This window comes from Notamacropus eugenii, chromosome 2 (assembly GCF_028372415.1).
Source record: "Notamacropus eugenii isolate mMacEug1 chromosome 2, mMacEug1.pri_v2, whole genome shotgun sequence".
Taxonomy (NCBI): Eukaryota; Metazoa; Chordata; class Mammalia; order Diprotodontia; family Macropodidae; genus Notamacropus; species Notamacropus eugenii.
In genome coordinates this window covers 78,665,921-78,776,624 of record NC_092873.1, presented here as the reverse complement: position 1 = coordinate 78,776,624, position 110,704 = coordinate 78,665,921, and the positions used below count along the sequence as shown (strand labels likewise).

Below are 110,704 nucleotides of genomic sequence, written 5' to 3'. Positions count from 1 at the left end.
AACCCCAAAGGGCTCTTCTTGAAGAGTCAGACACAACTGAACAACAATGTTTTTGTTCAGTTGTATCCAACACTCAGTGATCCCATGGACTATACTTTCCATGGAGTTTTCTTGGCAATGATACTGGAGTGGTTTGTCATGGATTAAGACAAACAGAAGTGAAGTGACTTGCCCAGGGTCACACCACTAGTAAGGGTCTGAGGCTGTATTTAAACTCAGGTCTTCCTGACTTCAGGCCCAGCATTGTATCCTTGGAGCCACTTAACTGCCTCCCATAGAGGCAATGGGGAGTCACAAATTAGTGTACTTGACATTCCTCATTTTCTACATTCTATCTCCTGTCTGTGTCCCATGCCTGTAATGCCATTCCTCCACATCCCTGCCTTTTCAGATCACCAGCTTCCTTCAAGAATCAGCTCAGGTACCACCTCTAGGTCTTTCCTGATCCTCCCTAGTTGTTGGTGCTTTACCATGAAATTATGTTGTTTTTACTGGTGTGTGTCCTTCATTTTGGAAGAGGACCATGACATCAAGATGATGACATGACAAGAAGTTGACATTGATTTGAGTGAGGGAGGGCTGTGCAAGGTTACCAGCCTCACTTTCTTCTCCTGAGCCACCTGGGTCCAGTGACCAGATATTCATCAGGACAGCTGGAGATGGCCCAGGATGCAATGGGAGACCCTGGCCATTTTAGGCTAAGGTGTTATCACATTCTTACTTCGAGTGAGATACACCCATTCAATGAATAGGCTTCTTTAAGTAGTTACTCAAGGGAAGGCCCCTTTAATAAAAAAAAAAAAAATCAAACTGCGAGGGGAAGACCCTCCATTCCCTGGGTAAAAAAGAAACAGTTACTATTTAGTATTTACTATGTATATACATTGTATTTGATGATCTATTTTTCATGTTGTATCTTCATCCCCTCCTCAAATTTGCCCCACTCACCCATAAAATGTAAATTCAAGGATTGTAAATATCAAATGTAAGGCAAGGACTGTTTTTGACCTTGTATATCCAGTACAGCATTAAAAAAATGGTTGTTAAATTATATTGAGTGACTGATAGGATCTAAGAGGGAATAGACTGCATGGAGAAGCAGAGAGGGTAAGTGGAGAAGGAAATAATATCTATAAAATACTCCATACAGTATCTGCTAGCAAATAGTAGGCACTATATAAAAGCTGGGTGCCATGGTGAATAGAGCACTAGACCTGGAGTTAGGAAGACCCACTTACTAACTTTGTGATGCTTAGTAAGTCACCCTTGCCTCATTTTCCTTAACTCTAACATTAGCACCTACCTCTCAGGGTTGTTGTGAGGATCAAATGAGATGATATTTCTAAAAGTGCTACGAGCCTGGAACATAGTAGGTACTATATAAAAGTTAATTCTCTTTGCCTTCCCCTGTAGAAGTACCTGGAGAATCATTATTTCTTAGAAGGGATTAGGCTTTTCAAGAGATAAAGTAGAGTGGTGAAGGGACTGAGAAAGAAGGGGTATATAGATATAGAGAGTACATCCAGGAAGGACCAAAACCCTCCTAATCTCTCCTGGAAGGTGAAATCCCACTGACAAAGCTGATGCAAAGGTTAAGTCTGTGGTTTACAAAGATAACAGGCCAAAGAGTTTTGTTGATGATACCTAACTGTGGAGATATTAGATTTTCTGTATGGAGAGGGGGGAGGGGAGTAGTGCTAATTAAAGCAGTCTCAGGTCAATTTGGTGAACTTTCTAATCAACTTGATAATATTACAAAGCAGCAAATCTTTGGGTTTGAGTTTCAGACACTGAGGTTATGCTGTTGTTGGTTCATCGTTTTCAAAGAGGACTGTTGACATCATGGAGGACATCTTGACTTGCTCCTGAATTGGATTGAAGTGAGGCAGTTGCACAAGTGATCAGCCTCACTCTCTTTTCCTGAGTCATCAGAAGAAAAGTGGAAAAGTCAAGATGACTGGTGATAGCCTGGAATGCAGAGGATGATGATGACCTTGGTGTCTTCCATGTCCTATCAAGCCCTGCTGCTCCATAGTACCTACTTCAGCTGCCTTCATGACCACTGGAACAAATTGTTCTCTTCTACCCATTCTGCCAGGAAAACGTCTTCACATGCATGGGATAGACATTCCCCTAATTCATTGAGAGGTTTGAGGCCTGTTGGTTACCCTCAACCTGGTTTAGCCCATCTGCCAAAACAGTTTTACTGGGGTATGGCTGCTGTACATGCAGCTATACCTTATTGGTATAGGTGAGATTTGGGTGAATCAGATAGACAACAAAGGTAGATGAGCAGCCTTGCAAAGGACTCGGAGATTCTAGTCCTCTTGAACATCTTACACAGCCCTGGTTATGCTAAAGAAGTTTGAGCAGGACAGAATTTTGGCTAAGGAGCTGTTTTCTCCTTTTGCCTACAAAAGCAAACAGATGGACCTGTTCAGCTTTTTTCACTTCTGAATGAATGAATGACAAAATATTCATTAAGCACTATAGCCAGGCATTGGGAAAAGACTAAGGGTAAAGACAACAACAACAAAGTCCCTAACTCTCAAGGAATTTATATTCTAATTGAGGAGTACTACTCAGAACCAGGATCTAGATTAGGAGGGAGGAGGGGCAGTGTGGTTTGGAAAGGGCCAGGAAGAGGTGTGGTGGCCTGGGTCCAGACAAGATACAGTGAAAGTTCATCTCTCAGAGCCCACGGTTCCAGAGGTTGGATCCAGTTCCTGTTCAGAGAACAAACTCAAATGCAGCAGAGACCTGAATTTCTGGAAAGTGGGAGGAAGTCTATGCATGCATTCAGTTTCCTCCCAGGAACCCGTTAAGAGCTGTGTAAGTTAGGGGTGAATATGACATGCATAAAGCTGCCCTTCCTGATTCTAGCCAACAGTGTGCTAGGTCATCATTTGGTGATGATAATACCTGTGGCTTCCAGCATGTGTTTTTCAGCACTGAAGGACCTTTATACTTTGAGATGATAGCAGGAAGAGCTGATGACTCTGTGGACCTTTTAAAAGGGAGTGACTGACACTACTCTCCATGTGGCAAGTAGCTTGCCAGGAGAGGTGGAAGAAGGGGATGCCCTTCACTGTACTTTCACAGAAGTGGTGAACTTCTGAGGACATCTAAAACTCATGTCCTATCTAGGTACTTGATTTTGAGTTTGGGTATGCCTGTTCTGGTGAACTGAATATTGATACCAAGGTGAATGTGTCCAGGCTTGCAAGCCACTCTGAGTTCAAGAGCTTCTGCTTTCAGCTCTCCTCCTTTGGTAGAAGCTATGTCATCTATCCTGCTGACTCATTTGCAGAAAAGGGAACAATGCAAAGATGAGATGAAATTTTCACTCCACAAAACATCATGCCACCCCCAGGATAAACTGATCACCTATGGTCTCATCACCAAACTGATTGACTCCAGGTTTTTTTTAATATTTAACACCTCCAGTCCCTCAGTTGCCTTTCCCCTCTGATTGGAGGGATAGAGTGTGGGTAACAAACTCCTCCCAATGTGTTCCTTTGTAGAGGACTCAGAACTTTACTGGTAACTCTGCTTTTTCCATCAGTACGACTCCTTTGTTTCCACTATATAGAACATCATGCCCCCTGGTGGCTATGTGTATATATATATATATATATATATATATATATATATATATATATATATATATATATATATATATATATATATATATATATATATATATATATATATATATATATATATGTATATGTATATATAAAAACCCATTCTTTTATTTGTCTTTTCCCATAGATTGATTGAGAGCTTTTTGAGAGCAAAGAATGTCTTTCCTTTTATTTTTTCTTAAACTTGTATCGGTATCTTTTGTATTCACATCAGCCATTTTGGGATATGTCCTCTCCCCATCCTCTAATCAGTGAGTCATCCCATTTAACAAAGAAAAGTAGTTAAGCAAAATCAGTACAGATATGTCTTCTAACATTTGATGCAACATTCATACCCACAGTACTGTAATTCAAGTAAAGAAGAGAAAGGCATTTATGGCTTGTCCAATTTCACTTGATAAAACTTGAGTTGTTTAGGCTACCTATTTCTTATTTCATGTATTTTATGTTTTTGTAAGGTAATCACATTTTTTTGTTAAAAATTGTAACATATCAATTTGATTGCAACCCTACAAATTCTTATCTGCAATCATTTAGCCACTTCTCTGCTTAGCTGCCAATCTCTTGTCTTTCTTCAGCAATTGTAAGATACCCTTCCTTAGGGGAAGAGAGATCCTAGGCTTATTACCCTTACCAATAACAAAAATGTTGGAGACCCTAGTGGCAAAACTATTGCCATTGGCATCTTTTACCTGGACAACATCAAAAGAGCCAGGATGTTTGTGATCATGCCAATATGACCCAAATTAGCCCCCCTGGTCCCCATGCATAGGTTACCAGTATTAAACTTGATAAAATCAGTGATCTTGCCAGCTTTTAAATCAAACTGAACTGTATCATTTACTTTGATGAGAGGATCTGGATAACAGATAGTACAGGCATCATGGGTCACCAGATGGGGAATACCTTTTGTACCCACAAAAATTTTTCTAACTTGGCACAGTTTATATTTAACCTCCTCAGCTGTAATACTAGGAACAGCAAAGTGCCCCTTTGTGTCATAAACCAGACAGAAATGTTCACCTGTCTTCTCAATGCTAATGGCATCCATAAAGCCAGCAGGTTTCTAATATCAATGCGGACCTTGTCATCAATCCTGATGAATCACTGCATGCAGATCTTCTTGACTTCATCTCCAGTCAGGGCATACTTGAGTCTGTTTCTCAGGAAGATGATGAGCAGCAGACATTCCCTCAGCTTGTGGGGACCTGTGGATGGTCTTGGAGCAAAAACTCCTGTTAATTTATCCAGTATGCAATGCTTTGGAGCTGCTACATGCTTCAGAGGCTTCTTGGGACCACGAGGCATGGTTGCACTGCATCCGAGTTAAAATGGGAAATTTACTCAGCTGTAGAGTCAGAGGCTCCATCTACTTATAAGCTTTGTGCGTTTGGCCAAGTCACTTCACCTTTTTGGGGCTCAGCATCTTTACCTGTAAAACAAAGGTTTCACAGGTCCAGCAACACGACCAGTTGGTCTCAAGGCTGTGAGGCAAGAGCATCTTTCTTTTTCTTATTTGTATCCCCAGTGCTAAGCACAATTCCTGGTAAATAGTAAGAGATTAATAAATCTTAATTGAATTTAATTAAATTGAAAATGTCTTGTTTAGACAAAGCTTAAGTATCAGTCACCCAGGTGAATATAACAGACTTTATTACTTCTTCTTGTATGAATTCGTTTAATATTTCTTTTTTCTAATTTTTAATTTTTTTCAATTAGCAAAAGTCTGCCTTCTTTGTACTATCTGCTCTCAATTGAAAAAAGACAAAAACAAAATTTCTTTTATAAACATGTTCAGTCAAGTAAAACAAATCTCCACTTTGTCCATGTTAAAAAAAGGTTTACATTATTATATCATATTATATTATGTGTCTTCCATACCCCGAGACCTCCACCTCTCTATAACAAGGTGGATAGTATGTTTTTTCATCATTTATCCTCTGGAATTATGCTGATCAGTCTTTCAGAGTTGTTTGTTTTGACAATATTATTGACAATGTATGGGTTATTTTCTTGGCTCTGCTTATTTCACTCTATATCAGTTCATACAAGTCTTCCCAGGTTACTCAACTGTTCCCTTCATCATCTCTCACAGCATATTATTATTATTCCATCACATTTACATAGTATAACTTGTTCAGCTATTCCTCAATTAATAGGCACCCTCCTCTCCAGTTTCTAATTCTTTGTCACCATAAAAAGAACTTGAAATATTTGTGTATATCCTTATTTATAGTTTGTTTTGCTTATTACTAATTCCTCCCTTTATCTACTCCTCCTTCCCTTTCCCTATTGAATGAAATGTATTTCTGTATCCTGTGTAAGTGTATAAATGTATTCTTCCCTCCTTTGACTGGTTCAGATGAGAGGTCGAAGCATCAAATGCTCCTCCTCTCATCACATCTTCTCCCTTGTTTATATAGACTTCTACTTGCCAGACCTGATTATGTGAGATAATTTTCCCTAACTTTCCTCTCCCTTCCCCTATCTCCCAGTATATTCCTCTTCCCTTCCTTTTCCTTTCTTCTTTTAAGATCATTAAGTTTATATACTAGGTATATATACTAAGTATTAATATTATTTCATTTTCTATGGTGCCTTTAAATAAAATGTAGTTTCAATGTTTAGCTTTTTAAACTTGATTTTGACTATTGCTTTGAGTGAGATTATAATTATTATTCCTGATATTTAAAATTATCTTGAATTCTTACAGAATTTATTATAATAAATTCTGTCCTACTTTCTCATTTGAACTCTGTCTGGGAAAAAAAAATATAAAGACAGAACAGAATGACTTCTAGTCCTTGATTCCTTCTTAAGAGCCCTGATAATGATAGGGGACATATGTATCTTCTCCTCTTATTAGAATGTATGCTGTTTATCCTTAATTAGTTGCTTATAATTGTTCATGTTTATTTTTTTATGTTTCTCTTTGATTTTATGTTTGTCCTTTAAAGTTTCTATGAAGCTCTGGTCTTTTCATCAAGAATGCTTGAACATCCTGTTTCATTAAAGATCCAATTGTTTCCCTGTAAGATTATATGCTCAGTTTTACTGGGTAAATTATTCTTGGTCATAAGCCTAAATCATTTTTTGCTTTCTTGAATATTCTGTTCCAGTCTCTTCCAGTCCTTTCTTTGATGGCTAATCCCGATTGTTTCTCCTTGGTACTTGACTGTTTTTTTTTTGTCTGACCTCGAAGCTCTGGATTTTGGCTATAATATTTCTAGGAGTTTCCCCTCGAACACTGCACAAACCCCCAGTTATGTTAAAGAAGATTGAGCAGGACAGCATTTTGGCTAAGGAGCTGTTTTCTCCACTTGCCTACAAAAGTAAACATAGACCTGTTCAGCCTTTTTCACTTCTGGACAAATGAATAACAAAACATTCATTAAGCGCTATGGCCAGGCATTGGGCAAAAGACTAAGGATAAAAACATCAGCAGGAAAGTTCTAGAAGTTTCCATTTGGAGATTTCTTTCAAAGGGAATTGGTGAATTCTGTTTCCACCTTGCCCTCTAATTCTAAGTTTTCTTTTATACTTTCTTGAAATATGATGTTTAGGTTCTTTTTTTTTTTTTTTTTGGTCATTGCTATCAGGTAGTACAGTGATTCTTAATTTTTTAAAAATCTCAATCTGTTTTCCAAGCCAGTTTTTTTTGCTCTGTGGTATGCTAATTTTATTCTATTTCTTCCCCTGCCCCTACCCCCCCAGTATTTTGACTTTGTTTTAATATTTCTTGCTGTCTCATAGCCATTAACTTCTATTTGGTGCATTCTAATTTTTAGGGGTTTTGTTGCTTTGGCAAGGTTTTGTACCTTGTGTCAGGCTATTAATTCCCTTTCCAATTCTTCCTTTCTCATTTCTTTCCATTTTTTTCTTCTGGCGTTCTGATTTAATTTATAAAAATATTTTTAAAATTCCTTTAGATGAAAAAAAAAATCAAATTTGCTTCATCTCTTCCAGGAATTCTAGTTGATTTGTGACCAAGTTGTGTTTTTCTTTGATACAGATGTTTTGGAATCATTCTCTTCTGCGTTGGTTTCTTGTGTACTGATAATCATTTAATACAAATTTTGGACTTTAATAAGGGTCAGAGCTTGAATTAAGAAGAGTCTGGACCTAATAGTCTCTTTGCTCCCTGAAGTAAATTCAGAGAATGCCTTTTGCTATGTCAACAAAGTAGATAGGGCTGACTTAGCATTCCTTAGGAGGCTTTTAATCCAAGACACTTTCTTGAATAATGGGATGTTTTCCATATCTTAATGTTTTGTGGACATATTCTATGTTACGGCATGTTAATGGTAAAGAAAACACAGACATCTTGGGTCATAATTTCAATTGAAACTTTGTCAACTCTGTTAAAAATACCCTTTCCTGTGTCAGCAATTTCAAAGTCCTGTTTATAACAGGATGTCTATAACCAGAGTGGTGGGATTTTCTCCTTATCATGTGTCACAGAGACATATGCTGCAGAGAGGAAATTCACACAGCCTGGAATCATAAATTCCAACTGACACTACTTTGTTAATTGTCTTGTCTCACTAAATTTACAATTTGGTGAACTAAGACAGTTCCTTTCTCACAGTAAAATGTATTTAAGCCTAACCATTCCTGTATTGAGTAGCCAGATCTAATGACTGGAGGGAATAAGAATAATAAGAATAAAAATGTGTGCATTTAGCCTGTTGCCTTTTCTTTAACCAAACTTTCAGGTCAATAGTACCTTCTCACTATAATAGCTTTTTAATGATGAGATTTTCTTTTCGTGTGTTTGCTCATTCTCTCAGCCTACTTTCCTGGCTTCAGACTTTATGTTAGAGGCAGGCTCCAATCACTTCTGGAAAGAGTGTCTAGACTGGTCCTTCTATTACTTTCTTGGAGTATTTTTGTTATTCAGTCATTTTTAATTGTGTCCAATTCTTTGTGATCCCATTTGGGGTTTTCTTGGCAGAAATACTTGTGTGGTTTGCCATTTCCTTCTCTATTTCATTTTACAGATGAGGAAACTGAAACAAACAGGGTAAATTGACTTGTCCAGGGTCACACAGCTAGTAAATGTCTGAGGCCACATTTGAATTTAGGAAGATGAGTTTTCTGCCTCAGCCCTGGCACTCTATTAATTTGAATTAAATGCTGAACATTTTTAGCCTCAGGGGATTGATAAACCAGTAACTCTAGACTTCAAGAGCCTCTGAATTTCTAGTCAGAGAAGGGGGATTTCCTAAATAGTATGATCCTAGAACCTAACTTTCTAGTCAAAAAAGCATGGGGGGAGGGGAGGAATAGAGCCAACCTTGAGGGTTTGCCTCATGAATAAAGCTAAGTTGAAGTGTTTGGAAACCTGGTCTTCTGGAGAGAAGGGAAATTCCTAAGTAAGATCCCTCTTGGTGAAAGAAGAGGGTCTTCCACAGAGGCCCTGCAAGAGGAGGAGTAAAAGTTAAAGCCACTCTATGAGAGGCAGGAGATCAGGACCTTGCCATCCTCTGTTATTACAGTGAGTTATCAGTCAGGTCTTCTGACTCCAGGCCCCACTCTCTATCTTCTGTGTCATGAAACTATAAATCTTTATTATGTGCAGTTTGTTTTTTCTCTTAAATACTTAATAAATTCAACATGTAACTTTCGTAACTGCCCTTTTGTCTATGTTTTCTTCTGGTCTTTATTTCTGATCTCCTCTGTGCATTTTAATAAAATGCTTCCAAATGATGCCTCTTTTTAAAAAAAATTTATTAATTTATTTGTTTTTAGTTTTCAATATTCACTTTCATAAGTTTTAAATTTTCTCCCCCCTCCCTCCTCCCTCCTTCTCCAAGAAAGCATGTAATCTTATATGGTCTCTACACATACATTCCTATTAAATATGTTTACATACCAGTCATGTTGCATAGAAGAATTATAATGAATGGGAGAAATCACAAGAAAAACAAAACACAATGAAACATAATAAAAAAGAAAATAGTCTGCTTCAATCTGTGTTCAGACTCCATAGTTCTTTCTCTGGATGTGCATGGCATTTTGCATCATAAGTCCTTTGGAAATGTTTTAGTTCCTTGTATTTCTGGGAAGGGCTAAGTCTATCAAAGTCAGAGCTCCCGAACTGTGGCTGTTACTGTGTATAATGTTCTCCTGGTTCTGCTCCTTTCACTCAGCATCAGTTCATATAATTCTTTCCAGGTTTTCCCAAAGTCTACCTGCTCATCATTTCTTATAGCACAATAGTATTCCATTATATTCATATACCACAACTTGTTCAGCTATTCCCTTGATTGGCAGTTCTTGGTCACCACAAAAAGAGCTGCTATAAACATTTTTGTCCATGTGGGTCCTTTCCCCAACTTTATGATCTCTTTGGGATACAGTCCTAGAAGCAGTATTGCTAGGTCAAAGGGTATGCACATTTTTGTAGCCCCTTGGGCATAATTCCAAATTGTTCTCCAGAATGGCTGGATCAGCCCACAATTCCACCAACAATGAATGTGTTCCAACTTTCCCACATCTTCTCCAACATTTATCATCTTCCTGTTTTGTCATGTTAGCCAATCTGATAGGTGTGATGTGGTACCTCAGAGTTGTTTTGATTTGCATCTCTCTAATCAGTAGTGATTTAGAGCATTTTTTCATATGACCATAGATAGCTTTAATTTTTCCTCTGAAAACTGCCTGTTCATATCCTTTGACCATTTATCAATTGGGGAATGACTTAGGTTCTTCTAAATTTGACTCAGTTCTCTATGTATTCTAGAAATGAGGCCTTTATTAGAGATAGTAGTTGTAAAAATTCTTTCCCAGTTGTCTGTTTCCCTCTTAATCTTGGTTGCATTGGCTTTGTTTGTGCAAAAATTTCTCAATTTAATGTAATACAAGATTATCCATTTTCCATTTCAGAATGTTCTCTATCTCTTATTTGGTTACAAATTCCTCCCTTCTCCATAAATCTAACAGATAAACTATTCCTTGCTCCCTTAATTTGTTTATAATATTGGCCTTTATATTAGGTCATGTATTCATTTGGACTTTATTCTGGTATACGGTGTCAGATGTTGGTCTATGCCCAGTTTCTGCCACTCTATTTTCCAGTTTTTCCAGCAGTGAGTTCTTATCCCAGAAACTGGGGTCCTCAGGTTTATCAAACAGTAGATTGTTATAATCATTGACTATTGTGTCTTGTGTACCTAACCTATTCCACTGATCTACCCCTCTATTTCTTAGCCAGCCCCAAGTGGTTTTAATGATAGCTACTTTATAAAACAATTTAAGATCTGGTATGGCTAGACCATCTTTCCTGTCATTTCTTTTCATTAATTCCCTTGATATTCTGGACCTTTTCGTTCTTCAAGATAAATTTTTATATTATTTTTTTCTAGCTCTATAAAATATTTTTAGGTAGTTTGATTGGTGTGGCACTGAATAAGTAAATTAATTTAGGTAGAATTGTCATTTTTATTATATTAGCTCAGCCTACAAGAGCAACTGATGTTTTCCAAATTATTTAGATCTAACTTTATTTATGTGAAAAGTATTTTGTAATTGTGTTCATATAGTCCCTGTGTTTGTTTTGGCAGGTAGACTCTCAAATATTTTATTATGTCTACAGTGACTTTAAATGGAATTTTTCCATCTCTTGCTGTTCAGCTTTGTTAGTTAATATATAGAAATGCAGATGATTTATGTGGGTTTATTTTTTATATCCTGCAGCTTTGTCAAAGTTATTTATTATTTCAAGTAGTTTTTTTTACTTGATTCTCTAGGATTCTCTAAATGTATCATCATATCATCTGCAAAGAGTGATGACTTAGTTTCTTCTTTGCCTATTCCAATTCCTTCAATTTCTTTTTCTTCTCTTATTGTTAAACCTAACATTTCTAGCACTATATTGAATAACAGTGGTGATAATGGACATTCTTGTTTCACCTCAGATCTTATTGGAAATGCATCTAGTTTATCTTCATTACATATAATGCTTGCTGATGGTTTTAGGTAGTTGCTACTTATCATTTTAAAGAAGACTCCATTTATTCCTGTATTCTCTAGTGTCTTTAATAGGAAAGTGTGTTGTATTTTGTCAAAACCTTTTTCTGCATCTATTGGGATAATCATATAGTTTCTGTTAGTTTTGTTGTTGATACGATCAATTACACTGATAGTTTTCCTAATATGGAACCAGCCCTGAATTCCTGGTATAAATTCTACTTGATTAAAGTGTATTATTCTCATGATAATTTGTTGTAATCTTCTTGCTAATATCTTATTTAAATTTTTTGCATCTATATTCTTTAGGAAAATTGGTCTATAATTTTCTTTCTCTGTGTTGGCTCTTCCCAGTTTAGGTATTAGCACCATATTTGTATCTTATAAAAAAAATTTGGTAGGACTCCACCTATCTTCATAAATAGTCTATACAGTATTGGAATTAATTGTTCTTTAAATATTTGATAGAATTTGCTTGTAAATCCATCTGGCCCTGGAGATTTCTTCCTAGGGAGTTCATTGATGGCTTGTTCAAATTCTTTTTATGAGATGGGGTTATTTAACCCTCTTTTCTTTTCTTGACAGCCCTATAGTTACTCACTTTGCCCTAACTCTAACTTCTCTCCCCCATTGGAAAAAAAGAAAAAAATCTTGTACCATATCTGCATAGTCAAGCAAACCAAATTTCCACATTGACTATGTCCAGAAAGGTCTGTTTCATTCTGCACTTTGAGTCCATTACTTCTCTGTCAGGAGATGGGTAGCATATCATCAAGCTTCAGGAATTGTGATTGGTCATTGCATTGTTGATAAATTCTTAAGTTGTTCAAGATTATTTTTCTTTAGAATGTTGTTATTGTATAAATTATTCTTCTGGTTTTGTTCGCTTTAACCTATTTCAATTCATCCAAATATTCCTAATTTTTGCTGAAATTGTCCCTTTGTCATTTTTTATGGGACAATAATATGCTATTACATTCGTGTACCACAATTTGTTCAGCCATTTTGCAATTAATGGACACCTCTTAGTTTCCTGTTATTTTTTTCTGCTTTTTTTCTGGAGTAAAATAATGATTATCTTCTACTCGGATGCATTTGCTACCTTAAATAAGATGTAGGAACTAGGGATTCCTGTTACTCCCATTCATGGAAACCTAGACACAAGCTATCTTTAGAATTTTTGTTGCAGAAAATTTGGAGGGGTGGGGACACACAATGATATTTTAAAAAGAAAAAAAAATGAGCCTTTTAGATCACCCCTGGAAACTAGAGCTGTCTGTGTGAACCTGGGGCTTGGGGAAGTAAGAGTTGGACCATTTGTTTTACTTTAATAAGAAATAAGCCTGGCCTGATCCCATTGGTCCTCATGAGAAATGAAGTTAATACCTGGGCTATATGCTTGGATTTGCCCTTTAAAAAGTAGGACAGGAAAGCAAGGAATAGACATACATGGAGAACCAGAAAACTCAGATAATCAGAGGGAAACTGGTCAGGTGGTTGGATGCACGAAGACACATCACCTGAAGGGAAGTATGTACAACCCTACAGTCATGCAAGGTCCCACCATAGGATCAGATGGACCCCTGAATGGAAAGGAACAAACCATGCAACCACAGAAATGGCAGAGAACAGAAGCAATAGTAAATTTTTAAAAAGTTTCTGGGCAAGTTAAGTGCTGAAGAATAGTAGATTGTACACACTAGAGTGGTAATGGTGGTATGACAGAGCAAGAAAGGAGTTCCTGGTGGAACTCTGCAATTAATCTTCCTTCTCCAGACACTCGGGAGGACAGTGCCTGCTTTCTGGAAAAAGAAGTAGTCCAGCAACAAAGATTCTGTAGCTGAGAAGTATCAAGGGACAAAGCAATAATGTTGAAGAGTAACTGATTTTGCCCTTTACTACTATTGTAGTGTGCATGGTCTGTGAGGTGAGGAAAAAGGGAAAAACTATTTTTTGAAAAAAATAAAATCATGTGTATGTGCATGTGTATATATAATACACACACATCACATTGGTATGTGTATTTTTATATCACCAATATTTCCCTAGTATCCCTTTCTCTCACCCCTCCCAGATAGCCACCTCATATAACTATATTGTAAAAATAGGTTTCTATTGATATCTTTTGCTTTCTTTTATATCACCATAATTTTCCCAAACATCTCCCCTCACATTATATAACAATAATATTTTTACAGAGAGTAGATCAGCAAAACTGGTCAATGCATCAACAAAACTAAAATAACCTGAAAAGATGTACAACTTATTACATTTATGGACCTCTTACCTCTACAAAGGGGTTGGGGTGGAGATGTCTTTTCATGTATCTTCTTTGGATTGTGTTTGTTTTTTTATAATTTTACAACATTCACTTTTAATTTTGTGTGTGTGTGTGTGTTGTAGTTTTGTGTATTAATTCCTTGGCTTTGCTTACTTCACTGTATGTTGGTTCATACAAATCTGTCCAGGCTTTTCTATAGACATAAAATTCTTCATTCCCATAGTAGTATTCCATTACATTCATGTACCACAGTTTGTTTGCCATCCCTTATTTTGGGCACCTACTTTGTTTCTAATTCTTTGCTATCAGAAAAAGTGCTGCTATAAATTTTAGTGCAAATATTCTTATAAATGATGGTGCATTATAAACCTAGTAGTATATCTGGGTCAAATGGTATGGATATTTTATCCACTTTATTTGCTTAGTTCCAAATTACTTGCCAAAATAATTGTATTGCTTCATAGCTTTACCTTTCTTCCCACTACACTTCTAACATTGATTATGCTTGTCTTTTGGCATCTTTGCCAATTTGCAGGGTATAAAGTAAAACTTCAAGATTCTTTTGATTTGTATTTCTCTTATTATTAGTGATTTGGTACATTATTTCTTATGGCTGCGAATAGTTTGCAATTCTTTTAAGAATAGTCTGTTCGTATCCCTGGATTTATTCTATGTATGTATATACTCACACATATATACATATATAAATAAATAATGTAGATTTATATGTTTATCTATATCTGTTAATTATATATCTTGAATACCAAGCCCTTGTCAGAGAAATTTTGACATAAAGATTTTTCTTCCCATTTAATCACATCCTTTCTTATCCATTAATTTGTTTATGTAGAAGCTTTTCAGGTTCGTGTCCTTGTTTATTTCTTTTAATGTTGTAGATTTTTGTTTTTTACTTTCTGATAGCATGATGGTAACTTGTGTTTTTTTTTTCATCCTATGCATAGTAAATTTTGTTCTAGCTTGAGGCAACTTCATTATTGACTACAAGTGCTTTTCGTATTTTGGGGGATCCTCAACCCTAGAACAGTATTATAACCCTTGAGGACTGTATAGAACCCTAGGAGTAGTAGAAACCTACTTGAGACATGAAGACAATTGTTTTGACTATGCAGGTATTACAACATAAACCCTGTTTTGTGTTTCTTGACAGAATAAGTGAAGCCCATGTTAGATTTCATGTTTTGTTAACCCAAGAGAGGTACATCAGTGGAATATACTAGATAAGCAAGAAACCAAAACAATGAAACTCAATAATCTAGCATTTGACAAAGGAGAAAACATTAATTACCTTAAAAAGAATGATTATTTGATGAAAATTTCTGAGAAAATTGGAAAGTAGTCTGGCAGAAATTTAGCTTAGACCATCATCTTGCACCATGTTCCATAATACATTCAAAATGTATATGCAACCTTAATATTAAAGATCATACCATAAAAACTTAGGAAGAAGCATATCATATACTTTTTACAATGTAACAGTAACCCATTTGTTTGCATGAGCTCTGAGACCATTTCCATTTCGTCAAGGAGACCAGACATGAGTCAATACCTATGGTCCCAGGGGAACATTGTGCTTGTACTGGGGCATGAGCCAAAGAGATCTTTGTGAAAAGATCCTCAAACTTGAACCTGGTCCATGGAAACCCAGATCCTTCAGTTTTGGGCCACAGGTTACACAGACAAAGAGAAGGCTGAAAAGGAAGAGAAGAAATGGAGAAGTGTAGTTGGTTTTGTTTTAACATGATATATGCACTCCTTAAAATCACTGCATTTTGCAAAATCATGCAATAAAGAGAAAATAGAGTTAGGGACACAACGCTTCCACCCATCAATGTTTCTTTTGTTTTCATGGTGTGGTCTCTGATAGTCCTCAGTTCTTTTATGTCTATTGCTCAAAAGAAAACACATTTCTCTTGTTTCTTTCAAAATGCTTTTATTGCTTCATGTTCCTTCTTAATATTTAAAGCTTTCTTTTTGCATGTATTGTTTGGCATTTTTGAACCTGGACACTTGGACATGTTTGGGATATGGAATGAGAAACACTCAAATAAAAAAACATTTAATATATAAAAACCCAGAAATGCAAAAGAATAGCAAAAGACAACCTGGTAAAATAACACACTCAATGAAGCAAGGTAGTTAGAGGATATTTGAAACATATGCATTTTATATATTCACATAGTTTCCATTTCAGAAGGAGTGTTCTGTATTCATATAGTGTTTTGCAGGGACAAAAATCTCACATGAGTAAATATGAAATTTGCATTATGCTTGAATTGTTCCCTAATATGTCAATTGCATTGGAATAAACGTGCATTTTCAAAACAAGCATTATTGCAGATCCTGATTATATAAAAGCTGGTAGAGGAAATAGGGTAAAATGAAAAGTATGAGGGATATAGGAGAGACAGAGGATGGACAAATATTTAGGCTGGTAAGACAGAGGTTGCATGTAATAATATTGAAGGAAGGAGAGAACATATGTAGTTGCCCAGGATGGAAGGGAGGGGCAACATTGACAGGGGAGTAGGAAAATGGATATTCTTATGACTTGAAAGCAGAGAAGCCTTGTAAGAAATACAAGGGCCACCTGGAAAAAAGGGAAAATGGGAAAGTATGTAAAGAGTTGAGAATCAATAGCTTAATGGCTTGAGACAATAGCTCCAGCAAAGTGCACGATATGAAACAAATCCACAAAATCATTAACATTTCTGTACCATACTAACAAACCCCAACATATTCTGTTATCATTAAATTTCTGAGGGAGACCATACCTAAAATATGTTGACATTTCCCTTGTGACACACATGAATCTGGGGTGCAGATAGGAATTTTAATAAGGAAATGAGGTATGAATTATATTTGAAGATTCTTTCAGAGTTTATATACTGGATGGAGGTCAAGTACAAGTCAAATTTGTGAACTATCATATGCGAAGCAGTCTTTTACATTTCTAAAACCTTAGACCAAGCCTCAAAGAAACCAGGGCCAAAGAAAGGAGGGGAATGAGAGGAGCAGGAGTTTGCTATAGTTCACATAGGACAAGTGGGGCAAACTCCCTACTCCCACTACCTATTTTTGGTGATAGGACTAAATCACTCATTTTATGAGAGTCCAACCTCAATCAGTCAATAAATTTGTGCAGGCACTGTGCCAAGCAGTATGCATATGGAAATAAATAAAACAGTCTCTGTGCTTAAGGAGCTTACATTTGTATAGGGGGAAGATCATGTACATAGATAATTAAAGGCAAAATATGTAAGAAGTCATTTCTGATTGGGAAAATGTACAGTATTAGGAACTAAGGATCAGGATAAGCTCCCTGTAAGAGGTGACAGAAGCAGAATTCTGAAGGCAGCTTAGTTTGAGATTTTACAAAACCGAAGTGAGGAAGAAGCACATTCCAGGCATGGAGAGACTAAAAAAAAAGACAAAATATCCTGTATGTGGGATGGCAAGTAGGACAGTTTGGCTTTAATGCATGAAGGAGAGTAATGTGCAATGAGACTGGAAAGGTAGTTTGGATCCAGACAGAAAAGGGTTTTCAAACAGGAGATTTTGTAAATGATTCTGGAAGCAAGAGGGAACCATTAGATTTTCTTGAGCAAGTGGGTGACTTGGTTTGACCAGAGCTTTAGAAGTATTAATTTAGAAACTGTTCATAAAATGCATTGGAGAGAGGAAAGAAAGGGACAAATGGTAGAATAAATGTTGAGGCAGAGCTGACAAGATCTGGTGACTGACTGGATGTAAGGGAAATTTGAGAATGACTTCAGTGTTGTAAATCTGTGTGACTGGAATAATGGTGTGATGGGTTTGGGAAGAATTATAATGAGTTTTGTTTTGGACTAATTTGAGTTTGAGATGCCTATGTGGTGAGTTGGGGCTGAAATTTAGGAGAAAACCTGGGGTGGAACATATAGATTTGGGAACTGTCTACATAGTTAAACTATCAAAGTTTAACTCATGAAAACTGGTAAGATCACTAAGAGTGAGAATATAGAGGAGAGAGTTCTTCACCTGGGTCTGTGGACTTTTTTTTTTAATTCTGATAATAGTTTGTCAATTTAATTGGCTTCCTTTGTAATCTAATTTTTTTATTTAAAAATTTAAAAACATTATTCTGGGTTCAATTATCATCTCTATGGAGATGATTTCCAAATGTGTATATCCATCTCTAACTTCTCTCCTGAGTTCATCCCAATTTCCCTATTACTGTCAAAGATGTTATTACCATCATCCCAGTCACTTATGTTCCCAATCCTGATGTCATCTCCAATTCCTCTCTCATACTCAATTGCCATAACCACATTGTTGCCAAATCTTGTTTCTACCTTCACGAAATCTCTTGTATATGTCCTTTTCTCTCTACTCACAGAGTTCCCACTCTGGTTCTGGCCCTCATCAGTTCCCTGGGTTATTTCAATAGCTTTCTTATTATTCTTCTTGCCTCAAGTCTCTTCCAACTCAAATGTATCCTCCACTCAACAGCCAAAGGGATATTAAGTCAGCAAACCTTTATTAAATGTGCCAGGTACTGTGCTAAGTTCTGGGCAAAACTAGCTCCTGCCCTCAAAATGGTCACAGTCTAATGTAGGAGACAACATGCAAACCACTATGTTCAAATAAAATATATGTAGGATATATTGGAGACAACTAGCATTAAAGGGGATCTGAAAAGGCTTCTTGCAGAGTGTGAAATTTTAGCTGAGACTTAAAGAAAGATTGGAGAAGCCAAAAAGTAGAATTGAAGAGAGAGAAAATTCCAGGCTTGAGAGACAGCCCATGAAAATGCATAGTTGAGAGATGAAGTGTCTTAAAGGAATAATAACAAGGAGGCCAGTGTCATTGTGTTGTAGAGTATATGGAGGGGAGTAAAGTGTAGGAAGATTGAAAAAGGAAGGGGATAGGTTACGAAGGGTTTTAAAGCCAACCAGAAGAGTGTTTTATTTGATCCTTGGAGGTAATAGGGAACCACTGGAGTTTATTGAAATGGGAGGAAGGGCAGTAACCTGGTCAGACTTGCACTTTAGGAAGAACACTTTTAGACTGCAACGCAAAATTAAAGCAGAAAGACCAACTAAAATGTTAGTGCAATCGTCACACACTGAGGTGATGAGGGCTTGTATCAAGTTGGTGATGATGTTGGAGGAGAGAAGGGAGTATATATGAGAGATACTGCGAAGGTAGAATCAACAAAACTTAGCAATAGATTGGATATGGGGTTGGGGGGGCCGAGAGAGAAAGTGAGGAGTTAAGGATGACACCTAGGCTTTGAGCTTGGGTGACTGGGTGGGATGGGGGTGCCCTTAACAGTGAGAATGAAATTAGGAAGAAGGGAAGGTTTGGGGGGGAAAGAATGAAATCAGTTTTGGACATGTTGAGTTTAAATGTCTGCAGGCTATGTAATTCAAAATATTCAACAGGAAGCTGAAGATATGAGACTGGAGGTTAGGAGAGAGGTTAGAACTAGATAAATAGATCTGATAGTCACCTGTGTGGAGATAATAACTGAACCCAGGAGAGCTGATGAGATTACTAAGTAAAATTGAACAGAGAGAAGAGGAACAGAGCCTGCGGTGATGAGGAGGGTGGCGCCCATGGTTGACGGGCATGACCTGGATGAAGATCCAGTAAATAAGACTGAAAAGGAACCATCAGACAGGTAAAAGGAGAACCAGAAAAGAGAAGTATCATGAAAACCTCAAGAAAAGAGAATATAAGGAGAATAGAGTGATCAGGTCAAAGTCTACAGAGAAGCCAAGATGGATAAGAATTAACAAAAACCCATGAGATCTGGCTTTTGGGGCGTCATTGGTAACTTTGAAAAGATCAATTTCAGCTGAATGATGAAGTTGGAAAATGGAGACCCTGGTTGTTGATAGCCTTTTCAAGGATTTTAGCCACAAAAAGAGAGGAGATGATAGCTGGATAGATGAGCAAGGAAGGGTTTCTTGAGGACTTGGTAGAAATGAGCACGTTTGTAGGCAGCAGGGAAGCAGCCAGGAGACAAGGAGAGACTGAAGGTTAGCGAGAGAGTGAGGATGATTACAAAGACAATCTGCTGGAGAAGATGGCATCAAACAGGATCATTTGTCCATGTAGAGAAGTGTGCGACCTTGGCATGGAGAAGGGCTACTTCTTTCAGAGAGACAGGAGTGAAGGAGGTAGTGGAGGAAATCATCTGAGCCGTATGAAGGAGGAGGGGAGAAGAGGGAGCTCTAGATGAATGGCCTCAATGTTTTCTGTGAAAACAAAGATTGTCATTGGAGAGGCTGGGAGAAGGGGGAGCTATGGGAACACTTGAGAAAAGATGAAAAGGTTTGGAAAAGCCTCTGCATTGAGTGTGATAGTGAATGTATTAAAGAGGTGTGAAGGAATTGTCTTGCAATAGTGAGGGCTGAGTTGAGATTACCTAGCATCAATTTGTACGGGATCCAGCCAGCAGAGATCTTCCTAAAATTACCTGCCATCACCTCCTACTATTGAGTAGCCATTCCAGTATCTCCCTGTTATTTACATGATTAAGTGTAAAATCTTCTTTTTGGCTTTTAAAGCCATCATAACCAGATCTCTTTCTACCTTTCTCACCTTCTTATACCTCTCTCCCTCAGGCTCTCCAATCCAGTGGCACTAGTCTTCTTGCTCTTCCTTGCAAAGGGCTGCCTTTCCAAGGGCTGCCTAGAATGTTGCCCCTGCTTCTCCCTATTTACTGGCTTCCCTGACTTCTTTCAATTCTCAGCTCAAATTCTACCTTCTGTAAAGGACCTTTCCTAGTCACCCCCACTGCTAGTGCCCACCCTCTGAGATTACCTACCAAGTACACTATATACTACAGATGTTCATATTTGAAAATGTTGCCTTCCTCTTTAGATTGTGAGCTCTTTAGAGGCAGGAACTATATATTTTCTTTCTTATTATTTCCAGTCTTAAGTGCCTGCCATAAACTAAGCACTTAAGAAATACTTGTCGATAGAGAGAGAAGGAGGCTGTAGTCTTCACCAGAATCCAAAGGGATCCATGAAATGTTAAAATGTTAATAACCCCTAGTGAAAAGAAAGAAAAGAAAGGATACCAGGAAGGAGGGGGGTACATCTATGCATAAAGAATGGACAAAGTTGATGATCTTGCAAAGGAGATTGAGAAGTGAGCAGAGAGAAGGAGAACCAAAAAATAGCAACTTAATGAAAAGTAATTTCAGAGAACAGGGAAGGGATGGTGAAGAGTCAAATACTGCAGAAAACACAAAGAAAATAAAGACTGAGCAAGGACTTGGGAAATCCTATGAGTACTAGAGGAAGAAACTCATAGGGAAGATGCACAGGGAATGGAGGTGAGGGGTTACATGAATAACCCTAGGGGCTGAACTAAGAAAGTGCTGCATGTCTGCTGTGAAGAGGAGGACCACAGAGAATGACCAGAGTGGGGTGAGGCAGAAATTCAGGGCCCAAATCTCTCTCTTTTTGCAGGGCTGTCTGTCCCCCTCACCGCTCCCCCACCCCAGCTCCCTTCAGACACCAGATTATCTCACCAAAGAGAGAGTTAGCTGAGGAGGTTATAAGCAGATCCATTCTTGGGTATATGTTTATTGGGGAAAAGTCAAAGAATGTTCCCCAGAGGACAGCAAGTTCATGTGTAAGAACCCAAGTGAAATCTCTTGGGTTGAGACAAAATGACATATCTCTCTCTCTCTCTCTCTCTCTCTCTCTCTCTCTCTCTCTCTCTCTCTCTCTCTATCTATCTATCTCTCTCTCTCTCTCTCTCTTCCTCTCTTCCTTCCTCCCTCCAATTCACAGAGTCTCTGCCTCTTTTTCTGTCACATAAACCACTCCATGCTCCCTATTCTTGGCCCCATACCCTGGCTCTGGGACCCAAGGTTCTAGCCCTCGATTATGCAGTTCTGGAGGTGGTGGGGGAAGGGGAGAGATGGGAGAGAGGAAGAGTAGAATCCACATCTCCCTCCTCCTCCTTTTCTTTGTCCCCCACCATTGCCCATCCTGACTGCTTGCTGCCCTCCTCCTTGTTTCAGCATCTTCAATCGGCTGTTTGCCCTCTGGTGATTTCTTCCTGATGCTGCCAATATCCTTCTTTCTGTTGGCTTTCCTGGTTGCTTACTGGCCAAGGGACCCTTTCCTGGTTTAGAGTTTCATTTAATTTCATTGCAACAAGAGGAAACAAACAGGGCCATCCTCAAGCACATTGTGAACTACATTCTGGGAATGTTATCTTTGGCACTTTCCCTTTCAATTTAGTTCAATTCCATCAATATATGCTGAGCACTGACCATGAGTTGGCTAGGGACTGTAGGATATAAGAGACCTAAGGAGCTCATCAACTGCTTGGGGAGATAATTTTAAAGATAAAGCAGTAGATGACCAAAGTTTTCCTTTATGCTGCATGGTAGTGATAGTAATAGAGCAATGAAAGTTCCATGTGGGTTGAAAGATGAAGACTTGACAGATGATCTGGGACTTGAGATAAACAGGGAAAGATGGTATCAATCCTGTTCTCCTACCTCAGGCCCTCACCCTGGATCTTTCACCATACTCTCATCCTAAATCAAAGCTTCCTATCTCTGACAGAATCACAGATTTTTCAAGTTGGAAATTATTTTGATTGCTATCCCACAGTATATCCCATAGTACAATATATAACTACGATATCATAGATTTAGATTTGAAAGGGCTCTTAGATATTTAGCTGAATCTTCTCATTTTATGTTATTGATGCCCTACTGAACCCTAACTCTGGCTAACTCCCCCTATACACTATCCTTCTGAGAGCTGATGGAGGAGGTCAGACCATGTTCCTTGGGTCAAGTAAAACTCTGCTATCTAATCCCAGTTACTCAGTCCTTCTTATTATTTTTCCCTGATCAGCTATGCTATTACCCACGTAGGCTGCTCCAAAATTTCTTTTTTCTCCTCAAGTTGCCTCTACAGCCTCTCATCAAAATTCTTCACCTCCTATTGTACTGAGAAAATTGAAAATAGAGGCCACCCATGGGTGGTTCCTCTTATACAAATCACTTAATTTCCTGGACTTCAGGGGTTTTTTTGTTTTTAAAAGACTGTTTCCCTACCTTGCCCAGGCTGGAAGTGCAGGAGATCCTTTACATGCCTGATACTCTACTCATATGGGGAGTTTTGAGTTGCTCTATTTCCAACCTGAACTGTTAGCAACCTGGTGCTGCCTCTCCCACCCCCATAGGCTCATCAGATTAAAGTTGAGTTTAATGTGAACACTCAGTAGATATAATCCCACTACATAGCTCAGAACTCCCAAGTTTAAGAGATCCACCAGCCTTAGCATCCCTGGTAACTGAGATTGCTGTGTGTATCACCAAGCCCAGCAGTTTTCTTATGATGTTGTGGGACTTGAAAGCCCCAACAAAGTTCCTTCTAGCACTAGGTCTATATTCTTATGATCCCATGACTTCTTCCCTACTCTACACCTCTAAGCCCCTTTGCATCATCTTTCATTTCTCTTTGTTCCAGTCTCCGATGAAGACGATTCTTGTCGAAGCTACTCTTTCTCCTTTGCCATTGACCCAATTCCCTCTCATCATCTTTTTGAGCTTGTGATCATCACTCTCTCATCATGTTCAGTCTCTTATACACTGGCTCTTTCCTTTATGCTTTTGGAAATTCCTCCATCCTCTTCATTCTTAAAAAAAAGAAAATCATCACTTAATTCTTCTACTCCTCAAGCTACATCCCTCTTCTACTTCATAGCCAAACTCTTGGAAAAAGTCTGTCTAAATTGGTTTCTTCTACTTCTTCACATCCTACTAAAATCTCAAGCCCTTGCAACCTGACTACCTACCTACCTGAAAGGTAAGTGCTATTATTAATCCTCCTTTATGGAGGAGAAAACTGAGGCAGAAGTTAAGTAACTTGCCCAACTCGTAAGTGTCTGAGACTACATTTGAACTCAGATCTCCAGGTCCAGCATACTATCCACTGTATCAGAAAGTGGAGGCCTTTATATACCCAGGCATTGAACTGGGGAATGGTAGTAGGGTGGAATCCCTTAGCAGCTTTCTTCTCTCTGAAAAGGAAAATCTGTCAACTTTCAGTCTTGGCTGTGATAGGTTTTTTCTCTCCCAAAGGACAGTTCTCATCCCTACGAGCCAAGTTCTTTTGGAACATAGACCAGTAAGTTAGCCAAGTATTGCCTTAGATATTAAGTCTATTTTTAAATTTTTGAATTCCTGCTCACAAGGGTAGTTTCTATATCAAACTCTTATCTGATTAAGAGAATACTTATAAATCCTATTTAATGTCTGATTGCAATATCTATTCAGTATCATTTTAAAGTCTGCTGTTTTAATGAATTACCAAAGGTTTTCTGCGTCTTAGATCCCCCCACTTTTTCTTAACACCAATATTCTGTTTGGTCTTCTGTGTAAATTAATTGGAAAGGGAAGACAAAGGAACCAAAAACCTTAAGTGGAGTTGCTTTAAGGCATCTCCTCAAATCTCAATCCTTTGTTCTAAATTCCTCCCTTTATTCTATATGTGTGGCTGGGGTAATTAGCCGTGGATCTTGGTTTTAAGTTGAGCCCTATGTACTTACTCCTCTTTCCCCTCTGATAATTTGCAGTCTCTGAGATAAATGCATCATATAATGAAGTGTACAGAAATTAGTATACCACATAATTAACAATGTTAGCACAGTTATCTTAACAGTTACCTGTAGTCATAGCACAGTGCACATGTAGGTACCTGACACATGATATTCACATTAGAATTGCATGCAGATAAAGATGAAAAAAAGATGGAAATAGTCCATGTTGGAGGGGCTGTGGAAAGAAGTCACACTAACAAGTTGTTAGTGGAGCTGTGAATCAGTATAACCATTATGGAAAGCAATTTAGAATTATGCAAGTAAAGAGGATAAAGCTTCATGTCCTTTGATTCAGAGGTCTTTATGGTAAGAATATACCTCATAGAGGTCACCAATAACAAAGAATGACCTCATATACAGCAACATAATTAAAGCAGCACTTTTTGTAGTAATGGAGAACTGGAAATAAAGTAGATACCCATCAGATGGGGAATGGATAAGCGATTTGTGATAATAGAATATTACTGTGCTGTAAGAAATTATGAATATGATAAATACAGAGAAACATGGAAAGATTTGCATTAATTGTTACAAAGTGAAGCATGCAGAGGCAAGAAATAATATGCTTAATGACTAGAACAATGTAAATGGAAAGAACAACCACAAAATAATAAAAAAAAAAATTAATGTTACAAATTACAAAAAACATGCTTAGCCCTAAAAGAAGCAATGGTTGTTCAGTCTTGTTTGATTCTTTGTGACCCCATGGATCACAGCCTGCCAGTAGAGTCCGTGGGGTTTTCTTGTCAGAGATGTTGGAGTGATTTGCCATTTCCTTCTCCACTAGATTAAAGCAAACAGAGACTAAGTGATTTCCCCAGGGTCATGCAGCTAGGAAGCATCTGAGGCCAATTTGAACTCAGGTCTTCTGGACTCTAACCCCAGTGCTCTATCCACTGAGCCACCTAGCTATTAGTGTGGAGAGGTAGGAGTTCCATGAATGTAGAATATTATAACCATTATCAGATTTTTAAATATATTTTGATCAGTTTTGTTTTTTCCTCTTTTTCTTTATTTAAAAAAAAACAACTTTGCAATATTGGATGACTATTTGGAGGGGAAAGTGCAGGGATAAAGGGGGAAATTTAAGTAATGTAAAAACAAAAAACATCAACAAATTTATTTTTAAAAAAGAATTGTTTATGGGTAGTAATAGTATATAGTAGAAACTCCTTTGGTGACTCTTAGGGAATTGAATTTTAGTGACTGTGACTATCCACTCGCCGAATGAACTGGTTGGTTATAACAACTCATCAGAGGACCAACTATTCTTGGTTGGCCTATAAAAGAGGACAGACATCTCTCTCTCTCTGTCTCTGTCTCTGTCTCTGTCTCTGTCTCTCTCTCTCTCTTTCTCTCTCTCTCTTTCTCCATCTCTGTGTCTCTTTCTCTCTCTCTCTTTCTCCATCTCTGTGTCTCTTTCTCTCTCTTCCCTCCTCCCCCTTTCCTTCTTTCCCCCTTTCCTTCCCTCTCTCCCTCTTCTTCTTCTTTCTCTCTTTCTAATTCAGGCCATAGTGGTAAGTGTTTGTGGATTCTGGAGCATATTGCTAAAGAGTACAAGCCTTACCTTGACAATAGGTTTCTTACCACTGGGACACAGTGGCCCCAGAATCCTGTCCTGGCCAGGGTCAGGGGTCTAATGAAAGAGGTATACTGCACTTCAGCCCTTGGCCCTTGATTTCTTTGGTGAGGAGAGGGAGTCCTGTCCATGAAGATATAGCTTGCCAGGGACTCTAGTCGCAGCCTTGATCTGTACTTAGGGATCTAAAAAGAAAGTAGGAATTTCCTGTTGCTGAAACAAGTTGAGACCCTTCATCCTTGTTCAAGCCTTGAATCACAGCACCACTCTCATGAGGATATCAGAGTGGTTACTGAGGGTCCTAGTTCCAGTCTTAATCAGTGATTTATAGATTTAGTGGAATAAAGATGACCTTTCCATTGGATCACAGCCCTTGTGCCAGAGTCCCAAGTCAATGGAGTGGAGAGAAGATTAAGACAGTTCCTGTGCGACTAAAGAGAAGGGGTCCTATACAAGATATGATATAGAGGTAGAAATGAAAAGGTTTGGCAACTGAGGGGGTTATATGGGGTGAAGGTCAGTCAGCAAAAGAGACTGCTAAGAAGTAGAAAAATCAGAAACACTGAAGGGAGGAGAGAGTATCCATAAGGAGAGTGCTATTTATTTTTTTTCCAATATTTTATTTTTTTTCCAATTACGTGTAAAGACAATTTTCAACATTCATTTTGTGAAAGATTTTGAGTTCCAAATTTTTCTCCCTCCTTCTTGCTCTAAGATGGCAAGCAATCTGATATAGGTTATACCTGTGCAATAATGTAAAACATATTTCCACATTACTCATATTGTGAAAGAAGAAACAGAACAGAAGGGAAAAAAACATGAAAGAAAACCCCAAAGTAAAATAGTCTGCTTTGATCTGCATTCAGACTCCATCAGTTCCTTTTCTGGAGGTGGGATAGCATTTTCCATCATCGTCTTTTGGAACTGCCTTGTTCGTTGTATTGCTGAGAAGAGCTAAGTCAATTATATTTAATTATTACAGTGTTACTGTTACTGTGCACAGTGTTCTGGTTCTGCTCACTTTGAGAGCGCTATTTCTGAAACCTTGTTTCCTGGTTAGAGAAGGGTCATTTCCTAGGAAGCATGATCATGGCATCTAAATCCCCAGTGCCTAGCACAGTATCTGGCACAAAGAATATACTTAATATTGATCTTACCTGCTAGTACAGGAATGGTATTTCTTGAGGCATACCAGTTTTGGTCAAGTTTGATCCCAAGATCTGGCTGGAGAGACTTTTTGATATAGGCCCTCAAGATATTAGATCCAGTCCCTGTGAACCTTGATAGCACATCTACCGGGATTGCATACAGTAACCATATACAGACAGATTGTTTTTTTAGTCATGTGAGACTCTTCATGATCCTATTTGGGGTTTTCTTGGCAAAGATTCTGGAGTGGTTTGCCATTTCCTTTTCCAGTGTTTTTTACAGATGAAGAAATTAAGGCAAACAGGGTTAAGTGACTTGTCCAGGGTCGCACAGCTAGTAAGTGTCTGACATCAGATTTGAATTTAGGAAGATAGGTCTTCGTGACTTCAGACCCAGTGCTTTATCCACTGTGCTATCTAACTGCCTACATAGATAGACACATAAATACAGGGGCATAGATGTTTATCTGCTTACTAATTCAGGGGTGGGGAACCTGTGGCCTCAAGGCCACATTTAACCTTCTAGGTCCTTGGGTGCAAGCTTTTGACTGAGTCCAAGTTTTGCACAAATCCTTTTGTTAAGGGGATTTGTTCTGTGAAGTTTGGATTCAGTCAAAAGGCCACACTTGAGGACCTAGAGACCCATATGTGGCCTAGAGGCTGCAGGCTCCCCACCCCTGCTAAATGTGAAAGTAAATACTTCTTCCTAAAGCACTGAGGGAATGGAGAAGAATGCTGAAGGTCAGTTGCTCCAAATAAATATGACTTCCATCGATAGACACACATTAGGTCAGGGGAACAGAATAAGTATTTATTAAGCACAACATGCCAGGCACCATGCTCAGTGCTGTGCAAATATCATCTAAATTGATTTTCATATCAACCCTGTGAGATAGGTGCTATTACGAGTCTCACTTTACAACTGGGGAAACTGAGGCGGACAAAAATAAAGTGACTTGCTCAGTGTCCACACAGCTAGTAAGCGTCTGAGACTAGGTTTGAACTCAAGTCTTCCTGACTCCAGGTCCGGTGCTCTATCTACTATGCTCCACTGAACTCCTCTTAAATGCTTGTTCCCCACATTAAATCAGGAAAGCTGGTCATTCTTAGACCAAAGGACATCAAAAAAGGAGATTCCTTCCTGCTTAGGAAGGGTAAAAGATGATATGGCATCTTTGCTTGTGACATATCCTGGGTGTAAATGGAGTCTTCTACTTCTAGTAGGAGACTTGAGGCAAAAAGGCCTGCAGAAACTGGAAATTTGTCTCTGGATTACTGACTGCTTACCTTTGTCCCTACTTATTTATTTCCATAGATCCAACAGGAATTTGGGAAATGTCTTAGATAGAAACCATACATTAGGTTGAGGAAGAATTGTTGAATTGGAGAAGCTCTGCATCCCCTACTACAAGCCCAGGTAATACAACTTATTGCTCAGGCCCCATGGAAGCAGAATCAGAGAGGCTTTTGCCAATCTTTTTTCGGGGGAGAGGTTACATTTTTGAGTTTTAAATTGTCTCTCTCCCTCCCTACCAACATTGCCTTAGATAAGGCCAACATTTGATATATTCATGGAACGGTACAACCCATACTTCTATATATATCAGTTCTTTCCCCAGAGGTGAATAGCATTTTTCTTCATGAATCCTTTGTTGATCTGAATGATCATATTACTCAGGACAGCTTAGTTTCTCTTTGAACAATGTTGCTGCTACTCTATACAACCTTCTCTTGGTTCTGCTAGTTTCACTTTGTGTTATTTCATCAGCTTCTATCAGTCTTAGGTTAAGAGTCTTTGCCCTTTCTTGAGAGGGTACAAAAGCACTCTTGCTGAAAGAGCCCCTCAGTGTCCTGCTGATCCTAGGGGGGTGAAGGCTACAGAAATCCAAGGAAGACCAAGCTCAGGGAGTCCAACACATTGACCTGATTTGCAGACACCTTCCCTGTGAGGAGCCAGTCCATCAACAGAGGGACCTGCCTAGTTTTGTCCAGTACAGGTTGACTTGTGCAGTAGTGATATCGTGCCCTCTGGGGAGCCAGGCCAGACTATCAGCAGAGTAATTTATCTATCACACTATTTCTTTAGTGAACTTTGTGAAAACTCTTCAGAGAGAGAAAAGACTGGACTTTACAAATAGCTGAGGAAAGAAAAAAAGGAGAAAGGAAAATATATACTCAACTGAATACAGAATTCCAGAGAATAGCAAGGAGAGATAAGGTTTTCTTAAATGAACAATGCAAAGAAATAGAAGAAAACAATAGAATGAAAAAGACAAGAGATCCTTTTAAGAAAATTAGAGATATCAAGGGAAAGTTTCATGCAAAAATGTGCATGAAAAGAGAGAAAAATGATAAGGATTTAACTGAAATAGAAAAGATCAAAAAGAGGTGGTGAGAATACACAAAAGAATTATACAAGGAAGACCTAAACATCACCTATAACCTCGATGGTGTGATTACTGTTCTAAAGCCTGGAGAATGAAGTCAAATGGGCTTTAGGAAGCACTGCTAATAATAAGACTAGTGAAGGTAATGGAATTCTAGCTGAACTATTTAAAACTCTAAAAGATGATGCTGTTAAAGCATTGCACTCAATATACCAGCAAATTTGGAAAACACAACAGTGCTCACTGGAATGGAAAAGATCAGTTTATGTTCCAGTCCTAAAGAAAGACAGTGCCAAGGAATGTTTAGATTACTGAACAATTGAATTCATTTCACATGCCAGCAAGGTTATGCTTAAGATTCTACAACTAGGTTTCAGCAAGCAAAGCTTTAGCAATATTTAAACCAAGAATAACCAAAATAGCAAGCTAGTTTTTGAAGAGGTAAAGGAACTAGAGACCAAATTGCCAATATTCACTGGATTATGGAGAAAACAAGGGAGTTCCAGAAAAACATCTATTTCTACTTCATTGACTACACTCTAGCCTTTTGCTGTGTGAATCACAACAAAATATGGCAAGTCCTCAAAGAGATGGAAGTAGCAGATCATCTTACTTGTCTCCTGAGAAACCTGTATTCAGACCAAGAAGCAACAGACAGAACTGCACATGACTGGTTTAAGATTGGAAAAAGAGTATAATAAGGCTGTATATTGTTACCTTATTTGTTTAACTTATGTGCAGAGCATATCATGTGAAATGCCAGGCTAGATGAGTCAAAAACTGGAATCATGGTTGCTAGGAGAAATATCAACAATCTCAGATATGCAGAGAATACCTGATGGCAGAAAGTGAAGAGGAATTAAGAAGCCTCTTGATGACAGTGAAAGAGGAGAGTTTACAAAGCTGGCTTGAAGACAAAAAAACTAAGCTCTTAGCTACTGGTCCTACCACTTCCTGGCAAATAGAGGGAGAAGAAATTGAAGCAGTGTTAAATTTTATGTTCTTGGGCTTAAAGATCACCGCAGACAGTGACTGCAGTCATGAAAATAAAAGATATTTGCTCCTTGGAAGGAAAGCCATGGCATATTCGAACAGCATGCTAAAAAGCAGAGACATCACCTTGCCAACAAAGGTCCATTTAATCAAAGATGTGTTTTTTTCCAGTAGCAATGTATGGCTATGAGAATTGGACTATAAGGAAAGCTGAGTGCTACAGAACTGATGCTTTCAAATTGTGTTGCTGCAGAAGACTTTTGAGAGTCCCTTAGATATCAAGAAGATCAAATCAGTCAATGCCTAAAGGAATTAATTGAAGCTATTCACTGGAAAGTCAAATACTGAAGATGAAGCTTAAATACTTTGGCTACATAATGAGAAGATGAGACTTATTGGAAAATATCCCGATGTTGAAAAAGATTGAAGACAAAAGGCAAAGGAGACAGCGGAGGACGAGATGGATAGATAGTATCATGGAAACAATGAACACAAACTTGGACAAACTTTGAGAGATAGTGAAGATAGAAGGACCTCATGTGCTTTGGTCCATGGGTTCACAAAGAGTCTGGCATTACTAAACAACAAGTGATTCCCTTCATTGATAGAGCATGGGTAAACCAGCTTTCATTACCACTGGCTTCTGAGAGCATGGTCTCATGGAGCCAACATAGAGGATGTCTCTGTAGCAGAATTCTATAGATCTGACAATCTCTCTATTCCTAAAGAATCAGCTAAGTCAGAGGCTTCCAGATGGTATTGCCTTTTTTTCTTTTAATAGGTATCTGAGATGAAGAGCTACTTGTTCTGGGCCCTATAAAAATGAATTTCCATTATAGGCTGTTCTCTGATTCTGCCCCCTCTTCCACAAAGGTGGGGGTGAAATTATTTTTTTTTAATGTTTATTTATTTTTAGTTTTCAACATTCATTTCCACAAAATTTTGGGTTTCAAATTTTTTCCCCTATCTCTCCCCTCCCCCACCCCAAAATACCATGCATTCTGATTACCCCTTCCCCCAATCTGCCCTCCCTTCTATCACACCCCTCCCTTCCTTAATCCCCATCTTCTCTCTTTTCTTGTAGGGCAAGATAGATTTTTATACCCCATTACCTGTATTTCTTATTTCTCAGTTCCATGCAAAAACAATTCTCAACATTCCTTCACAAAACTTTGAGTTCCAACTTCTCTCCCTTCCTCCCTCCCCACCCATCCCCACTGAGGAGGCAAGCAATTCAATATGGGCTATATATGTGTAACTTTGCAAAAGACTTCTATAATAGTCATGTTGTATAGGACTAACTATATTTCCCTCCATCATATTCTGCTTCCCATTTATTCTATTCTCTCTTTTGATCTTGTCCCTCCCCAAAAGTGTTTATTTCTAATTGCTCCCTCCACCCATTTGCCCTCCCTTCTATCATCCCCCCACACCCCACTTATCCCCTTCTCCCCTACTTTCCTGTAGTGTAAGATAGATTTTCATATCTAATTGAGTGTGCATGTTATTCCCTCCTTAAGCCAAATGTGATGAGATTAAATTTCACTTTTTCCCTCTCAACTCTCCCCTTTTCCCCTCTATTGAAAAATTTTATTTTTTTAGATATCATCCCTTCCTATTCAACTCACCCTCTGCCCTCTGTCTATATATGTGTGTATAATCCCTCCAACTACCCAAATGCTGAAAAAAGTTTCAAGAGTTACAGATATTATCTTTCCATGTAGGAATGTAAGCAGTTCAACTTTAGTAAGTTCCTTAGTATTTCTCTTTCCTGTTTACCTTTTCATGCTTCTCTTGACTCTTGCATTTGAAAGTCAAATTTTCTCTTCAGCTCTGGTCTTCTCATCAAGAATGCTTGAAAGTCCTCTATTTCATTGAAAGACCATTTTTTCCCCTGAAGTATTATACTCAGTTTTGCTGGGTAGATGATTCTTGTTTTTAATCCTAATCCCTTTGACTTCTGAAATATCATATTTCAAGCCCTTCAATCCCTTAACGTAGAAGATGCTACATCTTGTGTTATCCTGATTGTATTTCCACAGTACTCAAATTGTTTCTTTTTAGCAGCTTGCAATATTTTTTCCTTGACATGGGAACTCTGGAATTTGGCTACACTATTCCTAGGAGTTTTTCTTTTTGGATCTCTTTCAGGAGATGATTGGTGAATTTTTTCAATATTTATTTTATCCTCTGGTTCTAGAATATCAGGGTACTTTTCCTTGATAATTTCATGAAAGATGATGTCTAGGCTCTTTTTTTGATCATGGCTTTCAGGTAGTCCCATAATTTTTTAATTGTCTCTCCTGGATCTATTTTCCAGGTCAGTTGTTTTTCAAATGAGATATTTCACATTATCTTCTATTTTTTTCATTCTTTTGGTTTTGTTTTATAATTTCTTGGTTTCCCATAAAGTCATTAGCTTCCATGTGCTCCATTCTAATTTTTAAAAAAACTAATTTCTTCAGTGAGCTTTTCAACTTCCTTTTCCATTTGGCTAATTCTGCTTTTTAAAGCATTCTTCTCCTCATTGACTTTTTGGACTTATTTTGCCATTTGAGTTAGTCTATTTTTAAAGGTGTTATTTTCTTCAGCATTTTTTTGGGTCTCCTTTAGCAAGTTGTTGACTAGCTTTTCATGATTTTCTTGCATCGCTCTCATTTCTCTTCCCAATTTTTCCTCCACCTCTCTTACTTGGTTTTCAAAATCCATTTTGAGCTCTTCCATGGCCTGAGACCATTGCATATTTATTTTGGAGGTTTTGGATGCAGAATCCTTGACTTTTATGTCTTCCTCTGATGGTATGCATTGTTCTTCCTCATCCAAAAGGATGGAAGAAAATACCTGTTCACCAAGAAAATAACCTTCTATAGTGTTATTTTTTCTCCCTTTTTTGGGCACTTTCCCAGCCAGTTACTTGACTTTTGAGTCCTTTGTCAACAGGAGGGTATACTCTAGGGACCTGTAAGTTCTCAGTTCCTCCAAGGTGGCACAATCAAGGGAGAGGAGTTTAATCCTCTCCTGGCCTGCACACTGGTCTGGGAGCAACCAAAAACTTTTCTGCCCAGGATCTGTGAGTAGGGCTCCCTCTCCACAACTGCCTCCAGCTCCACCATGCCAGCCAGCACTCCTTCTAACCCTAGGGCCACCACTCAGGGCTGAGAATCAGATCAATGTCAATTCCCCCAGGGTCTTTAGGTAAAGGGCTCCAAAAATGAATGCTGTTGCTACAGTTGCTGCTGCTGGCAGGGCCAGACCATGTTCTCTTCTCACCCAGGTGAAAGAGCTTTCTCACTGACCTTTGAAACTGTCTTTGGTGTTTGTGGGTTGAGCAATCTGGGAACCACAGCTGCTGCCAGGGATTCTGTGCCCTGAGGCTTGCTGTGGTCCTGTCCCTGCCAAGGTTCAGCCAAGGCTGGGCTGCACTTCGCGCCTGGTGTGATAGACCTTTCCTGTTGGCCTTCCAGGCTGTCTTGGGCTAGAAATCTGTTTCATTCTGTCATTTTGTGGCTTCTGCTGCTCTAGAATTTGTTTAGAGTCATTTTTACAGGTATTTTATGGGCTATGAGGGAGACCTTTTACAGGTCCACCCTTCTACTCTGCCATCTGGGCTCCACCCCCCTGTATCCCTCAGGGTGTGAAATTCTTAAAGGAAATGTATTTGATATATTGGATTTGGATTTATTGGATTTATGACTCCCTTCAATTCACCCCCCTCCACCTCAAGCTGCCACACATTGTGACCAGTTTTTTCCAGTGAAGCCCCACCTTAATGGTTCAGGTTTTAGTTAGGGGGTCTTCTTTGCCACATGACCATACAGGTATAGGCAGATCAACTGGTAAAATTTGAGCAGGAGACTGGGGCAAATAAAGATATGTGTGCAAAAGTGTGTTCGGAAGGTGGTAGAAGGAGGCCCTACTTTGCCTTCTGTGACAGATGGGTGGAGAACAATGACATCCTCTCCTGCAGAGAGTTGAGGACGTGGCTTCTAAAACCTGAGGTTGATAAGAAAACGATCAGTAGCCTCTGAAACTGTATTGTAATATACAAGTATGGTTTCCTTCAAACCAGCCCAAACTTAGAGGGTTCTACTGTTGGGGGTGTAAGCTCAGTTTCATGTGGACAGTCTTGGGCAGGTAAAAGTGAGGACTTCTAAACCTCAGAGTTCTCATGAGGCCCCCCAGGGAACAGCTGGGAATTGAGGCGTGAGACACGGGCTATCTCGTGCATTTCCGCCTCTTCTCCGTGGGAAACTTGCTGGGGAGAGCATCCCACCCTTGAGATTAACCCATGGTCTGAGCACACCTGTTGTTGTCTAGCTAAAGGCTGAGAGCAGGCACGGTATTCAGGTGCAAACTATGTGGCGGGAGAGCTTAAGTAGGGTCAGGAAAGCCTCTTCACGCTGAGGGGCCCTTAGAGGGCAGAAGGTCCCTCCCCTCTCCCACTCCCACTCTCTTGCTGTACGATCTTTGCCTCCTTGGGAGGAGGAGGATTTCTCTCTCCTGAGGAAGAATTCACCCTGCACATGTAACTAAGATCCTGAATAAAGCCTCACCCTTGTTCGACTCTGGAAAGTCTCTTCTCTCAATAAGTTTATCTGGTTTGGCCGCCGAAGACCTGCGACAGGTAAGGTAAGACTAGGGTAGCCCATCGGCCTCAAGGCCGAACATTCTACTAGTACTATGGGTTCCACTACTACATTTGGCCATCCTGAGCCACTCAAGTCACACTTGAGAGACTTTGTAGATAAATTGCCTAGAGCCAAGGCCAAAGTTCCCTTGAGGCTCAGATCTTTCCTTAGCTGTAAAATCTCAAGGAAATCTGATGCCATTTGCCCAAGTTGTGGTGATCTAGAAATGGGTTTGGGAGAGAGATGACAAATATACAAAGGGCTGCTGGACTTGAATCATTCTATGTAGTTAATAACAAACACTATTACTGGGTGCCAGGGATAGGGTTGGGACATGAAAGCTATTTTTATCTTAGTGATGGAGATGAAGAGGGTTGGAATATTTCATTATACCAATTCACATTACAACAACCTGATGTGAAGACTGATGGCATCTAGTAGCTTACAATGGGCTACAAGAAGTTGAACAAACTTGTCATGTCCATTACTGCAGCTGTTCCTGACCAGTCAATATAAAGGATCGGGCAGCCCAGAACTAAAGTGAATGGTATGGGACTACAGACTTCACGAAAGCCTTCCTACCTCACAACCCTACCTCCACCCCCAATTCCTATGCCTGAAACTAGTCAGGAGTAGTTTGCCTTCACCTGAGAAGAAGTCCAGTGTGTTTCTACCATCCTTCTGCAGTGCTGCCTGAATTCTCCTTCATACTGCCACAGTCTGGTAGTCTGAGAGCTGTAAGAGGCGTCCCTTTTTAAGAGCAATGTGGTACACCACTACATCAGTAACATAATGCCCACTGGACAAAATGAAGGCACAATGACTGAGATTAGATGATGGCCCATATAAGGGACAAGGGGTGAGAAATTAACCCCAAGAATATTCAGGGTCCAGTCAACTCAAAATTTGGGGGACATGTAAAAGGAAGTCTTTTGGAGAAACTGTGGAACTTTTGTGGATATTCTGTAAGTGGTTCCAGTTGGCTTAACACCTGAGCCTTTTTTGATTGATTGTAGGACTGCTGACATCTTCAAAAAGGCCTGTCAGCTTCAGATATTTCCTCTTTGCTTTATTCAAATCTGAGGGAGCTCAATGACTCTCACTCAATATGTCTGGTGAGTGACCATATACCTGGGGCCATCTTCCCCTCTGAGGCCATATGGTCCTCAAGAAATGGCCCCCAGTCCTTGGCTTTTCCATTTGTTCTTTTTATACATGAAGGAAATGGTGCCTCACAACCTAATGAATTCAAAAGGTCATCATGAGGGTGGTCTGAGGTCCTGGTATTCCGGAACCTGGGTTCCAGGTCAGGGTTGCATTGAGCCCAGCATTGATGTTCCAGAATTAATTACAAGGAGCAATCTTGGGGACCAACTTTCTGTATCCATTGTCAATGAAAGCTAGAAATGGAGACTTATCTAATAATGCTACCTTTGGATATGAACTTGGTGGGACCAGTGCTGCATAGGAACTGAACTAAGTTTTGAGCCTACTCCCCCAGTGACTGAGTGGGTAGGTGCAGTAGAGATTATGTCCCAGAGAAAATGCATAAATATTTTTAAAATAAATATCCTTTTGTAAAAAGCCACTTGCTGTTAAGTGGTTAAATGGAACTGGGATGCTAGTCACTGGTACCAAACAAATGGAGGGAACACAACAAGGGAAGGCTTCAGCTGATGGCACAGAAAAGACATTCTGTTCTCTCAGGATATCCTGATATCTTGAGGGGGGATACCATAGCAGGTCTGGCCCTGAGGGAGTGGAGCCAGATAATACTCATTGCACATTTATCTATATAAATGTATCAAGCGGTAACCAGGAACAAACCTAGACAACATAACAAAGTGAAAGGATGAAACAATGGCTCATAACTGTGACTCAGCTTCATCGTGAACATCCCCACTAACTGAGTCCTAGAATTTGGTTTGATTTGCTTGCATGAGGGTATTGTCAATCTGGCCTTGGGAATCCTGGGACTTGGGCTTATAGAAAGAGGCAGATAGATACATCATAGAATCAGAAAGATCCAGAGAATGAGCACAGGTTGTTACCAGAGACCTAAGAACAGGCTTTAGACCTTGGGAGGGTAAAGCACATTGGCACAGTTCCCCAGGGACCATTCCCTCAACTTCAACTCAGAGGTGGCCACAGGGGAAAAGAAGTGACAGAGATACTAAGGAATTTCTAGAAGGGGAAATTTAGATATGGCAGCAGAAAGAGGCAGTGACAGAGGGGTGAAAGTTCCTGGGCCCAGGTTTCTGGAGATAATAAGCATTTGGTGCAGAGTTGAAAGAGCCTAGGGAAAGGGAGAACCCACTGGGGAGGGAAGAACAAATGTGTTGACTTTTTATGGACTACTTTGAATCCTTTATATTGTCTTTCATTTTCTTTTTGAGGTAAAGCAAACCCTGTCCTATATCTGATATAAATAGGTTAAACATTTGCAAGGGAGCTGGGGTCCTTTCCCCATACATGGAGAGACTTGGACCCATTTGGAGGTTCTCTTGAGAAGTCCTGAGTGGGAACAGGAATCAAAGTCATATTTTTGAAAAGCTCTCAACATGGAACCTGGTCCTTGCAAGTGAAAAGTTTAGGATACCAGGCCTTGGGTTGCATCTGTACCTTACCAGCAAAATGTAAGCACATTTGATGATAGGTGATGTTTTTAATTTTCTATTTTTACCTCCATGACTGCCACATAGTAGGTGCTTATTCCACGCTTATTGAATCAAACAAAAAATGCAACACTGAGGCTTAGTGACTTGATTAGATCTACTTTAAAATTCACCTTAAAAATCCTAACTACAAGTCTAATTTTCTTTCCATTACACCCAGGTCCCTAAGGTGCTGTCCCTTTAAGTTACTGCTCTATTTCTGTCTTTTTCTTTTCTTCACTGACAACGTTCTCTATAGTCAGTGCCTGACTCCACAGCCTGACCACTCATTCACTTCTTAATAAGTGCCTTTCCATTCTCAGCATCCTATTGAAACTCTCTCATTGTTCTCTTTATTCTCAATGTGCTAGGTAGAAAAGTGGATAGTAGTGGAGTAGTGGACCTTCGATCTGAGCCTTCTGAGCTCAGACTGAACCTCAGATACTGTGACTGTGGGCAAGTTGCTTAATTTTTGTCAGTCTTGGTTTCCTCATCTGTAAAATATGAAGAATAATAATGCCTACCTCCCAGGGTTACTGTAAGGATAAAATAATATTTTATAAATTTTATGTAGTATTTTATTTTTTCCAATTGCATGTGAAGACAATTTTTAATATTCAACAATTCCGAGTTCCAAATTTTTTCCCTTTTTCCCTCCTCCCCCCTCCCTAAGACAGTAAGCAATTTGATGTTATATATGAAGTCATGTAAAACATATAGCCATATTAGTCATGTTGTCAAAGAAGAAACAGACTAAAAGGAAAAAAAACACAAAAAAATAGTGAAAAATTGTATGTTTCAATCTGCATTCAGACTCCATCAGTTCCTTTTCTGGAGGTGGATAGCATTTTTTCATCATGAGTCTCATGGAATTGCCTTGGATCATTGTATTGCTATACAGAGTTAAGTCATTCTCAGTTGATGATCATACAATATTGTTGTTGCTGTGTACAGCGTATGAGAGAATATTTTTTAAAGCCATTCACAGACCTTAAAGCACTACTACGTAAATGTTAGCTATTATATCTTTTCCTTGATCTCTCTGCTGTGTCTGATCCCACCGAGCGTGCCTTCATTTCTTGAAATCTCTTTTTCTTGACTTTTAACTGAACGACCCCCAAGGCTCGCTTCTTAGCCCTGTGGTCTTTCCTCTTTAGTCTAACCCATTCTGAGAACCCATTTTCCGGGAAGGCTTCACAGCAATCATTTTGTATTGATGATCTGAGACAACAGGAGAGAGTAAAGAGGACCCTGCAGCAGAGACACAGAAGTTCAGCCATCATCTGGTGGATGAGGAGAGAGATTTCACTCTGAGTAACGATCGCAGTTTGTAACGACAATGTACAAGAGGGTTGCTGACACCTTACTAACTTTTGATCTAGGAGGTATTTGGAGGCACTGGGAGGATGGTTTCCTGCCTGGTTTCACAACAGTTGTGAATGGAAGTAAACTCTGCCCCCAATCCCACTCCCACCCCCACTATCTTCATGTATAAAATGAGATGAGCTAAATGATTTCCAAGACCTATTCCAGTTCTAAACACCTAGAATTCCATCCTTCCTATGCAGACACCTTTATCAAATTTCACTCACATATCTCCAGCTGCCTCCAGTTTGTCCTTGCTGTTCAGTCATGTGGTAGAGATACAAACATGATAACTAAAACCATCAGTTGTTTTTCAGTCACCCCCAATTTTTTGTGACCCCATTTGGGGTTTTCTTGGCAAAGACACTGGAGTGATTTACTATTTCCCTCTTCAGTTTATTTTACAATGAGGAATTGAAGGAAACAGGGTTAAGTGACTTGCCCAAGGTCATACAGCTAATAAGGCCAGATTTGAACTCAGGTTTTCCTGATTCCAGGGCCAGTACTCTATCCATTGTGTCACCTAGCTGCCTCTACTCTACTTGTCTTTATCAAGGGTATCCCTAGTCCTCAGGCTCAAAGCGTTGGTTTATCCCTTTCCCTATATCCAGTCAATCACTAACCCCTATTGATTCCTCCTTCTAGATAGTTTCTGTACAGTACCTCTTCATCCCCACTACAACTACAGTAGTTCAAGGTCCAGTCCATGACTTTACACCTGAATTACTCCAATAATCAATAAATATTTAAGTGCCTACCATGTGCCAGGCACTGAGCTTAGCACTGGGGACAAAAAAAAAAAAGGCACAAGAAAGACTCACAATTTGATGATGGAAGACCAAAAAAAAGAGGCTAGAAAGGGAGGAGAAGAAGGGGAGCCAACACAGGGGCATGAAGACCAGCAGTGGATAAGAAACAATGAGGTGTCCCCTTCCTCAAATGGAAGGTCTGGAATGAATTCTCCAATCAGAGGGAGATATAACTGAACTTTGTGACTACAGTTTTTCTTCCCTCCAATCAATCCTATGCATTACTCTCAAAATAACCTTCCTACAACTCCATCAGTGTGCCATGGAATCCTCTTACTAGACTGTAAATTCTATGGAGAGAGGGAGGGACTAGTTGCTAGATCTAGCAATTTGAAGAGGCTATAAAGGAAGAAGAGGGAAGATAATTTCACTTTTATTCTTCAAGGTTATTGAGAAAAAGTCAGAAGGCTTGAACCTACTGAAGAATGCTGAAGCTATCCTTTGTTCCCAAATTACCTGTAACACTCACTCTCACTTTTGAAAAGTTCAGCCCTCCCTCCCTCCAAAGTCAAGCACAAGTCATGTCATCGTTTCTCTGATGGCGTGGTCTTCTTTGGCAATGACAGATGAACACAGTGACAACCTGTGACACTACCTCTGTTCCCTAAAAACAACCTGAATGGTCTCATATTTATATATCTGATCGTGCTATTCACCTTCCTGAGAAAATCTTTGTTCTTCCCTTCCATCTCTCCAAATTCCACCTATTCTGCAAGGCCCCTACTCAAGCCCTGCATCCTCCATGAACCCTCCACTCTAGCCTAACCCAGAGAGTGAAATCTCTCTTTTATGAATTCCTATAGCACTTCATTTATCCATTCATTCAATTTTTCAATCAAGATTTATTAGGGAACAGATAGGTGGTGCAGTGGGTAGAGCATCAGCCCTGGAGTTCAAATCTGGCCTAAGACCCTTCCTAGCTGTGTGATCATGGGTAAGTCACTTAACCCCGATTGCTTACCCCCCAAAAGCAAACAAAAAAGATTTATTACATCTCTCTGCAAAAAATGTTGTAGGAACTTTCATATACTAAAATTGAGTTTTTAATCATAATTTCATGTGTATATCTTGTCAACCCCTAGGCTCACAAATGTAAGCAAACTTATGTCCAGGACTATGTCCTATATTTCTTTTCTCTCCCTACAAGGCTGAACTAATGCCTACTATGTGACTGATATTGGTGAATTCAGCCTCTTTTCTCCACAATGTTGTCCTTTCCTTTAGGTTCTTAAGACTGGACCTTGTCCTTCTTTGTGTTCCCTGACTATATATCCTGTCACCTCCTCTAAGAAGGTTTTCAGTTTTCCTCTGTCTTAACTGTCTCTTCCTTCTAACAATACAAGAAACTTCCTGGTACTGACCTTTTGGTAAGAGCCCAGCAATAGTTGGGGGGCCAGAGTCAGGAAGCTACTTTTCTATTAACCCTCCTTAGTCCACCCAAACCTACTCTATCTTTTTCTATCTCCTTTAGGCAATCTGCCTCCTTGTCCCCATTGACACAAGCTCTAGTTCCTCCCCTGCATTCTACGAGTCTTTCTGACTTACCTTTTCCAAAAGATCCTGAAGGATAAAGGAGAAGATTACTTTTCCTCATGCCCCCTACTACTGATGGCCAAACCTACAGTTGTAGATCATTCAAGCTGGAAGGGAATGTAGAAGTTATATAGCCCAACTCCCTAATGTTATAAATTAAGGAAATTCAGCCCAAGTGTAACTGAAGTAGATTCCTTCAAGTAGTAAGTAGCAGACTTGAGAGGAGAACCCAGGTTTCCTGACACCAAACCTGTACTCTTTCCATTACATAGATAATTCTCTTACCATGAGGTCTGGTGATACTTAAGCTCTAATAATCTCTAGAGCAGGACTTTTAGGGAAAGAAACATGAATTTTTCACCCACTCCCACCACTTCATTTTGGTTTAGATTTGTGATTTTCTTGGTGTGTGAGAATTTCCAGTGTGGAAACTTTCCAACTTTAGATTCAAATAGTGCCTAAGAAAGGAGGGGCAGGACAGTAGAATAGCTGAAAGCAGAAATAGTAGAGCTGCCCCCTTACCCCTCCAAAAACCCTCCTCCAATAATATCTAAAAAATGTATCAGGTTGTGTCAAATGTATCCTGATGAAGAAATCCACAAAAAGTTCAATCCAAGAGGTCAGCAGAAGGAAGCAGATAGCTATGTGGACAATGGGGATGGGGGTCAGTCCAATGTACTTGAAGCACTTCCATGCCCATGGAGAGGCTGTGAATTGGGGTAATTTAAGGTTCCAGACCCATAACAGTTCATCACAGGTGCCAGCTGCAAGTTTTGTCTCCCACTATGCAGTTCTGGGTCATAGATCCTGGGTAGACCTGAGAAAGGGACCTGTCATGGGGGTCAAGGAGGTTCTATCAAGAAAGGAGGAAGTTTAGAAGCCAATAGCACTAGTGTGTCTTAGACTCCTGAAAGCAGAGCAGGGCCTCAGTTCAAGCATCTAGCCCAATCGGCAGAGAATCAGGGCAGGAACCCCAGACCAAAGGGAAGACTACAGTTCTATCACTCTGAACCAACAGAACTTTCTGCCTGGCTGATAGTGTCTGAGTCCAGCTGCAGTCTATTTCTGTAGAGACCCAATCCCAGGTCAGGAACTTCAGACCAGGGGGGCAGCAATCAGACTTTGCCCTGGATCAGACTACTTTGGAGCACTGAAAGTTTTCAGGTCCCAGCCTGCTCCTGAGATCCTGGAATAATACAACACAATACCCCAAGAAAGCAGCAACAGCTTAGACCAGCTTAGACCTTCTAAAAGTGCACAAGTCTAAATCAGGTCTAAATATCAGGTCTAAAGTCAGAAGTAGGTTGGAAGAATGAGTAAACAAACAAGTAAACAAAAATCCCACCATAAAGAACTATTATGGTAACAGGGAAATGCAGAAGAAGAGAATGACTCCAAAACATCTACAAGTAAAACCACAGAAAAAAACACAGCTTAGACACAAACTTAGGAGAATTCCCAGAAGAGATGAAGCAAGAGTTTAAGAGAAGAATTTTTAATAATATTTTTATAAATGAAATTATCCTTTTCCCCAAGATGGTGAAAGGTGAAAAGGTGAAAAAGGAAGCAAGGGTCCCCTCCAAGACAGAAGCCAATTCAAAGGCCCTGAAGGTCAAGAAAGCAGTGATAAAGAGTGTCCATAGCCACAAAAAGAAGTTCCAAACTTTCCCTACCTTTTGGTTACCCAAGACCCTTCAGGTTCAAAGCTGGCCCGAAGGCTATCGGAGAAGTGCCCCTATAAGAAGCAAGCTCGATCACTATGCCATCATCAAATCTGTCTTGACCACTGAGGCCGCAATGAATAAGACCAAGGTCTTCACTGTGGATGTCAAGGCCAATAAACACAAGCAGGTTGTAAAAAAGCTGCATGACATTGATGTGGACTGATGGAGAGAAGAAGGCCTGCGCTCAACTTGCCCCAGAGTATGATGCTTTGGATATTGCCAACAAAATTGGAACCATCTAAACTATATCTAACTAGTCTGCTTCACCAACAACAAAAAAGTTTTCCATTAAAAAAAAAGAAAAATGAGAGCTCTTGATAATGCCTAGGGAAACCGAAAGGTTAAGTTCATACATGTTTATTTTTGTTTAGTTGTTTTCAATTGTGTTCAACTCTTGGTGGCCCCTTTTGGGGGTTTTCCTGGCAAAGATACTGGGAGCGGTTTGCCATTTCCTTCTCCAGATCATTTTACAGATGAGAAAACTGAGGCAAATAGGATTAAATTACTTGTCCAGAGTCATACAGCTAGTTAGTGCCTGAGGTCACATTTGAACTTAGGTCTTCCTCACTCTAGGCCCAGTGCTTTATCTACTCACCACCCAGCTGTCCTTAAGTGTTCATACAGTCAGCATATATTAAGAGGTAGTATCTGATCCCAGGTCTTCCTGTTTCCAAGGTTAGCCATGAAGGAATGTTGCCTGTCATCCCTTATTTTTCCCTTTCCATTTGGAACTTAATGTCCTATAACAAGAACCCCTTTCCTCTGGGTAATGGGGAGAAGTAGGTTAGTATTCTACCCTCACCCCACCAAGTTTCTCTGGGAATAGCATTTCTAACCCTTATCACACTCATCACTCATGGAGAAGAGCCCTAATAGAATCTTCAAAATCTCTCAGATTTCTTGCAACTTTCATGGAATATTTTGAGTATTTCTTTGCTTGAGGAGGAATATGGCTTCATGGGCAATGCTGATAAATCTAGAGCAGAAGTCAATTCAGACACTTCCCATGCCCCCACACCCTGTAAAGTTAATTCTTTCTTTCTGCCACTTTCCCAATATAAGGGATTGCCCCTTTTGTACATGGACATTTTGGTTGCTGAAAGGGGTAGAAAAAGAACATTTGTTTAAGGAAAACTGATAAAATCAGCTTTGCAAAAAACACAGCCTCTAAGATAAAATGTTGAGGAGAGACACAAACTATTCTGAGAGGCCGAGAAAAAACTACCCTGCAGATAAATGCACTGAGAAGACCTAGAAGAAGGTAGAAGACTGTTAAAGGAGTTTAAAGATGGTTACAGTGCATTGTGTTCCTTCAGCTCATTTGCATGTGAGCTTTCAGAGTTGTAAAGGTTATTCTATAAATTAAATAACTGTTTTGGGATGATAGGAAGATTATTTAACACCAATTGGGGTCAAATCTGTGTAATAGCCCCTACTGCTTAAAGGCCAGGTCTGTTATATTTCACTCCTCCCTCAGGATTCTTCAGTACTGTCAAGGGATGTACAGGTATTCAGGGAGGATTAACACCTCTGGCATAAGGACTTGCCAAGCATCTGGTGTCCACTTGATTCACCCAGCTCTCACCAGTGACTCCAAGAAGCTGTAGCATGTGCACAGCCACAGCCCAGTCAAAGCGTCTTGGCAGAAGGGCTAAACTAGGTTGACAATAACCAAGAGGCCTCAAATCTGTCAACGAGATAGAGAGAAGACTTCTCCAAACATGTCAAGACTACCCCCAGAGGATGGCTGGATGTGAACAATCTGTTCCCATAGCCATTGAACGTGGCTGAAGCAGGCACTGTAGAGCACGTAGAGTTGGTCTGACACTGAAGATGCCAGTCATCCACAGCATCCTGGGCCTTAACTTTTGTCTTGCCGATAGACCTTGATGACTCTGGAAGAGAAAGTGAGGTCGACAACTTTGTGCAATTCTGTCTCACTTAAATCCAATTCACGAGTAAGTCAATACATCACCCTGTGATGTCACTGGTCATCTCCAAAAACAGACAACAATAAAGGGTTTGGGGAGCCTCTCATCCCTTCCATTAGCTCAGGCTCCTACCAGTTTGCATTCCCTCCATTTTAGACGTTTCCTACTGCACAGTTCTATTTAACTACTTCACAGCCAAATTAGCTTTTGCAGGTAACTCCTTTCTTATTTAGCATGGTCCCACCAAGCTCCAAATACAAAGCCTCTCTGGGCTTGTGTCCAGGTACCCTTTCCTGGCCTCCCTACTGCTCTGGCAGCGACATTCAGTCTGGAATACCATTCCTCATGGTCCCCATGGGTAAAGCCAGAGACTCCACTACCTCTGCCTAGAACTGAAAAGGACCAACCTGATTCTCAGGGCCATGGGGCCTACAAGAGAGAGGGGAGAAGCCCTTCCCCCACACCCAGCTCAGTGCATGGTGCCTATGCTTCAGAGGAATAGGATCTTCAATCCCCAGATACTGCTGGAAAGAGAGTGAGATTGTTCTAGTCTGATAGTTTTAAAGACATAGCCTATTCTGGCTACATAGCCAATGGAAAGAGGGTGTACTCACCCACTTGGTAGGAGAGCCCAGCATATCTTTTCCCAGAAGTAGGTCCTGGGGGTTTCCTTTATGGGTACCTCCATCTTAGGTGATCTGAGTATGCCCCCAAATAGAAAGATAGATAGGTAACATCCTAAATTAGAGGTGAATCACAGCTTATGAGGAAGCCCTGATCTGAGCCATTCAATGACAGATAGCAGGGAAAAGGAAATGAGCAGATACAAGCAGGGACTGGTATGCCATTTCCTTCTCCAGTTCATTTTACAATGAGAGAACTGAGACAAACAGGGTTATGTGACTTGCCCAGGGTCACATAGCTAGGCCCAGTACTCTCTATCCACTTCACCACCTAGCTGTCAGCTGCGAGAGTAGATGCTTAGAGAATCAGAAAAACAGAAATTCAGGAGCTAATCAAAATTGACAGACAGGGCCAGGTCTGGCAGTGCATCCTTGCTGCTTGGGGAGGCTGAGGCTGGTGGATCAGAGATTCTGAGCTGCAGTAAGTCAAGCCATTTGGGTGTCTGCACTAAGGCCTGCCTTAACCCTCTGTTTCCAGAGAACTTCAAAAGAATGATAAGATCAGCTTGAATAATCAGTCAGGGCTAGTTAAAGAAAGAGCTTTATAGCCTCAAAATGCTATGTAAGCCATTTGAAAATTGTTGCTGAATTAATAAACAACTGAACAAAACTTCTTTCTCATCCTCTCTCATTGCCCTCATCCTTTCTATTGCCTCTGAAGGAGTAGCCCTAGCACCTGGAATTTGATGTATACGACTCTGTGACATCTGTGCACTTTATGGGATGCTTTAATCATACACTTTGAGAAACCTGAGGCACAGCAGTCTCATACTGGCTTGTGTGCTGACTTCCCCAAGCCTCCAGAAAAGCAATGTGTGATCATGCCAATTATTCAGTAAGGGAATCCAACATCTAATTTTCTGACTAGGTGGCACTGTCCTGTAGCCAACAACCAAGCAGTCCAAAGAGTTTCTCTGGTACATGCTGTTCTGTAAAATAGCTTCGCAAGAGGCTGCAGTATCCGTTCTGGCCACCATAGGGCACTCAGTTTGTCAATACCTCAGTGACATCAAGATGATGACATAACTTGCAGTTGACTTTGATTTGAGCGAGGGAGGGCTATACAAGGTCACCAACCTCACTTTCTTCTCCTGAGTCATCTGGGTCCAGTGGCCTGATATTCATCAGGAGGACTGGAGATGGCCCAGGATGCAATGGGAGACCTTGGCCCTTTCAGGCTAAGGTCTTATCACATTCTCACTTTGAGTGAAATACACCCATTCAATGAATGGGCTTCTTTAATTAAAAAAAAAAATCAAACTGGGAGAGGAAGACCCTCAGAGGTTCCTGGGTAAAAAAGAAACAATTACTAGAGTTTTTTAATAGATGACAGTCTCAGGTTCTTTGGGAGCTTTTCTTCTCCCCTCATTCTAATCTCTCTTTTGTCCACTATATGAATCACTTCCATAAGTGATTATGGACTAGTCTGAACTCTTTTTCCTTGGGTACTGGTCACCAAAGGGAGGAACTGGGTCATGGCAGCAATCAACTGAGGCCAACCACCAGTCTCAAAAGAGTTAGCTGCCAATATCCCACACGGTGAAGAAGATGCCATAATACAATTTGTTCTCATGCTTCTCTGACTGTATTCTGACTTGAACCTCTCTCTATTAGACTTTAAGGCCCTTGAGAGTCAGAGGGTGGGAAACAGGATGATTTTTCCCCATCATCTGAAAAGCTTCCCAGTTTCATAGACAAAGTCCCTTCCATCTGCACCCCCCTCTTCTTCCCAGTACCCAGAAAACAAATGTAGACTAAGGATAGTGCCTGATCAAAGCTAGCCAGGAGGAAGAGAATGTTGGGGCTTTTATCAGTGGCACAGGTAAGCTTGGACCAGCTTTTTTTTTTTCTTAAGCAGTAGATTCTAAATCCTCTTTGAAAGTGAACTTCATTTATGGGGAAACCTTATCAGAGAGCACCAAAGCCTACATTTTTGCCTGACCCTCTACTTGGCCATACTCCAACACAGCAATAAAACCTGGTACTTCTCTGTGTGTTTTATTCAGGAGATTTATTTGCCTTTTTGTAATCATGGACACATCAATACCATCCAAGGTAGCAAAACTGTGTAAAAAATGATCACAGGCTTCCATGAGAACAATGAGACAATGGTGGTAAACTAGAACCTCAGAGAAGTCTTGACACTCCAGAATTTATTCACTACTTTTTCATTACAGCCATCCAACTCAGTCACTTCACTCTACATGACTATGAAAAGTTGTTGAGTCCTAGCTGCCTCTTCATGATCCTATGGACTTTGGCATGCCAATTGTTGTCCATGAGGTTTTCTTGGTAAGATACTGGAGTGGTTTGCCATTTCCTTCTCCAGTGGATTAAGGTAAATAGTGGTTAAATGACTTATTCAGGGTTACACAAATATTAAGTGTCTGAAACCAGATTTGAACTTAGGTTTTTGTGACTCCAGGCCCTGCACTCTATCCACTGTCACATGTAGCTGTCCCTATGAAACTAATTTCTTAAAATACTTGAATGATGTATTACTTGGAATTGAAACAAAAACTGAGGGGGAAAAACAGCTTTCACTTACAGAACATTTGAAAATAAATTGCTTTCCTCACAATAAGATCAAGTAGATCCAGTGCCACCTAGCTGCCTTTGATTAATTGAAGTAGATGGTAAAAGCATATGTACCATAGGTGCAGGCTCTTTGGGTATTTAGGGGATATTCCATGTGACACTTGAGGTGCTACAGTAGCAGTGGCAGCCCCCTCCTGCTTCTAGACAATTTTCAGTAAACCTAGAGTCATTTTATTAACCAGTGAAGGAGTGCAATATATAACTTGTCCACCAGATGACACTATACTTCAACCACCAGACCCATGGTTGTGTTAAAATCTTATTGACCTATGGGACAAGAGGTATCCTACTAACGTTAGCTTTTCACTTTGCCAAACCACATGGCTCCAAACAGCTGGGCAAGAAACTCTTGCCCACTGGAAAGTCTGTAAGAAAAGAGGGGCAAAAGGATTTCTAGCAAAAATTATCTTTTTTAAAGTAAATTTTTATTGATAACTTTTTAAAAACATCACTTATATATCCTATTACATTCCTCCCTCTCCTTACAGAGAACTATCTCTTTTATGAATAAAGAAAGAAGGGAAATGAGAAGATACCTTCTCATTTTTTTATTTTTTTTGTGAAAAGTTGAATTTAGCATAGGCTCTGCTAAGCTATTGGTAACTTTTACCATTTCCTGTCCTGTACTTGTCCTCGTGATTTGACTTGGCTTCAACACTCTCTACACCCATCCCCGCACCTCACCCCTGCTGTCCTATGCTTCAGTTCCATCCCAACTCAAATTCTCGGGAACAATTCTATTTTTTTGTTTAATCTAAGGTGTCCTCTCCAACAAAGGGGTAGGATGAAGAAAAAGGTACCCAGAGCATAAACACAAATCCCTTTATGGAACAAGGAATGTTAAGCAATAATCATCTGAAGAAGTTGAGAATCAAAATCACATTTGAAAACAGATTTTTTTTAGAACTTTTTTAAAAAGCAATTTTATATTTCACCTGCACTGATTACAAACCTGTCAACTCTAACTGGAATCTTTTTGTCTGATAATCTCTCTTTTTCTCTAGATCTCTTTTTTTCTCTCTCTCTCCTTTCTGCTAGTCTGTGTCTACTGTTATTGTAGCTCCAATTGCTCCAGGACTGGCTACCCAGCTGCATGGGTGCCTGGGAAGAAGGTGCCAGTTCCTTTAAGATTTCACACCAGCATCAAAAGTCAAAGGAAAGAACACATAAATGGCAGGCAGCCTTATCCCAGCGTAAGCTCATTCAAGAACCCATGAACTCAGGAATTTCAAGGAAATGGGGGAAGTGTATCCTCCCCACTTGACTCACTGCAGAGCCCAGAAAGTCATCCTCATACTTCAAGACTGGCAAAGAGAAGAGGCCCAAGATTTAGATAGAAAGATAGATAGATAGATAGATAGATAGATAGATAGATAGACAGATAGATATTGATATATTGATATAGAATTAAGAGAACAGAACCAGAAGAATGTTTTATGCAATAACAGCATGACAAAGACAAACTTTGAAAGACTTAAGAACTCTAATTTCACCTTATTTGGACTAGTTTTGGTCCAACAGCCAAAATAAAAAATTTTTGTCACTGCACAATATGAAATTCATTAATCATTATGACTGACATTCAGAGAATATCTAAGCCTGCCTTGAAGTGCTGGAGTGCAAGGAGAGTGCCTCCCTGATGTATATGTGTGCATATCTCTGGAAACAGGTTTACCCAAGTTTCCAAGGTCCGAATGCCAACTGAGCATACTCCAAAAGATGGAGAAATAAGTGCCACATAAACAACACATCAAAAAAAAAAAAAGCTGACATGTAGAATCCCATACCCATAGTCTCCCACTTCTGCAAAGGAAGGAGAGGTACCTTTTTAAATTAATTTTTCCCCTCAACAAAAATTCACCCTCTTCTGGTCACATACACACTGGAAAAGAAGGAAAAATCAAGCTGCTTGTAATAAAGATACATAATAAAGCCAAACAAACTCCTGCATTGGTTTTGCCCAGAAAAAAGGTCTCCATCTGCACCCTAAGTAGTCTCGGTCAGGGGGCGGACGTCATTTTTAATAATTAATGCTCCGGAATGACCGTCGGTCAGAGTTCTTAAGTCTTCTAGAGCTGTCTTGGCCGTACACTGTATAAACTGTTCTCCCCACGCCACTCACTTCACTCCTTTCTCAGTTGGTAAGGATCCTCCCAGGTTTCTCTGAATCCCTTCTCACGCCTCACAGCACTCTGGCACACCCATGTGCCCTCGCTGGCTCAGCCCTTTCACAGCTGATGGGCAGACAAGCCTCTTCTCGTGTTCTCTTTGGGGCCAGGCTTGATCTTTAGAATTCTACAGCGGTCAGTTTTGCTCCTCTTTCCACCCTTCCCGGTACTGCGCATCGGTGCCTGCCGTACCTGCTCCTGCCATGCCCTGTCTGGGGCAGCCGGACTGGCCGGCCCACGGCTGGCTGGCAGCTCTCTGCTCCCAGTGTCACTGACCTCCTGGGGACACGTGTTTCACGGTAGAGTTCTGGGCCGAAGCTTAGGGACGTGTGAGGCACTTTGCGCAGTTCCAGATGGCTTTCCAAAGGACCTGCAGCCCAAAGGCCTGCTTTCACAGACCAGGCAGGACGTGGAGTTGGCTGACAAGGGTGCATGTTAACCTATTTACACATTTAGGCGCTATTCAGAGTGGAACGGCCTTCACAGTTGCCATAGAAACTGCTCGAGGGTCTTGGAAACAAGATGGTGGCTGGAGGCAGTTTCCCTCTAGCCTCCGATTGTAACTCTATGGTAGGTCGGGGGTGACCAAGCTGGAGCAGGGAAGCTGGGAAGAGAGAGATGTCGTCGCGCACACGCGCACTAAGGCCTCAGGTAGACAAGAGACTGGAAAGCGACTTCGTACGCAAGTCTGACACCGGCGCTACTCGGTTTCGGCGGGGGCGGGAGGAGGAGGTACACTGCGGGTTGACTTAAGCACATGCGCAATAACTGCAGTGGTGAAGCTTGGGTGGGGCGTCCTCTGGAGGCTACGGGAGCTGGAGTGGCGAGGTCTTTCCAACGCACAAGCTTACTGGCGACGTCGGCAGAGGAAGGAGTGGGCGGACTAATACGCATGCGCTCTGAAGGCGCGGACTTGCCTTCGGAGGGTGTGCCGAGAAGGGAGGTTCATTGCGCAGCCGCAGAGGCTACCTGATTTGGCGAGAGGGTTTAGGGGAAAATGAGGGATGGGGGCGGGGGTGAGATGCGCCTGCGCGTTGTTCGAGGGTTGGGAGTACTGGGGAACTTCACAGAACAGAATGCGCAAGCGCATTAATCGATAGATGGGTGGGTGGGAGGGGGGAGGAGAGGGGAGTGAGTCGGTGCGCCTGCGTAGTGCGGGGGTGGAGCGCGGAGGGGGTGGGGGGAGAAGAAAGGGAGAGCGCCTGCGCGGCTGTCAGACGGCTGCTTGGTTGGTCAGTGGGGAGCCAGCGCCTGCGCACTAGGACCCGTGTGCAGCAGCAGCGGCAGCGGTAGCGGCGGCGGCGGCGGCGGCGGCAGCGGCGGCGGCGGCGGCGGCGGCGGCGGCAGTAGGCTTGGCGGTAGCGGTTGAGCTTGCGGCGGGCGGACGGGGGTCCAGTCGGTACGTTCGCACGAGGTGAGGGCGGGTAGTGTGCGCGTGCGCAAATGCCCCAGTCAGGGAGGCTGAGAGGAGGGGAATGGAATGGAGTGGAACGGAGGGGCCGGCGGACAGGCGGGGGAGGGGAAGGGCAGGCGGTCGCCTCGCGGGGCCCGAGCTGGGAAGGGAGGGTTGGGGTAAGAGCGCGAAGGAAAGGGCGGGAGCGCGCGCTCGCCCTGCGGGTCTGGCGCGTGGTGCGGCGGTTAAGGTCCGGGCGGGTGACGTTGGCGCGACGCAGGGTGAAGGGGGGGGTGTTGGGGGAAGGTTGAACGGCGAGCGCGGGGCCGCCACGCTGGAGAACCTGGAGCCCAAGACCACGAGGGGACCCGGAGATTGGTTTCATCTCGCGGGATGGGGAGGGAATGAGACCACGTGGGTGAGTCGGAGGGGGGAGGAGGAGAGAATGAGCCACGCGGGACCGTTGGGGTTGGGATTGGGACTTGGGGAGGGATTTGGGGTCGCCCCACGAGGACATGTGAGATGGGGGAAGGATTGCTCTCAGGGTCGGGGGTTGGGCACGTGAGGGCTGTGGTGGGACACGCGGGGAAAGAAGGCTTAGGAGAGCTCAAGAGACTTGGGGGAGGGGCTTCTGGGGTACAGGAAGTTGGATTTGGGGGGGCGTTGGGGGAAATCCCTCGGTTTCCCTCTGCTGGAGAAGGTGGCTCTGAGTGGGAGGGGGGGACTGTAAGGCCACATGGCCTAGGTTAGGTCTTGAGGGAGGGGGCAGGAAATCCAAGGCAGAGGGGGATCCCATGGAGGTGTCGAGAACTCTGCCACATCGTGGGTTTGAGGCCTCCACCAGAGGGGTGAGGGGCCCTGGGTAGGGAGGTACCAAAGGGAGGGCAAGGGAGAAGGCAGGCCATTTTCCCATCCCCCAAAATCCTGATTGAGGGTCCAGAGGATAAGCAAAGAAGAGGAGGGAACATTTAAAGAGGGAGGTACATGAGACAAAATTAAGGGGCCTAATTGGCCATCGGGGTTGGTTTCTGTATCAACGCTAGTATTTAAAGTAGATTGGAGAAGACTTCTGTTAGCATATGTTAACTCTGCCACTTAGGTCTGTCATCCTGTTGTGTTACCTACCCTCTTTCTCTTTTGGAGTGAGGGAAATGGATTTAAATAGAACTATCCCAGAAATTGGAGAAGGTAGGGGAAAGGAGGCATAAGGGGGTATTTCAGTGATAGAAGAAAAGAATGGGGAGGGGGTGACTTTACTCCCTCAGACCTTGGCAAACTTAATCTGTGTGCAATATGTAAAAAGGAGTGGGGCAGAAAATCATCTTTGCTTAGTAATTTTGGGTAGTACTTTGTAACCTTTATTGAGCTCTCAAACCATGACATGGTTTCCAGATGGTCAGTTTTTCTTCTGTCTCCATCCTTTGCTAAATTAGGATTTTTGTCTCCCTGTTATCTTGTTAAATATATGCAGTGGAAACCCTTAACTTACAACCACTAGGCTAGCCTTTTGGTTGGATTTGTAACCCCAAACTTACCCCATGTGCCGCCTGGGCCTGAGGCCTATTACAGTACAGGTGCATGCTGGGAAAAGTGGGAGGGCCCCTGGGGGAGGCCTGGTATTTGGGTTTCCTGAGGGAGCTGTGACTGGTTGTTTGTCAGAGGCTGAGTGGACCCTTTTCCTTTCTCCCCTTTCCCAGACAAAAGCTGGTAGCTTAGGTTTGGGTGGCTGGGAATCTCCCTGGCTAAGGTGCCTTGTGGATTCCTGTACCACTGGTAGGTGTAGGGGTGTGTGTGTGACAACTGTGGGTGGAGCCCTGAGCTCTGAGTCTCCACCCAGTTCCCTAGCATTAGCCCAACTCCACCCAGTTGCTCAGAGCTCTTTAACTAATTATAGCCTTGGCTCCCTTTTGGGGGGGGGAGGGTGACAAATGGGGGAAAAGAAAAAATGGATTCTTCCCTTCTGGGACTCTATCAATATTATTCTAAATCTCCCAGCATCCACAGTTTAGATACCCAGTTATCTGTTGCCCTGTCTCCTCTGCCCTCCCAGTTCCTGGGCCTCTAGTAAGATCCAGGAATTAGGATATCATTGGGGGAATAGTCACAGGGAACCTTAAAGAACTATTAATAACACCCTTTTTCTCTCCTCCCCCTCTCAGTTGGAATAGAAGTCTCTCAAAATGGCAGATGACCTGGACTTCGAGACGGGGGATGCAGGGGCATCAGCTACCTTTCCCATGCAGTGCTCTGCCTTGCGCAAGAATGGCTTTGTGGTGCTCAAAGGCCGGCCCTGTAAGATAGTTGAGATGTCCACCTCCAAGACTGGAAAGCATGGCCACGCCAAGGTCAGAAGCTCTTCCTTGTTTTGTCTTTTGCTTCTTAGCTTGCTTATAGCCTGCCTCCTTTTGACTCTTAGTTTCCCCCAAACCTGCTTTCTGTACCAGATTATCAGATCTCTGATGCCTTCAACCTTGCCTTTCTGGCTTCTTAACCAACCATTACTTCAGTATTCTGCATTTCTACTCCTCCACCTCGACCTTCCCAGTTTTCTTCCTGTCACTTTAACCCTCTGAATTCTTCTGAAAATCCCTTTCCACCATTGGGCTTCATTTGGTAGCCTCTTTTCTTCCTTACCCAGAGTTCCTGGCTTCCTCTTATGTTCTGTTTTCCCTACCCCTCAGTCCTTTTTTAGATTCTTTTGTTTCTACCCACTTAAGTGGTTCAGATTTTTCTCAGTACTAGATGCAGCTTTCCGCCTGGTATATGTTTCATTGCGGGTCAGAAAGAGCTAAAGGAATACTGCGTCCAATATATGCTGAAATTCCAGGGGTTTTGTCCTTGCTTACTCATGTCTTCATCCTACTGTTGTTTCTGAAAAGCTAACTCTTTGATGACTGAACCTGTTTAGTATAGACTTTCCCCAGTGTCATTCTTCTCACCTAAGTCCTGTAGTTTCTCATTTATCAGTCCTGCCATATCCCCAGGTTTCTGCTTTCCTTCCTATTCCTTCAACAGCCTCAGACATAACCTCTTTTCTAAGTTCTTCAGCTTTTTACCTCCTGCCCTTGGAGGTTGGGGACTATCTGTATCTGTCCCAAACTCTTCCCCTTCCCATCTCATTTCCCAGTCTCCTAGAAACACATTCTTTCCCAAGTATCCAGGTCTTATTCTTTGATTTTGGATTCTTTGTGTTCCTTAAACATACACAAGATTTTGGTTCTTAATCTCCTTCCCTGATTAGTAACTCTATGGTTAACCTCAGTGCCACCTATTTTTGTCTCTATATGCCTATCTCTCTGCCCCTCTTTTCTCTTCTCGGGACCATTAAATCTCTACCATGAATTGCCTGAGTCATTTAGGGGAGGAGGGAGAGAATGTGTAGCTATCTTCCTCCCCGTGTCAGAAATTGCCAACTTCCCTCTTAACATGATACGCACACATATATATGTGTATATATATACATATCCAGGTTCATCTGGTTGGTATCGATATCTTTACTGGGAAGAAATATGAAGATATCTGCCCTTCAACCCACAACATGGATGTGCCCAATATCAAGAGAAATGATTTCCAGGTATTTGGAAAGGGGTCAAACCAGAGCACCTAGGTTTTGGGGAAGCTTCAATATGAGAAACAAAAGTACTAGATTTTAAAGTAAAGAGATGTGGAAGGAGTCAGACAAAATAAGGGGTGGGGTTCGTGTTGGAAAGTAGAATAAGAATTGTCTTGACTGCCCATCCCTTATTCTGTGTTTCTAGCTGATTGGGATTCAGGATGGCTACCTGTCACTGCTCCAGGACAGTGGGGAGGTAAGGGAGGATCTTCGTTTACCTGAGGGTGACCTTGGCAAGGAGATTGAGCAGAAGTATGATTGTGGAGAAGAGATCCTGGTAAGTTCTAATCGCCCTGTCCCATTTGTCCTTGTTTTCCATTTCCAATGGCTGTAATGTCACGGTGAGTTTTACACCCAGGTGATCCCTTTTCCTACAGATAACGGTGCTGTCAGCCATGACAGAGGAAGCAGCTGTTGCAATCAAGGCCATGGCAAAGTAACTGGCCCCCGGTAGGTAGAACTCTTATTTTCTTTGCCTGTTGGCCTCCCCCCACGTCCTTCACTGTCATACTCTATGTTGCAGGCTATGTATTGGTTGTCCTAATCTTTTCTTTCCATATTCAGGGTGGTGGTGGCTGCAGCAGCAGCAGCGATCGTCGCCTGAAGAGGCCTTCCCTCTCCTCCCCAGCCTGGTCAGGCTTTGGCCCCACCCTGGCTGGACGCCTCTATTTCTTTGATGTTTTATTTTGGTTTTTTTTTCTCTCCGGGGAGCTCCCCCCAACCCCACCTCTTTAGTCCAGCCCTATCTCCCCCAACCCCTTGGACAAGATGGGGGCAGGGCCTTGGTAAAACTGCCCCCTTCTCTCCCCCACCTCACACTACAGCCCTGGTGGGGGAGAGGGGATGGGGGCTCCTTGAGATTTAGTTTTTTTCTTTTTTATTATTCAATCTGGAAGCAGAAAGCTGTGGATTCTGGATTCTGGCAAAAATCCTGCCCCCCTCTCCCTACCTATCCTGTCTGGCCCCCTGGTTCCCTATACCTCACCTAGCACCACTCCCTCCTCCAACAGGGGACCAGACCCCCCCCCCCCCACATCTGCCTGTGTCTTTCCCCAAATCTCTTCGGTGGGAGAAGGGACAGGAGTGGGGAGGGGCTTTATTCCCCTCCTCAGGCATCCAGGAGGGCCCCTAGCACCCATGGGCCCTACCCCTCCTTGCGGTTTTCTCCCTGACACATTTGTTAAAAATCAAACCTGAATAAAACTACAAGTTTAATATGACTGCCCAGGTTTCATATACTTATTCTCTTTAAGGTTTTTTAGACACCAGTGGGCTGAGACTGAGGGCAATTCAGACAGCAGGAAACAGGCTCTTGATGACAGTTTAATTTTATTACTTGGGAGGACTGGGAGGCAGGACTGAATAAAGTCACTTGTGATAAAAGCGTTGGTTCTGGCTGTGCTGAATGAAAGGGAGACGGGGGCCTGGTTGACTGGTGGCTGCAAAGCTTGACTGTTAGGGAAGCAAAATAGAAAGTTGTTAGTGTCGATATCATTTTCAAAAAGTCTGATGAATCCCACTTGAATCCTCACCTTTCCTGATGGTTGCATCTGTACAGGAATCTGCGGTGTGGCTAAAAGCCCAGGGGTTGGGTGCAGAGCCTGGGGGTGCATGGGTCGCAGAGAAGACTGTAACACATGACAATAATCAGCACTTCAGGATTACTCAAAACTTTCCTATAAAACTACCCCAAAAGTAGGGTCTCACCGAATCAGAGAAGCCAGATTGCTGGTTAGCATGTTCCAGCTGCTTTTGAAGGGACAGGGCATTGCCAGGTTGCAGGAACCCTAGGACAAGAGGGATCAATTGGTGAGTACAGGAAGAAGAAACACAAGTCAGGGAACAGCACAGAAGGACCTACAAGTGACATTACCTGTTTGTGTGGGCTGGTAGTGGCCATGTACTGCATAGGACTGGGGCTGAGGTTGGGACAGGTACTGAACAGCAGGAAAAGCTGAAGGGGCTGAGGGGAGGAAGTCAGACATGGATAAAGACCATCCACAAGCCAAATTCTCCAAAATCTTCACTGCCTGTCCCACCCCACCCCTGTTTCTAGGTGTTTGCCCTCACCTCTGAGCTGTTGGCTGGGACTATAGCCTGGCTGAGTAGGTCCATAGTGAGGTGGTGGCTGGGCTGCCCCATAGGCCCCTCCTGGGCTACCCTGGAATTGCCCATGTTCTGAGGTTCCTGGAAAAGCTGTTGACCCCACAAAATGACGGGTCTGGAGAAGATGTGGAGAGTTAAGATTGGAAAGTGTTCAAATATTAGGTACAAGCTTACAACACACTGTCAGGATAAGTTGTCTGATTTGATAGCTGGAAATCATATATAGAAGTTGCAAAGCAATTTACATACATAATGTGTTTTAAAAATGAGACAAGTTCAGAGAAGCTAAGTGACTTTCAAGGGTCACGCAGGAAGTGTAAGATGTGTTCATCACCTTATCTACCTCTAAAATCACATAACTCCATAATACAATTTATAATTAGGGGAGATTACATTGACATTTTTACCTTCATCACAGCACATTAAATGCCACTGGTAATTAAAATGCCAGGGATCCCTGTCTGCTTACCGTGAGCACTTGGGGTCCAAACATCTGCTTGGCTCTATCAGCAGACATAAGGGTTCCTGGTCTGCTGTGTCCTCCAGGACTGCCTGTGATGAGGTGTAGGGTTCAGATGGCTGCAGGCTCTAAGGAGGTCTCAAACCACCTCCATGATCCTTGCCCCACCTATACCCACCCTTTCCCCTTGTCCACCTCACCCTGCATACTAAGAAGATGTGTCCCTGTGTGTACAGCCAGACTTTGTTGGTATGCTGCAGATGTAAGTGTTGTCAAGTCACTGAAGGGCAAATAAGATCAAAGATGACAAAGCTGTAGGCAACCTTGTAAGTTTTACAGATGAAGAAAAAGTTCCAAAGATATTAAATTTAAAAAATTAGAATGAGATTCCCTAAGATTTATATAGGTGGCATAGGATATGAACCTGGGTTCATTCTCTTCCTGATACCACATTCCCATTTCACAAAGCCATACCTTAGTCTAGGCCCTCCATGTCCCCACCTTTGCTCCTTACGACGCCTTTTCTCCTCCTCATGTAAAACTTTCTTGAGCTGCAGGAAGAGCTGGTGCTTCTCCTCTTGTAGGGCCAGGAGCTTCTCTTGCAGTTTAAGGATCTAGGAGGATCATGGAGACAGTGAAAAGGAGGTCGGCCAGAGCAGAAAGGGGAGCAGGGTGAGTAAAGAGATTAGTGTGTGTGTAAAAATTGCTTACCTGTTCTTTGGTCTCTTCCAGTGACATCCTTTCTTCCATTTCCTTTTTCTTCCTCCTCTCCTGTTCCTCCTTCATTTTCTGTTCCATCATCTTGTCTACCTCCTCTTCCTCTGGGGGAGGGGCATGGGGTTAAAACCTTAAAGCTAGAAGGGAATCTCAGACATCAACCCCTCATATTTAACACAGAAAACAGGCCTACGCAGGGAAAGTGACGCCTCAATTCAAGACCCCACAACTATGAGAACTGACAGTAGTTTTTCAAATCTGGCCTCGGGCACGTCTGAGCTGTGTGACCCTGGATAAGTCACTTAACCTGTTTGCCTGAGTTTTCCGTAACTGTGAAATGGAAACAACTGCACCTTTCTCGCAAGGCAGCTTTACAGGAGCTAGACGGACGCTTGCTCCTCCCCTCCCTCTGGAGTTCAGACCTCTAACATGCAAGGCCTCGTCCGGGATTGCCACGTGCTGCTGCTCCCTCGGAGCTCTGGGCTGGCTAGCACCCTCACTCACCCTGTCTCTTCCTCTCCCGCTCCATCATTATGTGTCGATGCAGTGCCCTAGCCATGGCATTGGAGAGCTTGGGGCGTTCCAGAAGGGCCGGCATGGTGACCCGCAGGGTGCTGTCACACAAACTGGGGTACGGATCCTGAGACTTGATCACTGACAGTCCAGTCCCAGAAATGAATCTGGTCACCCAGCGGAAATCTGGTTGGTTGGGGGATAAGCATGATCACAGAGGGGAAGCGGGGATCCTACCAGCGAAAGGGGAACCTGAGAGCCCTCCCCACCACCCCGAAGGCTCCACCGCGACCCGGCAGCCAGGCAAGGCTGGGGGGGTGGGGGTAGAAGGAGGCTGAGCTCCCCGTGCTTGGGACGGAGGGCAGACCCCCACCCCGCCCTGGCCCCGGACTCCGTCCGCTGGGCTCCGAGGGCGGGCGGGGCTGGAGGGCGGGGCCGGAGACAGCATCAGGACTCCGGAGGCGACACCGCTGGGGCGTATGGGGCAGGTCACGTGCTTCTCCCGTCAGGCGCCCCGCCACCCCCTCGAGCCCATCACCTGCTCCAGCCAGCGGGGTTGGGGTCGAGTGCCACACTGGGTTCCCCACCCTCCCCACTTGTCCAGCAGCTACCAGCGGTGACCCCGCTCTGCGCAGGCGCGACCAGGGTCCGAAAGTCTCGGACTAAACCTCCAGGCCCCCAGCCCCTCCCTACCTACCTCCTCTTCCTTCTCACTTCAGCCCTCCTACAGGCCTCACGGACTTCGTCATTTCCTGACTCGTGAGTAAGTACTTCCGGGGCCACCGATGAGCGATGGCGAAGCTTAGCACACTGCCTGAGTGGGGGAGGGGACGGAAGGGCGGAAGAGGCTGGGGAAAAGGGAAGCTACGGCGGCTGCGCGGGCTGCTCCGGGCTCGCCTGGCCGGCGCCCAGACAAACCGTGGAGGCGTGGAGTAAACGTAGCGGGCGCTGGAGTGGGATGTTTTGGGGGGTGCGCCGATCTTCTACCGTGTGACCCTCCCGCGTCTCCTCCCAGCGCTGGGAGGGCTCCTTCCCCCTGAAAGCCTAACCCCAAGGCCAGGCCCGGCTGCTGCTGGAAGGCGGGGGCCGGGGCCGAGACCCAGACGAGCCGTTCCGTGTTTTACAGGTGACGGGGCTTGCGCACCGGGATCCCTCAGCGTCCTTTAATGCTCACTAACGCCGCCCGGGCTTTCCCAGGCCGTGCCCTGGGAGGCCACGGGACGCACGCTCGGGGAAACGCTGAACTGCAGAGAGTGATCCAAGTGAGCGGCAATGCCGACCCTGAGGCACAAGGGCAGCGGAAGGTTCTGTGGCAGCCTCGGGACCGAGGCAGACGGCACGGGCGTTGGGGCCCATCAGTTCTCTCCTCCTAAGACTCTCCAGGACGTACACAGCATTGAGAGAGAAGACGCGGAGGACAGCGCCCCTTCCTGACCCCCGGCATCTGCTCACGGAGCTTCACTACAGCCTCGTGAAGCACATGGCCTTATCCCCACTTTGCAGTCAGGAAGTGACTTGCCCAGGCTCAGGCGGGACGCTCCTTGGAACTCTCCTGGACTAGGATTTCCCTAGATAAGTGCAAGTGGAGACTGGGACAAAGTTGTATCTGAGACAGGACGTTTATTTCAGTTCTTTAAGAAATCAGAGTATGTAACAGCTGTACAAGGGGTGGCCCCTTCTCCCCCGGCTATTCCTTCCCAATGGAAAAAGTTTCAACGGAGAGGGGAGGGAGGCAACTCCCTCTGGGGATTCACATTAACCAGAAACAACGCAAATAAATTAAGTGATGGGAGTTTCCCCAAATCAGTGCATGAGGAGAGGGGAGGGAAGTAGTGGGGTCAAGACAGAGAAGTGTTCTGGACCATTACAATTTCCCCAAATCTGTGGGCAATCCCCAACCCAGGAGAGCTACTACCCCCCCAAACTGGGAACTCCTCCAAACAAAAATGCAACGCCCCCTGGAAATCTGGGAAACTCCCATCATGTCCACTCTCTTCCCTGGGAACAGTTGGGGGAATGTATAAAAAGTTGGTGCTTCCAAAGTCCATAAACCTTCCCTGTCATTGTGCTTGGCAATATAGGCCCACATCCTCTCACTCCACTCGTACCAGCAAGGCATAGAGTAATGTGGCACCCTTTTCCTTGGTCACCCACTCAAGCTCAGCAGGGCTAAAGTGGGGGTCAGGAGGGCCCCCAAGAGCTGTAGAGGGTGGGCCAGGTGTGTAGGATCCAGGACGTACACACACCTGGAATGCCACCTGGGCCTGGTATGGCCTTTGAGATTTGGGATCCCGGAATCTAAAGACAAGAAAGAAGGAAGGGCCTGTTGGGACAGTATGAGAAAAAAAAAAAACATAGGAAGCAAAGGGTAGAAATGTGCAAATACATAGTGGAAAAATTGCGGAATAGAGGGAAAGAAGGAAGGGCATGGGGAAACCAACAGGCAAGGGAAAAGTGAGAAGAGGGAGATTGGAACCAAAATCTAATGGAAACAAGACATTAAAAAAAAGCAGGCTTAGGGACCCCACTCTAGGTTTCAGCAATGTCCCCCACTCCTTAGTTACCCCGACTTCAGTTCCCACCCCCACCCCCCAGTCTCCTTCACTCACTGCACTTTGGAAGCAAGGGCATCAATCCCAGCAGCATGCCGAAGGGAGGGGGAAAGCAGCACAGGAGGGGGCTGCTCCTCACGAGGAGGGACACAGTTTTCACCAGATTCTCCATACCCACACCCTGGCTCTGCCTTTAAAGGCCTACAGCTGAGGATTGAAGCACTGCCTGAAAGGAAAGGGTAATGGTTAGGGGTCTCTCCACCCTCTATACCTCCTCCTTATGGAAGAAGACCTGATTTCCCCCAATCATTCCCCTCAGCATCATCATACAACTTTGTTTATCCTTTCTTACCTGCCCCCAGCTCTCCTCGGTCTAGCACCCTCCGAACGGCCCCAACACTACTCCCATGATAGGCCATATGCCACTTCTTGGATAGTGCTGCTGTCTCCAATCGTGGATTCACTCTGCAGGAAAGAAATGTGTATGTCTGTGCTGACCTTGATCACCCCTCAAAGCCCGTTCTTTTCAAAGAGGAAAAGTTGGACTTGTTCTGTCCAACTGTCTTGCTGAAAACTGCCTGGTAAGAAACAGGATCCTAGGAGTATAGATCTATAGAGAATTCAAAGCCAGGTCTTCCACCTCCCAGGCCAGGTCACTTCTAATTGTTATCATACGCTAAAAAACAATTTCTGAACCTACACATCAAATAAAATAGGTATCTGCACATATATAATAGAACAAAAAGAGAATTGTACAAGAAGCTGCACATTTCTAATAATAGCTGCACGTAAGTACAGCTTGTTTTTTCTTTTAGATGTTCAACTTGTAGCTTTGTCCTGCGCTTCCCTATGCCGACCTTTTGTTTTTTAAAAAGAAAAAATTTCTCCATTGACCCTTTTTTTTTCCAATGGTGTGGGAAAGAATGGTATTAGGAAGGCAAAGGGGGACTAGGGAGAGGGCCGCAAAAAAAAAAAGCACACCTCGTAAATTTATGCCACTTCCTTGAATAGGAAATTGTATATCCTATTGAAGTGACATTTTCTAGACCTAAAAATGAAGGATAAAAGAAAACTCTTTCTGCCCTCCCTGGGCATCGAGTCCTAGGCTGCCCCAGGCTTCCACCCCTCCCACCTTAAGCCACATGCCTGAGGTTAAAGCGGCACCAGCCAAAGGGCAAGGCATACTCTTGTGGCGGCTCCCCCCGACGACGATGTGCCTCATCGCCCCGAAGTTTCCGACAGGACTCACAGTAGCACAGGCTTCGCTTGGGGGGTGGGACAAAGTAATCCTCTGGCAAAGAAGAGAAAGGTTGAATTCAGGGGCTATATTTCCTAAAGAATCCTTATTTCTATATCTCATCTGTGTCAGCCTTCAGAAATGAGCTCATTCCCTCCTCCCCCTCTCCCCAAACTATTTGGGGGTTTGAGGAAAGCAACTCTAGTGTCCCAAGAAAAGAGAGTTGATAAAATGATCAAGTCTCACCTGGCAGTAGCAGCAACTCCTGGAACCGAGAGCAGAGGGCATGGTATTCACAACTCTTTAAAGGACTGGCATCTGGAGGTGGGGCCCAACATACACTCTCTTTGATGCCTGAAAGGTAGGGCCAAATCAGAGTAGGGAAGGTGTGGGGAGAGAAGAAAACAGTAAAATGGGGACTGGGGGGAAGATGGGAGCAGGGCATATTTTGGGGACATCTGCCTCATTCAACTTCTTAAGTGACTGCGTTTGGGAGGTGGGGGGAAGGGAGGAGTCAGGAAGAAATGATTCTCTGGGGAAGAAGCAAAGAGTTTCATATTAAGGCAACGACAGGTGTCCAAAAACAGAAGTAGAATTAAGAGTAACAAAGTACTCTCCAGCAGGATTGTATAGTACAGGCTCTCCCTGAGCCTCACCATCTACCACATCAGCCTTCTCCATGTCCCCCTGGATTCCAGCTCCCTCCCCATTGGCTGCTCCTGTCTCAAGGCTCATAATTGTCACCTGGAGAAGAAGAAGGGTTGGTTAACCTTTGGTCTGCTGCTCTCCCCTACCACAAAGGATTTTCTCAATCCCACTGTACATCCCTTCCCCTCCCATCCAACCCTTCAGCCTCAATTCCTTTTCCCTTTAAACTCCCCAGTTTGTCCCATCGACCCCATAAAAACTTCACTACACCCCCAATTCTAACTTTTTAAATCACCACCACCACCATGCTCCTCTAACTTCCTAGATTCCTCCCCCCTTCCAGCACTGTTCCTGACCAACCACCCCCTGCTGACCTGCTCACACTGGCCATAGAGGTCCACTAGGGCATGGCAAGGCTGGGGCACCTCAGCCACAGCCACACCCTGGTCCACACCATTGACATAGAGGTGCAGCCCCCCAGACCCGTCCAACCTCAGCCCCAGCACCGTGCCTTCTGGGCACGTGTCCAGGTTTGGCCCATACTTCTCGCAGATCTGGGGGACAGAAGCATGAGAAATGAGCCACTTCTCAAAAACCCCCACCCCTCCAATATCAATACCCAGTCTCCAATATTCTCATCTGGTCACCCCACAAACATACACTTCTTTATACACTTTTACCCTTTTATTCCCAGGCTTCCCTTCTTACAATCCCCTCCCCCAACAATTGTTCTTACCTTTTCCCCACTCAGGGCCCATTCTCTGGGTCTATCTATTACCTCTTCTTTAGGTTCACATTACCTTTGTATTTTACCCCATTTGTTCCAATGACTCCCCAAATTCCTATACCATTCCATTTTTCAGGGCCTTTTCCTTTCCTGATATCCCAATTATCTCCAATCACTGGATCTGCCTTGCCTACAGGACTGTTCCCCTTCTTTACATGTCCTGCCCACCTTGAGGCCATTATGGAAGACACCCTGGCCCCGAAGTAGCCAGGCGGCCCGTTTGAGGGCACAAGCTGAAGCTGGGAAGTTGAGCCGCTCAGGGGGGCAGGCAATGACTCCAAGGGCCAGGGATGAAGTCCACTGCCGGTTCAGGAAGTCCAGCCGCACCTGGGGGAAGCGGGAGATTACCTCCTAGCAGCCACTGACCCACAGGAAGTAGTCTCACTGGGTGGGACAGGGGAGGGAAGAACAAGACATATCACATCCCCTGCGGATATGAAGAAGAGTGCTTTAACTTTGGTTTCTGACATAATTTTGGATGATTTCCTCTCTAGGTGAAAAAAGTTAAGGCTCACTAGCAAGGGTGTCAGTAAGAAAGGAAGTTCTGAGTCAAGAGCGCTGACTTTATTCCTGTGGCTGTGAAGCAAAAGATGCCCTCTTCTAACCATAGAGGGAAACCAACATTCTACTTCATCTTTTCCACGAGAGACTGCCAAGTTGTAACTTCTTTCTACTTTCCATTAAAACAGAAAGGAAACACAAGGAAGTAGGCCTTTTGTTTCTCTTTCTTATGAAAGGGAGCAACTGGGGTCAGAAGGAGATAAGGAATGAGTCCTTCAGAGCAAGGACCTCCCTTCCTGCTCAGGGAGGTATGAGGCTTCAGCCCACCTGGACCAGCTGCTGAGGAACCAAGGGCCGGTTTATTACAACTATGCCCTGGTTGTAGCTGGCCACCCGTGTGGCTGTCAGGTTCCCATTGGACAAGAGGATATTCTTCCCATGATTCTCCAGGAACTCAAGGGCTGCAGGGGTAACCACAGCTTCATTCTCACCCTGTGAGAAGAACATGTGGGTGTTAGCTAGGGCTCCAACTAATCCTTTTCCATTCTCACAGGTTATACTCCCCTGTACTGACAATCAACGAAAGCTGAGGTATACAGCTTTTGCTCACATGAGATACTAAGATATCTACTCTCCCCACCCCCAAACTCCCAATATTCAAGACATGCAGATATAGTTGAGAGGGTTCGACACTTGATCATCCTTTCTTGCCCCAAACCTCAGCTCTTACCATGGTGCCTGGCTCTTCATCATCCTCATCTTCTTCACCCTCACTGCCAGTGTCTGAGCTGAGGGAGGGTGGCTTGGTGCCTTCGATCTCCTCTAACATTGAGGAGCTGACAATGGAGATGACCTTCACCCGCCCGTACAGGTCCAGCACCACCCACACATTCTGGGGGCACACATGGGTGAGGGAGGAGGGTATTACAGCATACCTCCTCTCCCCATACTGCTCTTCTTCATACAAACCCTACGCTCACCAGGGGAGAAACGCTGAGGGACAAGGCTAAGGGAGAGATGGGATATCAAGGGTCTCAACAGAAGACACAGGGAAGGGAAAAAAGTAAAAACAGCAAAGCCTAAAGATGACTGGGAGAATATGTATGTATGCAAACACGTCAGAGAAAGGGTCTTAAGGAGGGCTGAAAGGCAAGAAACCAAAATGGTAGAAAAGGAGTAAAAGTAAAAGATGTGGGCCTGGGAATAAAGGATGGGGAAATGAGAAAATTCAACAGCAGTACCTTGGCAATGCCAGTGGCTGCAGGCCCCATGTCCTCACCATCCACCAAGATATGCATTGTGTCATCTGCCCCTCTACGTATTCCCACACGGCTTCCCACCTGCATAGATTTCAAACGGGTTTATAACTCAAAAACACTGTATACATTCTCTGTGTTCTCCTCCTCTAGCCTCTCTACCAGAGTTCTATCCTCCCCTTCCATAATCTCATACCACTTCTCCTAACAACCCCCTCTTCCCCCACTGCCCCTATTTCTTAGCCCTCCCATTGGTCTATATCAAATCTACCCCTTCTCCATCCCCCAGGCCCTGCTCACCCCCAGCCTCTCCAGATTTCGTCCATAGTTCATCCGCTGAAGCTGTCCGTTACGTCTCACCTCACAGCCAGAAACCATCCATGTAGTCTTGGACCGTAGCTCCGGTAGTGAGGTGGGCAGCCCTGGCCCTGCCCCAGTCCCTCCCCCAGGCCCCAAGTCCCCTGGTAGAAGTGTTGTCAGCCCTACTTTGAATGAACCCGCCCACTTCTCATCCAGCTCTTCCACTTGTACCTGGTAGGGAGAGGAGGGAAGTAATCAGGAGACGAGGTAAAATCAGTAGGAAAGAAAGAAACAGAAGTATGAAGAAGAATGAATTGTCATGAGTTTTCTCCAAATCTGTCCTTAAGAGTCCTCTGGTACTATTCCCTGGAGGCCCCCAATCCCATCTTCATCCTACCTCAAAGACCTCATCAGTCCTGAGCTCCTTCATGCTGAAGACTAGGCCGTGAGCATAGCCAGCTACCCTCATGGCCCGAGTACCATCTTCACCAAATGTCACATTTTTCCCACAGCTGCTATGGAATCGGTGAGCCACACCTGCCACTGGGAAAGGAAGAGCACATAGAGGGAAGTTAGAAGTATAGAAACAACGGAGGTATAACTTTTCTAAGCTGGGAGCAGGATGTAAATTTTAGTACTTTAGCCAAAAAGTACTTAGATATTGCCCACTCCTGAAATGGTCACTGGAAATAAAGTCTTAGGAGGTCGTCACTTTGCCAGAGTGGCACCACATTTAGGCTGCCTGCCCCCACGGAAAGTGAGAGAGAAAAGACTCAGCAGACTATTTCTTATTCAAACAGGAAACTGGGAGGGGCAGCAAAGACATATAGCAATACATTTTCCTCTATGAGAGAGGAAAAGCTCTCCAAACCAAAAATTGAAATGAACACGACCCCAAGTCTGAAAGTTCGTGGATTTATAACATCGATTGTTCATAAAAGAAAAAGCAAACACTGGTTATCCCTCTTCCATTTCTCTCTATCTCTCTGAATCCCTAAGTCTTCCCCTTCACTCAAAGTGCCGTGTCCATAATGTGTACTGTGACCACCACTCTATCCTTGAGAATTTTTTCTTATCTATGATAAGTAAAAACAAAGCTATTATCTCCATATACAATAATTCCCTAAGTCAAGTCCATCATTTTTCTCTAATGTTGCTTCCAACACTGTCCTCACACCTGCAGATCCTATTTTCCCTGAAGTTCTTACCTGGGGAATGAAGAGGGAAAGATTTCTCAGTGGCATTGCTGGTTGACAAGCTGTTATCCATAGGGCCTGTAGCACTGGTAATGGAGACCTGGACACACTGGCCGTAAAGATCCACCACAGCATACACCTCTGGGGTCAGAGGGAGAGGCAGGGGCTGGAACACCAGTTGCCTGAAATCCTAAAGGGAATGAGGACTAAGGTATCTGAGTCCCCAAAAAGGGGTGTGGGTTGAGGGGATGTCTTACATCCCTAAAGGGAAAAGGTTGGTTTGGAGAACTAGAGGCTAGAGGGCCAGAGACTTGGACTCCTGAACAGGGAGGTCACCTTTCCCGGCAGGGAGGCCAGAACAGGCAGGCCCTTGGTCTTGGCCATTGATGAAGTAATGCAGGTCACCCTTAGCAGTACGCATCATGCCAATCCGAGAGCCAGTGCCTAGAGAATCCAGGTCACAGCCATAGTTGTTTCTCATGGTATTTCCATCCTGCATGATAGCTGTGCCACTATTGAGGGAAGTAGGGGGAAGGGGAAGTCAACCACCCTGCCAAAACAGGGAAACCCATCCTGTTATCAAAAAATTTCCCCAGGGTCTTGATAAAAGTATTAAGACCAGGATGTGTTCCCAGGTCTATCCCTTCACCTTGCCACCAATTCCCTTCACTAAGATACCATCTTAGTGAAATGACCTAACTCTAGACCTATTCCAACATAATCCTTTATCTGAAAGGTCTGCCTGCCATGGTGTTTACACACTACATTGCATTCTTCTCCCCTTTTCATAATAGCTGTATTCTAATTCCATACACTTATGCAACAGTTTAGACCACTGTTATGGAAATTCCCCATTAACAAAAGCCAACTCTGCCACATTCAACAAAGCTTCTCCACAGCAAAGGACTGTTCCTAAAAATGTTTTTCTTCCCAGGGAGTCAGTTGGGCTTTGTCTTCTCTCTCCTTTATCCCATCCCATGCCCGGTAGAATCCTTTGCCAAGAAGGCATTCAAGAAATGACAGAAATAGTGAATGGATGAATAAATTGCCTCACCTCAGCATCCACGTGTCATAGTCAATGTCAGTCATTGTGTTAGGGAACTCTAGGTCTTCTGGCCGTATAGCAGTCACTCCTGCAGTGGGAAAAAAGAATCCCCTTTATGGCTCAGGTAACCATCCTAAAATGTCAACCTTCTCCTCAAGCACCCTAACCAACCTACCAGCCTCAATAGACCCTGACCAACGATCAACCATCTTCTGGATAACAATCTCAAAAAGTTCTCCATCTCGAAGGGCCCTGCAACAGAGAAGGGGGAGACTCAAAGATGGTCTCTGAAGACATGAGGGCTGCAAGAACCAGGCAGAGGGAGAGGGGGCAGGAAGGAAAGGGAAGCTGATACCTTTATCCCTTATTATGGGACTGACCGGTTGGAGATGACGATGGCATCATTGAATTCACTTCTACAGTTGTGCCTGAGTGCTGTGCGACCCCCATTAGTGATGACAGCGTTGCTGCCATGAAGCTGGTGAAATCGAAGGTCAGTGGCTCCTGCCCCAGATGAAGGTGAACTTGGTGACAGCTGGTTATTTCCTTCAGAAATGTCATCAGGGAGTGGCAGCAGCTCTAGGGATTGGGGGGAGGGGAGGGAATCAGCTGCCATATCCTTGTTTCACAGTCCTCATGTTTCTTAGTCTCCAACGCCTCCCAGACCTCCCCTTTGAGATCCACAAAATGCTTCCTGCCTGTCCCTATGCTTTTTCCTCACCAGAATCATCCACAATTGTGGCTTGTGCAGCCTGGCCATAAAGATCAACCACGGCATAAACCCCAGGGGGCACATTCCATGCTGCAGGACCTTGGGCCACCCCATTGACAAAGAAGTGGAGGGTGCCATCCTCTCGACGTACTACACCCACTGTGTCCCCTGCCTTGGGGAAAGGAATAAAAAGTCAGCCATAAGCCCTGAAACAGGCTGAGTGAAGGAAAGGATGCTAACTACTGCCCACCACTAACCATACTGTACACACCCTCTTTTCCTCCAGGGGGTAGGGTGAGGGTGGGAAATCGGGAAATCTTCTCCATACTCTAGTCCCACCTGCTATGCCCCTTGGTGAACAAAGTCCACACTCCCTACCAGACCTTGAGTCTGTCAAGGTTGTGACCATACTCGTCTAGGATGGTTGTCCCATTGTGCATCACCCCATTCCCAGTCATCATCCAAGTTCCTGGTGAAGAAAGGGGAGGGTTGGGAGAAGTACATTTGTCATTAAAAGGTCAATGGGAAAGAAGGAATGAAGGAGGGTGTATTACAGGACTAGGATTTTAAATTTGAAGACCTGGGTTTTAGTTCCAGATCTTTCCTTGACTCAGGATGTGACTGTGGACTAGTAAGTTGTTTCACCTGTCTGGCCTATTTCTCAAAACTAGGGAGTGATGGAGTTGAACCAGAAGCTCTAAAGATTCCATATGTTTTGATAAGACCTAGTGAAGTGCGGGAATCAAAGGTACTGGAGGACACCCACTTCCTTATCCTCAGCTCCTTCTTCCTTCTCAGAACTTGTCCTTCTACCCCTCCTTATCCAAACTCATCCCATTCCAAACATTTCTCCCCAGCCTTGGAGCAGGAGCCCCTCTCACCTGAACGCAAGTTGGTCATAGTAGAAGGCAGTTGCAGATAAGCTGGATTGTGGGTGGTGACCCCAATTTCAATTGAACCTGCCCACTTGTCCACCATTTTGTCGATTCGAACCTGGAACAGTTCTCCATCCCGAAGAGCCCGGCTGCTCAATACCACACCATGATTGAAGTCATCAGTGGCACTGAGAGTGGAATAAACAAGAAATCAGCCCCATTCTTCTACCTAAGACCCACCCATACTTCCAGCCACCCCCAAATTCCAGCCTCCTTTGACTATTGATTACAGAGATGACTTCCCCCTAGTCAGACAACTCCCACACCCCATTTATCCCTTAGGTGCCATTCTGTCCCTCTGCTCTGAAGAACCTTCCCCCCATCCTGACCCAAACAAGCTCCTTCCTATCCCAGGGGCTATACTGGGGTCGAAGAGCAGTTCGTCCTTCATGGGTGATTGCTGCCTTCTGTCCACAGTTGGGGTGGAAGAGCAAGCGATCAGGTTCAGAGTGGGCAAGGCCAGGAGGGGGTCTTCGGTGGGCACCCTCAGGCGACAGGGCCCGAAGGATAGCATTGTTTCGTCGAAGACGGTCGCTGTGGTTGTGGTTGTGGACAATGGTCACCTTCACTGCCATCCCATACAAGTCCACCACACCATACACCACTGGAGGTGTCACTGAAGTTGCCACACCTACCCAAGGACCAAGAAAGAAAGAGAGGAAAGAGAGAGCCATAAGGAGAGAGAGACCCAAAAATACTAACACAAAATTGTGGAAGGGGAAAGAGGCAGAGAACAAGTCAAACTTGGGCCCACCTCCATCTTTTACTCTCTCTCCTTAAACTCAAATCCTCTACAATCTCTCCACATCAACCTCAGTCCTATCCGCCACCCAATTACTCCACCCTAGTAGATTTACCTCAGTCTTCTTTTTTATACCTTACCCTGGTCAATTCCATTGATGAAGAAGTGTAGTGCAGAGCTGGCTTTTCTGGTGAGACCAATGTGGTCCCCTTCCTTTGGGCGGGGAGGGGGGGGGGGGAACAAGAAATCTCATAGTACTCAGATTTTTCCATCCCCAGAGTCCCACACTCAAATGAAGCAAAAATTCTGGGGTCTCCTCATCTAACTATGTTATTGGGCAAGGGCAAGGACTTAACAATAGTAAGGGCTGGCTGAGCAAAAAGTCTTCCCTACCATAGCCTTCCCCTCCCCCCAGATTCACAAGAGCAAACAACCCAAAATTTCTAGTAGGATTAAAGTTTAGAGTAACCACTCTTCTCCCCCAGCTTTCCAGCCCCAACCCTGGCTCTCACCTGAAGCTCATCCAGGCTGAACTCACAGTACTCCCGGCGTGTCCCCTTGCCATTGGTCAGGATCCCACAGCCACTCATCATGATGGTGCCTACAGAACAGAAACTACTCCTCTTAGTTATGGTCTCCAAAATCTCCCTACCCATTCTCCTTATGGGCCCAGCTCTCTAGTACCTGAGCGCAGATTGGTCATAGTTGCAGGATATTCCAGGCTGTTTGGGTTGTGAGTTGTCACTCCAATTTCTATGGAGCCTGACCATTTATCTACTAGCTTGTCAATTCGAATCTTAGGGTAGAGAGAAGTCAGCAAGTCAGAGGAATGAAGAATAGAAAAATATCGGGAGAGACAGACACCCAACCCAGGTCCTCCTATTACCAAGCACATATGGATAAACTGAGGGAAAAAAAACTCTCTGGCCCATTCTAAGACCTCCCATTCCACACCTATCTAGGATGTTGTATTAAATGTTTGGGTCCCCAAATATACAGAGCTTAAGGGACTAAGCTGAGACATGAGACACTGAGACTTCTAAAGAGGAAAACTGGAATCAAGCCCCCAGAGCTCCTACCTCAAACATCTCGTTGTCACGGAGCGGGCGATTTGTCATTACTACTCCATTGTTGAACTCATCGAGAGGCCGCCGACGTTCAGCTGTCTTGTTATTGTTGCTAAGCTTAATGAGGGTTCCACACTTCTCATGAAAAAGCAGGGCATCATTAGAGGTGAGGGGAGTCGGGGCAGGGAGATCACTCATACTAGCACCAGGTCCTGGCCCTTCTCCTGCAGGTGGGGAGCCGAGGCTGACATTCAGGAGTCCACCATTGTAAGCAGAGAGGATGGCGTTACTTACTACTTCTGATAGTTCCATGCCTGAGAAACCTAGAATCAAGAAATTGGAAAAAGGAAAAAATAAAGTCCTAGTTTTCTAAGAAGTTTGTTTCCCCTTTCTTGAAAGCCCTCCCTTTCAACTACCCTCCTCCCTCCTACTCACCCCTCTCTTCTCCCTCACCCCAGCCACCTCTCATCCCCTCCCTCACCATTCTCCGACTCAAGGTTGTTGGGGAACTTGTCCAGCTGGGCCTGGGCTTGGGACGGCATGAGGGCTAGGGACCAGGTTGGGGGTGGGAAGGGAGTAAGCCCTTATCCCTGGTCCTCTCAACCATGACACTTTCCCAGGTCTAGCCCTTCACCCTCCAAACATTCCTTTCAATTGCCCTGCATGCACTTTTTTATTTTACCCATATCCTTCTCTCCCCACACCTCTTTATTCAATACTACTCCCAGCTCCTTCCTTTCTGTTGTTTCCTATGTCCCTCCAGGGCCCCCTTGTACTCCACAAATACCCAATTATTTCCCCCAAAATGCTACATTTCCAACTATTCCACACATACTATATTCCCAGCTATCCCTCCCACACACCAACTGTGCCAACCTCCGCACCTCCAGCTATTTTCCTACTCCCCCTCCCCCTGCATAAATACACACATTCCTAAATATCTTGTCTGCCCAACTTATGACCCTCTTCCTTTCATCATGGCATCTCACCTTCATCTCCGGCGGCCCCCTGGTCAGCAGAGGTGTCCCCAGGGGGCAGGGCAGGGGCAGGGGGAGGTGTAGGGGTACCAAGACCGGGCTCGGGGGGCAGCACGGTGATCTGAGTGCACTTGCCATAGAGATCCACCACAGCCCAGACTCGAGAGGGAAGGCCAGTAGCAGCGACACCACAGTCCCGCCCATTGACCCAGAGTCGAAGCTCACCAGCAGCTGTGCGCTCCACACCCACACGGTCCCCCTCACCCAGCTGGTCCAGGTCCTGCCCATACTCTTCCAGAACTGAACGCCCATCCCGAAGCACCGAGCACCCAGACACTACCCAAGAGCCCCCCTTGAGTCCTGTGGCGCTACTTGGGAAGTCCAGTACACCTGGGTCCAATGCTGTTACTCCAATTTCAATTGATCCACTCCAAGAGTTCACCTATAAATGGGGAATCAGGAGTTGGGTGGGGAGAGGGGCATAGGCAAACGAGCTCCGGTGGACCGAAGGCTCTGCCAGGTCCCTGCTTCACCTCCCAGTCATTCTGCCAGCGCCTTGGCGTGCCGGGTCTGCCCCATCCCCGGAGTCTTCCTACACGTCTGAACACCTCCGTGACGGAGAGGGGTCCTCGGGAACCCGAACAAAGACCGCCACCATCTACCTTCCTCAAGCGTCCGCTCCTCAGGGCTGGCGCCCTGGCTGCTCGGCTACTGCCCGGACGGCACTGGCTCCGCTAAGCCTCCGAAGCCTCCCCACGCCCCCTGCCCCTCTCCGCCCCCTCCCCGCCTCCCCCGCGCTCCGGCCCGGGCCACACCTTGCGGTCAATCCTCACGGTGAAGACTCGCCCGTCCCTCAGGGGCTCCCGGCTCAGCACCAGCCCATGGTTGAACTCCTGGCCCGGCTGCTGCCTCCGCGCCGTGCGGCCGCCCCCGGACAGACTCACCAGCCGCCCAGTGCGCGGGTGCAGCTCCCCGCCGCCGCCGCCAGCCCCGGCCCCCGGCCCCCCTCCCGCCCCCGCCGCCATCCCCAGCGCCGCCGCCGCCGCCGCCGCCCGCTCGGACGCTGACTGACAGCGGGGCCTGCGCGACAGCTGCGCTTATCGGCAGCCTGGCAACCCCGATGGGGAACGCGAAGGGGAAGAAGGGAAGGTGGTGGGTTTGCTTTACGGCACTGCCGGACACTTAGGTTGGCCCCGCCCACCAGAGGTGAAGCTGAGCCGCGGCAGCGAGGACACGGAACCGGATCGCAAAGGAAAGGCCCTGAGGCAGGGCAGGGGGCAACCGAAACGCGGAGGACGACACTCGCGGACGGTGCTTTACGGCACGGTGGGGCAGTCGCTTTGCGACAGCGAATTGGCGTAAGACGCCCCTTTCACAACCCTCGCTTTGGTACCGTCGCTTTATGGCGGAAGGGCACGAGCCTAGGCAGTACCGTTGTTTCGAGGCCGTGGAACAAACCGACCGCCGGTGACGCGGGGGAAAAGGAGGACATGGAGGCTCCTTCGTGATGTTTGCTTTATAGCAGAGTGGTTTCTCGTGTGGCCCAGTCCCCAGCCCTACGACACCACGGCTAGCAACTGTTATTAGTTCCGAGCCCCAGCGTGTCCGCTGCACTGAGCTGTTACCTAGCAACGCAAAAGGCAAGCGTTTGCTTTCCGTCAGAACCGTCGTATGTCAATACTTTACGACAGCCGGGAAGCACCTTACCGAGAGCTCCCACGACGCGTTCTCCGCCCCACCCCACCCCCTAACTTCCCGCCCGTTATGGCCTAGAAATAACCATTCCCTACCCAAGGCGGTGGCTATCTAAGTCTAAACATGTAGCCAGTTGCTTTACGACCCCAGGCCCCCGTGTTTTGTGGTGTCTTCTCTTTCCCGTCCCAGGGGAAGCCTCGGCTTTTTCACGGCTTCGCTCGAAGCTCTTCCCCAGCCATGACACTCGCATCTGGGATACCCTCTTTGTCTGGAGATACCTGCTGCCTCGCAGTGTGGCCGATACCTTTCCTTAAATGACCTATCCTAATCTTGTCCCAGATCCACAGTATCCCAGATCCCTGTTTCTCTCTCCAGAATCTTCTTCCTTAGACCTCCGACTTGTTGTTTTATAATGAAGTACGGCATTGCAAACAGTCACGGTAGCTATAGCAACGGATAACCAAAAATTGGACGTGAAGCTGCAGAAGGATTATAACTAGAAGGAGCCTTTAAGCTCCTCGTGTCAACCTTCACCATCCCTACACCCTCCAATTTAATATTTTTAAGTAACAGATGAAGGAACAAGCTGGGAATGGGGAAATGACCCTCCCAGTGCCACAAATGTTAGTTCCATGGAGCTAATACGTTTACTCTCACTGACAACTCGAAAGAAGAACTTGAAGCCCTGCTGCTTAACGAAAAGCCCGAGCATCCCCTTTTCTCCCCACTGGCCTGGCGGACATTTGCGTGACGTCACAATGACGAAAGCCCGCCTCCCCAGGGTCCACGTTCTGTAATTGGCCAGGTTGGGTACGGGGCGGGGGGGGGGCAGAGGGGGAAATACAGAAAAGAGGTGCTGGAGGGGGTGATAGGGAAAAGAGCTGAGCCCCGGGACTCCCCGCTCTCGAACTGTGACTCCGCCCACCTCCACTCCCCCGGTGGGAGGGGCGAAGGGGCAAGAGGAAGGAGCGGCCCCTGGGGGGAAGCGAGGAAGAAGTGGGGAGTGGAGTGCGGATTTCCCCCAGCTGGCCGCGGTGGGGGCGGGGTCACGGGGGTGGGGCTATGTGGGGCGGAGGGGCGGGGCGAGGCAGCTGAGGGCGGGCCCCGGGTTTGGGGAGGGGCAAGATGGAGCAGCAGGAGGCTGTAGGGACCCCCGAAGGGGGCGGCAGCCTGCCAGGGACCGTGTCCGGCACTCCGAATGGGGCTGCCGCTGGCCTGCGCTCGGCCGGCTCCGGCTTGCCCTGCGCGGGGCTCGGCCCACGCCCAATCTCCAGCCCCGCTGATGAGCGGCCCCGGGGCATCCTGAAGAACACCAGCTCCGTCCTGGGGCCGAGAGCCCCCAGTGGGGAGAAGTAAGGGGCCAGGCGGGAGGGAGAGGAGAGGGAGTCCTCGAGGCCGGCTCGGCCACGTGGGGGGCGGGGCCGACTCCCCTGAGGACTCCTGGGAGATGAAGGCTAAGAAAGGAGTGAGGGGATTTAAAGCTGGAAGGGAAGGGACTTCATTTGGGAAAATTGAGACAAAAAGCTGAACTTGACGTTTTGGGCGTGGAGTTCCTTGTACCGGAAAGCACCTCCTCAGCCTAGAGTTCCCCAAGTCTCCCAGGAGCTGACAAGGGGAATGGGGCACAAAAGTTCCGGAGGGGTCTCAGGACACCCGTCTCCATGACTTCCAATCTAGGAAGAAGTTCCAACACTGGGACGAGATGAACATCTTGGCCACGTACCACCCATTGGGCAAGGACTACGGACTCACGAAGGTGGATGAGCCCAGCACACCCTACCACAGGTCACATGCCAAACACAGGTCCCTATGCATCAAGTACTTGGAAAGCAGTATTCAGACCTTGGCTGTGATTGGCCTCACACCTACCTTCTCCCCAGGGTCCCCTCCTGCCCTTCGGGTTTTCAGACTTCAGACCCCAGCCAGTCACCAGAAATTGGGAGAGGGTTACTCTGGATGGATGAATGCTTGTTTCTCCCCAAGGGCACTGACCTCTCTTCCCTGCCACACCCCACATCCTTAGGCTGGAAGACAGTGATGAGGATCTGAGAGCAGGAACCTCACAGGCAGTGTCACCTGAAGCCCTTGCTGAGAGGTGGGGGCTCCCTGGCCTCAGTTCTCCTTGATGAAGGACCCAGGCGAGTCTGGCCAGCACCCAACCCTGGGGTCTATTGGGGCTCCTTTCAGGGACCCATATAATGGAAGAAACTGTAACTCTTGACGTAAAGAAGGAGTTGGTGGTAGTCATCTGCCCCTGAGAGATGTTGGGAGTTGTAGCCTTTCCCCATTGGGAGGCCCTCTGTCACCACCATCCCCATCCCCGCTTCCCTCCTTCCAGAGCCCCCAGCCCCCTCTACCCCCTCCCCCAGGCTTGCATCATTGGACAGTTTTTGCCCCAAAGTTCTTAAGTTTGGAGATAACAAGAACACAGACTCCAAGGACAAGTTAACATCTAAAAAAAGTGAGACATTCAGGCAAGGGCTGGGGCAGGGGTTTTGAGACTCAGCTACTGGCCCTAAGAGCTTAGTTCTCTCCCATTCCACAGTTCAGAAAGATTTTGAGTGGCGTCGTAAGGCTCACTACGATGAGGGGAAGTACCTCAAAGCTCAGAAACTAGCTGCACAGGATGATGAAGAGGAGTCTCCTGGTAAGTTAGTTCTCTCTAGGTCTCCCAAGAAAACAGGTGGCCCACTTAAGCTTTATGGAAGGATCCCAGATCCCAACTAGGCTCCCAATAGATTGACCAAGAACTACAACATAGTAGCAATCTTTAGAGGCTAGCCAGCCTTTGTGTTCGTTTAGGGGACTCGTGGGAGTTGTTCATTATCCCTCACTTCTTGAGATAACCCCCCACTCCTGAAGAAAAAGACAAGCAGAATCTTTAGTTAAGAGAAATTCCAGGGTTGGCTGATATATCTAGTCTTGGGGCCAAGTCTCAATCTCTGAAGGTAGGGGTGGGGATTATGAGAGTGTCCCAAATGAGGTAGAGGAAATGGGGATGGGAGGTGGGGAAGGCAGGAAGTTGAAACTTGCATGGAGCTGTAGGATCTGTTCATACAACCATCTGCTATATAGGAATTGATCATGATTCTTCCCCTTATCCCCACAAAGATTAGATTCTCCCATAAAGCTCTGTGGGAAAGAGATTTTGGGCAGAAAAATGGGCCTAATGTTCCTCATCCCATCAGGAGTAGAGGAGCCAAGTAATGGGAAGGAATGAGCATCTCAGGGGGACTTCCCAATTTAGAGGGACAGAAGCTTCAACAAGGGGGAGAAAGGTTACATTGAAGGGTTGATGTGAACCTCATAAAATGGGGGAAGCAAATGAATTTTTGTTGTTATTACGCAGTCCTGTCTGACTCTTCATGACCCCATTTGGGGTTTTCTTGGCAAAGATACTGGAGTGGTTTGCCATTTCCTTCCCCAGCTCATTATACAGATGAGAAAACTGAGGCAAACAGGGTGAGGTGACTTGCCTAGTGTCACACAGCTAGTAAGTGTCTGAAGCCAGATTTGAACTTGAGAAGATGACTTCAGGCCTGGCATTCTATTGTACCATTTAGCTGCCCCTAAATAAGACTAGATGAGTGATTTACATTAAATGTTTTAAGACTTGGGACCTCCCGGGAGGGAGGTGGGCAGTGAGTAGAATGTATCTCACAAGGAAGGGGAGGGGTGGTCAGGAAGTCCTGGTTAACCTAAGAAAGAATCCTCAGATACCCCTGATGGGGGGAGCCATGCCTTGCCCCAGCCCTCACCAGAACGGGAGTTTGATCGCCGTCGGAAGGAATATTACAGCAAAGGGACATACCTGAAGGTGGCAATACCCACAGATTCAGAGGAGGATACAGACAAAGAGCAGAAAGATGGTGAGGCAGCCCTGAGTTGTGGGAGGAGGAGTGGAATGGGAGTCAGGAGGATCAAGAATTTTTAGTACCAGCTCTGGCACTGACTTGTTCTCTGTGTGACCTTCACATCCATTTTGTAATCTGGGCCTCAGTTTTATCATGTATAAAATAAAGAGATTAGATTTAATGTGGCCTGTGAGGTCTCTTCTAGCTATAATACTTTATGATTGTTCCGCTAGAGTGGAGGTGGGATGGGGGGGGTGTGCATCTTTTCATTGTATGTATAGATGGAGGAAATAGGTGTGTGGGCCAAGTGATAACTAGAGTGGAAGGTGGAGATGTTGGTTTAGGGGGTCAGGTGACTGCCTTCCAATATCTGACCCCCAGGGTCCTTACAGGCACCTCTGGATTGACCTCTGAGGGAGGCCACCTGCTTGGTCTTTCTGGGCAAGCACCTCATGGAGAACAGAAGGCTACTGAGAAGCCTCTGACTATCACTGTAACACAGTCTCAGCCTGGTGAGGGGGCCCATGACACTACCTTTTCCCAGGAGATCTCAGTGTGACTCCCTGTGCTCCCAAATCCCTCAACTTTCCAAGATTTGCCCAGATATACCCATTGCTGCTTTCTAATCCGTCCAGCCCTCTCTCCCCACATCCGTTTGAGAAATGTTTCCCGTGCTCACCACCACATGCATTTGGAAGTGGGTCGAGTGCTAGGTAGGCCTGGGATCAGAAAGGCCTGAGTTCACATTTGGCCTCAGACACTAGCTATGTGACCCTGGGCAAGTCACCTAACCTCTATTTGCCTCTGTTTTCTCGATTTTAAATTGGGAATAGCAGTTCTCAGAGTTACTGAGAGGATTAAGTGAGATATATGAAAAGTGTTTAGTACAGCACCTGGCACACAGTAGATGCTATATAAAATGCTTATTCCCTTCCCCTTTCCTCGGCAAGATTCAACGATGCCTTCAGTGAGTCATTTGGGAGGCTTTTATTTTTCCCTTTTACACAAACATTCGATGATATAAAAATAAATATCCAAAGAACATGTAGATTGGGGGTTCTGCCATTAAAAATGTAAGCATTTATAAAAATCATCTTAAAACATTTCCTGTTTTCTACTCCCCTTCCCATATCCTTCCCTAAAAGGGATATATATTAAGTTTTTTAGTTTAAAAAAAAACTTTTCCAAAGTATTTAAAATTAACAGCAATATTATTGATAAATGGGATCATAAGTGTCAGTTGTGTTTTAATCCTAGAATATGAAAATCATATGAGACATTCCACTCCCTATCCCATTCCCCAACTGTTTCACCCTAGACATCTTGCCTACCTCTAGCCCCAACTCTGTTCCTTCTCCCAACCAACCCAGAATCTTTCCCAAACCCTCCCAATTACCCTATTCCACATCTTCCTAGGTTCCACCCCCTTCCCACAGCCTAGGGAACTCAAGGTCTGATTCCTCCCCTACCAACTTCCCAGGCACAGCCCTAACACAGAAGCACAATGGGTCCCCTGTGATGTCTGGCTGGTGTCACTGGCTGGTAACCAAGGAACTGAGCTGGAAGAGCACAGGGATTCCAGACAAAGATGCTGGGGAAAGTCAGGGGGCCCCAGGAGGGCCTGAACGAAGGCGTGAGTCACAGGGATATACTGGGAGGTTGAAGGGGAAAAGTGGGAGGTCACAGTTAAATTGGGATGGGGGCACTGGTGACTTCCTTTCTCACTTCATGAAAATCCCTCCCACCCCAATGTGTATATGATCTGAAAATGCGTTATAAAACAGTAAACAGAAAGAAGGTGGTGTCTTCACTGTAAGCATCATGACTGTGAGTTTGTAGAAAGAGGAAGAAAACCCAAGTACAAGTCCCAGGATGGTCTCTCCCTTGCTGTAGACCCTTGGATAAGTTCCTTCACCTCTCTGGGCCTCAATTTCTCCACTTGTAAGGAGAATAATTATATACTACGTATCATACTGTGACCAAATAAATAACATATGTAAAAGTCCTTATGAGTATAATGGGGCTCTTGCAAAATGTAGCATTCAGAATAACAATAGAAAGGGGTGAAGATGGGAGCTTCCCTCTCCTTTTCATACCTTTTCATACCTTGGGAGCCATTCTGTTCAGTAATATAGGTATTCCCATTGCTCCCTTGGGAATACTTGTCTGTAGGGTGCGTTTTATTCCCTACCCCATCCCCAATCACTCTCCTCAACCCTAATCCCTCATAATTCTCCCCACCCTCCAGATGAGACACTTCGTCTGCACTGGAGTCAAGAGGAGGACACTGTTCAATGGAAGATGTAGCAGACTCAGGAAGCTGGAGAAGAGGGGGAGGGGGAGACACTACAGACACCCCAGCTCCCCAGGCCATAACCACCCAGAGATGGACAATAAAGAGAGGAGTCAGGAGTCCAGGTGCATGGGATTCAATGAATGGGATGGGTGCTGGGCAATAAGAAAATGGTAGGAAAGCAGAGAGGGATCTTGGGAGAAGTATGAAAGGGAAAACATGGGGTTGTACAGAAGGGTCTAGGAAGTGAGATAACAAGGAACCGTGGTATTGCATGATACACGACTATGGGGTATAATGATAACATGAAGCTGGAAAATCTGGAAACAAAACACAAAGAATTGGAGGAGAAATTGTGGGAGTAGTAAGAAATGAAGGACACAGAAGCTCAGGGACCTGGGGAAGGAAGCAACATAATGGGGCAGACACCCTGGAAGGGGTGGGACCAGCTACTTCTCTGATCTCAGACCTCCTCCACCAACCTCAGGCCCCACCTTCTGCCACTCCCAGTCAATTCTGACCCCATAGGGTGAGAGCCTCTTCATTTGTTGCCCCTTCTTTCCCCTGGGGTTAAAGAACCCTCTCCCCCAATACTCTCTCCTGCCCTAGAGATAGATACTTTTCCTCCTTAAACTCTTACATCATCACCTTCCACCCCTTTGGGGGAAGAGTCTTCTCTGTATCTCTACTTCCACCCCAGAGAGAGAGAGTTAGCCCTCTTCTCCACAGCACCCAAGATGACCGTCAAACTTGACTTTGAGGAGTGTCTAAAGGACTCCCCCCGATTCCGGTAAGTGTTTGTGTTTGTGTATGTGTGTATCAGGGGTTGATGTGAGGGAGATGCTAGAAAGGGCAGGGCAAGGGGAAGATAACAAGTGATTTCCTGTACCCCTTCCTGAACATCCTACTTTATGTAAACAGGGCTAAAAAAGGAAGGGGATGGGGGCCAAAATGGGGGCTTCCCTGACTCTTGACATTCTACCCTATGGGGCCCATAGGTCTGTCTCTGCCTTCGCAGTCTCCTTCACTGTCATTCTTCTGTCCTCTCTCTGAGCTCCCTTCCCCCATCACCTGCTTTCTGGGGTGGTTGTGAATTTCCTGTCCTTACCACATCCACCCTTCTCTTGATCCTTCCGGCTATGACCTTACCCACTGTCTGCTAAAACACCCGAAGTTTCTCTCCAGACTCTAGAGAACAGAGACCTCATAGAGATCACCAAGCCCATAATCCCAGTTTTACAGAGCAGGAAACTGAGGCGCAGAGAGGGAAAATGATTCGCTTCAAAGTCACACAGATGGCAGAGACAAGGTCCAAATCATCTGACTTCAAGTCTAGTCCACTTTGCATCTTGGGGTCATGTTCTTTCTTGTCCATCCTTTCCTAACTCCCCCTAGCATGTCCACAGTAGTAAGCAGAATGTGAGTTCAGGCCTTGAACCTTATGACTTTTCCTTCCTAGGGCTTCCATTGAGTTGGTGGAATCAGATGTATCAGAATTGGAGAATCGTCTGGAGAAGGTGATCACAGAGTCAGAAGGGAAGATTCTGAGTCAGAGGAAAGGGTTCCTGATAGAGGAGGGAAGATCTAGGGGAAGAAGGGAAGTCAGTGCAACAAGTAGTATTGACTTTGTGCCTACTGTGTACGCAGCACCAAGCTAAGACATTCAGGGTATACAAAAAAAAAGCTCACCTTTCTATAGCTCTTTGAAATTTACAAAATGTTTCCCTTTTCAACATTATGAAGTAGTTTGGCATAATTATTATTATCCTCATTTTCTAGTTGGAGAAAATGAGGTATAGATAGAGAGGTTAGGTTACTTGCCAAAAAGGTAACACAGGTAATAAATGGTAGTCCTGAGACTTAAACCCTTGGTTTCCCAACTCTTACATCAGTGTTCTTTTCTCACTTAAGAAAAAAGGTCTCTCTGTGCTCTGAGGAACTCTTTGCTCTTTTAGGGGGATGTAAGATTGGTACATGAAACTTTGAAAACAATAAGATAGGATCAGTATTCTCTAGAAGTTCATGGGGGAGAGAGATCCCTATGGGCCAGAGTGGACTGGGAAGGCTTGTGGGTGGAACCAAAGTTGGGCTTTGAAAGGAAAATAGAATTCTGGCACATGAATATGAGTTGGAGACAGGCTGAGGGCATTAGAAAATGATGTGAACAAAAGCCAAGATGCGTATGCAGAGACAGTGAGGAGGTTGGCCTAGTTGCCATATCATGGGAGATATAGAGTGATTGGTGATCTCTGAGGGAAGACAATTTAGAGAAGGTATACTTGGGGAGGGAGGGAGGGAGGTGAAAAGCATACCTAAAAGTGTCTCTAGGTCAGAGAACAGATTTTGGGGGCCCTGAATTGGACCCTTATGACCCATTTTTTTTCCTTACTCCCCAGCTCCTCAAGCTTGGTTCCAGCCTCCTGGAGAGTGGGCGCAATTATCTTGCTACTTGTAGAGCTTTCATCAGTGGCATTCAAGAACTCTCGAAACTAGGTCCTCCAGAGCCCATGATGATTGTAAGTCCCAGAGATGGGACATTAGATGGGAAGAAGAAATGGAAAGTCTAGAACTGTAGCTCAGAGTTTCTTTTCAGAGAAGAGTTCTCATGGGAGCAGAAGGAATGGATAAGGGGAAGAAAAACCAAAGAAATGGGTAGTAGAGGCTTCTTAAAATGGGAGGGACATCAGGAAAGGAATCATGGAGCAGTTAGGGAAGAAAGGAGGACTTAAACAAGAAAAGGAGAGAAGTCAGAGAGAGTAGTCTAACCAAGATATAGAGTTTATTTAAGAATGAATGAAGTTTTGGGGAATGATGAACACCATCAATATAATATCATCCCAGAATTGTAAATCTTACAAGCTGAAAGGCACCTCAGAGGTCTAGGCCAGAGTTTTCTACATTAACTTAATCACACATCACTTTGGAGTTGGAAATATACTGATAGAACCAATATAAATGGTAAATAACCTCACCTTGGGACCCTGTGGAAATTTGGGGACCAAATAGGGAGGAAAAAGTCAAAATTGCCATGTATATATATATTTGATGTAGGCATTTTCATATTTAACCCTTTAGTGGAAAAGATATTGCTAGCAGTAACATTTCCTTAAGGAGGAACTCCAGTATTCTTCAGAACCCAATTTGAAAAATGCTAATCTAATTCTACTTCTCCCCTTTTACATACAAATTTATTAAACTTGGAGATAAAGGGCAAGAGTCGTGAACTGAGTGTTGGTATCAGGTACCTCTGAGTACCTGGGGTCTCACTTACTTTCCTTTCCTTTAGGAATGCCTGGACAAATTTACAGAGAGCCTGAGTCACAAAGTCAATTGCCATGAAGTGAGTTGGGTAGGATGGAAGATGGGGGAGGGACACAGAAAAAAAAAAAATCTCTTTTTTTAAAGGCAGTATTTCAGGCTCTAATCACCTGCTTTCTACCAGGACCTCTTGAATGCCACTCAACAGACACTGAAGCAACAGATCCAGAGTTTTGTGAAGGAGTAAGGTTTTGTTGGGGTTTTTATAAACATCTGGAACCATGCTAAGACTGCTCAATCCCCTAGTACCCTATCTCCTTTTTCCCCTAACTCCTTAGAGACAGCTTCTCTTTGAAGGGAAAACTCAAGAACCTCCCAAAATTAAAGGAAGGGGAGCATTACACAGCCCTATATTCTAATCCATTTTAGCCTCCAAAACTAGATATCATTTATCACATAGCCTCAAATTTTGAAGGAGATAAGACCTCCTCCATCTCTAGTCATGTCCCAGAAGCCTCATGTTTAGAAATGTATAAGTTTGGGAGTGTGTGAAGAGGGCTCTTCTAACCTTACGTACACCATACTTTCTTTTGAGGGATTACAGTAAAAGTCTGATCCTTGATTTCTCCCCTAGGAGTCTCCGTGGTTTTTGGGAAGCCCGAAGAGAGTTTTGGAGAGGGGCAGAGTCTCTGGAGGCAGCTCTCAGTCACAATGCTGAAGTCCCCCGGCGCCGGGCACATGAAGCAGAAGAAGCAATGTCTGCACTGAAGGCAGTCAGAGCAGGCTATCAAGGGCGGGCATTGGACTACGTGTTGCAGGTGACATTCCATCCTCCCCCTCCTTCCACCAGTGTGATTGGGGATTAGCAGTGCTCCAGTCCCTCCCAGTGTTCTAAAGTAGGAGGTTGAGAATGGGAGAGGCAGGAATGATGTTGAAGATATGAGAACTAAGGGGAGTCATATCTCATGGGCCTCAGCTTACTCAGTTGAGGAGGTTGAGTTTCTCAGAGACATTCTGTTTCTAACATTCTCTGATTCTGTACTTGTGGGATGGTTCTGGGGATTAGAGAACCTTTGCTCTATCTCCTCCCTGTTCCCACCCTCCAACCCCCCACTCCACCTCCACCTCCACACCACTAAGTGCTTTTGAGTGGTCAAGAGGATTGGCCTTATCTCTGTGTTCCTCAGATCAATGTGATCCAGGACAAGAGGAAGTTTGACATCATGGAGTTTGTAAGTTGGGGCAATAGGGCTTTGGGAAGATGGAGGTGGGATAGAAAGGGAGTAGACAGGTGAAAGATGGAGGTGAACTCGTTCTGTGTGAGAATAAACATCCTGATAAGAGAATGGCAACAGAACAGTGAGAAATGGAGACAGAAAGAAATTAAAGAGCTGTCAACACATTCCAAGCTCTCCTTTCCTCACCTAGAGATACACTGATTTTGTGATTCAGAGTTGTTGTTGCCCAACTCTTTGGCATTTTCTTTACCTGTGTAAGGCAACTTTCAGCACAGCAAAATCTGGCATAAAAAAGAAAAAAACAAAACATTTTCCTGGACACTTAGAACAAAGAGGATTAAAGACAGAGATAGGGAAAAGCCACTAGGTAGATAAAATCCACAGAACTATACTGTTCCATAAAGAATTACCATTTAGCTCTCCTACCTCTTCTCAATATAATTGGCTTTTGTATGAAGATTGATTTAGGGAGCACCAACTAAAGATGTTCTGACTCTCCATGTTTTATAAGCTATCTACATACAACATCAGAACAGAAAAGAGATGAGGGCCTTTTGAGTAGAAAAGAGGTTAGTGCCTTCATTGGGGCTATTGGTAGCAAGCCATTGCCTTCCTGTCCCCACAAGTCACTTGCTGTGATTTCTCGATTTGTGCATTTCCTTCCTCTACCCACCCCTCCAAGGTACTTCGACTGGTGGAAGCTCAAACAGTATACTTCCAGCTGGGTCATGAAGAATTGAATGGTCTAGGAGTCTACCACAAAGAGTTGGGGGCCCAGGTGAGGGATGCCTGGGGTGGTACATGAGGTAGGGTTAAGAAGTTGAGGGTGGGGAAAGTTGTTTGTCTTTTTTTTGGCGAGGGAAAGAAGTTTCGAGGGCAGACGTAAGAGACTGTGGTGTGGGTGGAGGAACATGTAATTGACATAAGAGAAGTGTGTATTAGAGAATTTGTCAGCTACAATAGGTGAACCTTTCTCCCTTCCCCATGTACACTTTGTCCCCCCTTCCCAGGGATGATGGGAAGTTGGTGAATACAGCCGTGATTATTCTTTAATTCTAGTTGCACAAGCTTGTCCTGGAGTCTGCACGGGAAAAGAGAGACATGGAACAGAGACATGTGCTGTTGAAGGAGCAAGTGAGGAGTGGGAATGGGGGTGGGAAATTTTTTGTTCTCTGACTACCAGAACCACTGGCTCATCATCCTGTATTCTGTTTGGTCCCTCCAGGAGCTGAGTGGAGAAGAACCTGAACCAGGCCTGAAGGAAGGACCAGGGGGGCTGGTGATGGAAGGACACCTCTTCAAAAGGGCCAGTAATGCATTCAAAACATGGAGTAGGTGAGGTCACTGCTATCACTTTCCTTCCTGAAATCTATATTAAGCTTTCCCATTGACTCACTCTGATTTTGGCCAGTCTTTATCCCTCTTTGGTCCTCAGTTTCCTCCTCTGTAGAATAAAGGAATTAGATTAGTGATCTCTAAGGGCCTGTCCAGTTATGACCTATGATTCTTTGATTTTAACTTTGTTAGGGTGATTTCACCTATGCCATGCCTCTTTGTTGAGGCAGGAGGTTGTTTCTCTCTCTTCTCCCTGCCACTCTTCTCTTCCCCCAAGGATCTGCCCATGTCCCTTTTAGCCCTTTGTTCAAGTATACCGAGTTATGAAAAGCAATCTCATGTTCCCCCACTTATCTAGTTCCCCTAGTTTCTTCCTTCCCCTTTTCACTTTTCTCCATCCCACCCACTCCATCTCACTCTGAGTTCCTATCCTAGACGCTGGTTCACCATTCAGAACAACCAGCTGGTTTATCAGAAGAAATACAAGGTGAGTAGCAGTGTTTGGGGCCTTAAAACACACAGGGGTCCCTGAAAGGGGCAGAGACTGAGAGCTCTCTGTTGGCTAGATGTCTGGGGTGGGCCCAAGGGCCATGAGAAATGGCTGGCAGACCAGATATCTTTACATCCCTTAGGATCCTATGACTGTGGTTGTGGATGATCTTCGATTGTGCACAGTGAAACTCTGCCCTGACATTGAAAGAAGATTCTGCTTTGAAGTTGTCTCCCCCAGCAAGTGAGGGATGGGGGGATGGAATGGGGTGGGGAGGAGAGGTTAGGAACAGCGCCTATCCTTTATCACCATTTAGGCCCCACAGGTCTCTAATCTCATCAGAGTTACTTGTGTACATGCCCCTTCCCCACATCTCCCTCCTCATTACCTGAGCCTTGAGTTTTTGACTCTTGACACTTACTAGTGATGTGACCTTCAGCTTCCTCTAAGGTAAAAAGGAGATAATATTTGTACTGTTTACATTATGGGAGTAGTATGTGAAGAGTCCTTTGTAAACACAAACTAACCCTAATATCATCCCCATAGGCAGCTGGATAGAGTGCCAGGCCTGGAGTCAGGAAGATTCATCTTCCTAAGTTCAAATCTGACCTCAGACACTTACTAGCTGGGTGACCCTGGGCAAGTCACTTCACCCTGTTTGCCTCAGTTTCACCATCTGCAAAGTGAACTGGAGAAAGGAAATGGCAAACAACTCCAGTATCTTTGCAAGAAAACCTCAAATGAGGTCACAAAGAACTGAACACAACTGAACAACAACAGTCATTCCTGTGTCTGTGTGTGCCTCAGTGTCCTGTCTGTATAATCTTCTTCCTCGCCTCCCTAGGTCCTGCCTCCTCCAGGCCGACTCAGAGCAGCTGCTTCAGCTCTGGGTCAGTGCTGTGCAAAGCAGCATTGCTACTGCCTTCAGCCAGGCCCAAGAGGATAGAGGCTCTCTAGACCAGGTGGGTGAGCAGGGAAATGGCAATGAAAGGAAACTTGGTATTATGCAATTAAAAAAAAAACAAAACACTGGATTCCGAATTAGAAGATCCAGATTTGAATCTCAGCTCCTACCACTTAATAGCTATGTGACATTCAGCAAGTTAATTCCTCCAGCCCTCTGTTGCCTCATCTATAGAGTAGAAACTGATTTTCAACACAAGGCCTTCTCGTTTGTAGCCCCTCCCAGAAAACTACACCAGGTTACAGGCAATCTGTGGGTGTAGCATCACCTCAACATGGATGCTCATGGTTCTTTAGCAATATATTTGCTTTTACTAGGCCAACCAGATGGGACAAGTTAGTTCAAAGCAAAAGACATTTAATCCAACAGCTAGGTGGCGCCGTGGATAGAGCGCTGGGCCTAGAGTCAAGGAAGGCTCCTCTTCCTGAGTCCAAATCTGACCTCAGACACTTATTAGCTGTGTGACCCTGGGCAAGTCACTTACCCCGTTTGCCTCAGTTCCTCGACTATCCAATGAACTGGAGGAGGAAATAGCAAACCACTGCAGTATCTTTGCCCAGAAAACCCTAAATGGGATCGTGACGAGTCAGACAGTACTGAAACAGGGCAAATCAAGTGACCAGAACTCCTCAAACCCCTCCCCATTGCAGACAGGCTATATTGTAGTACATCTCACATCTAATGTGTAGCTGCCTGTATTTTCAAGGCTGCTACAAATGGGCCACTCTGCTGATCGTCCACTAGTCACCTCCTTGGGTCAACCTTTGCTCTTTGTGACCATCTGCTGGACAGGGGCAGCTAGGTGTTGCAGTGGGTAGAGCAGGAGTCAAGAGGACCTGAGTTCAGCTCTCACCTCAGACACTTAACACTCACTAGCTGTGTGACCTTGGGCAAGTCACTTAACCCCAATTGCCTCATCCTGGGTCATCTCCAGTCATCCTGACAAATATCTGGTCACTGGATTCAGATGACTCTGGAGGAGAAGTGAGGCTGGTGGCCCATACAGCCCTCCCTCACTCAAAACAAAGTCAAGTCCAAGTCACGTCATCATTTCTCTGATGGCATGGTCTTCTTCAGCAACGAAGGACGAACACACCATCTGCTGGACTATGTGTGACTAAGGAGTTTCTGTCTTGGAGTCAGGAATTTGAGGATATAATGAACCACACCCATGAAGCAGCCTAGCCCCTAGCAGAGACTTTTAGGCTAGACAGATGGGGAATTTGTGGCCTTCTAGGTCTTTGGGTTTGGCCTTTTGACCGAATCCAAGTTTTACAGAACAAATCCTTTTATTAAGGGGATTTGTTCTGTGAAGTTTGGATTCAATCAAAGGGCTGCATTTGAGGACCTAGAGGGCCACATGTGCTCTCCAGGCCAAAGGTTCCCCACCCTTGGACTAGGATTAAGCCTACTCTTTGAAGTTCCTCAGTCCTCTTCTCCAATTCTTTTGGTCTTTTTGCTGGCTAAGTGTAAATCTGATCCGAGAATGTTTTTAGTTCTTAATCATACCCATACCCGTGGGCCCAGCAGATATTCCCAGGGCTCAGTAGGTTGAAACTAATGGGCACATTGCTTTCACCTACTCCTCCTCTCTGCTCTCCCCACCCCCACCCGCCTAGGTGTTCTATGTTATTCACAGAGATTGTGATCATTCTCGTTTGTTGATCATTGGCTGGCTATCCTGTGTTCTGGTCAGCACAAGGTCAGTTTTTGGTCTCTATACACTCTAGAGTTCAAGTGTCCAATTGTTCTGACTCACCTGAAAGCATTTTGTAAGCCTTAAAGTCTATAAATACGAGTCATTGTTATTCATCTAGGGCAAGGGAGGGCAGGAGAGGGAGTCTGACCCGTCTTAATCTTTTAATTAGTCATAAACCTTCCTAGTGTTTCGTGGGGTATCTTCTGAGGCATCTTTCTCCTGCAGGGCCCCTGTCACTCAGCCTCAGGCTTGGCCTCTACTTTGGCTTGTGGAGGAGCATCCAGGGGGACCAGCCGAGGGTCCAGTGTGGCAGGACGTGTGGCAGCCCAGGTACAGAGTGTGGATGGGAATGCCCAGTGCTGTGATTGCCGGGAACCTGCACCAGAATGGGCAAGCATCAATCTTGGCGTGACCCTCTGCATCCAGTGCTCTGGAATCCACAGGTCACAACCCTTATCTCATACAACATTTATCTCCAGAATATCTCCCATGAACTTCCTTCCTCAGTATCCCCTTCTTACCCTTAACACATTTCCTGTTTTCCTGTACTTACCTGGCCCCCTACTTACCTGGCCCCCACATCCTTTATAAGGGGTTCCTTTGGTCTATTAGACCAGTGACCATCATTCCCTAGGGTCATAAAACCTTAGGATGCCAAAGGTGGAAAAAACCTCTGAGATCTAGCTCACAATTCCCCAAATCAGTTTGGCTGCAGAATAGTTGGAGACTTGAAATCTCTTGGCAGAAATTATAAATTCTGGTCTGGTTGGAAGTATCAGAATTTGGACTATAACAGAGCTGAAGAGGAGAGGTCTAGGAAGTGAAGAAACAAAAGAGAGGCCATTGAGTTCATTTGTTTAAGCAAAAAAAAATGGCTACATTTATAAATGTGTTAGATACAAGAATTTCACATTTAATATTTTCGAGGGAAAAGATCACTGGCGTAGACATATTTACACAGAGCTCCCATTCACATCCCAGAGAACGCCAGCATTCCAAAGAATACAAGGAAATATGCTGATCTTGTCCAACCCCCTCACTTTACAGAGGAAGACATTGAGGCCCATGTTAGAACCTCTCTGGGCTATTCATTTTCCTTCTAGGGCTTAGTGCTTCACCTCCCCACCCCCTTTCACCAAGTCCCACTTTTCCCTCCTCAGACTTTCAGTCTTCTTCCCCTCCATAGGTTCCTCTGTATCTGGGTATCTACCTCTTCTCCAGACTGAAGGCTGGAGGCCGGGAAGGTTCTTATTAAAGAGGGTCATTAGGTAAACAGGAGTCACACCCCTCACTGGGTTTGAGTCTCAGGATCAAAGAAAGGAAAAGTGGTAACTGGACAGGAGCTCAGTCTCCCTAAAGTAGAGAGGAGAAAAATGTGAAATGAGATAATAGCAGCGTCTGACCAGGCTTAGCTTCTCCAGTCCTAGCTTGGCTGCCACCGTCCTGTCTTATTCTCAGATCAATTCACCAGGCTTTGCTCACAAGCCTTCAAAAGGCTCAATGTTAGGTGCTAAGAGGAGACGCAGAGGAGGAAAACAGAGTCTCTGCCCCTAAGGGTCTTAGAGTTTATCTAGCAATAATGCCATCAAGAATATACTGCATGATTTTCCCCCGTTTTCAAAGCTACAGTAGTCTTATCCCAATAATTTCCCAATACAAGCAAGGCACGAAGGCCCTAGCCCCTAGTTTGGAGGTTTAATCGCCATAGCTTGTCATATCCCAAGAGACTCTGGTTTAAAAATGCATGATAAAAATTTAACAGTGTCTAAATATACAGTTCACTGGACTGTTGGTCTAACCCCACAGGAAGCCACAGAAAATTGAATGGCTCTACCTTGGACTCTGTCTCTCATCAGCTTGAACTTTCTTGACTCGGGGTATATGTGTGCACTCAAAAACTCCCCCCACTTTCTTCATGAACTCCCTACACAAAATCTGTTCCCTCAAACCTACAACAACCCTGATTGGCCTTGTCCTTCACTTGTCCCTCCTCTACAGGAGCCTAGGGGTTCATTTCTCCAAAGTCCGATCTCTGACCCTTGATTCCTGGGAGCCTGAACTGGTGAAGGTGATTACAATACAGTTAGAAAAGAGTTGGGGTAGTAATTGGGGGAGGGGGGGGAAGTAGAGGGACAGGGAAGCCTTCAGGAGGGGTATATGAGTGGGTGCTGAAGGGTCTTATCTGTAATTTCATGCTTGTACTCTCAAACTATCTCTACCATTCCCTGAAGTTGATGTGTGAGTTGGGGAACGTTGTCATCAACCAGATCTATGAAGCACGAATACAGGAAATGTCTGTGAAGAAACCTGGACCAACTTGTTCCCGGTAAGGGGTTGGGGGAAGGGGGAAGGATAGGAAGGCAATTAGCAGACATAAGAAACAGAGTTTTAGTTACTTGGGTTTTCCTGGGACTGAGTGACCCTGATTGGGGGGGGGAGAACTGATATAGGTTTGGATTGGAAGAAGGATCCTGAGAAAGAAAGACATTTGAGATTAAGAGCCTTACGTTTATAGGGGAAAATTATCCTGTTTTTGTCCTTCCCTCTTCCATTATACTTCCTCCCCACCCCCCAATAAGGCAGGAGAAGGAGGCATGGATTCATGCCAAATATGTGGAGAAGAAATTTCTGACCAAGCTGCCTGTTGTCAAGGGACGAAAAGTAGGGCGTGTCCACCCTCGAGGGCAGCCTCCATTGCCCCCTAAACCCCAGCTTCCACCCCGACCTGGGAACATGGGGGCCAAACCAGGTATGTATACAGATTAACCAGAAAAGAGTTTTAGATCTTCTTGGGAAGTCATTTCAAACTGTTGTTGTGGGCACTATGAGGAGACTACTTTTAGTGATGGCCTTGATAGTCTAAATTGGAACAATGAGATTGTAATGGGAGAAAAGTTCAAAACTGTAACTGAGTTACATCGTTTGTCCTAGATTGTAAAGATCAGAGACACTACTCAGAGGAGGGAGGGACTGTACTGTAGGCCAGGGTGATAAGGAAGGACATGTGGAAGAAGCCCTGTTGGGTTTGGGAGGATGAAAAGGATTTGGAGCCTCAATGAGTAGAATGCAAATTTCTGCAATAGAAGCAGAAATGGTGGAAGCAAAGGTAGAGAAGTGGGCATGGTCGCTAACCCTTCGAAGCACAGGAGACCAGCCTTACAGGATCGGAAGAATGATATTGAGGTGCAGGAGATAAGGTTGTAGAAATTATCAGGGCCAGAATATCCTTAAAACTATGTTAAGGAGTTAAGGTAGGACCATGCAATCCAATCCCCTGCCTCCATATCCAACCTTGTACACTTTTTGTTAACCATAGTTTTGGAAGTTCTTTTGGAGGTCTAAACACCTTTCCTCCTACTCCCCTAAGGGACTTAGACCCAGGCACCTGAACCTGAACTTCTGCCTCCCCTACTGTAATCCCCAGATAGGCTTACCTGTAATTCAGCCTGGATTTTCATGCTACAGTGTCACTTCTACATCAGGGCATGGAGGGCCAGGGCTGAGGGACACATCCCCACACTAATGGTTAAACCCCCAACAGTGCCCCCCTCTGGTGAAGTGGGATGCTTACACCCTGGGGCCTTGCTGTTCTGGGCGGCTGGGCCACCACCATCTCTTCCCACCATGGCTGATGCCCTTGCCCATGGAGCTGATGTCAACTGGGTAAACGGGGCACAGGAAAATGCAACCCCACTCATCCAGGCCACATCCTCGGTGAGAAACCCTTTGATTCCTCTCTCTTCTGCCTGAACTATCCCTTTCCCCCATTCCAACCCAGTACCATCACTGTCCTGATTCTCCCCCCCCCCCAACCCTGTCCTTCTCTTCAGATCCAGTGAAGTATGATGGGAAAATATTATGAATAATAGTGTGAGCAGCAGAAGTATTGATATAATATAGGACCTACCATGTATCAGGCACTGTGGTGATAAGCTCTTTGCAAATATTAGCTCATTTAATTCTCACAAGGATCCTGGGGGATGGGAAGGGGGGGGTGGTGTAGGTGCTATTATTATCCCCATTTTACAAATTAGGAAACTGAGGGAGAGGATTTTTTAAAGTGACTTTCCCAGATCGTACCAGCTAGTAAGTGTCTAAGGCCACATTTGAACTCAGGTCTTCCTGACTCTTGGCCCAGCATTCTTATCCAGTACAACCCACCTAACTGCCTCAGGAAAGGGGGACCAGTATTTATTAAATGTCTACTATGTGCTAGACACTGCACTAAATTTTATCTCATTTGATCCTCATATTGACTCTGTGAGGTTGGTACTATTATATAGTTGAGAAATGTGACAAACTAAGGTTTTGAGTCTGGTTACCTAGGAGGGATATTGTTACTATCAACAGTAATAAAAAACTTGGGAGAAGAATCAGATTTTTGGGAGGAGATGCTAAGCTCACTTTCAAAGTGCTGAGTTTGAGGTGTTCCTGGGACAGCCAGGTGAGCTGCCCCACAGACAGACAGCTGTTGATGTATGAGTCTGAAATTTAAGGGAGAAATAAATAATGGCTGGATGTGTGGCTTTGGGAGTGTCTCCCATAGAGGTGATCATTAAAGCCTTGAGATCATCAGTGTAGAGCAGAGAGAGAAAAGAGGCAGAACCTTGGGGAACGCCCAAGGGAACAGCAGAAGCTGGAGGAGGTTAAAACGGGGAAGGCCAAGAAGGTGTGGTCCAGAGGAGAAGCCAGTGTCTTGGAAGCCCTGGGTGGGGAGAGGGGATGATTAAGCATTGACTGCTGCAGAGAGGTCAAGGAGGATGAAAACTGAGAGGAGGCAGAGGAGGTTTGGCCATTATGATAGCTCTGTTAACTTCAGAGAGCAGTTTGCATTATATGGCCAGAACTCAGGTTATTAGGAAAGGAAGTAGAGGCAGGAAGTGCAGCTGCTTGGTTTTCTTTTTAGGGTTTTTGGTTTTGTTTTTGCTTATGACAAATTCTGTTTCAACACATGGTGTATTTATTTCTGTTGCTCATAATGTATGATCCTGCAAACAGTTTAAAAAACAGTATCGAAGGATGATTACTCCTGCCCAACATTTTTTAATAGTTTTAACCCTTTGTTACAACAAATGAGTGAATACTTTGTAAATTAGTGCCAATATTATCTAGCATTTTGATATTTCATTTAAATAGTTGCAAATTAAATAGTTAATTTCATTTAAATAGTTTTAAATATTTTGTTTAAAGAGTAATGGTTCCCATGGTTCTTTGAGATTTGCTTTGTCTACTCTGTGTCATCTCATTTGGATTAGTCATCTTCAGTTTTCCGTATGATTCAGTAACACACTATTGTATTCAAATACCTTGATATGTTGAACATTTCCCCAGTTAGTAGGTTCATGGTTTGTTTCCAAGCTATGATGTCACAAGTAGTGCTGCTCTGAATATTTTCGTGGAGATTAGTACTTTCTTGTCAACAACCTAAAGCCAATGGTAAGGTCACTGAATCTTAAGAATTTGAACAATTCTGTTAATTTTTCTTGCTTCCTCTAAACTGTTTTCCAAAATAGTTGGACTAATTTTCACAGGCCCACCAGCAATCAAGTAATGTGCCTGCTTTCCCAAGTCCTTGTAAACACTGAATTTTTCCATATCTCTGACAATCTTTGTTTCATGAGTATGTAGTAAAAACCTCGGGCTGTCATATCAGGGTGATACCTCCAGGTAAAACTACCCAGGGTTGTTTTAATTTGTATTTGTCTACTTATCATCAATATTGAAGATATTTTTAAATTTATTTTTTGCGATTAAAAATCTATTTTCTTTCCCTTCCACCACGCCTCTTATTGAGAGAAAAAGAAAATAAAAACCCTTGTAATGAATAAGCACAGTCAAAAAAAATGTCCTGAATTGGTCATGTCCAAAAAACATGTCTTAAATCTATATCCTGGAATCCATCACTTCCTTTGGGAGGTAAGTGGCATGTTTCATCATAAGTCTTCATCATGAGGCATCATGGTTGGTCAGAGTTCCTAAGTCTTTCAAAGTTATTTGATTTTACAATGTTATTGTATAAATTATTATACTGATTTGGCTCATTTCCCATTGAAATCAGTTGAGACAAGTCTTCTCAAGTTTCTCCGAAGCCATCCTCTTTAATCATTTTTTTATACACAATAGTATTCTATTACACTTTACATCATAATTTGTTCAGCCATTTCCCAGTTGACGGGCACCCTCTCAGTTTCCATCACAAAAAAAAAAAAGAGCTGCTGTAAATATTTCTTCATATATATGATTCCTTTTCCTCTTCCTTTGACCTCTTTGGGGTAATGTTCAAAACTTTTTGATGGTTATTGTTTGCATTTCTTTTTTAAAATGCTGCTTGTTAGTATTCTTTGACCAGTTGATGACTGGGGAGTGGCTCTTGTACATTTGTATCAATTCCATTTGAATTTTGGATGTTGGACTTTTTCAGAAATGTTTGCAAAGATTTTTCCTCAGTCCATACATTTTCTTATTCTAACTGTATATATTTAGTTTGTGCAAAAGCCATTTTTATATAATCCAAATAGTGGATAGAAAGACAGAGTCAAGAAGACCTGTGTTCAAGTCCTAACTCTGTCACATACTGGCTATGTGACTCTAGGCAAGTCACATAACCTCTCAGTGTCCCTGAGAACTCTCTAAGACTAAATTAATTTCATCTAGTATACCTTGATCAAGTTTCTACTTTGTTTTCATGCATTGTCCAAAGTCCAAGGTATGCAAAGAAAAAAAAATGAAAAAGTCCCTGCCCTCAAGGAATTTATATTCTATTCGTATTGGTGGCTAGGGGAGGGGAGAGTGTTAGTAGCAATAGATAGTCTTGCTCTTTCCGAAAGCGAAGGTAATATTGACTTGGTCATTGTTATCAGACTGAGAAGCAGAAAATGGTGGAGAGGGACAAGGCAGATTCCTCCCACACACAGTAGGGCAGATGGCAAAATGGATATACTAACTTGGTCTTAGTGTCCTGATGGATGGATTGATAGGGCTGGCTAGATATAGAGGGATGAGGTGAGGATTTACCAATCATGGGAAGACACTAAAGGTAAATCTCATAGATTAGCTCTCCAAAGAGTCTGGGGAAGCAAGGTACCTGGACGTTAGGGAGAAAGGGGACAATGGGTAGCAAATGGCAAGATGCTCATTCTGTCTGTGTTTTGGGATGTTGGAGAACAGTAACAGATATTCAGAAAGAGGGAGGGATTTCTTCATCCTTACACCTACACAATAAAAATCACAGACCAAAAAAAAAAAAAATACTCTTCTCTCCATTGTGTCCAATGATCCATTTCTTGTTCACAACTGTGAGAAAAGACAACTTACCCATCTTCTTTAACTTTTTAATGGTGTGAATTTCATAAACCTGAACCTGTAGTAGTCTCTTACCTCTTCACCTAGAGGATGGAGACATGCCTTTTCTCTTGGTCCAAAATTTTTTGTTAAAGTTCATCAGTTTTACCAACATTTTAAGTTTGTAATTTTTATTTCCATGGCAAATTGTCAGCATTTCGGATTTATCATGATATGTGAAATATAAAAAGCTATAAAAAAAGGATGAAAAAGGATGTAGTGGAAAGTTTGGAAGACAGGAAGATCTGAATTCAAGTGCTGCCTCTGACACGTAATGGCTTTCTCAGTGCCTCTAGGCATTTTGTAATTGCAGAGTACTTGCTGGGCTGCATTGGTAAGAGTTTTATTCTACTTATCTTGGTTTTATTTTTCAAAATCTTTTTAGCTCATCTGGGGGTTTTGCAGTTTATTTGGAGTTTTTGTTGTTGTTGTTGTTAGAGTCCAAATATGAATATTCCACCCGTCATTCATGGAGAAAAGAGTCTGTCAAGGAAGTTTTTGCAAACTTTTTCCATTTTTCATCCTCTTATTGACCTTTTGTTGTCCAGTAGTAGAAGTTTCAATGTCAATATGGTAGAAATTCTCTAGTATAGAACCCCAGAGAGCTATGCTTGCTTATCTCTCTGCTACATTTTTAATCAGAGTTGGATAAAGGCATAGATGGCATGGTCAGATCTTTGAACAACACATTGCTAGAAATGATGATCCAACAACATGAATGACAGGAGCCAAAAGGCTCTTGAAGTGCTAGAGCTTTCGACTGAATCTAATAAGCAAAATTCAATAAAGATAAACGTAAAATCTTACTCTTGAGTAAAAAAATAATCAACTTCCCAAGTATAGAGTGGGGAAGTATGAGTAGTTCTTTTTTATTTTTATTTTTTGTTACATTTGGGTTCCAAGCTGTTTTCCTCCTTCTCTCCCAACCCTATACTAGAGAAGGCCAACATTTGACACATATATGTGAAACTTTACAACATAATATAGTTCTTATATCAGTTCTTTCTCTGGAGATGATGGATAACATCTTCTTTCATGGGTCCTTCATAGTTGATTTGAATATTCATATAACTCAAAATAGCTTGATCATTCACATTTGCACTTGAAACAATATTGATCTTACTATATACAATGTTCTCCTGGTTCTGCTCATTTCACTCTTCATTATTTCATGCAAGACTTTCCATGTTTTTCTAAAAGCAACCTGCTCATCATTTCTTACAGCAGACTAGTGTTCTATCACAATCATGTACTATAACTCATTTAACCATTCCCCAACTGATGGGCATCCCCTCAATTTCCAGGTCCTTGCCACCACAAAGAACTATTATAAATATTTTAGAGCATATAGGTTCTTTTTCTTTTCTTTTGCTGACCACCTTGGGAAACAATGGTATTGCTAGGTCGAAGGATATATGCAGTTTTATAATTTTTGGGGGCATAATTCCATATTGCTCTCCAAAATGGTTGGATCAGTTCACAGTTCCAACAGTGTATTAGTGTCCCAGTTTTTCCCCTCCAACATTTGTCATTTTCCCCTTCTATCATTTTAGCCAATCTGATAGGTATAAGAGGATATCTCAAAGCAGTTTTAATTTGCATTTCTCTAATCAATAATGATTTAGGGCATTTTTCATATGACATAGCTTTGATTTCTTCATCCAAAAACTAACTGTTCATATCCTTTGACCGCTTATCAATACATGAATGATTCACATTCTTATAAATTGGAAAAACTTCTCAATATATTTGAGATATGAGGCCTTTATCTGAGAAAATGGCTATAAATTTTCCCCTAATTTTCTGCTTTTATAAAAAATCTTGGCTACATTGGTTTTATTTGTGCAAAACCCTTTTAACTTAATGTAATCAAAATTGTCCATTTATATCTCACAATGCTCTCGGCTTGGATGGGTAGGTTATTCTTGGTTGCAAACTCAGCTCCTTTGCTCTTCAGAATATTATATTCCATGCCCTTCAGTCTTTTAATGTAGAAACTGCTAAATCTTGTCTTATCGTGACTGTAGCTCTACAATATTTAAATTGTTTCTCCCTAGTTGCTTGTAACATTTTCTCCCTGAACTGGGAGCTTTGAAACTTAGCCATAATGTTCTTGTGAGTTTTCAAGGGGTGATAGGTGGATTTTTTAAAAAATTTCTATTTTTTCTCAATAATTTCTTGAAGTATAGACTTTTTGTTTTTGATCAAAACTTTCAGATAGGCCAACAATTCTTGTATTATCTTTCCTCATTCTGTTTTCTAGGTTGGTTTTTATAACAAGATATTTCATATTCTCTTCTATTTTTGCATTCTTTTGACTTTGTTTTATTATTTCTTGATGTCTTATGAAGTCATTAGCCCCTCCTTGTCCAATTCTAAGTTTTAAGGAGTTATTTTCTTTGGTAAATTTTTGATTCTCTTTTTTTACATATTTTTCTTACATTGTTCTTATTTCTTTTCCCAATTTTTATTCAACCTTTCTTATTTCATTTTAAAGTCCTTTTTAAGCTCTTCTAAGAACTGTTTATGGGCTTGTGACCATTTTACAAGAAGCTTTACTTTATATTGAAATTTTACAAGAAGCTGTTTTATCTTCTGAGTTTGAACCCTGATCTTTGCTATCACCATGGTTACTATCTGTGGTCCAGTTTTCTCTGTTTTTTATTCATTTTTTTAAAATGGGGTCAGGCTCTGCTTCTGGGGTATAGGAGATAATGTTTCAGGCTTCAGGTTTTCAAGCTATAGGTTTCTGATCTCTATCAGGGGACCTTTGATCTCTTGGTTTTTCCCACGTTCTATAAGCCAAGGTCAGGTGTTAGTCATTGCTTCTCAGGCTCACAACTTGGTCTGTAAGTAACCTCAGGTACCCCTTTCTATCCTTGAGCCTCCACCAGAGCCCCTAGCTAGCACTGCTACCACCACAAATGTTCTTACTCCCTATGGTCCCTCAGGTGGGTGTGTCAGCTTGCCTTTTCACCCTGGAATTGAAACCAGGGACTCTGCTGTCCAACTATTGTCCATCTCACTTACCAGCATGTGCTCACTCCTCCTCACTTGCAGCCTCACCCTGAGATGATGTCTGATCAGTATGCCTGAGCCTCACATCCATCTTCAGTGGAAGGCTCCTAAAATCTTCCCTAGATCAGCTTCCATACCCCTCTTTCATCTATGGGGCAAAAGCTCCTGAAGCTGAGGCTGCACCTCTACAACCTGTGTAGCTGTGTTGTTGATGCCACAGTATCTGCCTAGTGTATCTACATTTCAATCAGACCAGATCACCACCCTGGGAGGTCAGAGCTTTTCTAATGTCCTCCCAAGTTATCTTAGGCTGGACAGTTGCTTTACCCTGAATTTTAATTATTTCTGCCACTCTAAAATTTACTTTGAAGGCATTATTTTATTTGTGGGGGAATTGGGGAGAGACAGGTAATTTTCTGCCTTATTGCACCATTTCCCCACAATTCCCCTTATAATTAGAAGTTCTGAAAAAATTCTCTTAGTTTTAGTAGATGGACTGTGAGCTAAATATGAATGAGCAATATGATATAGCAAACAAAAAAAATAATCTTGGGCTACATTTAGAGAGGGGAACATAACTTTCAGGAATAAAAAGATGATTAATCATTCTGTACAAGTGCCCTGATCAGTGCTGTTGTATTCAGTTCTGAGCACCATGACTTAAGAAGGACATTAATAAACTGGGGAGTGTCCAGAGGAGAGCAACCAGGATGGGGAAGAGCCTTAAGTTCATGTCACATGATAATCAGTCAAAGGAACTGGGGAAGAAAAGACACAGTTATAGAAGGCAGTTATAAGTTGTAAAGATATATATGTATGTGTAATATATATATATACATACATATATGTATATATATACATATGTGTGTATGTATATCTATATAGATCTATCTGTATCTATCTATCTATCTATCTATATATATGTGTGTATATATATATATATATATATATAGGGAGAAAGAGAGAATTATATAGATTTATAAAAGAAAAGGCAGTTATAAGAAGGAGGTATTGGACTTGTTCTTTTTGGCCCTAGAGAAGAGAATCAGGAGTAATGTCTGTAAATTATGAGGCCAATTTAGGCTTGAAATCTAGAAAAACTTTCTCACAATTACCTGTCCAAAAGTGGAATAGGTTATCTTGAGAAGTTGTGGGTTCCCCAACCTTTCAGGTCTTAAGTATCTTATAGTGGGGATTGTATTTATGTATGGGTTGGACTGTATTGCCAATGAGATCTCTTTCAACTTTCTGTCATTATGATTTATACCTTTAGAGGAATGCCCACATCATTGAAATCTATTGAAGTATGAAATTAAGGAAGTTTCTGGCCAATGTGATGAGTTCTGTAATTCACTTGATAAGATTGTAGGCCAAGATCCTTTGTTTTATAGCATCTGAGGGCTATCTCCCCATGAAAGTGTAGTATGCCCAACAGGCTACTTGTTAAGGGGTTCACAGGGAACTCCTCTACTTAACTTGGGGCTAACTTGAAGACGTTGAGACTCAGGGTGAGTCACTTGTAGTAATAACTCTCTTTAGTCCAGCTCATATTTGTTTTCTTTGTCTCCCCTCTCTCTTTCATTCATAATCCTAGTGGTCAGGGCAGGGACAGGATTATACATGCTTTAGTTCTTTAGTTTATCAACTCTCTCTTTTTTTCTTTTGTCAGTCTAAGTGCTAATGGATACAGTTTTTCTTTTAAGACTTTCTTTAACTATGTCCCATAAATTTTGAAATTTAATCTTAAAATTTTGTTGTTTCTTTGATTCCATCTTTAACCCACTATTTAGACTGTCAGATTTTTAAAATCTCCCATTTAGGTCTGTATATATATATATATTTTGTTCCTATTTCCATTATTGATCACTTTTATCATGTTATGGTCTATAAAGGATATTTAAAATTTTTGTGTCCTAGCCTATAATAATTTTTATATGTTGCATGAGATATATGTATATTCTCTAAGATTCCCATTCAGTAGTCTTCATAGTTGTGCTGTTTTAATTTTTTCAACATTTTATTCATCTTTTTCCTACTTATCTCCCTTAGAGTTGTTTGTGATTGCCATATCCAAAATTATGATCACAGTTCTTCCTCTATTTAAATTTAACTTAAACATAATATATTTTGTTTCAGCCTTTCACTTTGAATATGCAAGAGTCTTTCTGCTTTAAATTTATTTCTTGGAAGTAGCAAATTGCAGGTTTTATTTTCTAATCAATTCTGTTTCCTCTTTATTGATGAATTCAAGTCATTTAAAGTTATAAATGTTTTATTTTCCTTCCATTAAATTATTTTTTCCCCTTTTGTCAGTATTAAGGTGCTATACTACTTTTTCTAAAGAACACAGGTTTATTTCTGGCACACCCAAATACAGTTTACTTCTGCTTCCCATTCACATCCAACATAAATAATAAAACTTATTTTAATATCATGTAACAATCCAATCTTAATTCTTGTACTTGCAAGAACATAACCTATCTCCACCTGTACCAAAGACAGAACTCAAGAATATATAATCTTCTTTTTCCTCCTTTCTCTGATAAGATGGTTTTAGGTCAGTCTGTTTTGTCTGCCTCTCACTCCTTTCTTTGAGATTAATGTGTTCTGTCCATTTACAAGAAATATTATTTCACTTATTTTGTATAACCCCTGGTTCTCAGAGCTTGTCAAGGAGACGCAAAAGAGAGAAAAGGGAAGAAACATTTGAGATATCCTTCATTCACAACTTGCACTCAAGCCTGACTTTTCTTATTAACTTTCACCTGCTCATTCAATTTGCATTTCAAAGACCCTTCCCAGTTCTGGATTCCTCAGCAGGAAAGACTTATCTTTTCTAACTTCATTGAAGAACCCTCTCAATATGAACATAACTCAGTTTTGTAAGCTAGTTAAATTTGTTGTACAAATCAATTTCCTTTATATTTTAGCATATTTCATTCAACATTGGAAAATAAAATCTCTCATCTCCACTGAGTATTCACTTTTTCAGTTGTGTTCCACTCTTCATGACCCCATTTGAGATTTTTCTTGACAAAAATATTGAATTGGTTTGCTATTTCCTTCTCCAGTTCATTTTATAGATGAACTGAGGCAAACAGGGTGAAGTGACTTACCCAGGGACAACCAACTAGTAAGTGTCTGAAGTCAGATTTGAACCCAAGAAGACAAGTCTTCCCAACACTCTGCACACAATGGTGCCACCTAGCTGCTTGAAAGATTCTCTCTGAAGGTCCGTCTCTGTTGGCATCCTATGGATTCTCCTATTTGTACAGGACCCTGGATCAGAGGTCATTTAGTTCAACCTCCTTTATTTTATAAATAAAGAAACTGAGGCCCTGGGAGATGAATTGATTTCCTAAGGCCCCACAGGTAATAAGCATGAGGGAAGCAGGAAGGTTTTGAACTCAGGTCTCTTGACTCTCCCAAATTAACACTTCTGTGCCAGGGCACTAGGTGGCACAGTGGATAGATGACTGGCCCTGAAGCTGGAGGACCTGACACTTAGGAGCTGTGTGACCATGGACAAGTCATTTAACTCTGTTTGCCTCAGTTTCCTTATCTGTAAAATGAGCTAGAGAAGGAAACGGCAAACACACAAAGTCAGACACAACTGAAATGATTCAACAGCTAACTGTTCTCGGTCTCTAGTACTTCAGGACATCTCTCTTCAGGGAAAATTTCCTAGACTAGGATCATCAGACTTTTTAAAAAGTGATTTTCTAGATGACAACTCTTGTTGACTTCCTAAGCTCTGCTGCTGTTGTTCATAGATATCTGGTCACCCTCCAGGGTTTTTATTTGTAGCTTCATTACTTCCTCCAGCATCATCCCTGTCTTTTCTCCCCAGGACCTTCTCTATCTCCACCACTTCAATTCAAAGCATAATATATAAATGCTTACCATGTACTGGCTTACTGTGTAGTCAGCAGTGATCAAGATAAATGAGACATGCCCTGCCCTCCCTCAGTAGCTTACATTCAAGATCACGTATACATGGGTAAATACAAATTTGAAGTGAGAAAAGGCACTACATGCCAGAAGGAGCAGAGAGTTCACAAACAAGTTGCCAAACAAGCTGAGCCTTAAGGGAAGAAAAAGGACTTGAGAGAATTAGAGTTTACTAAGGCGAGCATTTCAGGCATGGAGAATGGACTTACAGAAATATATGGAGGCAAGAGATGATAATAACAAATTTTGGATACAGCTAGTCGTCCAACCTTTCCTCTCCCCAACTTCTCCCCTGCCTATTTTCAACTCTGCCCCCTTTCCAAGACCCCACCCCAGTTCCTACGTGATATTATCTTTTTATCCCTTCTGCTTCTCTTTTTTCAGAACTCCCTGCTTGCCTGTGAATTTCTTCTCCAGAATGGAGCAAATGTGAACCAGGCTGACAGCATGGGGAGGAGCCCCCTCCACCATGCCACCATCCTCGGCCACACTGGGTATAAGCTAGGACACCTGAGTTCTAGGGACCCAAGGAAGCAAAGACAGATGGAAGGGGTGGACAGTTAAGAAATAGAGGGGCTGGGAGGGAGGTGAAGAGTAGGGCAATGGATGACCTGAATCTCTGTTTGCTTTCCTTCAGCTTGGCCTGTCTCTTTCTAAAACGAGGGGCAGACCTTGGAGCTCAGGATTCCGAAGGGAAAGACCCTCTGACCATTGCCATGGAGACAGCCAATGCAGATATTGTCACTCTGTGAGTCCCATGAAGATGAGGGCAACTCTCTGGGAAAGGGCATGGGAGACTAGGGTGAGAGGGAAGATTACTGGAATGGTGCCACGGGATTGGAGCCTGACAGGGGCAGAACCAATGCTTAAAGCCTGGATTTAAGGGACCCAGGGAGCCGTGAGGTCAGAGTTTTGAGGAGGAATATAGGAAAGATAGAGTTATTAAGGAGAAAAGGTAAAACTTATAGGTACAACATTTTAATCAAATAAACATATGAGTGTCTCTTACAATGACAAAAACACTATACTATGTAAAGCCCTCTAGGAAGAAATTTAGGGGGAGGAGGGAAGAAAAGAAAACAAGAGGGGCAAAGAGAGAATGAGATCCTTAAGGATCATCATCTCCACCCGCCTCATTTTATAGAGGAGGAAATGGGCCCAGAACAGTTTAGTGGTATGCAAGCACTGATCTTGGTCACAGCCAGAATTTTAGATCCAGGTCCTTTGATTCCAATTGCACCACAATGAGAAGGGCATTCTCTCTGTACTCGCAGAGCTTATAATTCACTCCATGCATCTTTTTCTGGATGAGGAAGGGAGCAGCCCTGTGCTGGAAACACACTTTACAACTTACAAATCCACTTCATAGTTGCTTCCCTTGACCACCTAGTATAAGTTAATTGAGAATAGGTGCCATTATCCCTAGTTTTAGGGGTAATAAACTTCAAAAACTGAAATGACATTTGCCCAACCAGGACTAGAACCTTGGTCTCCTGACTCCAAAGTACAGTTTTCCACTAGTACAAAACTGGAGGGAAAATAAAATGCTCCAGGGTTTCAGAAGAGGGAGAAATCACTCCTACTTTGGGGGAGGGGAGAGAAGGAAGGTTGAGATCAGGGAAGACTTTTGGAGAAGATTTCATTTAAAGTGGGCCTTGGAGGGATGGTTAGGATTGATTTTAATAGAGATACAGGAAAAGAAAACAAACATCACACAGAGACAGGTAAGGTATGTGTGGAGCACAATGAAATTATGTGCAATAGAGTATAAAGCTAGAAAGGTAGGTTTGATTGCCAGAGGCTGTGCAGCTGAGAATTTATTCATGAAACAGTGGGAAGCTATTGAAAGTTTTGGGGCAGAGAAGTGAACTGTTCCTACCTTGTACTTGTTCTGAGCATAACGTGGAAAATAGAGGCCAGAGGAAGGGGATAGGCGGTTATTATGGTAGCCCAGGCCCAAGATAAATAGGTCAAGAACTGTGGGGTGGCAGTAGGACTTGGCAGTTTATTAGTTAGGGTGTGGGTATGGGTAGGGTTGGGGAGGGGGAATGCTGAAATGATACAGGTGTTACAATATGGAATAGTCAGAAGAAGGAGCTGGTTTCAGGAAGAATTCAGTTTTGAATCTGTTGATTTCGGGTGGAGGGGAGATTGCACTAACAGCTGGAACTTAGAGGAATACAGGTTATGCAAACTAGTGATGGATGGAGGAAGACCAGGGATAGGATGAGACAAAGCCCAGCTCAAGGACAGGAACAGGTTCTGAGGAAGGCAAGGGCCTGTGACCTGAGCTGATGAATTAGAAGGATGGGGAGTAAGGAGGGGCTATAAACCAACTCCTTCCCTTCTGCCTTAGGTTACGTTTGGCAAAGATGAGAGAAGTTGAAGTGGCCCAAGGACAGGCAGGTGAGCTGTCTAACCCCCAGAATTGTGTGTCCCTCTCCTGTGGACCCTATTCCTTTTGTGAATCAAGGCTTCCGGCTGCCTAGGCACTGGATATCTCCAAATCCAGTCCTCAGAAACTTTAAAGTACCTCAGCCTCCAGCTTCTCTTTCTTCCTTCCCAATTTCCCCACTTTAGGAGATGAGACATATCTGGACATTTTCCGAGACTTCTCCCTCATGGCTTCTGATGATCCAGAGAAGTTAAGCCGCCGAAGCCATGATCTCCACACACTCTGAACTGGAGAGCTAGACTCCCAACCTCCTCCTTTTGAAATCATTCATATTAAAATAACCTCTCTGCTATCAATATGTCTCCACTGTACTGGGGTTGGGGGGGTGGAGTGGATTGAGGGATAGAAGTGACCGAGGAAAAAAAATCCACATGGAGCCAAGGAATTTACTGGTAGATCTGGGAGACACAAGACATAGAAACCCAGCAGCTCAGGATGTTTCAGAAGACCCTTAATTCTAGGGTGAAGCATTATATACATTATTAAAATGTCACCAGACAGGTTAGCCAGGAAGGAATTCCACCCTTTCCTTCTGGGTAGAGGTGAGCTTTCCCCAGCTCTTAGTAGTAGTAGAGGGGGACTCAGCTAGCCCAAGTATCCAGCCCCAGTTTTCTCCCTTTTTCTAGAGGCTTGGGCATTTACCTTCTCCATACCTCCCAAATCTTGACCACCACCCCCCTCCCAAAAGGGGAACACGTAGAAGAGTACTATTATTTCCTCTGCTACTTTCAAGACTGACGGTTCCGAGGCTCCCTGACCCCACCCTCCCAAGATACTCGGAATGTGATGTCTCAGCACTTGGGTCTACTGGAATTCCGCGTTTTCTTCCCCCGGGGAACTTTCCAGCAGGCAAGGCCTGGCGGCAGGCCAAGGCTCCAGCCCACAGTAGCCTAAAACTTCCAGTTTAGGGGTAAGGGGACAAGAGCAGCCTCCAGGCGTGGGTGGCTCAGGTGTCCCTAGGCGGACCCAGCCCTCAGTGCGGCTGGCCAGTCTCGGGCTCAGAGTAGGAAGAAATTATCTAGGCATCCATCCTACGCCACTGGTAGCTGAATAAGAACCACCATGCACAACTTTAGCGCTTGTTAATCCTCTCTCCTGGAAGAACCCCTGATGATCGCAAACCCTCTAACTTCAGAAATGGCCCTCGCCTCTTTTGGATGGAGACTTGGGGAAGTCTTATCCTGACTGATCGCTCTGCTCCACCCAGCTTTCTCTCGCCTCCTTCGGTACCCAGACATCCGATCTACCCGCACCCTCCTCCCCAGCCTCCAGGGAATTCCGCGTTCCAACTGCAGCCTTTTCCCTAGTTCCTTCCTCCTCCCCGCCCCTCCCCATCCAGCTCAGCCCCGGTCCCCAAAAGGGAGAGCGAGCCAGCGCTGCGGGGGTGGGGAGGAGGGGGGAGGGTGGGGGTGGAGAGGGGATGGGCCTGTCTCTTAAAGGGCCCATCACGTCTGCGTTGTTACTTCCACTTCCTGAAGAGCAGAGGACCGAACTTGCAGAAGACGCTGGGGGAGCCCATCCTGGGCCGGGCCCCAGAAATTCAGGGCCCAGACCGGCTCTCTGAGACCATTCCCACCCTTGCCGAATTTGGAACGAGCCCCGAAACCGACTGCAAGGGACGGCTTGGCCACCCCACCCCATCCCTGAAGTCACTGCCCCTTCCAGCCTCCCTCTGGCTCCCCACCTCCCTGACTTGGGAACTGGAAACGCTAGAAGTTTGGACTTGCTCCCCAAAATATCAACGCCAGCTCTAGGATATACGCTGCTGGGAACTGAGGACACCCTCTGCAACCCACTCTTCCTCCCCCCTATAAAAGACTGCATTGCTATTTCCCTCACCGCTCCCAGAAATCAGCCTCTGTCCCGCCAATCTGTCGGCTGGAACCCTGAAACCTAATCTTCAGGTACCCCAGGAAAAGTCCTGCGTACATATCGTGGAGTATTCGGAATCCAGCATCTCTGGACCAACAGTCCAGCTGTTTATTTCACACTAGCTGGCCTCTGTCCCTAATTTGGGTCAACATTCCAAACCAGCTGAGGGGCACCCCAAACCGCTTTTTGTCTTTGAAACCGGCCACAGGGCTACCCCGAGACTGCACCGTAAACCCAAACTTCTCTACATTCTGAAAATATTCTCTGCCTCAAATTTAGCCGGGTTGTACCAGTGAGACAGCTGCTGGGTACCTCTAAATTATTCTTTACCTGGAAGCCAGCTGGTGTGAATCTACACATCAGTTCCTCCACCATCCCCCCCAAACCCAGCCTCTCCCTCATCATCAGTGTATCTATCCGACTCCTCAAAATTCCCCCTCCTCCAATGCCCTCCCAGGCACCCTCTTTTGGGGGGCCTGTGACACTGAATGTGGGGGGAACCCTATATGCTACCACCTTGGAAACTCTGACTCGATTCCCAGACTCAATGTTGGGGGCCATGTTCCGAGAGGGTGCAGCACTGCCACCCAACTCTGGGCCCCAGGGTAGCAACTACTACTTTATCGACAGGGATGGTAAAGCCTTCCGTCACATCCTCAATTTCCTTCGCCTGGGCTGCCTGGACTTGCCTAGGGGGTATGGGGAGACAGCACTCCTGAGAGCTGAGGCTGATTTCTACCAGATCCAGCCCCTACTAGATGCACTAAGGGAATTGGAGGTAACTCAGGGAACCGAGGTGATCACAGCTGCCTTGCTCCATGCAGATGTGGATGCCACTCCCCGACTGGTCCACTTCTCAGCTCGTCGAGGTCCCCACCACTATGAACTCAGTGCTGCCCGAGTTGACACCTTTAGGGCCAATATCTTCTGCACAGATCCCACCTGTCTTGGGGTGCTTCGGGCGCGATTCGGAGTTGCTGAAGGGGAAGGAGGAGAAGGAAGTCCCCATTTCCGCTTGGAATGGGCTCCCTGCCCAGAAGGGCTCCCAGAGGTTGAGTATCGACGTCTAGGACTGCAGCAACTGTGGGTAATAGGAGAAGCTGGTGAGAAGCGGGAGGTGGTAGGGACACCTGGGTTCTTGGAGGAAGTGCTCCAGGTGGCCCTGGAACATGGCTTTCGACTTGACTCTGTCTTCCCTGACCCTGAGGACCTGCTGAACTCCCGCTCCCTGCGTTTTGTCCGGCATTGAAGGATAGTGACTTGGTTTGGGGCAAAAGGGAAGAGTCTATAAAGTTGGGAGTGCAATCCCTCCATCCTCCTTTTAAATCGGTAAGAGACTTAGAACCTTCTAGAATGACTTGGAGGAGGTAGTTGCTGTAAGTTAAGGGGGACTTCCAGTCTATCTCTTGACTTAAGCGTCAATCTGAGAAGAAATAGAAAATTGGAAAACCGCCCCTCCCCCACCTTCGACCAAGTAGAAAGGATTTGAGCAGATTACCCTAAAGGACTACGAAAGTTTCTGGGTTGGGGGGCGCCCTATGCTCTCACTGAACTCTAGTGGTGCTTGAGAGAAGAGATAATGTCTTAAAGGGATCCCAAGTTGGGGGTTGGGGGGGGGGGGAGGTGAGCTGTGTTATCCATAAACTTGGTGTAATAAATGCTGGTTGCCTAATGGGTGATCTCATACCCTACCCCACCCCCATGTTTCATGCTGACAGAGAGTGGGGGAGCTGAGATG

General features: G+C 43.9%; 6 protein-coding genes, 2 long non-coding RNA genes and 1 pseudogene across 26 annotated transcripts in view; 5 read left to right on the top strand and 4 right to left on the bottom strand.

The window, feature by feature from the left end:
- Positions 1 to 4,180: 4,180 nt before the first annotated feature.
- LOC140523565 (small ribosomal subunit protein eS4-like) lies at positions 4,181 to 4,955 on the bottom strand (annotated as a pseudogene).
- Positions 4,956 to 38,490: 33,535 nt separating this feature from the next.
- On the bottom strand, positions 38,491 to 51,188 carry LOC140525656 (uncharacterized). The gene is made up of 2 exons (XR_011974084.1): positions 45,912 to 51,188; positions 38,491 to 45,261 (listed from the first exon to the last, which is right to left on the bottom strand). It is a non-coding gene; the product is annotated as an uncharacterized lncRNA (long non-coding RNA).
- Positions 51,189 to 51,288: 100 nt separating this feature from the next.
- EIF5A (eukaryotic translation initiation factor 5A) lies at positions 51,289 to 56,972 on the top strand. 9 transcript variants are annotated; one of them, XM_072641238.1, is made up of 7 exons: positions 53,244 to 53,327; positions 53,837 to 53,912; positions 54,299 to 54,484; positions 55,609 to 55,713; positions 55,898 to 56,029; positions 56,130 to 56,202; positions 56,317 to 56,972. In XM_072641238.1, exons 3-6 carry the CDS (start codon positions 54,320 to 54,322, stop codon positions 56,190 to 56,192), a joined length of 465 nt encoding a protein of 154 aa, XP_072497339.1. In that variant the 5' UTR covers positions 53,244 to 53,327; positions 53,837 to 53,912; positions 54,299 to 54,319; the 3' UTR covers positions 56,193 to 56,202; positions 56,317 to 56,972. The 9 variants fall into 9 exon arrangements, with proteins under 9 accessions (XP_072497342.1, XP_072497336.1, XP_072497335.1 ...); XM_072641241.1 differs by lacking the exons at positions 53,244 to 53,327; positions 53,837 to 53,912 and adding an exon at positions 51,289 to 51,478; XM_072641235.1 differs by lacking the exons at positions 53,244 to 53,327; positions 53,837 to 53,912 and adding an exon at positions 51,929 to 52,145.
- Positions 56,973 to 57,062: 90 nt separating this feature from the next.
- Positions 57,063 to 60,677, bottom strand: GPS2 (G protein pathway suppressor 2). Of its 4 annotated transcripts, none has more exons than XM_072641228.1 (11): positions 60,246 to 60,677; positions 59,540 to 59,734; positions 59,030 to 59,139; positions 58,793 to 58,932; positions 58,519 to 58,598; positions 58,328 to 58,410; positions 57,823 to 57,973; positions 57,626 to 57,715; positions 57,460 to 57,539; positions 57,285 to 57,380; positions 57,063 to 57,204 (listed from the first exon to the last, which is right to left on the bottom strand). In XM_072641228.1, exons 2-11 carry the CDS (start codon positions 59,631 to 59,633, stop codon positions 57,121 to 57,123), a joined length of 1,008 nt encoding a protein of 335 aa, XP_072497329.1. In that variant the 5' UTR covers positions 59,634 to 59,734; positions 60,246 to 60,677; the 3' UTR covers positions 57,063 to 57,120. The 4 variants fall into 4 exon arrangements, with proteins under 4 accessions (XP_072497329.1, XP_072497331.1, XP_072497332.1 ...); XM_072641230.1 differs by having other exon boundaries at positions 58,820 to 58,932; XM_072641231.1 differs by having other exon boundaries at positions 58,820 to 58,932; positions 60,087 to 60,260.
- Positions 60,185 to 61,340, top strand: LOC140525657 (uncharacterized). Its single transcript, XR_011974085.1, has 2 exons — positions 60,185 to 60,311; positions 60,675 to 61,340. It is a non-coding gene; the product is annotated as an uncharacterized lncRNA (long non-coding RNA).
- Positions 61,149 to 74,528, bottom strand: NEURL4 (neuralized E3 ubiquitin protein ligase 4). Of its 2 annotated transcripts, XM_072641222.1 has the most exons (28): positions 74,319 to 74,528; positions 73,516 to 73,945; positions 72,539 to 72,849; positions 72,144 to 72,255; positions 71,972 to 72,060; positions 71,600 to 71,672; positions 71,081 to 71,348; positions 70,664 to 70,845; positions 70,166 to 70,251; positions 69,792 to 69,954; positions 69,451 to 69,649; positions 69,246 to 69,322; positions 69,080 to 69,158; positions 68,362 to 68,537; positions 68,038 to 68,166; positions 67,227 to 67,372; positions 66,830 to 67,060; positions 66,515 to 66,613; positions 66,004 to 66,165; positions 65,601 to 65,765; positions 64,941 to 65,099; positions 64,360 to 64,539; positions 63,994 to 64,081; positions 63,584 to 63,691; positions 63,247 to 63,391; positions 62,453 to 62,565; positions 62,158 to 62,326; positions 61,149 to 61,846 (listed from the first exon to the last, which is right to left on the bottom strand). In XM_072641222.1, exons 1-28 carry the CDS (start codon positions 74,526 to 74,528, stop codon positions 61,642 to 61,644), a joined length of 4,554 nt encoding a protein of 1,517 aa, XP_072497323.1. In that variant the 3' UTR covers positions 61,149 to 61,641. The 2 variants fall into 2 exon arrangements, with proteins under 2 accessions (XP_072497323.1, XP_072497324.1); XM_072641223.1 differs by lacking the exon at positions 74,319 to 74,528 and having other exon boundaries at positions 73,008 to 73,699.
- Positions 74,529 to 76,233: 1,705 nt separating this feature from the next.
- LOC140525653 (protein phosphatase inhibitor 2-like) lies at positions 76,234 to 79,233 on the top strand. 4 transcript variants are annotated; one of them, XR_011974083.1, is made up of 5 exons: positions 76,234 to 76,550; positions 76,876 to 76,983; positions 77,222 to 77,293; positions 77,537 to 77,659; positions 77,744 to 77,845. XR_011974083.1 is itself a non-coding variant. In XM_072641232.1 (5 exons), exons 1-5 carry the CDS (start codon positions 76,324 to 76,326, stop codon positions 77,923 to 77,925), a joined length of 699 nt encoding a protein of 232 aa, XP_072497333.1. In that variant the 5' UTR covers positions 76,234 to 76,323; the 3' UTR covers positions 77,926 to 79,233. The 4 variants fall into 4 exon arrangements, 2 of the variants coding, with proteins under 2 accessions (XP_072497333.1, XP_072497334.1); XR_011974082.1 differs by having other exon boundaries at positions 76,876 to 77,001; XM_072641232.1 differs by having other exon boundaries at positions 76,876 to 77,001; positions 77,568 to 77,659; positions 77,744 to 79,233.
- Positions 77,750 to 107,390, top strand: ACAP1 (ArfGAP with coiled-coil, ankyrin repeat and PH domains 1). Of its 4 annotated transcripts, XM_072641224.1 has the most exons (25): positions 77,750 to 77,845; positions 80,533 to 80,685; positions 81,301 to 81,470; positions 82,046 to 82,135; positions 82,805 to 82,862; positions 83,742 to 83,861; positions 84,632 to 84,685; positions 84,788 to 84,846; positions 85,238 to 85,421; positions 85,791 to 85,835; positions 86,524 to 86,619; positions 86,901 to 86,975; positions 87,067 to 87,176; positions 87,612 to 87,663; positions 87,809 to 87,909; positions 88,511 to 88,628; positions 90,555 to 90,772; positions 92,328 to 92,397; positions 92,561 to 92,655; positions 92,909 to 93,078; positions 93,871 to 94,043; positions 105,024 to 105,133; positions 105,277 to 105,387; positions 106,996 to 107,045; positions 107,220 to 107,390. In XM_072641224.1, the coding sequence occupies exons 2-25, from the start codon at positions 80,641 to 80,643 to the stop codon at positions 107,318 to 107,320; spliced, it is 2,475 nt and encodes an 824-aa protein (XP_072497325.1). In that variant the 5' UTR covers positions 77,750 to 77,845; positions 80,533 to 80,640; the 3' UTR covers positions 107,321 to 107,390. The 4 variants fall into 4 exon arrangements, with proteins under 4 accessions (XP_072497325.1, XP_072497326.1, XP_072497327.1 ...); XM_072641225.1 differs by lacking the exon at positions 85,791 to 85,835; XM_072641226.1 differs by lacking the exon at positions 77,750 to 77,845 and having other exon boundaries at positions 80,556 to 80,685; positions 82,075 to 82,135.
- Positions 107,391 to 108,967: 1,577 nt separating this feature from the next.
- KCTD11 (potassium channel tetramerization domain containing 11) overlaps positions 108,968 to 110,704 on the top strand; it is a 2,348-nt gene continuing 611 nt past the window's right edge. Inside the window, exon 1 of the mRNA XM_072641220.1 lies at positions 108,968 to 110,704. This exon is cut by the window's right edge and continues 611 nt beyond it. Within this exon, the coding sequence (XP_072497321.1) occupies positions 109,412 to 110,215 (804 nt within the window). The 5' untranslated portion in view covers positions 108,968 to 109,411 and the 3' untranslated portion in view covers positions 110,216 to 110,704.

Bases quoted from the DNA above. Each gene is read 5' to 3' on its own strand.
- ACAP1 (XM_072641224.1), top strand. From the start codon at position 80,641: ATGCTGGGGAAAGTCAGGGGGCCCCAGGAGGGCCTGAACGAAGGC. The intron at 92,656-92,908 runs GTAAGGGGTTGG...CCCCCCAATAAG, and splicing joins CCTGGACCAACTTGTTCCCG to GCAGGAGAAGGAGGCATGGA. The intron at 94,044-105,023 runs GTGAGAAACCCT...CTCTTTTTTCAG, and splicing joins TCATCCAGGCCACATCCTCG to AACTCCCTGCTTGCCTGTGA.
- LOC140525653 (XM_072641232.1), top strand. From the start codon at position 76,324: ATGGAGCAGCAGGAGGCTGTAGGGACCCCCGAAGGGGGCGGCAGCCTG. The intron at 76,551-76,875 runs GTAAGGGGCCAG...CTTCCAATCTAG, and splicing joins AGAGCCCCCAGTGGGGAGAA to GAAGAAGTTCCAACACTGGG. The intron at 77,294-77,567 runs GTGGGGGCTCCC...CCCCTCCCCCAG, and splicing joins CCTGAAGCCCTTGCTGAGAG to GCTTGCATCATTGGACAGTT.
- NEURL4 (XM_072641222.1), bottom strand. From the start codon at position 74,528: ATGGCGGCGGGGGCGGGAGGGGGGCCGGGGGCCGGGGCTGGCGGCGGC. The intron at 65,766-66,003 runs GTAAGAGCTGAG...TTCTTCTCACAG, and splicing joins ATGAAGAGCCAGGCACCATG to GGTGAGAATGAAGCTGTGGT. The intron at 63,392-63,583 runs GTGAGACTTGAT...CTTCTTTGCCAG, and splicing joins GGAGTTGCTGCTACTGCCAG to AGGATTACTTTGTCCCACCC.
- GPS2 (XM_072641228.1), bottom strand. From the start codon at position 59,633: ATGCCGGCCCTTCTGGAACGCCCCAAGCTCTCCAATGCCATGGCTAGG. The intron at 59,140-59,539 runs GTGAGTGAGGGT...CCCCTCCCCCAG, and splicing joins GCGGGAGAGGAAGAGACAGG to AGGAAGAGGAGGTAGACAAG. The intron at 58,411-58,518 runs GTGAGGTGGACA...ACCTCATCACAG, and splicing joins ACATCTTCTTAGTATGCAGG to GCAGTCCTGGAGGACACAGC.
- EIF5A (XM_072641241.1), top strand. From the start codon at position 54,320: ATGGCAGATGACCTGGACTTCGAGACGGGGGATGCAGGGGCATCAGCT. The intron at 54,485-55,608 runs GTCAGAAGCTCT...ATACATATCCAG, and splicing joins GAAAGCATGGCCACGCCAAG to GTTCATCTGGTTGGTATCGA. The intron at 55,714-55,897 runs GTATTTGGAAAG...CTGTGTTTCTAG, and splicing joins TCAAGAGAAATGATTTCCAG to CTGATTGGGATTCAGGATGG.